The sequence below is a fragment of the Echeneis naucrates genome, chromosome 13 (genome assembly GCF_900963305.1).
Source record: "Echeneis naucrates chromosome 13, fEcheNa1.1, whole genome shotgun sequence".
Taxonomy (NCBI): Eukaryota; Metazoa; Chordata; class Actinopteri; order Carangiformes; family Echeneidae; genus Echeneis; species Echeneis naucrates.
In genome coordinates this window covers 25,374,355-25,511,528 of record NC_042523.1, presented here as the reverse complement: position 1 = coordinate 25,511,528, position 137,174 = coordinate 25,374,355, and the positions used below count along the sequence as shown (strand labels likewise).

General features: G+C 46.1%; 9 protein-coding genes across 18 annotated transcripts in view; 5 read left to right on the top strand and 4 right to left on the bottom strand.

Moving 5' to 3' along the window:
• omgb (oligodendrocyte myelin glycoprotein b) overlaps positions 1–1,552 on the top strand; it is a 3,089-nt gene extending 1,537 nt beyond the window's left edge. The window contains exon 3 of the mRNA XM_029516704.1: positions 171–1,552. Within this exon, the coding sequence (XP_029372564.1) occupies positions 171–1,158 (988 nt within the window). The 3' untranslated portion in view covers positions 1,159–1,552. The remainder of the gene's footprint in view (positions 1–170) is intronic.
• The window catches only part of nf1a (neurofibromin 1a), a 44,129-nt gene extending 21,770 nt beyond the window's left edge, over positions 1–22,359 (bottom strand). The window contains exons 1-35 of one of the 3 annotated variants that reach the window (XM_029516701.1): positions 22,134–22,359; positions 18,605–18,748; positions 16,656–16,739; positions 14,991–15,181; positions 14,494–14,600; positions 14,162–14,229; positions 13,993–14,068; positions 13,744–13,901; positions 13,501–13,674; positions 13,287–13,415; positions 13,114–13,188; positions 12,887–13,018; positions 12,674–12,811; positions 12,456–12,569; positions 12,049–12,128; positions 11,795–11,918; positions 11,453–11,699; positions 11,027–11,100; positions 10,858–10,941; positions 10,279–10,668; positions 9,181–9,320; positions 8,843–8,965; positions 8,691–8,774; positions 8,487–8,603; positions 8,129–8,310; positions 7,834–8,045; positions 7,301–7,462; positions 7,125–7,222; positions 6,770–6,905; positions 6,395–6,457; positions 4,039–4,197; positions 3,324–3,421; positions 2,879–3,025; positions 2,628–2,774; positions 2,046–2,156 (exon numbers count right to left, since the gene is read on the bottom strand). In XM_029516701.1, the coding sequence (XP_029372561.1) occupies positions 2,046–2,156; positions 2,628–2,774; positions 2,879–3,025; positions 3,324–3,421; positions 4,039–4,197; positions 6,395–6,457; positions 6,770–6,905; positions 7,125–7,222; positions 7,301–7,462; positions 7,834–8,045; positions 8,129–8,310; positions 8,487–8,603; positions 8,691–8,774; positions 8,843–8,965; positions 9,181–9,320; positions 10,279–10,668; positions 10,858–10,941; positions 11,027–11,100; positions 11,453–11,699; positions 11,795–11,918; positions 12,049–12,128; positions 12,456–12,569; positions 12,674–12,811; positions 12,887–13,018; positions 13,114–13,188; positions 13,287–13,415; positions 13,501–13,674; positions 13,744–13,901; positions 13,993–14,068; positions 14,162–14,229; positions 14,494–14,600; positions 14,991–15,181; positions 16,656–16,739; positions 18,605–18,748; positions 22,134–22,193 (4,628 nt within the window). In that variant the 5' untranslated portion in view covers positions 22,194–22,359. The remainder of the gene's footprint in view (positions 1–2,045; positions 2,157–2,627; positions 2,775–2,878; positions 3,026–3,323; positions 3,422–4,038; positions 4,198–6,394; positions 6,458–6,769; positions 6,906–7,124; positions 7,223–7,300; positions 7,463–7,833; positions 8,046–8,128; positions 8,311–8,486; positions 8,604–8,690; positions 8,775–8,842; positions 8,966–9,180; positions 9,321–10,278; positions 10,669–10,857; positions 10,942–11,026; positions 11,101–11,452; positions 11,700–11,794; positions 11,919–12,048; positions 12,129–12,455; positions 12,570–12,673; positions 12,812–12,886; positions 13,019–13,113; positions 13,189–13,286; positions 13,416–13,500; positions 13,675–13,743; positions 13,902–13,992; positions 14,069–14,161; positions 14,230–14,493; positions 14,601–14,990; positions 15,182–16,655; positions 16,740–18,604; positions 18,749–22,133) is intronic. The other 2 variants (XM_029516703.1, XM_029516702.1) reach the window with 2 other exon arrangements.
• Positions 22,360–28,135: 5,776 nt separating this feature from the next.
• Positions 28,136–38,514, top strand: nlk2 (nemo-like kinase, type 2). Its single transcript, XM_029517067.1, is given in 12 exon segments — positions 28,136–29,556; positions 29,558–29,634; positions 30,819–30,948; positions 31,608–31,663; positions 33,064–33,170; positions 33,478–33,563; positions 33,752–33,961; positions 34,045–34,146; positions 34,361–34,447; positions 34,860–35,058; positions 35,378–35,471; positions 35,664–38,514. Coding segments are annotated over 12 exon segments (1,602 nt in total). The 5' UTR covers positions 28,136–29,157; the 3' UTR covers positions 35,719–38,514.
• Positions 38,351–43,788, bottom strand: LOC115052758 (Na(+)/H(+) exchange regulatory cofactor NHE-RF3-like). 2 transcript variants are annotated; one of them, XR_003841391.1, is made up of 11 exons: positions 42,094–43,788; positions 41,836–41,897; positions 41,518–41,729; positions 40,918–40,989; positions 40,624–40,756; positions 40,354–40,490; positions 40,073–40,280; positions 39,624–39,820; positions 39,429–39,554; positions 38,894–38,984; positions 38,351–38,561 (listed from the first exon to the last, which is right to left on the bottom strand). XR_003841391.1 is itself a non-coding variant. In XM_029517068.1 (10 exons), exons 1-10 carry the CDS (start codon positions 42,129–42,131, stop codon positions 38,964–38,966), a joined length of 1,206 nt encoding a protein of 401 aa, XP_029372928.1. In that variant the 5' UTR covers positions 42,132–43,788; the 3' UTR covers positions 38,351–38,963. The 2 variants fall into 2 exon arrangements, 1 of the variants encoding a protein (XP_029372928.1); XM_029517068.1 differs by having other exon boundaries at positions 38,351–38,984.
• A 341-nt stretch (positions 43,789–44,129) lies between these two features.
• On the bottom strand, positions 44,130–52,956 carry nlrx1 (NLR family member X1). Of its 3 annotated transcripts, none has more exons than XM_029517665.1 (12): positions 52,846–52,956; positions 52,621–52,692; positions 51,517–51,641; positions 50,951–51,341; positions 50,394–50,625; positions 48,990–50,151; positions 48,498–48,681; positions 48,268–48,363; positions 47,852–47,938; positions 47,345–47,596; positions 46,639–46,849; positions 44,130–46,482 (listed from the first exon to the last, which is right to left on the bottom strand). In XM_029517665.1, exons 2-12 carry the CDS (start codon positions 52,647–52,649, stop codon positions 46,333–46,335), a joined length of 2,919 nt encoding a protein of 972 aa, XP_029373525.1. In that variant the 5' UTR covers positions 52,650–52,692; positions 52,846–52,956; the 3' UTR covers positions 44,130–46,332. The 3 variants fall into 3 exon arrangements, with proteins under 3 accessions (XP_029373525.1, XP_029373526.1, XP_029373527.1); XM_029517666.1 differs by having other exon boundaries at positions 52,621–52,697; positions 52,846–52,955; XM_029517667.1 differs by lacking the exons at positions 52,621–52,692; positions 52,846–52,956 and having other exon boundaries at positions 50,951–51,384; positions 51,517–51,640.
• Positions 52,957–53,160: 204 nt separating this feature from the next.
• efhd1 (EF-hand domain family, member D1) lies at positions 53,161–58,063 on the top strand. 2 transcript variants are annotated; one of them, XM_029517668.1, is made up of 5 exons: positions 53,161–53,181; positions 53,518–53,856; positions 55,142–55,289; positions 55,463–55,597; positions 55,759–58,061. In XM_029517668.1, the coding sequence occupies exons 2-5, from the start codon at positions 53,573–53,575 to the stop codon at positions 55,891–55,893; spliced, it is 702 nt and encodes a 233-aa protein (XP_029373528.1). In that variant the 5' UTR covers positions 53,161–53,181; positions 53,518–53,572; the 3' UTR covers positions 55,894–58,061. The 2 variants fall into 2 exon arrangements, with proteins under 2 accessions (XP_029373528.1, XP_029373529.1); XM_029517669.1 differs by lacking the exon at positions 53,161–53,181 and adding an exon at positions 54,848–54,993 and having other exon boundaries at positions 53,729–53,856; positions 55,759–58,063.
• Positions 58,064–60,953: 2,890 nt separating this feature from the next.
• Positions 60,954–63,545, bottom strand: kcnj13 (potassium inwardly rectifying channel subfamily J member 13). The gene is made up of 2 exons (XM_029518225.1): positions 63,017–63,545; positions 60,954–61,528 (listed from the first exon to the last, which is right to left on the bottom strand). Exons 1-2 carry the CDS (start codon positions 63,531–63,533, stop codon positions 60,954–60,956), a joined length of 1,092 nt encoding a protein of 363 aa, XP_029374085.1. The 5' UTR covers positions 63,534–63,545.
• Positions 63,546–69,594: 6,049 nt separating this feature from the next.
• LOC115053258 (galactose-3-O-sulfotransferase 2-like) lies at positions 69,595–79,398 on the top strand. 2 transcript variants are annotated; one of them, XM_029517838.1, is made up of 4 exons: positions 69,595–69,698; positions 76,123–76,212; positions 76,386–76,761; positions 77,127–79,398. In XM_029517838.1, exons 1-4 carry the CDS (start codon positions 69,679–69,681, stop codon positions 77,922–77,924), a joined length of 1,284 nt encoding a protein of 427 aa, XP_029373698.1. In that variant the 5' UTR covers positions 69,595–69,678; the 3' UTR covers positions 77,925–79,398. The 2 variants fall into 2 exon arrangements, with proteins under 2 accessions (XP_029373698.1, XP_029373699.1); XM_029517839.1 differs by lacking the exon at positions 69,595–69,698 and adding an exon at positions 73,684–74,002.
• Positions 79,399–85,882: 6,484 nt separating this feature from the next.
• fat3a (FAT atypical cadherin 3a) lies at positions 85,883–136,894 on the top strand. 3 transcript variants are annotated; one of them, XM_029516865.1, is made up of 30 exons: positions 85,883–85,958; positions 103,699–107,019; positions 109,772–110,095; positions 110,592–110,653; positions 110,734–111,048; positions 111,130–111,340; positions 112,887–113,026; positions 113,100–113,375; positions 117,523–117,733; positions 117,819–120,547; positions 120,643–122,014; positions 123,413–123,609; positions 123,707–123,860; positions 123,984–124,217; positions 124,331–124,720; positions 124,921–125,135; positions 125,242–125,379; positions 125,475–125,618; positions 125,914–126,111; positions 126,359–127,160; positions 128,056–128,190; positions 128,487–128,641; positions 128,738–128,974; positions 129,478–129,724; positions 129,969–130,122; positions 130,301–131,013; positions 131,218–131,331; positions 132,493–132,552; positions 132,953–132,988; positions 134,554–136,894. In XM_029516865.1, exons 2-30 carry the CDS (start codon positions 103,716–103,718, stop codon positions 135,171–135,173), a joined length of 13,887 nt encoding a protein of 4,628 aa, XP_029372725.1. In that variant the 5' UTR covers positions 85,883–85,958; positions 103,699–103,715; the 3' UTR covers positions 135,174–136,894. The 3 variants fall into 3 exon arrangements, with proteins under 3 accessions (XP_029372725.1, XP_029372724.1, XP_029372726.1); XM_029516864.1 differs by having other exon boundaries at positions 124,328–124,720; XM_029516866.1 differs by lacking the exons at positions 132,493–132,552; positions 132,953–132,988.
• Positions 136,895–137,174: the final 280 nt, after the last annotated feature.

Here is a 137,174-nt window from a genome sequence, read left to right as displayed (position 1 = left end):
TACAGTAAAGGGGCTGTGAGTTTGGGGGGGCGCTTACACGTCTTCCTTCACTTGGATATTATCCTGCTATTCTTGGGTCTCTCATCTCAAAAACAAACAACCAAACAAAACAGAAAGAGATGAGAACTTTTTTGTTGACTATGCTCTTATTTGTCTCCCCTGTCTGGTAGCCTTTGGGTACTGGACAGCCAGTTAAGTCATTATGCCCACCTGAGAACTCTAGACCTATCCTACAACCGACTAGAGAGCCTACCTCCCGCCCTACCACGGTCTCTGTGGGACCTCCGAGTGGCAGGAAACCACCTACGCTCACTGGATAAAAATGACACAGCTTACCACTGGAACCTAAAAGTTCTGGACCTGTCAGACAATGAGCTGGAGAGGGTGGTCTTCATTAACAACACACTGCCCAGTCTGCAAGCCCTCAACCTCAGTCACAACAGATTCTGGACAGTGCCCACTAACATGCCACACAACCTAAAGAGCATCGATTTGTCTAATAATTTTCTGGTACAAATCCTGCCAGGATCACTGGACCGGCTGCCCAGACTGGCTCAGTTCTACCTACATGCTAATCGCTTTTCCTGGTTGTCAGAGGGCATCTTTGACAAGCTGACAGGGCTGGATGTGATGACTCTTGGAGATAACCCCTGGGCATGTGAGGAAGAAGAGAACATCACCAGGCTTCTTAGGTGGGCTGAGCAAACTCGTGCAACCATCTTTGGCTGTCCCTGCTATACAAGACCTGTCTGTGGGCAAAGCCATATGGCAACCCCAGGGAGGGAGTTGCACTCATCACTGCTCACTGAGCCCCCGCTCTGGGTCAGCAGCAGAGGCGAAGTACACGATGGTCCATCACCAGCATGGACTGCAGAGGTCACGTCCAGTTACCAGGCCAAGTCGGCTCTTTTTGAGACGGGGATATACCAAGGCAAAAAAGCAGTGAATGAATCTGGCAATCATGTGGTGTTGGTCTTCACGTCATCAACAAGTTTTGATGGTTTCTCGGTCCACACAAACACCACGCCCCACCCCCAGACTTCAACAAAGAAACCCAAAGTAGCTAGCTCTCAAAATAAAGGTCTGGGCTTTCTGGGGGAAACTCAGACTGTCACTCTGACTGTTGTTGTAACAACAACAGTGTTCAGCATCTTCTGAAGCTCCTTCACACAGAACACAGACTAACAAACTGTATTCATTTAGACTGAATAATAATCATCAGAACCCAACCACGGGCAAAAACTGTTGGGAGTTGTTTTGCCCTTCCATCACTCTTATCTTCATAATCCTTTTCATCAACTCAACATGTGAAACATTATCTCTAAAATCCTGTATACAAAGATAAGCTGCAGAAACAAAAGCTCTTAGTGTGTCTATGAACTGGAGTCTGTATTCTTCATTAAACTGATGTTTATGTTCTTCGAACCTGATGCAGAACATCACAGCACAAAACCGCTGGTACACAACTCACAACTTAGAAGAAAAGGGCTCATTATAGGAAACACTACGATCTGTAGAGTGGATGTAGGTGTGGGTAAGAGTCAAAAGTAAAATTAACCTGATGTAACAAAAAGATGAGCCCATAAAAGACAATAAAAAAGGATACGAGTCTGATTCTTTCGCTATTCTGGTATCTTTAACGCCCATTGCGGCTTTATTAAACAGTTGTGCTCCAAGCTGACTGAACAGTAGACAGAGTTTCTATAGTCTTTCTATAGTCTTCTACTAAAGCTCAGGTTCTACAGTTGATGGATTTTCCCTCCACACAAAGAAAAACATCAGAAGGTGGATGTTTTAGATTAGCATGTCCTGTTCCATGAATTTACTGATTCCCTAACCCTTTATTGGGTGATGGATCATGAGCTACTCAACCCTGTGTAATGGTGCTGTGGTGAGACATGGTTGAATAATGATGGTAACAATGCTAAAAATTCTGCAGGAACATGTGACTGTAGCTCTAAGGTTTTAAACAATGACCAGACAATGCTGTCAGGAGTGCTAGAATGTAGAGACAAAGAGGGGGTGGTGGTCAGTAAAGTTCCTACCTGCGGGCAACATAGTAGAACACTGGATTTCCAGTCTTAGAGGTTCCTGCCTGGTAGAAGATGTTGAGGGTCTTTAAGGCCTTGAACTCTTCCTTCTCATGGACCTGATGCCTGAGGAGAAACCAAGCTTTATTATTGAACACTTAACATTTGTCTGGTTTGTTGGACCAACAGATTTTTATTGTTCAAGGAACCAGCTTACATATAGACTAAAGATATATTTTGAAGCACAGCTGCACACAAGTTTCAGGCAGCATAAGATAACACAATCTAAAAATTTGCTATACAGATTCTTGAACTGCTATATTTCTTAAACAGAAAGACCAAGTGAGAGAACAGTCTACGGACAGGATCAATTAGTGAAGAAACACACTTGGACCAAGGAAGATAATATTTTATGCTAACAAATGAACAGAAACATTTATCTGAGAAACCTCTGTCTTAAGTTGTTGAAGTGATTTAACCAATCATACAGTTGTGAAGGTTAACCTCACATCCACACTCTGCACTCCAATAAAAGCAGTTGTCATATCTGCTGAGGGCTCTGAAACACAAGAAGTTTAGTCTTAAAGATGAACCCACCTGGTCATAAATTCCTCAAACTTAGAGCTAGTCAGGTTGAGACTGGACCAATGAGTGTCAGCCACAGGTTTGTGTTCAGGGGGTCCCAGGTAGGCTAGCAGGGTTGCCATCTTGTCAAAAGGCCGCCTGCCTACCGCCTTGTGATCCCTAGAGATGAAATGATAAATGGCACATTAAGACGAAGGACTGAAGAATAGTCCAGTGCTGATCTCATCCACACCGGTGTAGAATGAAAAAAAATCATGTCCTGCCTGTTACTGGAGAGATACTGTCCAATTCTCTCCTGGTTGTTCCACAGCAGGCGGTGGAGGGCCAGCACATTACCATCACTAATGAAAGACAGGCTGTGGTTGACAGAGTCACTGGGCGGAGAGTCGGAGGCTATGTCCAAGAAAAACCTGTGGTGGAGAGAAGAGCTCAGAGCTTTAACCTGGACTCTCACTGTGTTCCTTGCAGATACTGTATGGGCTGTTCTGCTGTGACACTGTGTCACTATGGACAAGGTGCTGGGTCATTTGGAGACTTCAGAGACAGACCAAGCTTTTAGAATAGACTCCTGTGACTGCACCAAAACAACGTCATGGGTCCACTTTCAGTTTCTAGCCTCATTTGACCAGAGTGATGCAACAGTTTATTGGTTGCCGTTTATGTGTAAGCTAACCAAGGTAAATCAGCATTGGGCTTCATATGTCTCACCTTCGGGCTGAATCAAAGTTGCTCTTCACAAAGTCATTAAAAGGCCTCATGTGTTCTTCTTTTGTAAACAGGACATGATTTGCAATGCTCTGCAGAATCTGAGGAAGGAGGAAAAAAAATAAAAAATAAATAAATCAACATATTAGAAGGGCACCACTGCTGTAAAACTGTGCTCATTTGTACAGATTATAGTACAGTTTTACAGAGGTGAGGGGTTAGCACTTCCTGTCATGTGGTTGCTGTTAAAACAGAGCCACATGGTCTTGCTTTTAGATGCATAATCTATAAAGGAGATGGGTTAAGCTTAAACTAAAAGATTTCCCTTGACTGGAAATCACAGGAATCTTGTGGATAAATTAAGGATTTATGTCTGACTGTTTGGCATGGATGGAAAATATGTCAGTGTTTTTTACCATCAGAGAATCAACCATGGTCTTACATAGTCTGTACTTTGATCTAGGCACTGAATTTCTGTTCTGCACATCTGCAGATTACAGTGGTCTTCATGTGGTCACATGGCCGAGGTGCTACTGTAACTGTAAATCCAGTCATTCAACCTTCCACTGCACTGAGGTTGTCACTCCATTGCGAAGATGGATTAAGCACACAGGAACACATGCACTGACAACCACAGATAGCATTGTGTTGTTTCCAACCATTCAACTCTACTGAACTTTTTAGGCCCTTTTCCTGTTTTCACATCCAACAGACTCACCTTGGACATGAGCTTGAGCCCCCGTTCTATTCTAGGCAGGGGTTTCTTGTCCAAGATGCCTGCTTCGTACGGAGACACAATGGCTGGGTTGACAAAGCGCAGAAACATGGCACTGCCCACTGCACCAATGCTGTTCTGTGGGAAACGCTGACTCACCACCTGGTGGTGATGATGGAGGGAGCAGGAGAACATAGGGGAGATGTAGAATAGAGAGGACAGGACAGAGGAGAAGGGGGTGAGCAGAGGAGCAGGTTTGAACAAAGGGAAGGAGAAATATTGAAAATTATTTCATTACATTTAACAGCAAAGTGGGGAATGATGGTAAGAATTAAATGTACATGTATCAACACGTGAGCGCAGAGTGAGGTGTCAGGTTCAGAAGGAAGACATGAAGAGAAACAATCCAAGTTCCTCCTGAGCTGTAACCAGAGCGAGACAAGTTCGGACTTGAGTTACAGCGCAAGAGTGAGATGAGAGGAAGAACAAGACAAGGAACACACTGAGCCAGACCCCACCCCCCCCTCCAAGTCATCACAAAAAAAGCTGAGGGTAGCTGTTGATTCTAGTGCCTTAGTGGATGCGAACTGAGGCTTGGCTGCAAACAAGAATGATGTGATCACCTGATATGATTAACAATTACCCAAAAGTCTTAAGACAAATGTAGCTCAGACCTGCAGTCCAAGTCACACCACGTCTGACGTTTTGATCCTCTTTGACTCACTTAAGGTGCCTACCACTTTAGAACAACACCAGGCTTTATTGTTTTTCTCACCACCACCAATAAGTCTGATGGGCCAAGATGCTGGTTGCTGGTTTTATATGACAAAAACTAATTTGAAAAGATTTTCACACAGAACCTCCAGCTGTGACCATGTGCTCCCACTCCTGAACCCCAAAGGCCTGGTACAACCAGCCTGCAACACTCTGGCTACTCTGACACCACTAACTGATACAAGGAGGGATCCCACTCAACACCACTGGATCAACATGAGCACTCAGACCTGAACAGATGCTGAAGCAGAGCTTCAGTTTAATCAATGTCTGTTTCACTGGAAGGAGGAAACTCTGAATCCAATGAAGTAAAATAATCACATTTCTCACATTTCCACTGCTGAAATCACTCACCAAGAATGTCTAATGTGTGCGCACGCACACACACACACACACACACACACACAGTTGTCAATTCATTAGAAACAACAACATCAGCTGTTCCTCTTCATTATGTTGACAGATGTATCTGTTGTTTTCTCCATATAACACAATATAAAAAACTGATCTTGATCAGTCAACACCTTATCAATCTACTTCCAACAAACACTGGACCTTCATAAAGGAGTTATGATTTAATTTGTCTTCATACTTAGCTACTGTTCCTAATAAAGTTACCACTGACTATGCGGAACACCACATCTGTATGTGTACACAACGTATGCGTGTGTCTTTATAGAGAGAGAAGAGAGGTGACTGTTTAAAAAGATAGACCAAGCCTCCTCTTCCTGATGCTGATGGGGGGGGCAGTATCAAGGTCCCACTCATCCATCTGTTAGACCCAATCAGGAGTAAGTACCACCTGTCAGGTATCAGACAGTTCAAACCAAATTCATCGGAAAGCACTTTAACATGAGCATGATGAGAATGACCAAAAGTGGCCTCCACCATAGCCAGCCATCAGGGGTAGTCATCCATCTTTAAAAAGAGCCAGTGGTTCTGTGACTGCACTAAGGAGCCAATCAGTGACAGTTTTTACATTTGGCGGGAAAAGGAGGGATCCACCCAGGATAGAGGGAGGACAGTTTATCAGAACATTTCATCTTAAGACGCTCATGTCTATAGAGGCTGTGCTGGACCAACAGACCAATGTGGAACTGCCGCCAGAACAAGATGGGACCATCAGACCACCGTTTGGCCATCTGATCAACATGGGACCAACTCTTGGTCATTTGATTAAAGAGGGACAATTGGACCAAGTGGGACCAATATCAGCTGTGAGGGATGCAGGTGTATGAGATCAGCTGATTGAAATGAGCCACAGAAGATGAAGACACATGAGGTGGATGAGATGAAACCTTCTGAGAAGATGTCTCTGGGTGAAACAAAGTCAAGAGAGAAGCAGAGCCCTGTCTCCTGGGTTAACTGAAATACTTCACATGGTGCCAGATTAGTACAGTGACCTGAAGGAAGGTCGCAGACAGAGCTGATGTAAAGAGAAAAAAAAACTATTCCAGAGAAAAACCAAATCAAAATTTTTAAAAATGAAGAAACAAAAGAAATCAAATGATTAAGATGCAAAAAAAGTTTTTTTTTTGCTTCAGGGGAAAAAGTGTCTGAGGGAAAATAGATTCTCCAAACTTACTGCTTTTTTGTTTTCCTTTTTTTCTTTTACTGAAGCTTTATTCAGTAGAGAGTGGCAAGTAGCCTACAGAACAGAGATGAGCACATGGTCACAGCACCAGCTACACGCGCGCACTCATGCACGCACGCACGCATGCACTCACACTCTTTAACCACTAAGTTTAAACACATCCATTAAAACAGAAAATTTTGAATGATTTGATGTTAATTTGTTTTCAATGTGTGTGTGTTGCACTGAGGTTCGCTCGGTGGGAGGAGCTTCATTCACGATGGAGGGCGGGGACTCAGACATTCAAGGGAAACAACAGGTGCTGCTGGCTTTAAAACAGGTGATCACTGTGAAGGGCTACAGAGTAGAGAGTGGAGGGGGTCCTACCTGGTAGAGACAGTGGCAGACACTACGGAGCTGGGGGGGAAACTCGCTGGATGACCCGATAATGGCCTGGAAGAAACGCTCTGTGATCTGCAGCAGATTCCTCTGGTTCTCCTCCAGGTTCTCCCCTTGTTCCAGCCTGAGGAGATACACAAGCAGCTTCTATCAGGCACCCAGGCCTCATGTCACAAGCTGAAAACCTTATTAACCTTTGCGGGATTGAACAGCCTTAGTAAGGTTTTGGGGGGGGGGGTTAGGGTTGGGGGGGTTGTTAAAAAGTAACCAACAGCTGTGAACTGTTCACTTATCTATATTCAGAAACAGGGGATCAGGGGTCATCAGAAATGCATGGACTCACCGGGTGGGGTCCACCTCAAAGCTAATGTGTTCAGGTGTGGTGATGACTCCTCTCAGTAACGGCTCCAGCAGCTTCTGCAGGTACGCTGCTCCATAAACCTAGGAGAGTGGAAACAGGTGAGTCAGACGCTGCAACACTTCAACTGTGTCGTGACGGACGGGAAACTGTGTTTATACCTTGAAACAGAAGGTCATGATTTTACTGGCCAAGCTGTTTCCTCTGAACAGAGTCTGCATGGAGTCAGCCAGCTCCACCTCTTTGGAGAACATGTTCCACAGCAGCTGGTAGAGGAGGTGACGGGAGTCAAACAGGGTCACCAGGACTCGTGCCAACTCATCCTGAGTTCAGGAGACATGGAATATGTTTTATTCCACCTGAGCTCTGTGTTTGACCAGCCCTGAAATAAACCACTGCTTCATACTGACTGGGGTTCTCCTCCTCCTCTCTGTCTCTGGACCAGGACAGTCTGGATCTAGGATAAAGAACTGCTCCTGCTCCCTGATACTGTTAAACACACACTTATCTACTATGACTAGTTTTGTTTTTAGATTTAATGTGTACCTCCACTGCGGGCAGGAACTCCTCATGCTGCTGATCTACAGAAATTCTAGACTTGGCCTCAGAGAACTTGTTAGATTTAATTTGTAAATATATGAACCCCCCTGGAGCTGAGAGGACATCTTTGACTTGACAACATAGTCATACACACCCACTGAGATCCAGGAACAACATTAGCTAATGCCATGGCAATGGGCAGCTCTCCCTGATCCCCCATCATTGTAACTAGCTCCACCAGCCTCTCAAAGCGGTCCGCCAGCACTGTCTCTGCCAGAGTGTCAAACTCAGTTCCCTGTTGCAGGATCTTGGTCAGCACCTCCATGAAGGTGGCTCGGGTCTGCAGGTCCTTGTGGTATCCCAGACCTGGACAGGAAGACATCAATGAGCAGCGCGCCTCACAACTAGCAGAACAACCCTGCAAGCTGCAGATTCAGCAGCTGACTTACCAATGGAGTGCATGAGGCCACTGTCTACGTTAGCATTCAGTAGGTTGGACATTGCAAGAACAGTGCAGTGGCGGAGGGAAGCCAGTCGCCGAGACATCCCTCTCTTTCTCCCCGCCACAGCCTGCCCCTCGTCTTCTACCTCACTGCAGTCGTTCAACAAGTTCATGAAGAGGGTGAAATACCTGCAGAGACCACAAACCAATCACTCATTAGAAAGGCCTCTTCTTCTGACCTATAAGAGCAGGTCTTTGATTTTCTTCCTTCAGTTGATCCACTGTAAATGAGAGACCTAGCTACTGTGACCCTGGGATGGGATTAGACAAACACGGGTCTTACGGTATCACAAGTGAATTCTTACTTGAGAAAAAGCTGAGATTTTGCCTCCATTAGTTCCACTCCATCCCCCTCCTCTGGCTGCAGAGGAAGACCAGCCAACAGAGACACTACAGCCTCCATACTGGCCTGGTCCAGGTCCCTGCAGAAAAAGACTTCAGTGAGGGGGGGGCTTTATTGCTTCATTACAGTATACTACATGATATGAAAGAATGTGGAAGAGCTGCACCTCGTCAAGCACTTGATGTCATCATCAGCTGCTTGGTTGGAGGTCCCCATCACCCAGTCCGTCAGGTATTCTACCATCTTGTTCCTACAGTACAAAACAAAATTTCAGCACATGTCATTCTGACAGCAGCATATGGGCAGAGCCACACTCACCTGAACTTCATCTCCTGGCAGAAGGACAGGTCGTCTCTTCTCTCCATCATCACCTCGACTAGCTGGCACAGCTTAGTTTTGATCTGGATCGCATGGACCACATTGCCAAGGATGCGCACATACCTGAGGGGGGACAAGCAAATGAGGAAGCGTCCCCCTTCACGAGTCACTTTAACAACTGCCGCCTCTCAACTGTCACCCATCACCTACTTGTTACCCGTCACCTGCCACCAATCATCCATCTCCTAGAATGTGCTTCTCTGATCATTCAGACTCGCCAGTATCAGCAAACTTAGCAGTTTAGCAGATAGTTTCTGGACCAGAATGAAGGTCCTGACCTGACTAGATTGAGCATCATGGTTTCGATGCTGGCTTGTCCCAGGTGTTCAGAGCTGCCTTCTGTGTGGTTGTCCAAAAGGTTCTTCATGATGGCTATGGTCTGCTCTACAAACTGGGTGTTGGTGTCATTGATGGGGACCTGGAACCAGAAGAACCAATGAGTACAACTCACTTAGAAACGCGCATGCACACACAGGCAGACACGTCAGCAGATAAAAGAGAAACTAACTGGAGTCAGGAGTTCAGTGAAACAAGTTTGAAGGTGTTTTTTTTTCTTCAGAAGCTTCAGCTGATATGACCAACATTTGAATATCAGATGAGCACAAAGCTAAAAGGCCACAGAGTCATCAGTCCAAAGACAAACTGCCCACAGATGGAGACCATTTAGTTCTGTGGCTTCTCTCCCTGGAGCTGGAACCGTTCAGTAAGAACATGTAGCATGTGTCTGTCCACAGCCTGAAGCTCGGAAGAAGCTGCTAATGCAACAGGACAATGACTTTAAATGATCAAAGTCCACTTTATGCACAGCCAGAATCCACTGGACAGAGTCATATCTGATCAACGGCTGGCTCAAGATTGACTGTCACCTGCACTGTGGCTGACTGGTAATTAATGAAGACACGGAGGCCAACACTGACTCTGGTATAAGTTTTAGCACATTGAGTTTGATAAAGATGAACAGCAGAGCATATTTATGACCAGTTCCCGACAGTTTTTATCCTTAAAGACAAAGAAACATCATATAATGAAGAAGTTCTGAGTATCACAATAACCAAAGCGGCTTTTAGTTTGAGATCCAAGATCGAAAAAGAATGACAGATGTGATGTCACAAACCAGAGCAAAGACCTTTAAACAATAATTAAACTAATGCAAAAAGGATCCAAATGATCCATGAGCCTGAGAAAGAAAGACAATGCAGACCTGGAATGATGATATGGATGTGCAGTGTCAGTCCTGCAAACTTCTTCTCTCCAACACCATTCAGAGATTTGAGGCTGAGCTAAAGTCCCTTCTAACACAACCTTGGACTGAATGCAGTAATCAGTTCCATTTTACAGGGCAGACCAGGTGTGAAATAGATGATAGCTGCACTCACCGGCCCCTGGGTGTCGAAGAACTTGCCAATGCTGTTCCTCAGTTTGTTGAAGAGCATAGGATAGAGGGCAGGGCTGAGCTCCAGCCCCAGCAGGTCTTTAACATTGGTCCGAACGTGGAGGCCAACCCGGTCGTGGCCACACACAAGCAGGGCCAGCAGCCGGTCCAGGAATCGACTGACTGGTGACTCGCTGGAAGCCGTTGAGGCACAGGATGAGGCTGAGGCCACGGGATTGGACACCTCACAGGGGCCCATTGAGATCATGGAGTGTTTGCGTTCGCTCAAAGGGCCCATCGGTGGGCTGTACGTGGCTGGGCCAGGGGTGCTACGCTGCTGGAGACACACCCCACCAAGAGCACACAAGAAGCCAGTCATGTTGATCCATTCCTGCTGTGGAGAGACACAGAGACACTGAGCAGCAGTGCACACAAGAGACACAGAGTGTTACATCTGACAAATCAGCTTCCTCTTTACCTGTAAACAACATTTACTAAGTAGGGTTATTAGTCCAGATCAGTTTAAACTGGACACTAGACGTCAGTTCAAACAACCATGTGACCAGGTTCCGTACTGGCTTACCTGTCCATCATCTGCCTTGTTCTTGGGAAAGTTGAGAATCTGTTTTGTGGCCTGGTCCCATTTAGTGTAGGTATCTTCCCAGGCCTAAAGGTGGCACACCAGATGGGAGTCATGGCAGGCAATCATCAGGTGTTCAGGTGACAATCCAGACAAGTGATAGGAATATTACCTCCATGTTTCCAGGTGTGGGGTGCTCTATCCTCCTCAACAGCGCCATCAACCTCTTCTGTAAAGTGGAGCGGCCTGATGGGGGACAGAAACCAAAGTGTTAACGCAAATCCCCTGCATAGGGAGAAACACAACTAACAAACACACACTAATATCTGCCTCCTGGGTGTTCATCAGGACAAAAACAGGAGTGAGGGATTATTGGACGAGCCTCCTCGGTGTCCAGGACAGAAATGAGAGCTCACACTGACATCAGTTTCTGCTGTGACAGGTGTCAGGATGAGGAAGGAGGATGTTTGGAGGTATGTATTGTGACTGTAGTAAAAACCCTCCTGACTGTGAGGTGCAAGGCACAGTGACAGCGTCATACTCCGGATGAGAAACTTCCAGAGCTACAGTTTTAGAAGGCTAAACCAGCAGGACTGACCTGTTCCCATCATGTTGCTGCCGGAGGCCAGTTCACTGAAGGTGGCATAGTTTGGAAGAATGTTCTGGACCGGCACCTCGTCAGCAGCACTGCGGATGTCAGCTTCCTCACAAAGGTGGCGGAAACAGGACATGGCCACGAGAACAGCTTCAGTGTCCGGACTCCATAGGAACATGTAGAGACACACTTCCAGCTTCGTCTGTGCCTGACGGCAGATCGGGATCCCACCGCCCATCGTGGCTCCCTCCTGCAGCATCAGGCAACAAACACAGTTTAATTTCTCACAGGAGCGCCCTCTAAAACCACTCTGTATGAAACAATGAATGAACAACAGGCTCTCACCTTGTTCTTGAGCAGAAACTTATTTCTACAGATCAGGATCTCCCTAAGCCACTTGAGAACCTCTGTGCCATTAACCATCTGCTGGCCAATCAGCTTCCGGCAGATGAGAAAGAGCACCTGTGAACTGAAGACACAGGCAAAGTCAGAATGCTGAAAGTTCAATGACAACAATAAAACATCATCCAGGATTAGGTCTGCCCAAAAATCCAGATTAATGTCATTTGAATTAAACATCACCCAGTAGAGCTCTGTACCTGATGTCCCAGAAAGTCTCTATGGGCGTGTCAGGGTTCCACAGGTCTATGTTCTCTGGCTGGTGTAGAACTAACAAAGCCTAACAGAAGTCAGAGGAGAAGACACAAGGTCTGAGTTGATGAAATCTATTTTTAGAGTCTCAGTCTGAGTGAGTTCAACCCTGAACTGCAAGTCTGCTCATTTAATTTATCCATTAATAAACAACTCAATGTGCTTTACAGACTGCGTGACACCATAGTCACACAGTCTGTATTAGAACTGGTTCTAATACAGATACTGGAGTATCAGTTGTCAAATAAACTTCATCAAAAGTAAAAACTTTGTGCCTAGCTGTTTTACATTGAATGTAAAAAGCTGTTTTCTGTGTAAAAGGTGCAGTGATGGTGTGAATGGCTGTTGCTCTGACCTCCATGGCTTCCTGTGAGAGCTGGGTGGTGTTAGTGAAAGGTACCAGCTGCACCAGGCCGGTAATGAGTTCTGCTGTGCTGCTCTGCATCTCTGGAGCCTGTTTCACTGGATTCTGACACAAGTCAAAAAACCTTAATAACATGAAGAGGAACAAACACTTTGAACTGACTGATGACTGAGACTGGGACCTAGTCTGGGTTCCCGACAGAGACTCACATGTAACATGAGTTTGGGGTCAGCGTGGATGAGTTTGACCAGGGCCAGGAGGAGGCACTTGTAACTCCGAGTATCCAGGTCTGTGGTTTTCTCTTTGAACTTAAGGCTGGTGCTCATCTTCCCTTTGAACGTCAGACTCTGAGGGTGGCAAGAGGAGGGCAACTTCAAGGTTTAAGTGTGTGTCAGTGTTGGTTTTTTATCAGTCATACTCACCGGAGTCATGCGCAGTGGTGCGTGTGTGGCAGCGCCCTGGATGACCCTATTCAGGGTGTCAGAGAACATGAAGCGCAGTTCTCCAGAGTAGCAGTACACAGCATCGATTTTCGGCCACCAGTCAAGGTGTGACTGAAAGAGGACGCACAGGACAGGAAGTAAAGCTTACATGGAGTCCCCAAATGACAAGGAGTAAATGCTAAGCAGCTCTGGAGACTGACACTCACGTTGGTGATTATTCTGTGCAGCGAATTGACCAGGACAAAGTGGAAGGTGGAGGGGGAGGAGGAGGCCAGACAAACCTGTTAGACAGAGAGGACACAGTCCTGAGGTGATGAACCCACCCTGTGCTGGGAATTATGGGAAAAATTACAATACATGTAGAGTCCTTTCTGTCCACCTTAAAGTGCTGGTTGTTGTGAGGGTTGATGCGGAAACACGAAACAAAGCAGTCCATCATGAGCTCCACGTCAGCGTTCTGGCTGCCCGCCCCTCTCCAGAAGGGTTTGGCTGGATTGAACAGCAAAGCCTGGTTGGGGTGGGGGGGGGCGGTAGGTCACTTGATTGACTCAGACCAAAGCTATCAGATTGCACAGATACCGTGAACAACTCACCTTGAGGTCCATGACAATGGACTGGACCAGCAGGAAGATGGTGGAATGGTCCTCCCAGTTGATGTAGGTTGACGCTTTACACAGTTTGACGCAGGCAATGGCTGCACTCTCCATCAACTGTTTACTACCGCCTTGTCCCGCCAACGCTTTCCTCAAATTGTCCATGAACAGTTTCTGCAGGAGGGAGGGTGAGTCAGTGGTTGACTGACTGACTGCGTGCGTGCGTGCGTGCGTGTGCAATACCTTGTTGGCCTTGCTGTCCTCCACAGTGTCCTTTGAGATGGTGTGTGTGATCTCTGGACAGAGTATTAGGAGGATGATCTGCAGTGGCCACACAGCTGCCTTCCTCTTCGCACTTTCTGCAAAGCTGTCCACCAGGTCAAAAAGCTTCTCTGCAGCCTCTACAAAGGCAAACACACATACAGACACTGATGAGCACAGTCAAATCAAACTGTGGACAGAGACTTGAAGCTTCATCCACAGGCTTTGTACCTGCCATGTCCGCCTGTGGCCGCTGGTACAACATGGTGAACTCATCTGGGTAATTCTCCACCCAGTTCCAAAAAGCCTGTAAAACAGCAGGGGACAAAAAAACACATATGAGGCTGTGGTGGATACACACTTCCATACACAAGTCCAGAATCAAACACAGAACAATCACCTTTTCCAAACTGTTGATGACTGAGAGCTGTGCAGGTTTCTTTAGAGCCCGAAACTTCAACACAGTTTCTGAAACAAAAGAGTTAACATCACCAGGTTTTCTGGGCTTGTGTTTCTGCACTGATCCATCCAGCTGCAGCTAAACCAAATTAGCAGCTATTGATCTAAGCCTGTCCAGATGTGAGCTGACAGCTTCTGGAAAGGCACAATACGAGGCCACAGAATCAGTTTACCAGAACTGGGACAGGCTACAAAGTATCTGATTGGGCAGCTGATTTTAAAGGAGCTGGAGTAGTGGTTCCTGACAGCTGTGGTGGACTGTGAGAAGCGAACCTTGGAGCAGCCTCTTCAGTTTGGAGCAGTCCACATTGATGTACTGCATCAGCTCGATGTCATGAACATCCACGTTGTCCTCGGAGCACACGGTCAGTTCCTGCAGCCTGATGACACAAACCAGGTTAAGGTCATGTGACCAAGTGCAAGTATTTCTACTGATGTTAGTTTAGGCTGCACTTTAACTTGTTCAGTTGATATCTATGTGTTCCTGATCAGAATCAACACTTGGCAGAGTTAACAGTCCGTTCATTTATCCACAGTGCGGCCCCCACCCCCTTAGTCCGAAGGACCTTTTCATACAGACCACCTCGGGTTCCACATGTTGCCTAACAACTTGTTCTTTGTAACACACGCCAACGCCCACACACAGATAGTTTAAATCTGATTCCATTACAGACAGGGGATCAATCTCATCATGTGGATTAAACAGCTGTCACAGCTGGAGTTCTTTCAGGGACTGCCTGCTGATGGACCATAAACAATGAGAGTGCCACCTTGTGGAGATACGGCTGAAGACTGCGTTGAAGTTGTTGCAGCTCAGAGAGAAGAGGACCGCGGAGGCTGAGGCGCGGAGCTCAGAAGCATGCTGGTGGCCTTCACGGTATGTGTAGATGAAATGGCAAATCTCTGGCAGCAGCTGTTTGACCAACATGGTCTCATCCAGACGTAAACAGTCCTTTGATTGCTGCAAAGGGACAACAGAGGACAGAGCATCAGGAAAAAGGCCTTGCTTTGTTCACTCACCTTGATGAAAATGAGTACAAACTATTCAAGTCACGACTTGTAACCGTGACAACTGCCACCTCAACACTGATGACTCCAGGTTTTACTGTGTCAATGTACAGTAATACAAGAAACAAAACGTCAAACTATTACACACTGCACACACATTACAAGCGAAAAGCCCCTCCCCTGTGGACCAGTTGAGGATTGGGTGGGAATACACACACCTGATGAATAATGATGTCTCATACAAGTTTAGTAGAAACATTAATAAACTTATCTATGGTTAAAGGCTTTAACCACAAAAGGTCTCCAGTAGAAACTGGTGGGCAGCCTCAGTAACCATAGCAACAACACCAACTGTTTCAGGTCAGGTGACACCCGAGTAACCACTATTTCAACGGAGGAATGGACCTGAGGGCAGCAAATCCTTCAGGTCTCCAATCAGTGTCACGCTGACCCGCAGGACCTCATCATGCCATGTCTCTGAATGCATGTGAAGAGCCAGGATCAGGATCAGGATCATGACAGATCCATGTGGGCCTCTGATTTATCAGTCTCTGAACCATACAGTTGGGGAAATAAGTATTGAGTATGTCAACATTTATTTTAATAAATATAATTGCAATGGAGATATTGACCCAAAATGATCTCCTGACTTTGGCTATTCACCCAGGATACTGACATAAATGACACAATTGAATCAAAACATTGAAGTCCATGAATAAAGTAATTTGTGATAAAGTGGAAGGAAACAGGAAAAAAAAGGATCAAACACATTAAGAAGAATCATGACACCAAGGCAAGGAACCAGAAAGTAGTAAGGACGTCATTCTACTTCCTATCTTTGCAAAGGAAAAGCAGCTGAGTTAGTACACATTGATGGGCAATTAAAAGGTTTGCGTCACCAAGGTGTCACACGAGAAAACATCCCATAATGGGCTAAAGTTAGGGTTCACTCTCCCAAGACCTTTGCAACCTGATTGTTGCCACTACGCAGCCGTGCTGCCCGCATAACTTTACTTATGACTTTTGATTTATTCTACATGGATTTCTTGGGTTTACACCAAAACCTCATTTGAAAAATATTTAATGGAAGAACTGCTGATATGTTCAACACTATAATACAATATTTCTTTGCATGTAAACATCCGTCCCTTCAGCCGAAACACATCTTTAAACGACTACAGTGAACCAGCCCTGATGCTCACAGGACGAGCCTGAACCGATGAGCCCCAGGAATTGGAATCCATTCCAACACAAATTTAACAGTAATACAGAGATGAGGGGAACTTGACGGATGGAGGATAAGTAGATGAGCACATTTTCATGTCTTTCAAGGTTTGATTGATTTTCATGAGCAACACCAAACAGAATATAACAACATCCTGCCAAAACAAAGTCTCGTCTTGAAGGCATGGATCTTGCCGACTCACCCCAGCCAAGCACTTCTCCAGTGTGTCCAGGATAATGAGCTGGGAGAGGTAGAGGTTCTTCTCAGAAGCTTCTCCGAAAATCCGCTGTGGAACAAAGAGAAACATCAGTCATTCAGCCTTCAGCTCAAGGTTGGGGGACTGGGGTGGTGTGGGTCTGCTGTCAAGTCGTGTGTAATATGTAATCTCTAATATGAGTGTAACAGAACTAGACAATATGGCCAAAATTTGTATCACAATATAGTTTACATTTCAGTTGATATCAATAGAGATTTTATAAAAGTCACAGAAAAACTGCTCTAAATAATAGTAGAATAACAGTGAATAATATTTTATAGATGAAAATGTTGAGAGTAAATTAAGGTTAACCTTTCATTTTAGGGTTCATATACAAAAAATATTTGCCAAATTCACCATCAAATCGACAAAGCAATATTGATATTTTCAAACTAACTTTACACTATTAAATAGGCTGGTTATCTTCAGCGTTTCCGCCACACTCCTTTTAAAACAGAGGTTTGCCACCCTTGAAGGAATCAAGGAATTCTGCTGCCCCCCCCTCCCTTTTTTTTGGTTGGTCTTTTGTAAATGCATCACATCACCTGCACAGCATTACTGGAGTCTTATTGTGAAGATGAGGGCAGCAGAACATAAAAAAGAGGCTGATATTATAGATATTATTAGCTGAACAAGACTTGCTACATGTTAATACGATGACCATTGCAAAACATTGATGGCCAACTTACGTTATGTAATGTAGCTGAAGTTAACTGGGCACATCTATACACCATGATGAATTACTGCTGATTGCATTTTAAGATGAGCTTGTTAAAAAATTTCTCTAAGAGAAAAGCAAGTGAGAGTGAATCATCAGAGGAGAAGGTATGTATGTATGTAGTTATATTAAAGGATTATATTTATTTATTTATGTGGGGGTTTTTGTGCTTTTACTTTATGGCCTTTATTGTTCCATAGGGAAAAGGGCTGTAATGTTTTCTTTTTTCAAAAACTTAAGATATTAATTTTACCATCAAGAAGACCAAAGAAAACTGAAAATATTAGAAAATGCTATCCTATTAGAATTATTTGTTTTACTAATTGTTTTGCCAATAAAGAGGTTCAACTGGCAGTCAAGTGTCATTTCATAGAAGTTATTTCACTAATCTTATCCTTGTTTTAACACATTATAACAAAAGAGTATGAAAAGTGCTACAGAATACAGAAAAAGTGTATGCAACAGTAAAAACGAGTGAGGTGGTGTTGTTTTAGGGACAGGCTAGCCTTAAACTTCTATGGTGCCACATCATCAGGCTCTCAGAGTATTCTCTGGAGCGAGTCAGATGATGGGTAGATTCTATGTGCTCGGCTTCTCTCAAGCACATTAACAGCACACCAAAACCTGAAGTTCAGCCAATCTTTAGCCGACCCTCTTCCACCCTATTGAATTAGTCTTTCCTCTTATCAACTATTTAGTCTGCTTTATTGGAAACTTGCTCATTCACAGTGGTATTGTGGTCAGAGGTAAACATTTAGCAGCTAACATTTGGCATGTCTGAGCCGAGCCTACCACTGCTGAGCACTGGCTGCATGACTGTGGTGACCAACCGACGTAGCCTGTTGTGTTCGACTCTTTTTACTCGGCTTGTATCCAATGAAGTGACAGCAGAGTCCTGTGATGAACCTCAGTAAGTGGCAGATGCTGTAAATAATGTATATTGAAATATTGGAAATGATGTGTTTAAAAATCACATCACTGTTATTGAATATATTGAATTATTGTCCTGTCCTAGAATGTAAATATGGAAGACAAAAACAGAAAGTCCAGACAATGGTTTAGAGTTTACATGGGACCATTAGGACCCTGAAAAGTGGTCAGGCCTTTTCTGAAAAACAGAAAATGTTGAGGTCTTTAACTCCAGTCTGGTGCACAGCAGTCCAGGCGGTCCACTCACCATGTTGTTGACATTCTTGAGGATGGAGGTGAGGCCACTGATGACAAGGGAGAACTTGTATTTGGAGATGTTGATCAGACACTCCTTGTTGTGCTCTGTGCTGACTTTGGTGTGAGTGTTTTGGTGTCCGACCTTGATGGGAAGCTGAAGAGAGAAGAGAATTAGGGCTGAAATGATTAATCAAATAAATTGAATAATTTGATTAGAAAAATGCATCGATTACATTTAGTCTGCCTCGATGATTCGTTTATTTAACCCGGAACTATATATGCGCGGAACATCTTTCCGTGTGGCCACTGAATTTCCGTACAGCCACTGCACTTTTACTCCAGCGCACAGCACGTAATCAGCAGGACATGTCAGCGCACACGGCAGCATGCAGTCTTAGGTGGCGAAAATGTCGAAAAAGACCAAAACTCTCTAAAGTATGAGACCTTTTCAGATTTAAAAAAGAGAGCAAAGTTACATGTTTACACTGCCACACAGAGCTCGCATTTCACAACAGCACGAAATCAATGATGCAGCACCTCACAACAAAGCACTCTGCATATTTTCTGAGTGCAAAAGAATCCATAGAGGCGCGGTAAGTCAAACTTAGCGGCTAGCGCTTTTTTGCACGTCTTAAACATGTGCCTTTTGTGTAACACGTGTTTGGGTAAATGACTAGAAACACTTACCTTATGTTAACTTTTACGGTTCACAGACAGCATTATGAGGGCACAAGTTAAGTGTCTGGTTTGATACTTGATATCTTTTTCAGATTTTACACAGTAACTGACCTCACACATTCAAAGAAAAGATAAATATGCGGATGTGAACATTATTCACAAAAAAAATTTTCATAAATAAATAAAATAAAACACTCTTGATTATATGTTGAAAAATGTAATAATATACAAAGTTGGACTAATAAAATTTCTCTTTTTGGCAGATCCCAAACCAGTAAGGAAACCTATCTCCGAATGGCCCCACCATGCTCACCACAGGAAGCAGCCCAAGCTAATGTGAAGAGCTTTTACAATGTTGCTGGTTGTGCAGTGAAAATAAATGCTTTTTCATAGTACAAAATTTTGAATAATGTCTTCATTTTCAAAAAACAAAAACATGTTTTATCCGATTACTCGATTAATCGAAGTAAATAATCGCAAGATTACTTGAATACTAAAGTAATCGTTAGCTGCAGCCCTAAAGAGAACAATGAGGATGACCAGGCACTACACACTAACCTACTGGGTCATGATTGATGATGATGTTTGATGATTTATGATGATTTACCTGTTTTACTGATGCAAGTCTACCAAAGTGATGACAGCAAAACAACTAAAATAACAACAGTTTTTGCTGTGTTTTTTACCTGTACCATGTTTTTACTCTTGATGTAAAATGTGATGAAGTGATGATTCTTCAAGCATGAATTGCTACTTATCTCATTACATTTTAATAATGTATCTGTCTCACACCAGAGCTGTACAACACTAGATTAAATATGTACAGCTGTAGATTCAGTACATTCATAAAGTCTTCAGACCCTTAAAATATTTCGCTTTCAATTTTATGACAATTCACATCTCCCTCCTCCATCCTCCAACAAGCGGTAGCTGCGTGCGGTAATTCTGTTCCGTCATTTCCGGTCACTGGTAGTTATGCTCTGTGTCACCTCGTGTGTTGTCTCTGCTATTCTTTCCTATTCACCTGATTAAATGACAGCAAACTGTTATCACACTTACACTGGTATAGAACTCAATCTCTCCACTTTCCTAAGCTTACAGGCAGTACTGTTGCTCCCTTAATCACCCCCCTCATGGAGACCATGAGGACTGTGCAACTGCAGAGCTCAGAACCTGGATCTGTGTGAGGCAAAATGAAGGTTCAGGACCCCAGTGGCTCAATTACTCAGACAAGAGGAGTCTAAAACAACAGGATTCTTCAGGAGTTGGAGAAGGATCTTGGTGAGAGAGGAGACCAAGAACCTGATGGTGACATCCTCCAACAGAACGATGGCTGTGAGCTCAGAGCCAACTCTGTGTCCTGGCCTGAACCCAAACCAGTAGCTGGAGACATATGAAATCTGCAGACTCCAGGTTCTGGTTTGTCTGAGACCAGAGAATCCACTGATCCGGGTCCAGCTGAGTCCTGAGTGAAGAGTCTTTAGACCTCTGTCAATCTAACCTTTTTGATCTGACTTTAAATTGATCTTGCTGAAGAATAAAATAACATGAAGGGGTAAAAAAAAAAAAAAATCTTTTTTATGGGTCTATTGATCCATAAAAAATATGAAACCAAACCATGAGCACAAAGTGACAAATGCCTTCTTCTGTCTTCACCCTAAAATCTTCAACATCAAAGCCCTGTGTTTCACCCATTCCAGCCAAGACCTCGATGTGGACCCTCTTCCTGTTGTTACAACAGCCCTTTCAAATGATATCTGTCACAGCTATACGTATTCCATTACATCGAGTTGAGCAGTTTGATACAGCTTCAGTAACAAAGAGGGGCTTAAAATATCAATAACTGGGAGAGGGGTGTAAAACCTAAACCACTTTCTTCTGGCTGCAGTAATCCAAGCTGAGCTGCTAAAACCATCTACCCTCCAGGATCTGTGTCAACCAAGGCCAAAGTGAAAGAGACTGAACAAAGACTGACTAAATGACTAAACACAAACTGACTGACAAGACCAAGAAAAACCTCAGACTGAGGATGGAGGACAAAACTACAGGTGAAGAGCTACGACCTTTAATGTGAGTCAAGAAGAAATGTTCTTCTGTTCAATATGTTATTGTTTCACATAAACAACCTGACAGTGTCACCAGCATCACTATTTTGTACCTCGGGAGAGACTGAAATGATAAGGGGTCCCTGGACACCGACAGGTAAAAGGTCATTGTCTTTTTATGGCCCTTTGTGTCTCTGTAAGGTTGTTTGTTTGTTTGTTTTTTCATAATGTTTTGTTCATTCACTGATTCTTTATGGTCCTTTTGTGTTTCTGTGGGGTTTTGTGTTTTTTGTTTGTTGTCGTTTTGTGGTGGTCTAGTGTCTCGGTGGGTTGATGGTGTCCAGGGCCCGGACCTGCTGACCTCCGGGGCCCGGGGCCTGAGCCCGGCAGGCCGTCAGTCCTTCCCGGAGCTAAACGAGTCAGTCTGATTTGTTTACATTAGACAGCCGGCCTTCCGCCGTGAGCCGCCATCAGGAGCCGGACACACGGACCTCCGTCCGGGGGAAGTCGGACAGGTCGTGTCGGCGTGTTTGCTCTGCAGCTGACCGACTCCCTCCGCTCGGAGCCGGGGACGGATGGGGGAGAGCCGAGCTAAGTGACAGTGGAGACGGAGAGTTAAAGCTCGTCCTCCTCGGTGTTTTACGGCCGGACAGACGGCTTCGACGCAGCGGACAGCAGAAAGACCTCCCGCCGGGAAAACGCTCTAAAATCGCTCTGAAAGCGGAGCCGGTCCGAGCCGATGGGCCCCAGCCGGGCCGCTGGGCCCTCAGCACCGCCACAGACTGCTACACCCTCCCCTGAATCAGCCCATCTTACCTGCTCATCAAATCTGGTAATCACGGCCTGGACCCACTCTACGGGTTTGTGAGCCGCCATGGCCGGGCGGGGGACACCGCAGCGCCGGAGAATCCGAGGTCCGAGGCGGAAACTGAAGCGCTTATTTCCGCATGAAAATCCGTCCTGTATCGACGGGAGAGGACCGCAGGGCCGAGTATTTTTCCCTTTCTGTAGGATTCACCATGCCACCGCCATGACACACCACCGGAAGTCTTCTTCGGAGAATCTGGTGGGAGGTGTTGGAGCCCAGAGTCAAGTGCACGTCAGTGACACGCACTATTTCCTGTTAAGGATTTTCAAAATAGTGTGTACCTGACGGTCTGTCTTTGGGGTGGGGGCGCTGAAATTTCTTCTGTGAAAATGTGTGACCTGTGCTGTGGCTGCTGGTGTAAGACGAAGCGCTGAATCATCTGGTATCTCAGCGTCAGCTCAACGATCGATCAAATTACATCTAGCCAACACCAGCCTTTCTTTTATTTTGAAGTCACATTTTTCCCGCTTCCGTAACTATCTCAGGTAACTTCGTTTACTTATCAGTTGTTTTACTGCGCATGCCTCAAGTGGGGTCAGGTTGATCAGTGTCTTCAGTCCTCAGGACCATTTGTATTGTTGTCATTATAAAGTCAGAGTCCTTCAGCAAACCCCCACTCCAGCAGAGTTCAGGAAGTTCTGACCAATCACAGAACAGCAGTGAAAACACGTCATAGCATCACCTCTACCAGGTGAGGGGTTATTACAGGTTATGTACTGGATGTCAAACTGTTTTTATGTGAAGAACAAGTTAATAAAAACAGATTTACTGTTATGGTGAATAGAGACCTTTGTGTGTGTGTGTGTGATTGTGTGTGTGTATCTGGGCGAATTGAATCGACAGCAACTGGACTCCAAGATGTTTTGCCTGACTCATCAGACCGATGAGTTGACAACTGATGAAGCCCCTTGGCAAAAGAGGCAAAACGTCTTCTTAGATAAATCTAAGTTCAGTTGCTTTTGATTCAATTTGTTGCCCGGATATGACTATGACCTGGATGAATGAGTGCATACACAGACATTTTCACACACGGCTCCAAAACTGTAAAAAGTCAAAAGCGAATGGGTTTAAGTTAAGTAAATTGAAGCTCCAGTATGAGAAACATTTCTGCTTGGGTCAGGGTTTGGGTGAAGTCACGTCCTGCTGAATCTGATAAATCACTTTTAAGGACAGCAATTTAAATGATCTGAAGTCATTTATTGAAGTGAAATAATAGTTTAAGGCACATTGTTACGTCTAACGAGTTGTCACGAGCACTCAGAGGTGTGATGATCAATAACTTAATGAAAACATTCACATTAAAGACAAAAGCTGTGGACAGAAGAAAATAACACAATTCACAGGAATTGCAGCTGAGTTCTGAGTTTGACACTTATGTTAACTGGGACTGTTTACAAGTGAGAAAATTGGTTTAGACTGTTGTAACACCTCTGGTCACTCAAGTCCTTTGGTAAACCTGATATTGCATCATTAGGTAAGACATCCATATGAATCCCCCTGCTGCTGTAGATGAGCAGAGTTTCTTCATCTATCCGAAGGCACAGAGGAGCCACTGCAGCCAGAGCTCCGTCTGCAGTTCGGCTCCCGTTATAAGCACTTTGGATGAGGCTCTCATTAAGACAAATGGTAGACACAGCCGGTAACCGCTCAGAGAGGGCTGTCACATGATGGTGCAATCCTTTGGATATAGCTTCTGTCCGTTTGTCTGAACCCAGTCATGTTGGGAGTTCATATCTGTATAACATCTACTCAATAGCACCAGGCCTGGTGGCCACATAGACAAAGACCACAATGAGCAGCACCACTACAGCCAGTGTGGGCAGAACCACAGTGGACACCTGCTGTCGGGCTTCTTGCATGGCCTGCTTACGCTCCTTCTTGTCCTTGGATGTCTCTTTCTTGGGTTTGCCCTTGAGCTGCCTCATGATCTCAACAATTCACTCCGTCTTCATTCACAGGAACCTGACAGACACACAAACACACCATCATAAGTCAACATTCAGGATGTGTTGTCATTGGCTGAACTGCAGTTTAATCTCTTCTGAACCTTCAGGTCAGATTAATCAAAGTCCTGATGAATGTCACCTGTGTAGTGTGTTCTTTCACCCTTTGAAGGGGGAGCTTCGGGTTCTGCTGTCACATCGAAGGTTCTATTCAGTAGACCAGTTAGTTTTTGAATCTCATTTGATGTCTAAGCTGGAAATGGGGGTCAATAACCATTAGAGAACAAAAGGGCTCTGCAGGCCAACATGGAGATATCAACCCACAGATGGAAGAGGGTAGAGGAACTATCAGGACCTGGATGGGTCAATATCACAGAGTATCACAATACCACAGGAAATCCATTCCCAGGTTTATTCAGGTGTCTGCTGAAAAAATTTCAGGATGGATAATGACCTGAAACAAAAAGAATGTCAACCTTCTGCAGTGGACCCATCAGATCCGATATGAAGGGAATAGAAAGGAGAAATCACGACAAGACCACTTCAGACCTCCTCCTGAACATCAAGCTGCTCTGAACTGGCCTCTGGATCTTGGGGACAGAAGAGGTTCAACAGGTATTATAGGTTTGATCCAGATCCATGAGTTTTCCTACACAGTCCTACAGAGCCTGCCCAAAACCCCAACTTTGCTTATTGATAATCTTAAGGTGCCACTGTCATTCTTCATCAGTCCACATACTAACCAACCCTAACCCAAAGAAAAAACTGATCTAAAAAAGCCAAAACATGAACCATCTTAGTGTGTGTGTGTGTGTGTGTGTGTGTGTGTGTGTGTGTGTGTGTGCTGGCGGGGGGGGGGTCCGTCAGCTGAAGTTTTTATTTGGGGAAACATGACACCACGTTTCTGAGGGTCGGAGAGTTTGTAACTTTAACACGTTGTTTGTTTACATCAGTCTTGAATTCTGGCTTAAAATAATAGTCTTCCTTTAAACCGCCAGTTACACACTAATAACCGCGGGGAGGGGCTCACATGTTAACAACCTGCCACGGTTTTTACCGTTAAACCTGAGCTCCGTAAACTGATGAAGTCTCTACCAGCAGCTCCGGACCAGGCCGGTCCATCAGAGCCTCATGGCCGCGGAGGAAGTTGCTTCAGTCCGCTCCTGATTTCGGATGGTCCCGGGGAGCCCGGCCGGACTCTGAGAACCGAACTGCCGACAAACAGCAGCTGCTGACGGTCAACAAGTCAGAGAGAGCGGAGAGTTACCTTCAAGCGGCCGGCTGAAAGCCCAACTGTCTTCGGGGACGGCCGCTCCGGTTCGCCAGGACGGAGACTCGGGACCTCACGGAGCTCGACGTGGCACTCTAGGGACTTCCGCCTGCGCCCTCCAAAATAAAACGATTATTATTATTGGTTTTTGTAGTAAAACGCTTTAATTGAGATCTCTATTGCAATAAATCGATAAAATTAAACCATGTATAAATAAAGAGTTGCACTTCACAGAGTACTGTAGTCTGATAAGGACTTTATCGGAGGTCATGGTCAGTATACCTTCGTTAGGGTTCAAGACAGTTTGAAACCATAAGAACAATGAGCCTGAATGAGCCTACTACAGACCCAAAGAGCCAGGAGACAAAAAATAAGCACAGAAAGACTCAGAACAACCAAGAAGAACTGTGGACCAACACTGGAAGCAGACAGGAAGATACCTGCACTCAGGAAAAATAACTCTATCATCAATACTTTACATTTGTTGACTGTGATCAAAGAAAATCTATGGATAGTTACTGATGAGGCGAATTCAACACTGTGGAGGTCAGTTAAGCAAAATACGTTAGTGATAGATAGACACATAGAGAGATAGTTTCCAAAAATTCTGGAAATTGGAAATGGTAAAGCACCATTGCCAAACAAGCCAACCAAAGAATGAACAAGTTTAAATGGAAACTAAGAAATCAGATAGACAGACAAGTGTACTGGGATGGGGTATAATTATGACTTATATTTTCACGGGCTGAACAGAGCAGTTAATCAGGTGCTCCATTGTGCCAGTGGCCATAAGGCTGTGAAACAGAGTGTAATTCCCCCTCCAAGACTCACAGTTCAGAGGAAAAAAAACAACTTAACTTCACAAAAGGCTTTACACAAACCAGCGCACACAGACAGAAGAGTGAGCACAAAACCTAAATACAGCAAACAGGGTGTGACAATCCTCATAGCAGGAACTAGAAGAGGGCAGGAAGTGAAGCAAGACAAATTGGTGACACCCAAATGAAATAGGAGATACTGCAAACTGTAAGAAATAAAAAAAATGTACAAATTGAAAAAAAAAAAGTCAAAGCTGAAAACACGACACGTCATTTGAATCCTAAAACCAAGCTGGGAGATTTTACAGCCAGCATGTTTGAACATAAACAGCTCCAGCTAGGTAGAAATCCAGATATCTTTTTTTATTTCTTATATTGCCTGCTACCTTGGATTTTTTCTTGTGAACATTTTAGTTACATGGCCCAGTGTGTCTGAATTAAAAAAAAACAAAAAAAAACATTAGTTGTTGTTTTTTATGACTTGCAAAAATCCACAATTCTTCTTAGGGCCCTTTTTGGCATCACTGAAGAATTAATTAATAAATCAGTTCAAAGGCAGCAGAGTGACATGGTAGTTCGTGTTGTTACCCTGAAACAAGTAGGCTCATACAGCTGATCATATTGACAACAAACAAATACAGCTCAGATCATTTCAATAATTTCTATTTTTAAGACAATAAACAGGGATCAGATATATTTATTTGTGATGAGTTATATGTATGAGTATCACACAATACATTTTTGATAGCAGTTATCTTAAAAACATGTTGTCACGTCAACCTACTTTTCAGAGGCCAACAGTTAAAAAGGTAAAGTTTAATGACTTGTTATGCTGTTATAGACTGAGACTGCTGGGAGGGGGGGCACTGAGCACCTCTGTCTCTCCATCTCTATCTAACCCCCCTCCTCCCATGCATGTATAGCACTTCATAACCCATCTCTCACTTTGTCTCTTCCTGTAGCCTGTTTGTCCCTCCTGTCCTCTGTCTTACTCTCTTTGTCCTCCAGCTGCTGGATCATCTCGGCTGTGTGTTCCTGCTCAGAACCTCAGAACACCTTCATTAGTTCTCATTAGCTCTATTAATCATGCTGATATTTACCGATGTACATTTAGTGTTTCCAGCTTCAATCACCTTTCAGATCTGAATGTTTTTGATTACATTTTTATTGCATTCTCTCTCCTCCTGCTTCTGTCCCCCCCCCCCCCAAGGAGGCTTTTCCCTCCTCTGTCTCCAAGTGTTTTCTCATAAAGAGTTTGGTCTGGACCTGCTATGTATGAGGAGCCTTGGAATAACTCTGATTTGTCACCATATAAATAAATGTAATTCTGATCTGACAGGTGAAATGTTGAATGTGACCTTCAGTTCAGGGTATCTGAAGTAAAGACAGCAGGAACGACCGGCCCCGGGTAGAGCATTCAGTGCCCTCTAGTGGTGAAACTGAATGCCAAACCCAATTTAGCACCGTTCCTCTGTATACGGGCCCTGCGGGGGTTCTGCGGGGGTTCTGTCGGGGGGGGGGGTTCTGTGGGGGCTTTGGGATCACCAGGGTGACTGGGCTGTTCTGAACAGACAACATGATCCAGAGTTGGATCGGGCTCTGCCTGTCCCTCAATCCTCCAGGCTGGATCTTCAGGTGGTCCAGATTACTGTGGAATTGTTCACATTTGTTGTGTAAAGAGAAACTGCAGAACAGGAAAAGTTCTGTGATCCTGGAGGGGTTGGGTTGGGATGTCCCGGGTGTCCCAGATGTTTGGGGTTTCTCGAATGTCCTCAGATGTCCCTGGATGTCCCGGGTGTCCGGGGTGTCACCATCTTTGGGCCCTGAGGCTACTCAGCCTTCACGCGCCACTGGCTGCTGCTGGTGACAATCAGGGAGCTTATCGTGACGTCACAGAAGTGCGGGAGCTGATTGGTCGTCGTCGCGGACGATCTCCCCGCCGAGCCGTCGGTCCTGGTCACCATGTTGGATCCTCCGTCCGTCTGACAGACACCCTGATCATGGAGGCGACGGCGGACCGACGTCGGCCCGACGCTTAACAGCTGCACCGGTGGCTTCCTGTCCCAGCTCCCGGCAGGACGGAGACTGTTGGAGGCGGACAGCTCGGCTCCGTCTCGCTGCTGTCCGCAGCTCCGGGCGGCTCCAGGCGGCTCCAGGCGGCAGCTGATCCGCATTAACAGGATTTAACTTTGTTCCCACGTTGTTATCGATCCTCCGGGTATGCTGATGTTTGCGGTCCGGCACACACAAACGGGACGCTGTCAATGGAGGACCTGAGGCTCTCCCGATCCGGTTCCGAGTCCTGAGTCCCGTTGAAGCTTCGTGTGTGTCCGTGATGGCGGTCTGGTTCTCGGCCCCTGGCTCGGCGTGTCGGGCTGGTAATATGTGAGTGTGGTGGTCCCTGGGCCTGCTGCCGTACTGTGGCCTGGACCGGGACTCCTCCTCTGAACCGGATCCCCGCTGGTCTTTCCGGCCCGATCAGCCCGGAATCGGAGCGGCGGAGGAATAGATGAGATTTCCGAACGGGCCCCGGCGGGAGGACCGGGGGGCCCGGAGGACTCGGACAGTTTGAAAAGATGAAGGCGCTGCTGCCCCCCATGTGACGGGCTGCAGATCACACTGTGTACCGGAGGGAGGGGGGGGGCACCTCCACAATGAGGGACATCTAGGCCCGCTGACTGTTTGTTTTCTGGGGGGGTGGGGGGGCGAGAGCTTCTCCGGCAGCCTGATGGTGAGCAGCCAGAACTTTAATTCAGACGGACTGGGTCAGGTCCTCCAGCTGTAATGTTCCGGATCCCCGCAGAGCGGAAGTAGCTGCTGCCGGATCACTCAGTCCTTAGATCGGTTTATGTTGTCCCGGTTCGGAGCGGCCAGTGTTACAGCCTTGTAGCCGGGAGCAGCGCGTGGACAGGCGGCTTGCGTGTCGGTGGCGGGTCGGTGGATGGCTCTCTGCGGCGCAGCAACTACTGATGTTCCAAAAATGATGGCTGCTTATAACGGCGGTTCCTCAGCAGTGGCTGCCCATCACCCGCACCACCACCACCAGATGCAGCATCTTCCTCCTCCCCACATGCACCACCACCACCACGCCGGTCAGCATCACCTGCAGCACCCGGGCTCCGCCGCTGCCGTGCACTCGGTGCAGCAGCACACGTCCACGGCCGCCGCCGCGGCGGTGATGCTCAACCCCGGCCAGCAGCAGCCCTACTTCCCCTCCCCGGCCCCCGGACAGGCTCCCGGGCCGGCGGCGGCCGCGGCTCCTGCTCAAGTTCAAGCCGCCGCCGCTGCTGCTGTCAAAGCCCACCACCACCACCCCCACCCCCCCCCACCAGCAGCAGCCACATGCACATCATCTACAGCAGCAGCTGGACATAGAGCCCGACAGGCCCATCGGATACGGAGCGTTTGGAGTTGTATGGTAAGTGACTGGGTCCGGGTCAGGGACTGAACCTGAACGTGTGCATCACACCACTTTTCTAATGTGGGGACACTGATGAAGCTGGTCAAACAAGGTGATCAGCTCTGCCACCCCCCATCTAGGATGTCTTGGAGTGGAGGCTGTGTCTAAGGAGAGCAGTTCAAAGGGGAATCAATAAATTTAGAAATAACTTGAAAGAAATCAGATCAATCTCTTCCTGTTCCTCAGCAGTGATGTCAACATGATTTCTGGGAACTGGCGGGAACATCACATTCAGTTTGTTTCCATACCAGAAAGTGTGAACCATAAAAGTTGTAAGTTGTGGAGTAGACAGGTTGACTGTTGACAGATCTTACCAAGTTGCATGATGAGAGATCTTTAGAGCTGGAGCTGCATTTTATCAGCAGGTCCAGAAGGCTGTCTTCCGTCCTCCATTAACCTGTTAATGTGTCCTGTCGTGCGTTTCTCATGTATCTTCATTGATATGTCAGCACAGACTCTAAAGCACCACCCGTCTGCACTGAAAGCACTCAAACAAGTGCATGCTGTGTCACACTGAGCTGGCTTTGCCCACATGGACTGTTCATAACAGCAGCAGTTACAGTCTGAGTTACAGTTGTAGTTATGTTAGCAGTTGCCAAAGTGTTTACAGATGTAAGGTGGAGAAGTAATATCTGGTTTCCACCACCTCTCAGGACAGTGCAGCAGGTGTTTCTGGGTAAATAACACTGTGCTGGGCAGGGGAAAGTGGTTGTGTGTTTTGTGTAAAACTACACTACAAATATGTTTAGTTACGTATATCAACACTCAAAAAATTTAATATTAATGTCAACATTAATTCTACATGTACATATTGCCCAAAGTTTGACAATCTAACCCCTGAAACTGCTTCACAACACTGTGGTACCCATCATGCCTCTGTGGTGGAGTTACTTTGCAGCAGAGTGTTGGTGAATCTGAGTCTTAGTCCGCTGCCATCTGTCCGCCCCTGCTGATCCTATTTGACAAGGTTCGCTGAAGGTTACACTTGCTGTATTAAGCCCAGCTGAAACATGTTAGTACACCTGCTGCAGTCCTCACGAGGCGATCATCTGAGGTGATGTGGGGATGCTAATATAATCAAAGAATGTGGATGCTCTAACTTCGCATCAGAGATTAAATGAGGTGGTGGTCGTCTTCTCCAGGTCGGTGACTGACCCCAGAGACGGAAAGCGAGTTGCCCTCAAGAAGATGCCCAATGTCTTCCAGAACCTGGTGTCTTGTAAGAGGGTGTTCCGGGAACTGAAGATGTTGTGTTTCTTCAAACATGAAAATGTACGTATGCATCAACACTGCACACACAATTAGACCCCCTGCAGGTGCTCTGAGGAGGTCTGGATCCTGAGCAGGGTAACAAGGAACAGTTCAAATGTAATGTGATCCTGTGATCCTAGCGGGTCAGTTAGCTGAGTTAAGCGTAGTTAGCCTAGTTAGCAAGGCCCCTTAAAGTATACAATAGTTAGACATTTGTCACATGACCCTTTCCGATGTGTCATGGTGGTTCTCCCTCAGACAGACGCTTTAGAATGCTTCTTTTCTTTGTTATCCGTCACAGAGATAAAGTTCAGTGTCCGGGTCAGTGAGGTATTTGAAGCTCCTGGACATTTCAGACAGTTTTGGATCATTGTTTTTCAGTACAGTCAGTTAAAACCAATCTGCTGTTACCCGAGTGTTTAAATGCTCCATGAAGGTTCTCAGTCATCCAGGTCATCTTAAGAGAACTGAGAACTGAAGAAGCTTTTTGGATGGGAGGCGAAATGTCTTCAAACAAGATTAGAAGTACAGTTGCTTCCCATTAAACAATCCAAGACTGTTTAAATGCTGTTTCAGACAAACTTATTGAAACTGATGGACAGTGGGTATTAACACAAAGGTTCTCCAGAACACATCCAGGTCCAGATGAAGCGTTGACCACAGCTCTCCTCTGTCCTCAGGTTCTCTCTGCTCTGGACATCCTGCAGCCTCCACACATCGACTACTTTGAGGAAATGTATCCTTCACCAGTGTGTGCATCTAGTTTAATTATTTCAAATCTGTGGATGTATGGAATACAGGAATTAACACACACACTGATAGACAGTCATGCAGAGATATTATTACAGATGTACACTGATCAACCAGAACATTATGACCAATATTGGAAAATTCTCTTTTAGCAGGATAACGCTCCCTGCCTCACTGCAACAATGGTGCAGGAAGTGTGAGGAACAACAACCAGTTAAGTCTTGATTTGATTCCAAAGTCCCACATCTCAGTCCAATCCAACAAGTCCAGATCCATGGAGGCTCTGCCTCATACCTTCCTGGACTTTAAGCATCTGCTTCTGCTGTCTATGTCCACATCCCATTGCTCAGCTTCAGAGGTCTAAAGGAGTCCAGACCTCCTGGATCAGGACTGCTGTGGTGGGAAAAGGCACCTACATATTATGAGGCACAAGGTCATAATGTTATTGCTAATCAGCATATGTGCATTTCTTTATGTTTACAAACATGATGAGAAAATGAGCATTAAATCTTCTCATCTGGTGACATAATCTCTTTATGCAGAAAGATTTGGTTTAATTTGTCTTCTCAGAAGAAAAAGTATGAATTTCATTGATATCCTGACCTGATAAAATCCGACCAAACTATCAGGTAACTAGCTAACCATGGTAACTTACTCTGTGAAGTCTTTTTCTACCGACACAACAGCAACTGAGTTCTGACCTGATGAGCTGTACTCTGCTCATTTCTCTGCAGCTCTTAGCTCGTCTGTATCCATGTTACCTTTTTCTGTGTGCAATTAGTCACAGAGGATTATGGGAATCAGCAGCTCAGTTCAGGTGGTTTTCCCTTCACAATGGAGGTTTTCTGCCGACTCAGAGCGCTGGTCATAAGGGCCCTTTTGAAATATTGTTTTCCAATCATGTTTATTGTGCTGACTTCATGATTCATGGAGAGTAAAGCAGCTTTGTATCCCACTGTGTAACATTTAGTGTTGTGTAGGGATTCAGATTATTTCGGCTCAAACAATCATTGTAAAATGTGAGATTAAAAACTTGTCCTTGTTGAATTCAGGCCTGGTTTTTACCATGTGTGGAAATTAATTCTGAATCACAACATAAAATTCTGCTGGTCCTGTAGTTTTCACAGGATCACAACGCTTACAGTTCACATGGTCTCATGATGCTCCTCACAATGACTGTCTGCTGACCATCCAATCAGAGGGGCCCAGGAAGTGACCTTTGTTATTCAGCTCTTGATCCCATCTTGTGTGTTGCAGTCTGAATTCTGTACAGTGATGACAGATGTTTTCCAGTGATCTGATTGGTTTGGATCGAATCCTTTGAAGTAAACCTGTCAGTCAGAAGTTGTTGATTCAATGTGTTTGTCCTTAACTTCCACTTCTCAGTTATGTGGTGACTGAACTGATGCAAAGTGACCTCCATAAGATCATCGTGTCTCCGCAGCCTCTGAGCTCAGACCACGCCAAAGTTTTCCTTTATCAGATTCTACGAGGTACAGTCCACTCACTTTTTCCTTCACCTCCTCACCTGTTAGCGCTGCACCCATCTGTCCAACCCATCTGATTTGATTCATGTCCCATCACAACACAGTTGAATAGTTTAGCTGTTGTCCATCCCTTTGTGACCTGAGACATTGGCAGAATAATGTGCTGGTTTGAGTGATTATGAGGATAATGATTTGTATATAAAGAATAGTTGACTCCTGCTGATCAATCACACCATATTTCAGTAATGTGGGCAGACACAACAGTTATGTAACTGATCTAACCTTTTGTCTACCCCACCTTCATCATCACCAGGACTGAAATACCTTCATTCTGCTGGGATTCTGCACCGAGACATCAAACCTGGAAACCTCCTGGTCAACAGCAACTGTGTGCTCAAGGTGTGTGAACAGCCTCAGTGGCTACAGTGTCCCAGAGGTCCAATGCGAGGATGACTTAATCACATCACAATTTAATCATATCATCAAATCACACCTGTGGCTCTTTATATATTCATCCTGCTGAGGCTCAGAATGAGAACCTTTTAACTGATTTACAGTCGGTCACGGTTTCAATCACCATCTTCCAGATCTGTGACTTTGGCCTGGCCCGGGTGGAGGAGTCAGATGAGTCACGCCACATGACACAGGAAGTGGTGACTCAGTACTACAGAGCTCCAGAGATCTTAATGGGGAGCCGCCACTACTCCAACTCCATCGATATCTGGTCTGTGGGCTGCATCTTTGCTGAGCTGCTGGGGAGACGCATCCTCTTCCAGGCGCAGAGCCCCATCCAGCAGGTGTGATGTCATAACCATTGCTGATTGGACAGTGTCGAGAAAGGAAATGGGACATATTACACTGCATGTTTCTCTGTGTGTAGTTGGATCTCATCACTGACCTGTTAGGGACGCCCTCCATGGAAGCAATGAGGACAGCGTGTGAAGGTGCTCGTGCTCACATCCTCAGAGGACCCCACAAACAGGTAACAGGTCTGAGCTGGACCCCCCCCCACGCACACACACACACACACACACACACACAAATCACCAGTGAGTTTAAAACAGGACCGCTCTACCTCCCCCCTCCCTCCAGTGGTACGACGGCCCTGTTGAAGTCATGCCCCATGCTTCATCAGAACTGTGTGTGTGAGGCTGAAGGGGGTGGGGTCATGGTTGACCTGTGTTGTCTGTCTGCAGCCGTCACTTCCTGTTCTCTACACACTGTCGAGCCAGGCGACACATGAAGCTGTGCACCTTCTCTGCAGGATGCTGGTGTTTGATCCGGTGAGTCATGTGACAGTAAGGGACCTATCATCACATTACTGTGACCTCATCTGATTGGTACATACACACACACACACACACATGCGCGCGCACACACAGGAATGGTGAAAAGGTCACTGAGGAACCTGCTGAGATTCACAGGAGCTGGAATACATCCTCGCATCAAGCTGAACCAGCAGGTTTTTTGTCTGAGAGACCACAGTGAGAATCAGTATCTGTGGTCTCAGACCCTCCAGTGAATTAAAGGACTGCTGGCTCCTGATCCGCTGACACATGTCGGTTCCAGTCTGATGGTTCAAAGTTCCTGGTGGTTAAACATGTTCAACTTCAGAGTGAGAGTATCATTGGGGAGGTCTCGTAAAATGTTCAACCCCCCTGGCAAACCTCTTCTCTGTTTGATTTCTGGTCTCAGTCAAAGAGGATCTCAGCAAAGGACGCCCTGGCTCACCCATACCTGGACGAAGGCCGCCTGCGTTACCACACCTGCATGTGTAAATGCTGCTTCACCACATCTTCAGGACGCGTCTACACCAGCGACTTCGAGCCCATCACCAACCTCAAGTTTGACGACAGCTTTGAAAAGAACTTGAGCTCTGTGAGACAGGTCAAAGGTACGTTGACCTGCCACTGTCTCAAGTTCCAAATATAGTCACCTACTCAATTCCCTCTATTTTTTCAGTCAGCAGAAACAAATACGAATGAGTCAGGACTGAGAGTCAGTCTGCATGACCTCTGACCTCCAACTTCCAAGGTTCCCTGTGACTTGATTTTGTCAGACTCAACACAACTCTGGAGTTTTCAAAATAAAATGCCAGAGAGTTCTTTTTTTTTATTGGCTCAAGGAAACGCTACCTTTAACCCCTAAGCCTCCATGTGGATGTGGGAATCTGGTTGTAGTTCAGAGAGACTGTGATGTGTCTGTTTATCCAGAAATCATCCATCAGTTCATCCTGGAGCAGCAGAAGGGAAGTCGAGTGCCGCTCTGCATCAACCCTCAGTCTGCTGCCTTCAAAAGCTTTATCAGGTAGTGTGTGTGTGTCCGTGTCCCCAGCATGAGTTGGACATCAAGTTGCAGCTAGGCTCGTGATTTTTAGCCTTTGTGCCTAGCTAGGCTAACATGAATGAGCCTTGAACTGCTGCTGTCCTCAGTGATGTCAGAATGCCGTTACCCAAGTAACCAGTGTGTGACTGTAACGTTCTTTCGCCTGTCAAACAGTTCCACGGTTGCTCAGCCCTCCGAGATGCCTCCATCTCCGCTGGTGTGGGAGTAGTTGCGGCGACAACTTGTCATCTCTAACCGATGAGCTGCTGAGGCAGGAACAGGAGCTTCCCCAACACCTTCTGATGAGCGTAGCGTTTCACTGGAGAGCAGGACTGTCAGGTCTGTGAGGAAGTCCGCCAGGAACTGCTTCAGACTGAGAGGGTTTGGTCCAAACCCACCAATATTTGATGTCTGAAACAAACCCATCAGTCCTGCAGGTAGATTAGATTAACAATTACAAAATGTTTCATATGTTGAATAATACAAATAAAAAAGATGTCTATTTTAAAATTTCTCTAATCAAATACATTCATTTCCCTGCAGAGACATTAGGCTGCTCTGATTCACTTCGTTTGTTCAACACAACTTCTTCAGACAATCGATGTGTTAAAGTAAACGTTTTCATACTTTACAAAAAGTATTTGACCTTATTAAAAGTGCCCACCCCCCCGCCCCCCCCCGGCACCCCCCAGCCCCCCCCGGCACGCATGCACACACACTGATGTAACAGCTTGTTTGCCAAAGATGAGGAGCCTCATGTATAAATGATTATGATTCATTTAAAAGTGCACCCAACCCAACCCACCCAAAACTTTTGGCCAAAATGATGTCTTTGTGCGAAGTTGGCATGTGAACAGGCAAGAATAAGTCATATACGCAAAAGAGGAAGAAGTGAGCACCTGGAGGAACAGAAACCGAAACAGGAAGCGATAGAAATAGTCACCTGAATGTCTCCACCTCTGGAGACAGATGTAAAAGTTGATGTAAAAGTTGATGATGTCGGCCTCCTGAGACATTATACCATTTAATGACTAATTACAACCAAATATGTAATGTCGGGTTGGGGGGGTGCTATCTTATGGCCTACACTGTAGCCGATCAACAGTCATTGGGATATACATTGGCTCTAGACTGGTAAACATGCTAATACTAACATTAGCTATGTAGCAACAGCAGCAGCAGCAGTGAATGAATCAGATATGACATTATGAGCATGATGACAAGACTCAGACCTTCATCAGGTTCACATTCTTCTCCACCTGCTCAGGTGAGCCCCACTCAGAGAAAAGTGGGTCTTTTAACTGCGAACCACTTCCTGTCTGAACTCTGAACCTGCCTGGGGGGGTTCCAGATCCTCAGAAACAAGCTTGTGTGAAGCGTTGTGATACTAAAATACAAACCTCCAATCACAGACATCTGACAGCTGTTCTCAAACACACACACACACACACACACACATACACCTCTACACTGTCTCCAGAGAAGAAGCTTTGAAGTAAATAATTTAATATATTTTTTAGAGTTGTTTTCTATTCGGTCCTGGGTGTGTTAGTTGTTAGCATGCAACCTCCTCTCTGCTGAGTGTGAAATGTACATATGTGACATAGAATCAGACCCCCTAACTCCACCACCATATAGAAATGAATGAACCTGCACAGTTATGAGACTGTGAGGTTGATTTTTATTTTTCAAATTTTAAGACAAATGTATATATTTTCCTGTTGTTTTTTTTTTTTGTTTTTTTTTTTTTTTTGTTTGTTTGTTTTTTTTACCTGCAGCAGGACATAGGGGGGTGACAGGACATGGCTGTGTGTACAGCAGACTTCCTGTTTCATCACAGCAACACTGAGTGAACATGTGACTGATTCAGTGTTGGTCTCTACCTCCAGGCTCAGTTCACTCCACACTTTCTGCTTCATGGGGGGATGAATGTCCATCCAAACTTTTATACTGAGATGATGAGACATAAACTGCCCTCACCCCACCACCCTGGCCTCCCCCAACCCCACCTCAGATGTTTGTATCAAAGCCATGGTTTCTGACTGTTCTTCACCTTGATAGAATGGGGCCAAAGGGTGGGGGGCACTGCATCCAGCACAGTGTGTTCAAAGCTCTGTCGACGATTCCATAAAAGTTCAGTACCAGGTTTATTACTGGTCCTGATCGACCTGAGAACCAGGTCTGATCCAGGTCTGACATGGTTTCAGTCAGAACCAGGACTTGTTTCATATAACTCTTTTCCAGCTTAAAACAACAGACACACAACAGTGCAAAACGTCAGAAAATCTGTCATCTGATGTCTGAGTCATTTTAGTTTAGGATTATTAATGATTGATTAGTACAACCTCCTGTGTGAACTGACCTTTGAACTCAAGTCTGTGAGTAAAAATGGAGACTGAAAATGTTTATTATAATCTATAATTCAGAATGCAGTTGTGAGGCTGTAGTGGTGTAACCTGTGTTAAGTTAATTCAACACAACACAGGTCAGGGTTAATTGTGCTCATGTGTGACTGTTGTGTTTGGTATGTGAATGATTGTGTCTGAGTGGTGTCGCGTGGTAGTTGTGACAATTCTCATACACAACAGTGTTGTATCTCATTCATCACCAGACGTGTGGAGACTGAATCTTCTCAGGAAAAAAACACAGTGGTCAGTGCCACCCCCACCCCCACCCCCCCCCCCCCCCCCCCCCCCACACACACACACACACACACACACACACACACACACACACACACACACACCCACCCAGTGTAGATAATATAGTTACCTCTTTGTTGATTTTGTGTTGGATGAAGAATTGATGCACATTTGAAGAACAACAGCTGTCAGTTTGTGTGAGACTAACAACTTGACAACCACTGGACTCTGGTTCACACTGTTTGTATATTTAATGTAATTTGAATAAACATTGTAGAGAACACACATGTATCTATGAGCAGCTCAGCTGGAGGTCGGAGGTCAAGCTGATGCACCATCTGAAGGTTCCAGTGATTACACATTAAATGTGACATTTAAACATCCATGTTGTCCGTCCTTCTTTTTCTCACTGAGGAAGACTCAGCTCAACCTTCATTTCCAGGAGAAAAAGCTGTTTACTCTCTGACCCCCGAGGAAGGACCATTGGGGTCACAGAATCAATACATGACATCAGGTAGTTTAAGTTGGTCATATGTACATTACCTGTTTCTGTTTCGTCGTAACTTTTGTGAATATATATTTCTTTTTGTATGCAGAGCTACTTAAAATTTCATGATGCTGCACATAATGACAAAGAATAAAGAATTCCTGATTCTTGATATTAAACAAAAGTTCACCTGCATCATCATTTGACAGAGTAAATACATGGTTTACAAAATGTGTTTGTATATAAACTATAAATATTATACCACAACTCTTCACCTTAATATTTGTAATTAATTCTTGGTCCACAGATGTCCTGGCCCTGGGGAGCTGTGTTTCCTCCTCTTCCTCACAGGAAGGCGTGTGACAACTGATAGACCAACAGTAAAGCACCAGTCAGGTTATCTTCATTACTGCCATGTCTCACACATTTCTACACCTCTACAGCCCTTTACACCACCCTTCATTCTTTCACTCCTTCACTGGTTCACTGTGAAGTCAAAGTGCTGTCACATGATGAGAAGAACTAAATTTAGTGTGTTTCAGTGGCATGGGGCAGGTGCACAGGTGTTAATTTCAATGTGACTGCACTCAGTCACCTGACAGGTGAGGAGGAGTACACAAAAGTACACAGTCTCACCAACTAGTTTTTACGCAAAACAGATCTCGGCCTGAGTGTGTAGCTCGACCAGCCAGGTGACTCGTGTCAGATGACCTGACTACGAACTCAACTGACTGTACAGAAGCAGTTTCAGGATCTAACCTGTAAGATTAACAGGTTATATGAGAAGTAGACAGAGCTTGTGTCTCTGACCTGAGCAGACACTGATGGACATGTTGGAAGAGCTTTCTTTTGGTCGATGCTGCAGAGTGTGGCAGTCTGCGTCCTATGGTCCCTCATGGTGCCAACGTGATGGAACAGCAGGGGAGAAATTTCTAGCTGCAAGATACCAAAGACAGGTTTGAAAGCAACCCAGTAGCCGGACACAATCATACTGATCTGACTTACCACCCTGAAGAAGTCTCTTCCTGCTACAGATATGGAGGTGAGGACAACTGTGTCCCCACTTTCTCTGATCCTCTGGACAACATCCTCATGCTCCATGGACTCGACAGGTTCCCCATTGACAGCCAGCAGCAAGTCTCCGTCCTCCATCCCAGCCCCCTCAGCTGGACTTCCCATGTCCACATCCCTCAGTACATGAACTGGGTCACAAGAACAAGTTCACACCAGATCAGCTGACATTTGTAGCTAATGACTCTCCACAGTCTGATGTCCACCGTCCCCACAGGAAGAATCCATGTCCCATAACAGAGATCTCCATGTTAATACATCTTCAGTGAACAATAATGTTTGACCCTGAAGCTTCACATGAGCCACACTGTTGATTTCTACCATACAGTACCCAGACAGGTGTGTCTTCCATCTGTCTCTCAGTGTATCCTTAGCCTCCTCACCTGTCCATGGTGAGCCTGCTGTCCTCTCCTGTCTAAGCAGGAAGCCGTATCCATCTTGTCCCTTCTCCAGGTGCATGGTTTTGGCTGTATGGGGGAGGCTGCGACATTCTGCCACCAGGGGCAGGATGGGCATCTTCCTCCTGATGTAGGAGGCCTCACTTTCAGCATCAGTGACAAGCACAGTCACAGAGTTCCCGCCCCTTTTAACCTGAGAATCAGACAAACAGTCAGTGATGTTTCAGTACAACGTGCAGTGGCTGAGGATAATTGAGGAGACGTACAGTCCTACTGAGGGCAGCAGGAGACAGCGCCGACGCCATGACTCCATTGATCCAGATCAGTCTGTCGCCGGTGCAAACACCAGCTCTCTCTGCTGGACCATCAGCCACTGTGCTCACCACGTACCTGCCCTTCTCACCTGAGGACACACCCACACTGCTGACATCTTCACCAACATCAATTTTATCATGTGATTATCTTCATCCTCATAATCGCATCAAAAATTCGCATCAGCATCAATTTAGTCGTCAGCATCATCATAAACACTGTACCGTCCACCAAGACAACCCTCATCCCCAGGCCGCTCTCTGGGTGCCTGCTGATGTGGCACAGTCGGGGTCTGGACCAGCCGTCCCCTTTGGAGTCCTTCGCCAGATTCCTTAGGTCAACAGCTGCAGACACAGCCTGAGGGACACATCAGCAAGAGGACGGACTCAGTGGAGCATCATCATCATTATGATGAAGATACTGCTTACAGCTCATCTTGTGACTGTCACCAAACTCTGCTGCTCCAGCTGTGGATCATGTTAGCCAGTATGTGTGTGTGCTGTCATCTTCACACAGACCTGTTCATACTGTGTTCTCCTCAGCACCAGGAGGAACAGATGAAGACCACATGACTGGATCGTCCTCACCACCTGGTTAGTAGAGAGAGAGAGAGAGAAAGTCAGGCTCACACTGATCTCTTTTATTCCTAATTCTAACCCAGCAGCAGGGGTCGGTGATGGATCCAGATCCTGACAGTTGACATCTGATTTTCACCTTCATCTTGACTTTTACTATTCATCATCTTTTTTTTTTTTTAAATCTGTTTCATGATGTTTCTATTTCTATTAGGCATAGTGACCTCTGAGACCTAATTTTACAGATAACCCCCTGGTGGTGACCCATCATCGGAGATTCCAGTCCAAAAGATGACGTGATGTTTCTATCAGCCCCTATATCTAATCAATCAACTCTTAGATCAAGGATGAGACAGACATTTCCCATCATGCACTGGAGTCATGACGCACTGGTACAATTGAGAGGAACAGTCATGCAGTCACCCAAACAGGACGTTTTCTGTCCCTGTGGACAGATGGGTGAATCCTGGTGAAAGGTCAGAGGTCACCAGGGCTACTCCATGAGCATCAGTGGACCACTGGACAGGTGAACTGTTCACTGACCCCGTAGAAGTCTGTGTTGCCAACGTAGTCCTCATTAACCTCCAGGACCCGATCTCCGTGTCGGAGGCCGCCATATTCCGCTGGACTCCACGGGTCCAGGTCTCCAACCTCTGGGCTGCCACCACTTGGGTCCTTACGCAGACTGAAGCCAAAGGTCTGACCCTCCAAACGACTAATTTGGCACAATCTGGGCCCCAGGTCCAGATCCTGGTCTGCACAGGGGAGCCAGGGGGGTTAGAGTGTGTGTGCATGTGTGTGTGTGTGTGTGTGTGTGTGTGTGTGTGTGTGTGTGTGTGTGTGCATGCGTGCATGTGTCACCGGGATCCTCTGTGATGACCAGAGCTGGATTATCGATTCCTTCCTTTGGATTGAAGGTAAAACTGAAGGATCACAAACAGAATCAGAATCTTGATCAGGTCTGATTCTATGTTTCTAAAGGACCAAATTTGTTTTGTTTTTTTTGGTTTTTTTTGATGGGGGTCAGTTTCATGGTCCAGCTCAGAGACTGAGACCATGTTTCAGTTTGAACATTAGCTTCACTGATGAGTAAGAGACACAAGATGAAGTCAAACTCACCGTGGAAATGCCATCACATCCTGAGTACCTGGGGACATAAGGGGCCGGTCATCAGTGCCAGTTCAAGCAATCGATCAATCAATCAATTAGACAGTTTCAATATTCAGACTCCTATTATGTTTTTTAATGTGGCCCTGAAAATCAAGTATGGAGGAAATTATGTCACACTGATATTCATATGTTGCCTGGGGAAACAGTGATTTAGTTGATGATAATGTTGTCTTTCCATTTGAGAAATGAGGCTTAGAGGAAGAAGATCAGGAAAGTCAGAAGATTATATTCACAAGGAAGCTCATTAACATACTGTGACCTCTTCAGGAACTAGGTCCTCTGGTACAGATAAACCAAGAGCAGACCCGGACCCTGAGTCCTGACTCCAGGTCTTTCTGACTCTTAGTCTTATGTTCCCTGGATGCCTCAAACAGATAAACAACAGCTTCGGAGTCACCCCCAAATTCCACCAGATGCGGAACGGCTGCGGCTCCGCTCCGGCCCGGCGGTGGAGCAGATAAGTTTCAACTCTAATCAGCGTGCTTGCTTCCAGCTCCGGCATCCGGCAGCCCTCCGCAGCAGATCTACTTTTGCCGGAGCACGGCGCAAAAATTTCTCACAGAGCAGGTCGCGCGGAACGGAAAATCGTGCACAGACACAAAATAAAACATCCGGTGTATCTTCAAAATAAAATACCCCGTTTTCACGGCGGATTGTATTTAACACTTTGATGACGTCATAACGGGTGGAGACAGACCTGAAGTCAACAGGTCAGAGGTTTTCAGGCGTCATTTCACCCCGTTGACACCATGGACCAAGAGATGCTCATTCTGTAGAATAATCAGAACTAGAAAAATTCCTTGGCAGAAATTTTGAGAGTGACTCGGGGCGCTGCTGCTGCCGGGACGTCGACTGGGCAGATGTACAGATATACTGAACCGCGTATAACTGCGTACCAGAACGCACGCGTCAAACCGGTCAGACCGAGGCGTTGGGAACTGACGAAGCCCTTTGGATAGTCCTGAGTTCAGTTGCTTTCCATTCAGCTGTTGGACGGATGTGACTGTGATTTGTTTGAATGAGAATATACACAGACAGGCATATGTCTTTAGACACGCAACTATTTCTTTGAGACATCTATTTGGCACATGCACCCTGTGACACTATTGTAAAAACTGACAAATGCTGTCTATCTGTTGTGTGTCTGTGTGTGTCAGCTGTGTTTCTGTTTGTCTCATTATGTGCTTGCTGTGTGCGTGTGCATATTTTTCCTGTGTGTGAGTACGTCTGTCTCTGTGTGTGTTCTGCAGGTTACCAAAATTGTCAGTAGTAACAGTTGATCTGCTGCTCTCATATCAGATGAGTCAGGGATGAGTACATGGATTTGTCTTTCGGAAAAGAAATCCTTCAAATTGATGGCCATAGTCAGTGTTCGTCAGCTGTGTGTTTGTGCGTCTGTTTCTGTGTGTGTGTGTGTGCATGTGTTTATGTGTGTGTCAGCTGTTTGCGTACCCCTTTGGGTTTGTCTGTGTATGTGTTTCTAAGTATAATTGTTCCTATGAACAGAAAAGTATATGACTGTCTTTCTGTGTATTTGTGTCTGTTTGTGTTTCTGTGTGTGTGAGTGCGTCTGTATATTTGTCTGTGTGAGTCTGTGTCTTTGTATGTCTGTATGTATGTGTATCAGTCTGTGTGTGTCTGTGTGTGTCCTGCAGTCTAACACAAATGTCAGCAGTAACAGCTGATCAGCAGTCTGATGACGTCACTGACTGCAGCTGTGTGTCTGAGCTTGGATTGCATCATCCTTCTCAGAGAGCCCATTAGAAAACAGGTTCATTTCTGTCGGCGAGCCTCTCACTCTGAGGCAATTTGTGACAAAAAGGTAACTCCTATCAGAAAACCGAGCAGACGCTGAGCGCCACAACAAGTTTCTGAAGCTGTGTGTATTTTGGTGTTTCTAGGATGTAAAATGTGGACACGGGAGCGAGTTAAAAACACATGAAAATGTGAACTCCTCTCCTTCCGGCCAGAGAAAAACACATGGGGAGTAATAGGAGAGAGGAGGGGTGAGCATGTCCTTTAGAGGGGCACAGTTCAAATTTGGTTTGTCCGAAAGTTAAAGTAAAGACATATTTTAAGAGAGGACAAGAATCTCTACTACACTGGAGAAAATGAGGCGTGTACCTTAAACTATGTGGCCGTGAGGGCGATTTAAAATACATTTTTAGAGAATCTTCAGCTCACTGACGCACTCTAACTGAAGATTCCTCCACTCTAACACCAACATTCCGTGCAATACACACACATGGGAAACTAAAACTTTCAGCAGAAATGAGGTGAGACGAACATCACGCTTGAACAATCGCTGTTCGGAAAGTATAAAAGATATCAGAAAGATGAAAACACCATTTGAAAGACAATAAGTTTTCCTCCATTTTGATGGTAAATGGACGGTGTAGCTGGATGTATGCCAAAGTATGAGAGGTTTGAAAAAGGTGAAGATTTTCACCTTCTCTGATAGGAAATGAATGGAGTTTTTTGGCCACGTTTTCGCCGTTTACGGCGCCAAAATATCGCATTCTACCCAGAAAACAGAGCACAGCGATCCCAAACAGGCCCCACATGATGGGCTTTGGTCCGGGGGGGTGAACCCTAACCCTCAAAGCCCTCCGACAAGAAGCGAATCAAAATTCTTACGGAAGAGGAATAATAAAAACTTTAAAAAGAAGAATAAACGCGCAGGATAACAATAGTGACTCACTAATAATCTATAACCCGCCACATCGTTTTTATAAAGACACCCATAAAGCAGGAGTAATTGCAGCGGCTGATAAATTACTAATTTGGTCCAATAAATGTCTTTTGGATGGACACAATAAACTGAAATGGTTTTGTGGTTCTCTATAGAAACTACAACCGGCTATATCGCGCGATTATGCATGAATTCACGAGATCTCGTGAGCCCCCTCCACTCCCGAAACAGTGCGCAGCACAGACGGATCCGGTGAATGTTGACGGACGGCGGAGGACGGAGCCGTTCCGCATCCAGCGGAATCCGGGTTCAGAGCTCAGGCTGTTCCATCCCTACACACACTGTACAACTACAAGACAACACAACAGATCAAACGAAATCAGATGTCTTCAGGACACAGAGGACAGCAGCAGGCTGAGAGTCACCTACCTCCACATTTCCAGGTGACAACACCAAGCAGCAAGTTTTCATTTGTACAGTCAAGTTAGAGCCATTCTTGTGTTTGTGAAGCAGGAAGTAAAGAGTTTACCTGAAGACGAGCTCATGTCCAGAGTGTGTTTCTGCCCAGACTGAGACGCACAAAGTTCACAGTTCACAGCAAACAGACCATAAAGATTCTGTGGGCAAGTGAGTCCTTCCTGGAAGCAGCAGGGATTAAACATTCACACACTGCAGTGCTGCCTCTCTTTGACGGCGTAGGCACCATGACAGAGGTGTAGTCTCTCTGATCCAGTTTATAATGAATTAGATTAGGTTAAAAATCTATGGCTTCACTCATGATTAAAGTTTTTATATCTCAACACAACATTTCATGTCACAGGTTCCTGGAGCTCATCATGTTCTATATTCAATCATCTCTTCTCACTGTAAGAACCCAAAACAGCCTTTATTTCATACCATTAGACGAGTTGTTCATCAAACAGAATAAAAATATTGTGATGTTCCTGGCCAAAAGGTTGAAGCAAGCACAGACATGTTCAACAGGCACCTGGTTTAAAATCACGTTACCAGAGTTGACCTCATGTTAAATAGTATCACATATTATTCTATTATTGGAGTCAACAATCAGATAAAAATGATAACGCACTGATCACATGTTGCACAGTTTTCAAAGGTTGACTGCTGTTTTCACATGTCTGGCACATCAGTGACTACACAACACAACCACACAGCTCAGTGTGTGCTGCTTTGACCTGACACAGGAAGTCCTCCACCCCTGAGAAGGGTTAATCATCCCATGACTGCATCTATCAACACAGAAGGAGTTACAGACATTCCTGTGATGGTCATACCTCTGTTAGGCTTAGATTTTTGTTCAACACCAGATGTTTGGAGATGATGATCTACTTGCTGTTGTTCACATGAGCAGCAGCCAGCTTGGTGTCTGTGTTCTGAAATGTTTGATGTCACTAAGGCCAAATCTCCTGGTGCAGAGTGTCCTCACTACAAACTGAAATGCACCTGAAGGAACTTGTTAACCTTTGACCGTTTCTCAATTACTTGCTGTATCCCGGTGATGAAGGTGGCACTTCCCTGTCCAGCATCCTCAGAGTCTGTCTGACCCCCTTTTCCACTCGCAGGAAGTGGAGCCTCTTCCAGAGACTCTGCTGCTGTTGTCGGCCCCATTCCAGGTCTCTGAGAAAAACCTGCAGAGGGACAGGGGGAGACTGGGTGAGAGACAGTGGACCCCCATCACCATACAGACCATATTCTACAGCTTCAGGTTCAGGTCTGGCTGATGTTCTGCTCTCATCATCACCATCACCATCATTGTCTGGTGGTTCTTGTGGTTCTCCTGGTACCTCAAGCTGCTGTTGGACTCGTTGGCGGTCCCAGGATCTGGCGTTCTCTCTGATCACTCTGAGGATTGGGTGCCAATCCTCAGAGATCTCTGAGCCTTCAGTGACTGAAGCCAGGACCTTGACCCGCCGACCGCTGCCAACATGGTTCCTGGGAACGCCGCGGACATAGAGGGACTTCTTTCCCACGTCGCTGAGAGCATTCAGATATAAGCTGCAGAGACAGAACCCAAATCAGCACACAGACTCATGGGACACGGGTACATAACAACCATGAAGGGGTTAGGGTTAGGTGTTTTTTTTTGTTTGTTTGTTTGTTTGTTTTTTTTACTTATTTTTCATTTGACAAATATACATACATACATACAAACTCAACAAACACACATAGAGGGGATGTGTATTATATAGAAATTTAAAAGTCTTTTCTTTTTTTATTCCTTCCTCCCTCCCTTTCTTGTTGTATGTATCTCTGTAACTATTCAACACTCAATTATGCATCGTGCCTCCTAGTCAGTCCTCATCTTTGATCCATTAGTCCTAGGTAACACTCTCATCTAATGTTTAAATAATGTACTTTCTTGTTTGTGACACGTTATTTTCTCTTCCTTCTGAAGCCCTGCCCATCTGACCCAGGGTTCTCTAAATGAAGCTTCAGGAAGAGAAGCATCCAGCCTGTGTCCCTGATGATAATAATCATGAAGATGCTCACTGCACAGTGTGAATACTGGGGTGCTCCCTGCAGGCATCCACCAGAGCCAGAGCAGCATTGTCCCCGATGTTGTTATAGGCCACGTTTAACTCCTGGAGCCCAACATGCTGCTGGAGCCTGTCAGCCAGCTGCAGAGCCCCGTGGTCCCCCATTCCAGTGTGCATCAGGGACAGGTGTTTGAGGGTCTGGTTCTCAGGCAAGGCCTCCAGTAGGATACAGACTCCACGATCAAGGAGAGGGTTGTCACACAGTCTGGAGAACACAATGGATTCATGAAAAAATTCTCCTCAGAACAACACGGAAAAGGTGACACTGACAAGGGCCTGGGACCCTTGTTATTATGAAGAGGGGTCCCCAAGCAGGCAGTCCCCTCGGTCATAAGATGGTTAGCTTTAGGTTTCATACTTAAGGGTGCACTGCAGGTCATTTTTGCCTTGGGGCCCTGTGTTGAGTTACTCCAGCCCTGCTGCAGAGGCCCCTGTGTTGAACAGAGCCCCAGAGACTTACTGTAAAGACCTCATGGAGCTCAGAGAATCCAGGAGCAGGTCTCTTAGGATGAGGCAGGACTCAGGACCCAGGCTGTTAAACTGCAGACTGTCAACAACAGACACACAACAAAATCACAAAACACACTGCACACACATGATTAACAAGCAGTTATTTAAGACAGCAGTAATGTTTAATGTGGGAGGGCCCACCTAACAAGCAGAAAAACACATGCTGTGTTGGGGAGACTACAGCTATATTTACACCATTTAAACCTCATGCTCTCACAGCAGATCAGTGAGTCAATCAATGGATTAAATGTTTGTTACCTAAGCTTATCTATTGTACACACATACAGAATCTAACTGTGAGCAGCTTACAACATGAGCGAGGCATCGTGCAGAAAACACATCTGTTAATTGCTTCTTGTGTCTCACTTTAGGTTGTGTGTGTGTCTGAAGGCTGGCCACAAAGTCTTCAGCAGATCTTGAGTCAGTAAACAGGAAGACAAGTCGAGCTCCTCAAGGTGGTAACTACAGAGGAAACACCACAAGTCTGAGAACATCCACTCAGTTAATACTCAATCGTCACACAGAGACACAGAGTCCCTTCAGCTAAAGAACACCTTCTCTGTGTTCACCAGCTTCAACCTCATGGTCTCTTTTACCTTGCAGGGGTGCAGGAGAGCACAGAACTCAGTATGAAACACTTAAGTGACGTCATACGAATGTTTGTGAGGTGGATGGTTCTCATTGACGCCAGAACCTCTGCAGTCAGTCTAGGGTTTTGAAACTCGTACAAGAGCACCAGCAGATCCATCACTTCCTCAGGGGGCTGAGGTTTGTTGAGTTCTAGCAATAAAACAGATATATGGTTTAAATACAGCTCTCTGTCTAAAACTGAACTGAAATGAACCATGTTCAGAAGTATTCTAACATCCTGGACTTCATAATGTGAAAATAACCAGCGTGACGTAAAAAGCATGAAACTACATCTGAATGTGTTTTTTTCTGTGAGGCTGTTCAATTTGGGTTCACTAGACATCACTTTCACTGACAAACTGGGCTCATCACAACAATGATTACTGTGTATTACTTTTCAGAAGAGGTTTGTTCAAATGAGAACAAAGTTTTCAACATGAGAGAGTGAAAGGATTTACCTCTGACCAGGTGCTTCCTGAGGGCATGAGTGATCTGCACCACAGTAGTACTCTGAATGCTGCAGCCAAGTATCTGGAGAAGGACACGGTTCCCATAATGCAACAGTCCACCCATGAAAATGGGATAAAGCTCAAAGGGGTGGCTTTCACTGAGCTGCTGTGGCTGAGGACCATGGACCCCCAGCAGGTTTTGCTCCACCTGGTCTAGGACATCCTCGTTGTAGCTGTCCTCAGTGCGAAACATCTCGGCTGCCATGGTTCTGGCAATGCTGCCTTTGTTGTGGCTGCTGATTTTCTCATACAGTTTTGGGAACAGCTTGATGAGGTTGAACACAGCAAATATTCGCAAGGGAATGAACTTAGAGAGGATGGTGAAGAGGGTGTTGACATCCTCCCCTGCCTGACCAATGGCCACAGAGACCCGCTTGGAGAGCTTCTCCAGAGCAGATTTGTTCTCTCCTAGAACCACATAGAGAGCTGCTAGGTACTCCTGCATGGCCGGGACAGCAAACACATATCGTCGCTCATCATTCTCACTCAGAGATTTGGGTAAATGTTTACCACTTTCTACACAAGGAGCCAGGAAGAAGTCCAGCACATCAGTCTGAAACATGGCCAGCTGACGTAATTCCTCGTCTGTCTTGGTCTTCCCTCCAATCCACTGCTCCAGTTCCTTCTCTGAGAATGACGTTCGTTTGTATGTTATACCGTCAAACGCCATTTTACCAACGGTACGGATGACATAAAGCATCAGAGAATTGTTATGTCCTTGAATGGGCACACTTGTCCCTGTTCCAAGCACCTCACCTCCAAAATTAAGCCTGAGGAAACTTGTATAAATTCCAGTCAGAGTGCGAATGGGTGCCTTCGCGTCAGTGAAATGGAGGAAGTGTAAGGTAGCACAAGTGAGCCAGCAATAGGAGGGCAGGAAGCAGGCTGCAGCCAGTTGGCTTTCTCTCTGTAGGTTAAGGTAAAGCAGCTCTATAAGAGCCTGGGCCTCATGGTCACGTGCAGCCTTGCCACTCTGCTGCAGGAGGCGGCTAGTGAAGTAAGCCCGCTGGCGGTCTGGGTCATTGAAACCACAAATCTGTGCGTAGCGATTTACATACTTTTGAGGAATACGGTCCATAGCCGACAGTCTGGTCGTAACCAAGATACTGGCCTGGAAAAACAGAAGACAACTTCCTAACCAATCTCAAACACTGTCACATCATCACAATTATGAAGGCTACAATGCCCATCAACAAGTGTTCAGTCAGGCCCAACAATAAAAATAACTTTCAGTGTTTATTATTTCATTATTCATTACTTCATTAGCACATTAGCCCATTATTATTACTGTACACAACTATCAAATGTGGGGTTGAGCCCCAACCCTGCTGTAGGATGGGGGATTGTCCTCACCTCAGGCAGGAGGTACTTCCTCAGCAGGTTCACCACCACCACATCTGGAGGGAGTGCCTCACTGGGATCACTGCAGAGCTCCGTGGATCCAATCCGGAAGTCCAGATTCATCTTCTCCATCCCATTGAAGAGGAACAGCACATCCTTGGCCAGGTTTCCCTCCCCACTCAGCAGGGGGTGTTTTTTAAGATGGAGGTATTTCCTGCTTACCAGGTCCCTTAATGAAGACACCCTTTGTGGGAAACATTGGGCAAAAACTCAGTTCTGACAGATTCAGACTTCATCACCTCATCAACACTGTCACTGCATCTTTATTGTCAGTATCCTAATTGAAAATGTGTCTTTATTGATGCCATTTTGACAGCATGTCTTTGTTGACAGTGTTCTCTATTGTCACTTTTTCTTGATTGACACTGTTTTGTCTTTAGTAACACCATTTGTTTTTACATTGTCTTTATTGACAGTGTTCTATAGACACTGCCTTTTGGTGATACACACTTTACTTTATTTCTCAGAGACAAGTCCAAAACTAACCCTATCAAACATGTGACCCTTACTTTGATAGTTGACTGAGATCCTCACAAGAGAAAGGCACCAGTAGCTTGTAGTGGTTCAGAGTGGCTCCACTGCACCAGTCCAGCACCAGCTTGCGAACTACAGTACTTTTCCCAGTTCCCACAGCCCCATACAGCAGCACATTGATCCCTCGGCCCTCAGTCCAGGCTTCAGTGGGCTCAAACAACTGCTCCACAGACACAGAGGGGCTGGAGAGGGACTGGGTTTGCATAGGGGGGCTGAGTCGCCCTGCTCTCTCCTCAGCCTTTCGCTCCACAATCAGCGGATCCACGTGCATGGTCTCTGGGCTGAAGTACCCTCCAAACTGTTTCTCCTCCTGGGGGAGATGGCTGAACCATAGAAACAACTTCCTCTTGTGGATCTGAATGGTATCTACAGAGACAGAAGGTGAACTGGAGCTGCACCAAATCAAAACCTGGTGAAGTAAACATGAGGGATGAATCCTCTGCAGCCACAGATGCTTCAGACACACAACTGCTGCTACTATCTGGTGTTGTTCATCAGTCATTTGTGTGTGGTTGTAGCTGTTTTGACCTGAGCTGTGTACCTGCTTCTGAAGTGGTGGAGCAGAGGGTCCGAAGGTGGGGGCCAGGGGCTGGGGGTTGAGGGCTGAGGGCAGAATGGAGGGAATTGTCCATCATCCTCCATGCTGTGAGCAGCTGACTCAGCGTTCTGTAAGCATATCACAGAAGGATTCAGTTCTAATTGCAGCCTGACAGCATCCAAGTCTCCACTGTCAGTAACCCTAAACCCTAACCCTACCCCTGGTGGGACCTGTTGAGGCTGATCCTGATCGGCTCTGTTTGTTGGATTTTGGGATTAGGGCAGTGATTCCCAAAACTTTTTGGTCATTCCAAAAATTTTGGTCATATTTTCACACTTTGGTTCAGGTTATGTTTTTCTCCAGGTCTCAGATCTAATATTCTGTTCATTCAGGCTACATGTTGGCTGTTAATGAGGACTTTGCTTTTGGGGTATTTTGTTTTGAAGGTAGGATCTTTGGTATTAAAAAAGATATTAATTAATTTATTTTCTTCCGCTTATCTGTTTCCAGGTCACAGTGGGTTCTGGAGCCAATCCCAGCTCACTCTGGGCAAGGGGCGGGATCACCCTGGACATCCAGGATGTCTTTGGAGGCCTGAGGCCTGGAACCAAACCAGGACCTTCAGAGATAACCACTGTGACACTGTGCTGCCTAATAAAGATATGAAAAGGAACATTTCCTCCTGATTGTCGCCCCACCAGTCATGTCTCTATTCTCCACCAGAAAGTGCAGCACACTGTAAGATTTGAAGTGGTTCCTTACAAAATTAAAGAGACATCCAAATCCAAATGGAGCAGTTTCTTTACTTTTGGTTGACCCGTGGTGAGAACAATCCCTGAACAGAACTTCTTCTGGGGATTAAAAAAAGAATTTCTGTCTCTTATTGACCAGGTGCTGGTCCACCGCCTAAGATCTCACCATTTGATGAACTCAGGCGAGCAGACTCAGATGGAACACCTGATAAAAGCAGAGTCCACCACAACAGGTATGCTGCCCCTGCAGCCACACCCAGAAGGTGTCACATGACATTAGCATGACCCAGCCCTAACCCATTCAGGTGAGTCCCGTCAGTCAGGGACACCTGAGCTCAGAAGGTCCGTCACTAACCTGTGACGTGAGCTCATCATCTGCTGCATGTCTTTCCTGTGAAGACCAGTCACACCAGGACGGACCTTGAACCTGGACTTAAACACAGAACTGGATTTAGACACAGAACCTGGACTGTCCGACGTTCAGGGTCATGGAGATTTTTGCCATGATCCTGCAGAGGTTGGAACTGTTGGGCTGAGTCCCGTTGGATCATCACTCCAGAACCAGTAACACTGGTCTTACCGTGTGTCAGTGAGGTGGATTCAGTGGTCACAACGGGTCCCGATCCTGGTCTCTTTATACCCGACCTTAAAACGTTAGATCTGCTGAATATCCGTCCTGCTGTGTTCCGCATAAGAGCCAGGAACCTCCAGGGCGCCTCTTTCAAAATAAAAGTCTCGAGGTTTGCGGGCTCGTTCTCAGAACAGCTGTGTGAGACGTATGTGGTCGTCATCCACAGCTGGAAACAGCTGCTCGTCAGCTAGCTGGTTTTGGTGTCGGAGTGTGTCCGAAATATGAACGACCTTCATAATTATCTTCAATTAATCTGTTAGCCAGTAATCTGGTAATCCAGACAATGTAATTTACATTTTGTCTCCATCTTTGTATGTAACGGGCTCTACGTTCATCTTTTATTTTGATGGATAACTAAAACGGATTTCTTGACTGAAGACGTAAAACAAAGTCAATGTTTTCAGAATAAAATCACCCTCGCTAAAATGTTCACCTGAAACAGCTCAGAAGTGTCATTCAATGAAACCAGTCCCAAGATTTAGAGCAGCTCTTGTTCTCTTTCTCTCTCTCTCTCTCTCTCTCTCACTCACACTCACAGTGCTGCTTCACACCACAGCTGTGTAGAGGTGACCCTTTTATTGTGAAACGGTCATATCGGAAGTTCAGTTTTGTGTTCTGCAGTTTGATCTGGTCCTCGTCGTTCCGGCTTCTCTTCGGCCCGTCCAGCAGAATCTTCATGGCTTCGGAGGAGCTGGCTCGAAAGCTGCAGTCGCGGCTTGCCGCTACGCAGGAGGCTGAGTCCAGGCCGGAGTCCGAGGACGGCTCGCTAACAGCCAAGCCCCGGGAGCTCGACGCTGCCTGCGGCGACTCGTCCTCTGAGCTGTCCGCTAAACTGATCCGCAGACTGGACATCAACGAGGGAAACGCCGTCTCTCGACCGACTCGGGTCTTCAATCCCTACACCGAGTTCAAGGAGTTCAGCCGTCGGCAGATCCGGGACATGGAAGCGATGTTCAGACGGTAAGAACCGGATCAGACAGACCTGTTTACCCGGAGAAAGGAGTTCAGGGTCCGGGAGGCTCCTGATGAGATTACGCTGCTACTGCTGACCGGAGACCAACTCTCCTGGTCCGAGTCTGCGGTCTCCAGTCTCTGATAACCAGCCTGTGGTCTTCGGTTCCCGGGGGTGTCTGAACCGCTGACCCAGGGTCCCTCCACCAGAGTTCTGGCCTTACAGACACATCTCGTGTTTTCAGCTCATGGATGCGCAGGACTACTGCATTGGGGACTGAACGGGACAGGGACCTGTCCGCACTGGACCCCCTGGGAGTCTTGAGGATCCATGTTTTGAAAACACGAGATGTGTCCCAACCCCCAACCCTATCTAGGTCCTGGTCCAAAGACTGACCTAAAGACTTCTGGGTCTGCTTTCATTGGTGTGGATTTGAAGCCCAGCTGCTAATTGGCTGCTGACTTCAGGTTTGAAACTGACAGGAAACACATGAGTCCACCTCTGACAGGTTATTTTACAGGTAGTTACTGGTCTCTGGTGGGAAGGGTCCAGTGGAGAGTCAAACCAAGGGTTTTTTTTTTTCTTGCCCTTGGAATGCTCTCCATGACTCCATGATGCAGAAAGTGAAGTGTCCATGAAGTGTGATTGGTCAGTTGAACAAAGCTGATGAGTGTGTGAGTGTGAGTTTGAGGGTGTCGGGTTAAAGGTTCAGACTGAGTCCTGCCATTAATTCATTATGATGATGATGAAGATGATGATGATGAGTACAAAGGAGCAACCAGCTGATACACAAAAGCTTCTAGGAGTACTCCCGCTCTTAGACTGTGGTGTTCCCATGGTGATAATAGCTGGACCGGCTCCTGACTGACCTCCAGGATCTTTAACTTCACGTTGACGCTTAAGGTTGTAGATGCAGGCATCTCATTATTGACGTGTGCAATCTCTTGTCCAAACACAAACTGAGACATGTTTTTATTCTTCCTCATCTTCCTGCATAAGGACCAGGAGGCCGAGGACCACATTGTGGTACGGTCCAGTGGATTGGTCTGCTTAGATCTGTGGAGGCACGTGATCAGATCGGGTCACATGGTGTGTCATCATCGTCATCATCATCATCATCATTGTTGTCATCACAGCACATGGATGTATGTGTTCCAGACCAGGTCCTGGCTGGTTTTCCGTGGATTGGACTCTAGCACCTCTGAGTTACTGTATCTGTGTGGCTATAGGACATATGATGACCATATGAGGATGGGGTGCTGGACCTGACACTGTGCGGTCTGTGGTTTGCAGGTACGACACTGGGAAGGACGGCTTCATCGACCTGATGGAGCTGAAGCTGATGATGGAGAAGCTGGGAGCTCCACAGACCCACCTGGGTCTCAAGAACATGATCCGAGAGGTGGACGAGGATTTTGATGGCAAACTGAGCTTTAGAGAGGTGAGATCTCACAGGGGTCCTGATTCTGGTCCTGGTCCTCCTTTCACACACATAAAGAGCTCTGTAACACAATCGCCCCCATCATAGACCATAGTGGCTGCCATAGGGATAAACATAGGGATCCCGTTCACTCTACAGAAGGACTCCTGATCCAATAGTTGTCTTTCCTCCAGTTCCTGCTGATCTTCCGTAGAGCAGCAGCTGGAGAGCTGCAGGAGGAGAGTGGGCTCATGGCTCTGGCCCGGCTGTCGGAGATCAATGTTTCAACAGAGGGGGTCCTAGGGGCCAAGGACTTCTTCGAGGCCAAGGTAAACCACCCTTACTTCGGTCTCTTTGGGTTCAGGTCTAGGCCCTGCATATGGATTCTCCCTGATATCTGGGTTAGTTTCAGGTTCAGATCCAGATCTTGGTACTCCACCTGGACCTGTGGTCAGTGCTGATGGAGGGGACTGATGTTCTTGTGTTCCAGGTGCAGGCACTTTCTGTGGGCAGCAGATTTGAAGCCGAGATCAGAGAGGAGAAGGAGGAGCGTAAAAGGCAGGATGTGGAGAAGAAGCAGAGACAAGCAGCATTCAAGCAGCTGCAGTCCACATTCTGCTCCTGATCCCCCACAGGAGCCAGGTCCAAGTCCAGACCTGTTTTCCTGAGCTCCACACCCCAACTGTCACCACATAGATGCTTCAGCCCAGTGTCTCCACCTTAGTCCCACTCCAAGAGAGTCGCCACCAGGACTTGTGTGTCTATGGATGTGTTGTTTCTGTGTCCACCTTGTTCAGGTAAAGTCATCCTGTGAGTTTAATTTTAAAGTTTGGTCATCTATTTCCCCCTCACATTGTTGCCATGGTGACACCTACAACCTGTTGCAGAAACAGTGCAGTGACACATCACCTGCCTCTGACTCACTGAAGACGCCACAGCACCAGTTCAGCCTATGACTTGTTCTTTTGAACTTGTCCAGGAAGAGGAACTAACAGACATGACAGACTGTGATGTTAGCCACTAGCTTAGCATAAAGAGTACAAACAGGGTTGCATCTTTATTCATGTTCAGATTAAATAAATTTCCACAAATCAGGTGCAGGTGAACAGAGGCAGAACAGCTACTGCCAGCTGTTATGCTAAGGTAATGGCTAAACAGGCTGTAGCTTTGAACACAGATCTGAGACTGAAACCATTTCATAAAGTAAAGGCTCCATACTGAGTCTGAACCAGATCCATGTCAGTAAGAACACATGGTTCTGGTCCAACATATCAGTCATGGTTAGCTAGTCTTTCAGAGGAAGAGGATGTCAGTCTCACATAACCACAGACCAAACTAGACCCAGAGTAGGGACCAAACAAGTCCACAATCAGAGTAGGGATTCTGACAGACTGAGAGTCTTCTGCTGTCGTTCATGTTTTGTCTCCTCTGTGTGTCACCTGCGACCATGTTTTTCAGTTCAGCATGATCCCTAGTCGCAAGAAGAAATGACTGTAGGTACCACAGACCATCTGCGTCCAGGAAACAGATGTATTTTTTCATGAATAAATAAATATGAATAAGATAATATAGATAATATAGTTTTAGCAGAGCTTATAAATTGCCAAACTTAAAAGGTCAGTGAATTCTATTTTTGAGCTCCTGTAATTCACTTCCTGTCACACACAAAAAAGAGAATGAGCCATGTCAACTAAAATAAATGGCAAATAAGTACAGCATTGGTCTCATCACTTCTCTCCCAGCATGCATCAGGTCAGAGTGGTGACCCAGATGAGTTAGCTGTTCAACAGATGTTGAAAAAGTGTAAACTGTCAGCTCAGTGCCGTCTTCAGGTAATCTGTTTGGATCTTGATCAAGATTTGAGTTTGATGTTCAACAGTCTTTGCGAGTGGACAAGCCAAAAAGTTGAGGCTTGTTTTGTTTTACATATGTGTTTCTCAATTCAGACAGCAGGGGCAGCAATGCTAAGTAAGAGAAGGAGCGTTCATCCAATCACAGCACTGGGTTCAGTTCAATTAACAGCTACCATCAGGTTGGGGGTGAGGCTTTAGTTCCTGAATTGAATAAATGTGACAAATTAGACAATTTCAGGCTCAATATATGCTATTTTTTTCAGCCTTCCTAGCCTTATCAGATAGAACAGCTTGAAGAGTAACAGGAAAATGGAGGGAGGGAGAGAGAGAGAGGGGAATGACATGCAGCAAATTACACTGAACCAAAGCAATATCTCCAACAAGGACCTTGTATACTCCTGTTTATGGGGGGCATGCTCTACCGATTACACCACTGCACCCCATATTCTGAATTTCAGTTATCATAACACTAACAATGTGACACCATAGGAGAAATTTGCATTAAAAATGAAAACATATTAACATATCAGAATACATTTTTATAAATATAATTGATCAGGTAAAATCTAGTCAAATTTATAAATATGGCTCCAAATCCTAACAAAGTTAGAGCAAGGCTTCATCATCAAGAGACCCAACAGATCCCTCCAAGAGACAACAGGAGACAGTGGAGGGAACAACTTCTTTAAGAGGCAGAAACGGGCTCAGGGAGGGGGATATCTGTCTCTAAACTAACAACTAAAAGAAATAGGATAATTAAACCTTAAATTGTTAACTGTAGTCTTTGTCAGTCAGAGGGTTAGGGTTAGGGTTAAAGCTGCCACAGAGTCCCCCTGGGAGATACTGGGAGTTGATTCCACAAAAGAGGAGCCTGATAGCTCAAAGATCTGCCTCCTGATTTACTCTTGGAGACTTGAGGAACCAAAACTAACCCTCCATCCAGAGAGCGAAATGCCTGTCAGTAACATTTATCTGATTGTCACCATGCTGTAATTCAGTTGAAGTGTCCTGCTGACCCAAATTATATGTTTGAATCAACATAAAATTTGTGACCATATGTTACACGTTACGTGCCGCCTTTGCAAAATGTGTTGTTTGTTTTTGCCATAACAACAATGGTCGCTAACCGTTTAAGTGTGGAGAAATTTAAGGAGCCAGAGGTACGCACGGATGAGAACAGTTCGTAAATGCACATCCAGCAATTCATTTTCTCTGTTCATTTACATTACAAGTGTGCCTCAAAATTATATTTGCGAAGCAGAGCTTGTGCATTTGTGAGTCCAAAATACAACTACAAAACAAAGCATGTGCATTTGTGAAAAGCCCCGCGAGAGTTCATTCATTATGAGACTGTTCTGAGTCCATATAAGCTCTTCAAACAAGCCTTTCTTCTGCAGAGGGTCACAGAAATGGTTTGCAACTGCTTTTTCAAGAATTTTGGAAACGAAAGGTGAGATATGAATCCATCATCAGCCCAAACATCTGGATCAAGATTAGGTCTTTTGAGGAGAGGTTTAATAACAGCAGTCTTGAAAGTCTGTGCAATATAACCAAGCGATAAACTGACATTGATCAGATCCGGAATATACATGTTAATTCATGGAACACATCTGATGGTGATCGCTTTGATCATTTACTACAAACACTGTCTGCATGTAACCATGTCCAGCCGGACAGTGTCTGCTCACTGTGGTAACTGAAAGAACGGTCCTCACCTGGAGCTTGTTTAGAAAATATTTATTTCATGTCATGTACACTGTACAAAGGAAGCAGGTGAGACTCTCATATCTCTTTCTGTCTTCACAATCACATTGAGTGGAGTGTTTCCTGTACTACAGTGATTCTCTTCATACTGAAAATATACAGTGCTAATCCTACTCTCACTAACTGGACAAATTAGACATAATACATTTATTTTTGTTTACAATCGTGTTGTAGGAAACAATTTTTCAGAAAGAAAGTCTTGATCAGCAGTCACTACAGAGCCGTCAGGTCAATCTAATATCAGTTGTGTTTGCCATCAGTTGTTGTGCCATAAACTTCAGTTCATCAAAATCCAAAATGCCCTTTGATATGGAAGACAGCAGAGTCTCCATCATGAGGACATTTCTCTTTGGCTGCCCATCAGCCTTAGTTTGCTTAATTTTTGCACTACCTATCAAAGCAGTTAGCACACTACACTAAGATGGTGGTCAAGTACGGGGAGTTTCTGCCCTGTATTTGTCCTCTCTTTAGATTCAGCTACTGTCATTGTGAACATGGCAGCATCAGCATTTATTTTACATTTAGGGCTACTGTCAGTTGTCTGAGTGTGAGTTCCAGCTGACTCAACTGCTGTGTCCCAGTTCAGGGGCCACAGCCAGAGGCGGCTAAACCTGAAGATGGATTGTTTCATATTTGAAAGTTCCTTCAGGTCTGTTTTTCTTTTCTGAAACTGTCCCAGGATTATTGGTGCATCAATAATTTAACGACAGCTCCAAGAGTTGTGAAAAACAAATGAGTGGTGTTATAGGCTTACTAGACAATAGGTGGGAACAGTTGGTGATAGAAAGGGAAAATCCTCAGAATGCATCGTTTCAGTTTGGATTCAGTTTTGGGACTCCTTAGAAACCTTGGCATTCTGAAGAATGTGGCCCCTGAAATGAACACAGTTGGAGAGTGAGACAACGAATAACACACACCTTTAGACGATTATAGTTTCCAAACAATTCGATCCATCATCGTCCATCTTTGCTGGCTCCACCTGAACCACTCAACCTCACGGCCTCTTGCCCTGGGGCACGATTGTGACATCAAGTAGGTGAGTACATTACTTGAACAGAAAACACTAGCACATTTTCTGCATGTGTGAATAGTTTCTAAAACTAAACAGATCAAAATTGATTTGACTGAGGTTAGATTTACAACATACAGATCACTGCTGTCAGGAGCCTCAGGTGCCATACACACACACAATTTTACATATGAAACTGCAAATTAGATGAGTTTAATGAGAGAATGAAGGTTTAGGTTTAGCTGACATTAATGTCAGCAAACTCTGACAGGAGGCTTTATGAGGTTCACTTTTCAGCTACATTTGTCCATTTCACTCAAATCATCTGATCAGTGACGATAATCATTCCTGTGGAGTTAAAGTCCAGCCTGCTGTTTTACCTCAGTGTTTGGCTGCTACCATGTTCACCAGCTGCTTTAAAACAATCAGCTAGGAGTCTGTTTATAAGCCCTGTGTGTAGAGTGAAATATTTTTAAAATACACTTTTAAAATCTTACACAAAAAATAGGCGCAAAGTAACTTTCTGTAAGTGTAACTGTAAGAAAATGGTTATATTACACTTTGGACTTTATCTTTACAGCTCTGGTCCTTGAATTCTTGAGCCTCAATAACTCGGTATAGTTACAGCTGAGGTCTGAACCAGATCAACACTGCAACAGAAGTTGATCTGTAAACTGACATGATTTCAACAGCAGATTTTGGGTGGTAGCCATGTATGGGTTCTGGGCTGTTAGTGCAATGAGACTCTTCTTACCGGAACCCTAACCTAAATAACAAAAATAAAACCCATTTTGTAACAGTACAGTTGTCCACACAGAAGCGGTGCCCCTTGTTGGCCGTACATTTCTAAGTAAGCTACTGTAGGATCAGTAGCTTGGGATTCTGGAGCAGCTCTCAAGACTGGAAGGAGTTTAAATTTGAAATGCTCAAAATTAAATTTGATTTTACCAATTAAAATCAAATATCCAATGAGAGAAATATCTGCCCCATGGTTATTGCCCCAGGCCTGTCAAAACCATTATCACCCAGAAATCCTGGCCTTCTCAGACCTCAACCTCTTTACTCCATGCGGTCGCTGCCGTCTCCGTTGATCTGCACCACACAGTCCTTGTTCAAAGGCTCCTTAGAATGAGCCGTTTCAAAGTGCTGAGTGCTCACCATGTACCTCCCCCGAGCATCCAGCCCCAGAGCTGGGATAAAGCGACGGTCAAACTGGATTTCTTGCCGCAGGTAGGAGGTCCTCTTCTGACAGAAGTCACCAGTTCCCTCTTGCAGAGCTGACAGAAAGACCACAAGCTCAAAGTGGTTGGACATGCCCTCACACAGAGCAGGGTGGAGTGGGCTCTGCTGATCCAAGGGATGGTAAAAGGTGAGTGGGAAGATGAAAAAGGGACAGGGCTGCTGGCCCAGATTATCCAGGTAGAAGTCCAGAGAAGTCTGGTGGAGGGCCTGCCCCTCGTGTTCTTCATAGAGCACTGCACTCACCTTTACGTCCACCAGAGGTCGCTGCAGGAGGTTAGTGGCTCGAAACATTAGGCAGGTTTGGCCTTGGTGCTGGCCCACTACTGCCTGTGGGCTGAACTGGATGGCGCCTGCTCGTTTCTGTGGACGAGCAATCTTGGCTACAAAAGCACCTGACAGAAGACAGTGAGACATCAATGACCTGCTTAAAATTTTAAATATAATGTATTGTTAAGAATTATATATAGCGAGATCTATACATATATACACAAGTACAAGAACTAACAATTGGTGACTTTCTGAAATTGAGAAACAACAAAGAAGAACTTTTCTGTCCCACAGTGAAACAGTGTCTGTAGAACAAGGGGGAGCCCACTCTTTCCTTTAGATTCCTGGTTTATTTTCAACCTAGAAAATGTCTAATTAGTAAATCTGGTTGTTACCAGCCAAAAATTGCATTCATCCCATGTGCTGGATCCCTTTCAGTGAAAACCTGGACCAAAACCTAAACTCCAGTTGGTTCAACTCAAACCCGATTAAGGCCCAATCCCAAAATGACCCCTCCCCCTCCACCATGTCACTACCAAAAGTCACTCCAAATCCAGTTTCATCTGAGGGCTGGTAAAATGAAGGTGGAGGGAATAAACAGGTTGGGATGCCCTTTACACTCTGTCACAACCAGGAAGTAGCCGTTACAATGGCAACCAATAGATACCCTGCTCTGACTTATATATGTCTGTCACATATATATGTCTCTATATGTCACATAGATGTGTTTCACCAGTTTAGGTTGTATAAAAGTCCAAGTACTAGTTTGTTCAGTTGTGTTAATATATGTTTTAAAACACCACACATTTTCAAGTTTTGTAGGTGTGGACTTGGGTTTTATCTTCCTCCGTTCTCCTGTTCCTGCCTTGAAGGCAGTAAATCTGCAAAATGACCATCTGAGGGTTTACAGCCGTAAATGTGGTGGATTTTATGGAAGAGGATTTAGTTTGGCAATAGGGCCTACCACTGAAAGGATATATCCTTTTATGCTTAGGTCTGATGTTGTGACATCACAGAGGTCAGAGCTTAGATTCCAGTCTCATCTAAAGGAGAACTGTCTGTCTCTCCGTGAAAATGTAATACCACAGTCAATCAGCAGATGTCTCACTGTCTGCAGAAGCTCAAACACTAACCTCTATTACCTCTGTTCACAGTGATCTGGACTTCATAGAGGATACAATGACCCATAATGCAACACTCTCTCAATGCATGCTCTCTGAGACGGGGCTCAGGTACTCAGGTGCAGCACGGTTTGGTGGTGACACCTTTTCAGGACGTACAGGAAGGGAAGCTGCAGCAGCTGTCGGGGGGGTGGGGGGTGGATGGTGAAATTTGGTCTGGGTCAACATCAGACTGTCAAAATATAAGTATTTGAATCAATCCGAATTGTGCAAAGTGCATAAAACATTTTATTTATTTTTAGAGCAAGATCTGACCTTTCCTGATCTTTCCTTTGTCCGTTATGGAAGTGATGTGAGGCCGAGGGGTCAAGGTCAAGGGTCAAGGGTTGCTTTATTTGCCTTTCTTGGCAGAAATTTGCCCAGGACAAAGGGAAATTGCTACATGTACACAGTACAAAAGAAGACAAAACAGACAGGTGGTTGGGGGTGTACCTGTGATAAATGCCTCCAGCATGAGGCCCAGCAGCATCTGCACAGCCAGCAGTGCGATGGCACTGGGACAGTCCCCACTGGGGAACATGGTACCGTAGCCAATGGTCAGCTGTGTCTCCAGGGAGAAGGAGAAGGCCGCAGTGAAGCTGGTTATATGCTTCACACAGACCACATGTCCCTGGGGAGGGGCATCATGATCCTGCACAGCCAGGTCTCCATTGAGGTGGGCCAGCAAGTACCAGAGACAGGCAAACAGAAGCCAATGGGCCAGGAAGGAGGTGCAGAAGGCCAGCAGGACCCACCTCCAGCGCAGACCCACCAACAGTCCCCACAGGTCCTGCAGGGCCAACAGCCAGGCTCTTCCTGACACTCCTCCCCACCAGCCTGAGGGGCACAGGTGGGGGCGAAGGGCACAGTGTCCATCTTTGGTTACCAGACGCTGGCGCTGTGGAGAGGATAAGAGTGGCGAGGAGGAGGCCTTCCCACCCAGAACACTGCTGCTGGATTTGGTTGTCATGATTGCAGGTTGATTGGAGGTGAAGATGATGCTGAAAGGAAACCATGAAAAACAAGAAAACTAATTTTAAATTATCCATCAGCTTCACCCAGTACAATGATCATCAACTGCTGACATCAACACTGTTATTATGCAAAGGTTCAACTAGCATCTTTAGCAAAAAGATCTAGGCTGAAACAGAAAGATGTGATATCTGATCAGACCAGAAACAACAGGCTGTGCAGCTGATGTTAGCATTTAGCTGTCAACAGACGTCTCTTCATCTTGGTTGCAAGTTGCTAGACCAGGACTGGTAAATTTACCGTTGGTTGGATCAGGACTGGGGCCAGGAAGTGACGTCATTTTAACAGTGACATGTCAGTGCAGAGAAGTGACCTCGTCTGTTTGCTCCTCCTCTAACATTCACTTGACAGCAGGTCTGACAGCAGAGGGAACAGTCTGGACCAACAAAATCCCAGTCCAGTCCAAGTCTGGAACTTTCTCCATGTCACTTTAAATATCATCATTCTCCTCCCCCTGCTGACTGTCTGTGATTGGTTGATGTCAGTCAGACCCATGGATAAAAGCAGCAGTTCCCTTGTGCTAAGCTAAGCTAAGCTATCAGCTGGCTGCCTCCTGAGGTCCAGATGTATGTCGCAGCATCCCAACCACCGGACAGTCCTGTCCTGAGAGTCCTGTCCTCCACAGCTTCTATTTCTATGTCAATATTGTTGCCAGGAGATTAGAGCTGGTCCCAGCTGGGAATCAGTCTGAGGAACACGGACACACACAGTCTCACGCAGGGCAGGAATGTGTCCCCCATCTGAGGGGGGGGTCAAACTGACTGCCCCACTCGGCCCCCTCGGCCTCAGCAGGCACAATATATGACTTTACACAGCTTGCAACGCACAACACAACAGTTCATTTCAAATACAGCAGGTTTTAACCACTTGCAGGGTTAAGTGTATTTGTGTTTTTTTGTGTATGTCTCTGTGTAAGAGGGGTTGTCACATAACAGCTATGTGCCGCTGAGGTTCATTGTTCTGGATCCCAGTCTGTCAGAGAGTCACTGTATCAACCGGTCAAGTCAAGAATACCAGAAGATTAGCTTAGCTTAGCATCAGGACTGGAGTCAGGATAAAGTTAGCTTAGTTTAGCATCAGAACTGGAAGCGCAGGGACCAGCTGACCCAGCAGTTCAGAGTATATGCTAGATTTGGTACACAAGATGTTAGGGTTAGGATTAGAACAGTCAGAAACACTGTTTCCTCTACCTCCAGTCCTGATGCTAAGCTAACTCTGTCTTGGTCAGGTTATGAGACTGAAGTCCTTCTGAACCTCTGAGGCTCATGAAGGACCATATCCCTTTCAGAAAATAGTTCTCTGCTGTACAGTGAAAATGAATGTTACTGTGCAAATCAAAGAGAGGAATGTCACACTTCTGGACACACAAAGTGTCTGACAAGCTGAAGGTCGTTCTACAACTTTCACCAGAAAGATGTGACACATTTGTTCGCTCAGGTAATCTGGAGAGAAATGTTTCATAAGACAAGCTGTGGACAGGGACTTGGTGGACAAAGACCTGGTGGACTGGTGGGCAGGGGATAAGTAAACAGGAGGTTGTGTTGTGTTGGCTGATGAGTGAAAAAATCTCTTCATCAGGCTCATGTGTTTCAGGGGCCCGGTGAACGGGGACACAATCAACTCAGTGGACAAGTGGACAGTGACTCAGAGTTGTGTTGGTTGATAACTTGAATTGTCCCTTCACTGAACATATGTTTTTCTGAGCTGTATGTTGGACTCATTACTATGTCATGCTGCAAATGAGCTCATGTGTAACAATGTTATTGATGTTGTCATGTGTATTGCACTGACAAACGACACTTTGTGCAGTTGCTGGAAAGACCGTGCAGCCCAGAGGGTGCCGCAACACTCAGGCTGACAGCTACGTGTGATGATGCCTTGTCAGCCATTTTCCTGAGCCCGGGGTCGGTGCCCAGGTCCCGGTTTATGTAACATCCAGCTGCAGCTACTCAGCTGTTCACAAAACCAACAGCTCTGAATCTTCATTTCTACTTTTAAAAACAGCCACAAAACTTTTCCCTACACTTCACAAAATCGCTTGCATCTTTGCTGAGCCAGATCAGATCACGACACGCTGCAGTTACTCACCTGGCACTGCAGTCAGGGCCCTTTGACTTTTCACCTTGGAGCCTGTCTGGTCTGCCAAGCAGGCAGCTAAAAGCTGCTGATTCCTGGAGGACAGGTAGTAAAATCCCAGAGGAGTCAGAGCAGATGGAGGTTTTCTGGTTGTGGGAGCCAGACTGAACGTAGCGCTCCGATCTGAAGCCTCCAGCTCCGGAGCAAGGAAGATTCAATTGGTCACATTACTCTGCATGGAGCCTATTAGTGTTCCCGGAAGACCAAAGACGGAGGGAGGGGGAAAAAACAACACCTTGTCACAGTTCATTCAAAGAGCTGCTTGTTGCTGGTTGGTGTCCCGCAGCTGCTGCCGTCAGACATTGGCCAAGCTGATAAGGTGGAGACTTGTCAGATCCAATCAATCATGTTCCCATAATGCACTTTGTTTCTGTAGTTTGGTATCATTTCAATAATAAAGAATTTTTATTCTTAAGCATTGCAATGTATCCGTTTTCATCATGTGACTTTTGACCCATCTTTGTCATGGGTTAACTGTAGCCCCCCCGTAACAATGGGAGTTTCACAGGAAGTAGGCATATAAGGGTTTAAGTTTGGATGTGCTACCCTGTGGAGACAATCTGTGGCCCCCTGTGATCCTTGGTATCTGAGGACCCCTGACCACCTCTCTGTCTCCTTATGGACACATTGCCTGGGTCCTGATGGCCTCTGGTGACCCCTGACACCCCCCACCCACCCAACATCTCTGCTGGTGCCTGACGGACTCTGGTAGCCTTTGACTCCCTCTCTGGCAACTTGGGGCCCCTCTGATCCCTCATTCTGTTTCATTCTCTCTAATTAGTCTGAAGACTGAGAGCCCAGAACTGTAAATCAACCTGGACTGTTAAAGTGACAAGCTGAGTTCAGGGGCCACGTTCTTCAGAGGACCTGGTTTACAGATCTCTGGTCCTTCTGAAGACGTGATCTAAAGAGTATTCCTGGCTCATCAGTTTAGGGCTAATTTGCCAGCTCGAGGATCATTCCTGCTGATACCTGCTGATATATGTGGAATAAGTTTTAACGTTTTTGAAAAATAACTCAGAGCTAAACTGAAAACCAATCATCTACAGAGCTGTCATCACTGTGGATGTCCCAGCATCTGATGGCACTAATTAATTAATGACTGATATTCCTGAGAATGAAGCTGCAGGTAGGCAGTGTTTAAACAGCAGGAGTCTCTGTTGGACTCTTCCTCGGTCTTAAACTCCCAGCATTCACCACCAGAGGTTTGCTTCTATGGATTATCCAATTTTCAAAATGTGATTGGAGCAATTGCTGTCATTAAGACTGTCAATGCTCAGATTATCTATGATGCAGAAATCTCTCTCTCTAGCACTGGGAAAAAAAAGGTGAGGAGGAGTGATGGACTCATGTCCTCCTGGTTTGTGACAGTGGAAACATAGTATATAATGTTTTCTGTAGAGATGTGAGGGAGACATTCTTTAAATCTGTTGTTTCTTTTTCCAGTGGGTGGCGGGTGGCCCTTCTGCACTGATACCTATTGACCTTGTTTGTCCAACTACAGACTGCTACAGAGCATTCATTCGCCTGAAGGGGAGAAGTCTAGAGCCATCTGCTGGTCGATTATTATGCATTGTAAATTGCATGTGTTCATCATTTGCTCTGCCTCATACCTTTTGTCTGTAAAATGACAGATTATGGGAGCATCTTCACCCAGTTCTGCTGAATTATGGGGGACTGAGGCTTGTGCCTTTATCACTGAAAATTCCTGGTTTTGCACATATGTATAGTTTCTGTTGTGTCTTGACAGTTTTGTGTTTTTGGCTCCTGGTCTACAGAAGATTTTCATTTCACCTTATCGGAGAGATGGATATAACTCCGGGTAAAAACTTCAGGCAAACGTCTAAGATGCTTAGGTGCCCTGTTGACTTAAGAGGTAGTAAACAGATGCATAGCCCTAGGACTGGAGTCTGGAGGACTATGATGTCATCACAGCAGCTCTATGGCTGTGTCTCTCAGTGAGAGAGGAATCATAACCAAATCAGTGAGCTGATGAGCAGGAATCAAATGAACGTTTATATTGTAGCGACTGTGCAGTAATGTTGCTGTTATAATGTTGTACATGTTCAAATGTTCTGTGAAATAATGACAGGTTTCTGGTTGATGAGTAGGTAGTGGGGCAGGGTGTGAGTTTGTGGGTGACGTAAGCTGTGCACATGCGTGTGTTGTGTGTGAGCGAGCAAGGTCCACAGTCGTGAGGTTGACTTGACCATGCTTTGTTGCTTTGGCGTGGTTACGGCCGACAGTAACCATTACGGCTCCTGCAATAAATGGTTGGCTGATTATTGCTTCATCATCCTTTCAACATGTCCTGGCGGACGCTGCAATATCATTTAATGCATGTTCTCCCTGTGCCTGTGTGGGTTTTCTCCAGGTACGCCGGTGTCCTCCCACCATCCAAAGACATCCTGTTTGAGTTCATTGGTGACTCTAAACTGTCCGTAGGTCTGTCTGTCTCTGTGATGGACTGGAGACCTGTCCAGATTGACCCCACTCCTCACCAGGAGTGAGCTGAAATTGGCTCCAGGCACTCGGAAATGGATAAAAGAACATGGATGAATGAAAAAAGTGAATCATTTCTTTCTCAAAGTTGACAAATTAATTTAATTAGAATTTGCATTAATGTATGTGCATTGAAATGTATGTGTATTTATATTGTGTGGGTCTTTGTGTGTATATCTAAGTATGTGTGAGGAAAGAAGGAAAGCAGAGAATAATGTACAATGATGAAAATATGAAGACTGTAGATTGAAGAAGATGACACTGCAGAAAAGTAGCGAGCATAATTATTGAAGTTGTGGCAGATTAAAGTCTGAAAGATCAGAGATCTGATGTGTTACAACCAGGTCGGCAAAGGAAGAAAACCTGAAAGAGACCTGAAACTCATCAGGGAAACATTTACTGAGCTGATAAATCAGGGAGGGACATTTTCCCACAGGCTTCAATGTAAGGGAGGATGATAGACATTTTCCCACAGACTTCAACACAATCTGACTTCTTTGTCCAACCAGTGGAGTCCCCCCTGATGTTCGGTAGAGAGAATGAAGGTTTAAGGCTCTTCTGCATTGACTTAACTTTCCAGACCCAGAGTCCAGGTCCAGGTTTCGGACTACAGGGTCTGTGTCACAAGTGTTTTCATCACAACAGCTATTATCATGTTCACCAGTCTCTGGTCTGGTCTGGTTTCTTCTCTGGTCTCAGTCTAGCTGAGGAGTGAAACTGTTGCAGTAGCTCTAAAAAGTGGAGCTAAGTGTTTCAGAGCTTCTTTGCTCATCAGTTTGACTGGCCCTGCAGGGTCAGTAATGGACAGAGAGACGTCCTGCAGTCTGACCTTCACACTCACCTGGACAGAAAAAGGCAACATGATAACACTCAGTCAAACACAACTTGTATGAACAGTTTGATTAAATTAAAACGTGATTAGAGACAGTGAAGGGGCACTGCGAACAGAGCAGGAAATATATTAATCCAGTGAAAGTCTCAGAGAAACCTTCAGAGTCTGAATCCAGAGCCTAAATCTTAAAACCAGACTCAGGACCTCTGACACAGTCTCAGACCAGGGGGTGTCCAGGAAGCTTAGAGGACACAAATGTTTCCTTTGTCCCATGAACACAGAGGTAAACCAAGCCAGGCTCAATACTCCCACCTCCCAACCCCCCAGAAGTGAACATGGTATTGAATGTTGGGGGGAGGCAGAATCCAGGTGTATTGTGAGCAGTGTGGGATCATACTCTGGCCCAATGTAGACCAGCCACAGGACACAAATCATAGGACTTTCTCTAAACCTGGACCTGGACTTTCTCTAACACACTAGCACAGAGGGCGTTATATTGAGAGAGTGAGAGAGACAGAGAGTCATAGAGGGAGAACTGAGTGAGAGAACCGGCACGGCACACTAGACCGGAGCGGGAACTACGCGGACCTGGACCGTGTCGGGGTCCCGGGAGATGAGGGACTTCCTGACCCGGTAAGTTTTTATTCCTCTGACTCTGAACCTCCGCTGTCCGACCAGGCAGGCTCTGATCGGACAGTCCGCCCAGAGCGCACCAAACGGCGGCCGCTCTCCCTCCGACAACGAGGAGACACGGAGCTGCTGTTGGTCTGTAGGTAACCAGAGTTTGGGTCGGTAAAAGGATCAGAGAGAGGGAGACGGACAGATTTAGGTTCAAGTGAAGCTGGTGAACATCAGGTTCACCACAGTAGACAGTCCTGACAGTCCTGATAGTCCTGGTGATGAAACCCTCCCCCATCTGGATTATTATCCAGCCTCAGTGGTTTCTGACTAAGTCTTATAATAGTTTCTGCTCTTGAGAATAAAATCCACCTCAATTAAATTGAATCAGGGTCATTCCCTGAATGGGAATGGGGGGGGGGGCAGTCGATGATCTGCTCTGTGAAGTTGTATCTGAAGCTCAGGTCACTCGGCTGATACTGGATCCTGCCCCATGTTCCAGGCAGCTTGAAACTTTAGTTTATCGGCATTAGATTTCAGGCTGCTGATTGGACCTGATTGTAACAGTAGTCCAGGTTGGGATGAGGTCGTCTGGAGTCATTACCTGGAGTCCAGTTTAAAGTCAGATGGGGCTTGAGGCCCAACCACAAACTGGAGATGTTTCAGGCTCTGATGGCACTCAGTTTGATGAGTTTCTGAAATGGATTGAGACTGATGAACTTGACCTTCCGGTGGTGATGTATCCAAGATGGCTGCTTAGGAGAAGCGGGCCGAGCCAACCTTGCTGATTTCCCCCTTATTTTATAAATTGAAATTGCAAAGGTACGTATACCACTGGCGTGATAGCCAAGTAATGTGCCAGCAATAAGCCACTATGTTACCTGTAACTCCCCTCAAAATCAACGTGGCAAGAACACCTAGGAGACTGCGGATGCAACCAAGATGGTGGAATCACCGCTGCTAGGCTCCACAGCCATAATGACCAAACTGCAAGGTATCAAGACTATCCTTGGGAACCTAGCTCGCGGTGAAAAGAGGAGTTGAAGCTGTGAATGAGACAGTGAAAAGTCTGGGCTGCAGAATCCAGAATATCGAAACTGGAGGACGAAGAGTATAAAAGGGCCCCAGCGGTGACTGACAAACAAAACGTTCACATCGCGGGTGTGAAAGAAGGAATGGAAGACTGGGATGGCTTTGGTCGATGGCCAAGGCTGCCATTTTAACGGCTGCAAGAAAGAAGAAGCAAGTTACCTGGAACAGCAGGAGGATTTTTTCTTGCAAAATTATGAACAGGAGATACAAGAGAACTGCAAAAAATACGAGGGGGTGAGACAAATTCTCTGAAAGCATAATGTGGAATATAGATATTGCTTTGCAATACCCAGCTACAATGACTTTCTCACTGGACAACTGGCGGCACGTGTTCTCGTGTGCAGCCGATGGCCCCGGGACATCCAGGGCTGCACCACCAATGAAAATACATTATGAAACAGCACTACTAGGATGAAGTTTGAACTGAACGTGAGCGGTCATTATTTAGGGATTAAATTAACCTCATGGATACTGGTTTAAATAAAAGTACTGGATGGAACAGGGAGCACCTACCAATGTGGAAAGACTTTATTTTCTGGACTGATGCTGATTTTTGAGCTGTTAAAGAGAGCAGAGTTTTTATTTTCCGGACTGAGGACAGTACTCTGATCTTCGGGTTGTCAATGAGAACAGAGATATTATTTATGGATGGACAACAAGCAATATTACAGATCATTGAACAACAACAAGTGTCATTCTTTGACTTATATGACACGAGGTCAGAGTTTCTGGTAAGCATAATTTCATTTAATTGGTTCAGGTACAGGATGTGTATACTGTATGTATGTAGACTTCCGAGGGCGTTGTGTTTTTCTTTTGTGGATATATGTTCTATGTTGGCTGTCTGGCTTGATTTGTATGTTGTTGCTTGACTGCAGACTCCTTTTTATTTTTGTTTGTTTGTAAAGAAAAAAGATAGACTGGACAGATACTGAACAAGGACACATTGTATGGTATTCTTACTTATGTAACTGTTATAATGTAACAGTTATTTCTTTGTAATTGTCTGACCCCCCCCCCCAAAAAAAAAAAAAAAAAAAAAAAAGAGGAACAGATGAACTGACCTAATTGTTACTGTTTTTTCAATCTGAACTTTCTGGTCTTCCATTAGATCCGGAGTGAAGGAGCACTCTGGGCTCTGTTGGTTTCACTGGGTCTCCTGAAGCAGATGAACTCTTCAGATTTCCAGGTTCTTGTTTGTGTTGAATTAAATGAGAGTTTGTTGTGTCACATAAAGAATGTATGAAGAAGTTGTGTTATTTGAATCAGAAAATTTGCTGATTTCTGCAACTCTTCCTGGAGGTCAGGTATTGTCAGTCAAGGTTTTACCTCTCACACACACACACACACACACACAGTTTTACTGTGTTCAGGTTAGCTGGTATTGTTCAGGCGTCTCATTTAAGATCCCATCACTTCGATTATCATCATTCATTGCAAGTCTCACAAATCTCCATCCAGTCTTTTCCACTCACCTGCCTCATTTATTATAATAAATAACAAAACATTTTATTTTTAGGTGCCTTGTAAAACATTCAAAGGCACTAAAGTTAAAAATGACAGCTGAATTAACATTAAAAACCAACGAACAGAAGAAACAGGAGGTAAACTGAGAAAAATGATCTAAGCTTTTGGGAAGGTGTCATGTTGTGAAGAGGTTTGGAGATGTACGACGGAGCAGAGCTGGTATGCATACAACATACTTTATTGTCCCCATGGGGAAATTTGTGCTGGACTAAATGCTGGGCTCATAAATGCCTCAGCAACCACGATGACAGTTACAAACAGCACAAAACAGTAAGGCGGTTCCACTCATCATTTACCAAGCATTTTGTCTGCACCTTCTACCTCCACCCCACCAGACTGGACTGTTCAGCCCCTCACTTCCTGACCCAAAGAAGTCCAAATCTTTACAGACCATTGACCAGAACCAGGTGTGAAGATTCGATCCAGAAGACCCTTCTGGGGAAGAAACTCATGCAGACAGGAAACTCCAAGGAGCAAAGACAGAGAAGATAAGAATTTTTTACCAGGTCGGAGGCAGGTCACACGCATTTTCATTGCTGTACAAATGACATCCAGCTGAAACTCTATCAGTGAAGCTTAATGAAGCTAATAAGCTACTCAGACATCCAACATGTCTTAAAGACATAAAGGTCTGGTTGATCTGGAACTTTTTACTTCCATATTCAGACAGAGCTGAAGTCTGATAATGTGATCACTCTGGATCTGGGTGACCTTGGTCTCCAGCTCCTCTGTTATGAATCTTTGGGTCGTTTTTGACAAACACAAGTTCTGTGTCCCTCCATAAAAGCAAGTTTTGAACCTGTTGTGAAGGTCAGACTGTCCCTAAACCTGGAACTGGACTTTCTCTAAACATGAACCTGGACCTGGTCCCTGATTCTGAAGAAATTTGAACTTCATCCTATCTAACAACTATCTCTCTGTGTGTGTGTGTGTGTGTGTGTGTGTGTGTGTTTGAGGTAGAAGCAGATGGCCTCTCTCACTCTGAGGTATAACGAGTATATGTAGAGGCTTGGTTTTACTGTTAGTATTTGGTGACTATAATGACTATCATAACGTCAGTCATGATAGTAGTGTGACGGGGTGGAGGTTTCGAACCCAAAAGCAAGATGGCTGAAGTACCAGCACATAATATTAGGTTTCCCAAGTTAGACATTAAACACAACTTTAAGGGCTTAACATGAAATGAAGTAAAAAGAAAATGAAGCCATAAAAAACCTTACAATTAACACCCACTCACCATGAAAGCCTTTGTCTCTGATTGGCTGGTGAAATAATCATTCAAAACTATTTTGCACCCTTTAAGCATCGTGATAACGTCGGAGCATGAATGAGAGCTTAGAGCTTGTAGAGGACAGAGAGACAGAAAGCAGTTTTTACAGTTTTTCCTGCCAACCAAGTATCGGAGGACGGAGATACTCAAAAGTCCCAGAGAAAACAAGCTCCGCAGGTCTTCAAAGACAAAAGGAATGCCAGTATCTAGTCAGCTGGAACCACCCAAGTAGAACACCGCGACAGAGCCAAGTCTGGAGTTACTGTGTTTTCTGTTTTCTGCGTTTCTTGGGCTTTTTTATGTCTTAATTTCAGACAGTAATTGGTAACCCTAACCCTAACCTGCAACACAGATCCCTTGCTCAGAATTGAACTTGGATAAATACACTGGAATACTTTCCACATTTCATTGTTGGCTGCAGACCACTCTGGTAATATTTTTTAAAAATGTGTATATTTTTTTAATATTTGTGTATTTTGTCGTAAACTTACATTTTTTAACTGCAGAGGTTGCTTATTCTAAAATGTTTAAAGTGAAGAAAGAATATGTAGCTCAAAGGTTACAAGCTCTGCGGGGGTCACACACCTACAGCCCTCACAGAATAAGACTAACTAAAAACCTTAAATCTATTGAAGTGTCACTTACAAGTCCTACAGCTACATTTAAAATGTATTAGATTACTGATAATGTAGACTTTCAGTCTAGTGAATGGTTATTCATTAAAAACGATGAACTGGAAGTTTATTTGTGCAGGAAATGTCATGCATTAACCAATAGAAAGTGGAGAAAAATCAGCCAATATTACAATAATGTGAAACAATTGTAAACAATGTGCACTTTTATATTCTTCGTAAAACTCCATTGGGAGCATTTGTCCTGCTGTTGATTTTCATCCATCCACTCAACAGGGCTTCTTATATCGCGTTGAGATGTGACAAAGTCAGGCTGTGTAAGCCAAGGCTGAATCAGCCTGATTAAACAAAGCCAGCTTGTGTTAGTGGAATGACCTATTGGGAGATGGTATTAGTTTCAGCCTGGCCTAAACCTGTGAGTAATGATGAGTTGATAAGGCAGGAGTGTCAGGTAGGTGAGAGTGGAATGGAGAGGACACCTAAAGAAAACTGAGTTACTAAGGTATGTCAGACTGGTGGAACAGGGCTGAGACAGGTGAGCGGAAACCATAGGCGAGAGAGTGATAAGATCTGGAACCAACCGTGAAAAAGACTAAACGGCGGTCATGGAGCAGCTCTTGTCCCTCAGTGAAGGACCATCTGTGTTGCTGTCAGATAGGCTGATAAATGGAGTGAGGGGTTTTTTTACTGCATCTTCTCTCCTCCTGCTCTCATTCTCTCTTTTTACCTACCCACCCCCACTCTAACCCTAACCCCCATCTCTCCCTCTATCACTCTATCTCTCTGAACCTAAGATGGCAGATGGCTCCGTCCCCCGAGTCTGCTTCTGTCCGAGGTTTCTGCCTCTTGAAGGAAGTTTTTCCCTCCTCTGTCCCCGAGGTTTTGCCCATGGAGGTATTAGCTGGGTCCGTAAATTATTCTATGAAGACTCTAGACCTAGGGTTTGGGTTGTTTAGTGCTTAGTGTGTTATGATTTGACGTTATATTAAAAAAAAGTTGGTTTGATTTGATCAGATCACGGCTGTTTGAAAATGTGGCTTCATTCATCAATGCTGTGGATCTGGATCTGAGTGCAGGATATGCAAGGTCGCATTCAAGGCTGTGTGTGTCCTCAGTGATCTGGGTTCATTGATCTGCATTTAGTTATTTGCACTCTGCCATGTTTGACTGATCAGGAGCTTCAGGGAGCTGACAGATGCCTATAATTCCTCTGCAGACAAAGCTGCAGGTAGGCGGCTCCATCTGCTCTGACATGCAGAGGTGAAAATGTCATTGTGAGCCTGCAAGCGATGGGGGGGTGAAGGATACAGGATGTAAGGAACAGGGCATAGGATTTAGGATGTAGGGTATAGGATACAGGATGAAGGGTTTAAAACCTTCAAACTGATTGGCGGAACAGCCGTTTCAGCTCATTTCCATACAAAATAAAAACTGACCTGGAGATTTAAATATTCTAACTGAACCACAGACTGCCTGCATACTAACAACACAGAACGCACACACTGACAAAAGTACATTCAGATATTTTCCAAGGAAACACAAATATGTGACATCAAGTCAGATGATGTCATGTCCCCACATGTCCTTTATGGGCTTTTATGGGTCCTCTAACATTATGGGAATGTTAACGAATAAATAAATCCTTGGCAGGTCTCGGACTGGTCCAGGTCTACACAAACATGCTGAAGCGTATTGGGTTGTGCTGCAAGAGGGAGGGTGGAGCTTTATCCAGGTTGGACTGTAAACCTGGACGTGATCTGAACCAAATTTGGAGTTTTTTTTTTTTTTTGGATCCTTCTGGCTTCATAGCTCTCAAATAGCACAAAGGCTGCTGGGAGCTCTCTCTGCATACTGTAGGTAATGATGTCACTGAGCTGGAATGATAATGATGGAGTGTGTGTGTGTGTCTTATCTGCAGGTGTATGATGAAGATTACCCGATGCCACTTCCTATGGATGTTGCTCATCCTCGTCCTTCTCTGCTTCATCTTCCAGACCTTTGTCAACAGGTGAGTCTAACCTGTGATGTGTCTGGGTGTGTCTGTTTGTGTATCTGTGTGTGTGTCTGATGGTATTCCTGTGTGTCAGTATGTTGGAGGTTGTGTCTTTGGGCATCAGGCCTCAGTAAAAACCACCAGGGGAAACTGTTGAGTCATTTGGATAAAATGTTGAATTTTTCCAGAGACATGGAGCCAGACAGAAGACGGGTTCCACCTGATCTGAGCTCTGTGGTTTCCTCCACCACCAGAAATCGTTTGAGCACAGACCGAGGGCTGGTCCACACCACCACAGCTGATGTCCACACCACCACAGCAGCCTGCCATCCACAGTCTCATATCGTTTTCCTCAAGACACATAAAACAGCCAGTAGCACCATCCTAAACATCCTGTACCGCTACGGCGAGAGCAGGAACTTGACATTTGCTCTCCCAGTCAACAAACATAGCCAGCTGTTTTACCCATCATTCTTTGTGTCACACTTTGTGGAGGGTGTCAGAAGCGGCAGTGTGAAGGAGTTCCACATCATGTGCAACCACATGAGGTTCAGAAAAGCTGAGGTGAGTTTTACCAGAAATGGTTTAGGGGTCAGAGGTAAGGATTAGAGGTTAGGAGTCAGAGCTATTTATTTTGGTTGATGTATGATATGTTGCTGTTGTCTCACAGCAACAGTCTTCTTGGTTTGAACCACAGGGGCATTTTCCAGCTAGTTGGTGACTCTCAGGGTTTGCGGTGGGTTGTTTGTCTGTTGGTCGACTGGTGAACCATCCATTGGGTTCACCCCAATGTCTGCTGGGTTTGGCTCCAGAGGTCCAACGGTGTAGAGAATGATGGTTCACAAGTGGCCCCTTGACTTTATTCTGTTTGGTTTCATAATGAAAACGCAATTTCTGTGAGACAGTTCTCTTCCTGTGTTACATCCTAGGTGGCTAAAGTGATGCCCGAGGACACCTTCTATTTCTCCATCATAAGACATCCTGTGACCATGATGGAGTCCATATTTATTTACTACAACAGCATCCAGGCCTTCTCCAAGACTCACAGCTTGGATGACTTCCTGGACAGCAGTTGGACAAACTACAACTCTTCAATGCCCAACAACCACTACGCTCACAACAACCTGGCCTTCGACTTTGGCTTTGATAACAATGTCACAGCTGATGCTGAAGACCTGGAGTACAAAGCCAGTAGGGCTGTTGCTGCAATAGAATGGGAGTTTCACCTCATTCTTATTTCTGAGTACTTTGACGAGTCCATGATCCTGCTTAAATACGTTCTCTGCTGGTCCCTGGAGGATGTGGTTTCCTTTAAGATCAACAGTCGCAGTAATAAAACTCGTCATCAAATTTCACCAAAGACTACAGAGAAGATCAAGCGGTGGAATGCTTTGGACTGGAGGATCTACCTGCACTTCAATGTCACCTTCTGGCACAAAGTGGACAGTTTGGTTGGTCGAGAGCAAATGAAGATTGAGGTGTCTAAGCTGAGGGAACTACGGGTTGAGCTAGCAAAAACCTGCCTAAAAGAGGGCAGAGCTGTTGACCCGTCTAAGGTGATAGACGCTGGGCTGAAGCCGTTCCAGTACGGAGCAGCTGTCATTGAGGGTTATAATCTGAAATCAGATTTAGAGACACAAACCAGAACGCAATGTCAAAGACTCATAACTCCAGAACTGCAGTACACGCAGCATCTGTACACCTTGCAGTTCCCCGCTCAACATTAACAGGTAAAAAGGATGGTTCCTCCACAGCGCCAACACTCAGACTAAACATGTGTGATGGCAGTGGTCAGGAATATGGGAGGCCGCTACTGACAAGGCATTTGACAAAATCACAAATCCCAAAACCCAAAAGGCCCCAGAGAGTCCAACACAAAGTTCAGGGCTTCATGCAGTTTCCCCCAAGCAGCTGATGATCTGAATGATGATGAAACCTTTTATCTTGGTTTCTAAAGCTGAACCAGTAATGAAGCTAACACTAAAGTGTTGCTGATGGTGGTGGAGGGGCACCGGGAAACAGTCCCTCCTTTATGAGGATTATGAAATTAGGTTATTATAGGATGTGTCTGATACTCTGTTCACCTGCTTCTGTCCAGAGGAAGGATGAAATCAGCATTTACCACTCTGAGGTCAGGGTTTTGGTCTCTGTGGAGGTTTTTGTCTTGTGTGGGTTTGAATTTGGAAGTTAAGGTCCTGTGGAGTTTTAGGTCTTTAGCAGGTTTTGGTCTCCATATTTGGACTCTTACGCTGTTGAGTGCTTCATTCAGATTATACATTCAATTTAATTCTATAAAATTTTCTTCATTTAAATGAAAATTTTGATCAGCTGATGAGAAAAGATAATTTTGAAATGTAATAATTTTAATTTTAATCATATCAATAATCAGATCTTAATAAATCTCAATGTCATGATGAAAATAATGTGTCCTGGACGCTGTTGTACACACTGTGATCTGACACTCTTTGTAGGCCTCATTTAATCTTTTTACTCTTCTGTCTCTTTGTGGTTCTTCTTATCTGTTTGTCCTGATCTGAAATTTCGTACTTTCAGTTGCAGCCCTGACAGTTTGAATGTATATCTGTCATAGAAACTTGTCTGAAACACAAAGAGATTTTGTGGGTCTTCTGAGGACAATCTGTTCTGAGATCAATGTTGTCGTCTCTGAATGGTGATGTCGTTGTCTGAGAGACTTGATTGGTCAGGGTACAGAGTTTTTATACTTAGTGAGCTCAGTCTCCAACATCCAGAGCAGGTTTGCCGTTCAGCACCAGTTACCATGGTGATATATCCCAGTAAGAAGTGATCTGCTTCCATTGGACTGACAACTCTGGATTTAACCTGAATTTACGTCACTAACTAAACTTGCTTCATTGTAAACCACCTATGTTGAGGTCCAGATTACCTCCAGGTCTAGCCTCAGTCCTTCACTTCAGTCCTGGTTGGGTTTTCTGAGATGTTCTTGAGAATCAGGTGTATCAGACTGACGTGATCTTGTTGACCCCCCACACCCAACTCCCAGTCTGCAGAAGTTCACATTTGTCACACACACACTTCAGACATTGTTGTAGGTGTAATTACAGCTCCAAACACCAGAGGACAAACCTCAGCCAGGAGTCAGAATCACTGCAACAACATCACCATCTAGTGGCTGAATCCAGTCCTGACACTGTAAGCTTCTTTATGTCCCAGCATGCATTTCAACACCATAAACACACAACCCATCCAATGTGTTCGTGTCCTGAGTGTCGTGTTTTCATTCTCTGCCATCATTCATAATTTTAATGCCTGTCCTAGTTTTATTATCACTCCCCCCCCCAAACAATTACCGTGTGTGTGTGTGTTTATACCATTACAGTGTCACATTAATAATTGTGATGTTATTTGTCCTTTCTCATTCTTCTGTGGCAATACTATGTTCTCATTGAGATGCTGCCGCTCTAAATGGCTGACAGTAACACAACAGCTTCACATAAAGGAAGTGCCAAACACACACAACCCAGTTAGAGCTGGAGCAGCTATCTGAGGGACAAAGACACTAATGAGAGTCGCATATCAGAGGTGACAGGTAGGGGTTGGGGGGCATACTGCTGCTGCTTTTACAGCAAGGACATTACGAGGAGGGGAGCCAACAAGACAAACACTAGGCCAATTAGAATGATGCAGGAGCATAGTAACCCGCTGAAAGATGACCTATGACCTTGTCTGTTAGTGGGGGTCAAACCAGAACTGTGACTTTAAGAGTCATGAAGTTTAACTTCACTCTATAAAAAGGACCCGTCTCTGACATCATACACAGGGCTGAAGCTTCTCCTCTGCCACCATCCTGTTAGTGTCTGACTCCACCCCACCTCATCTGAACATGGTGCTGAGACGTTAGCGCCTATTAGCATTTTAGCACAGCTTGATATCTGCTTGAAGGCTGATTAGCTAAACTAGCAGATACTGATATTAGCCAATTAGCCAGAACTATCCGATTAGAGAAGCAAACATTTATATTTATACAACACATAAACACACAATTATATGCTATTGATACATTGATCCAAATTCTCATTTGATTTGACCTGAACATTTTGTTAAATGACACAATCAGAATTCATGCAGTTTGTTCTTGGCTGATGGGGGTGGGGGGCGAGGGGGTTCTATTTCATGGGTTACGTAGCAGGCAGTGATGTGCTTGTTGCCATGGAAACTGACTGCTCAGTGACAGTTCAAGCCCCAGAATGCATCTAATTGAAATGTTGTTGTTTTTTGGTTTAACTTTAAAGTCAGGTAAGCAGAACTGATCCAGATTTGTTCCCACATGTTTGGAGTCACATGATCAGCTGCTACAGATAAGCAGTCCTTGTGTTTTAGGCCGCGTTCATCAGAAACAGGAAATCATCATAAAAACAGGTCAAATTAGATTAAAGACCAAACTGTAGGAAAGTCAGAAGATGAATGTGTGGTTGAGTCAGTGACATCTGAGATCAGTTCCAGCTCCAGTTCCGCCCCAGTGAGACCAACAGAGACCTGGTCTGTGATTCAGGACGTAAGTATATCACATAACTCCCTCCTCCCACTTCACACACTGTCTCTCTTAGGTGTCAGACTATAAACTGGCAGACCTGTGGAGGAGGCTCCTGCGGGTGGAGCTTGGGGGGGGGGTTAGTTTCCTTTGTGCATCACTGTATCTCGTCTTTTCCAGTTGACTGACTTTGTCTTCCAAATGAGATCATACATTCTCACTGGCACTTTATAATGTGTGTGGTGGGTTCATAATCACAAGACTGAAATGAACAGAAGAGACAGGAAGAACACACACACACACACTGAAGAGATATTTAACTCAACGGTTTCTGTGAGTGAGTGGAGTCTCAGTTTGTGTGTCAGGATGCTAACACTTGATGCTAGCATTAGGGGCTAAATTGGATGCTAATGCTAACACTTGACGCTAACATTGCACATGAAGCTGCAGCTGAAGCTGAAGTGTGTCCATCTCAGGATTGGTTCTGGTCCTGGCCTTCCTGATGAGTCTTTAGGTCACAGAACTGAAATAATCGAACTTGTGTCCCACTTCCATCTTCGTTTTTTTTTTTTTTCTGGAGCTGCTTTCTCTGTCTTTGTTTCCTGCAGTGTGTTTTCCCCCTCCCTCCTTTTGTCTCTTTGCCTTCATCCTCCCTCCACTTGCTTTGAAGGCCTCAGTGTAACTGGAGCCGAAGAGTTTGCAGCTTAACATTTCCTCAGGCAAAAATAGCCTCAAACTTCAGAGGAAAAAAACCAAAAGGGTTTCATCTCATCCTCCCACACTCTTTGCCTTCTCTTCACCATTTTGTGTGTGAAATTATTTTATCTTATATAATTTAGCAAAGAACCTGAAGCTCAGCTGATGAAGGAAGCATGAAGAAGAGCTATCACTTCTCCAATGCAACTGAAAGACAGCTGCAATGTCGTCATTTATTCATGAGCAGAGTTTAACCTCCATCCAACTTGTCATCTTTTATATTCTTAGCCACTCACCATCCTCATTTCCTTCTCTTCTTCTTCTCCCTCCAGCTCTTTACAAAATATTGATGTGCCGATTGTTGTTACATGTTGAAACAACTCACATCTTTCTTTCCATACCAAAGAGAAAGAGAATTCATGATTTCATCTTCAAAAGAAAGAGGAAGAGAAGAGGTAGACTGACGTCACAGACCGGGAAGCAGAAAAATATGGTGATGGTGGAATGATAACATCAAGCCAGGCCAGGGTAAGATCGGTTGTCTGTTCCCTTCCCTCCTTTGAGTAGCTGTCACATGATTTCCAGCGTGTTCCTGTCTGAGGTGACTCACCTGAACTTCCTGCTCCAGGTCAATTTGATGGATGGATGGATTGAGGTTTCATTCAAACACATAAACTAAGACCTGGACCAGAGATGACACCTGGAGCAGGTGACCACATACCAGCACAGGACCTCATCCAGAAAAAAAAGCTGCTTAAACGCTTATGTTTGGTCTGTATGGAGTTTACCCCCCCGCAACCAACGCTGAAAGGTTAATAACTGTGTCAGTCTACAGTCTAAAAGCCCTCTCTGTCTCGTTGTAGCTTCCTGTCCTGCTAACAGCACAATTGCACTTTGCTTGCATTGGAAAGGCCTCCTGGGAAAAACAGCCCCCCCCAGAGGACCTGTTCCCCAGTTTGCCCCGACCTTAGCATGCTGCTGAGAATAAATCAACTTGGACTGGTGTTCTCAGGAACACAAATGTACTCCTGTCTGTCCCACACAGACTCTTCATGTTCTTCATGTTAATGAATGTTTGGTTGATGTTCCATCTTTATGCTGTCTATGGCAGCCATTGATTATAGCAACTCACTCGAGAAAATATTCCCTTCTGGGACAATAAAGTTTACCATCTATCTATTTATCGCACTCACTCTCTCCTCCCCTCCAGCTCTTTATCATCAGTGAGTCTGTAGTTGTTGAACACCGGCTCCTAATCTGCAGTTCAGAGACATGAACATAAATCAGTCTAATGAAGTTGCTAATGATAGAGCTGCTGCTCAGGAACACTTTCAATTAGCCTCCTTTAAAAACAGCATGTTGTTGATCCTGCCTGCAAAGAAAGATGATAATGTATTTATTTGTTTGTTTGTTTATGTTCTGTTCTTCTTTTTAATGTATTTGTATAAATATGTATACATAACCCTCTGATAAGCTCTGATGGCCTCTGATGATCTCAATTGTCTTCCTGTCTTATCTCTGAACATTTGTTCATATGTTGTTATGACAACAGGCCACTCCCCCTGATCCATCACATGTCCCGTTCTGTGTGTTCTGTCAGAGGTAACTGTCCTTTAGTGTGCTGGAACTGCAGGATGTGTGAAGGATCAGATTGAACCGGGTCATTGTCCTCAGTCCTGCACCGTCCTTCTCCATTCACCTAAATTTTGTCTCTATCTGTCTGTGTGTGTGTTCTCTTACTGACTCTCTCACATCCACCCCCACCCCTCCCCATCCAACTTCTCCAGCTGCTGAATAAGACTCCAGGTTTTTATTGCAAAGATTGGAAAGTCTGTGTCTGCGGAAGAGTCCAGGTGTGAGACTTCTGTGTCTGTCCCCTTGTCCTCTTCCTGGATGTGGACTGCAGGACCTGTTTGTTTCCCACAATCCTCTGCTGTGAGCACTTGTGCACAGTGAAGACGGGGCCAAGCTTGTTAACCACAGGAGTACTGACAATCCAACCGACTTTCAGCTTCTATGTGAGCAGACCTGCCCTTTCCCGCCCCCTGTCCCATGTCCCCCATATCCTGCTCCCCATCCACTGTCCCCCAGTACCCCGTCCCCCATCCCCTGTCCCTCTGTTCCCCAGTCCCCTATCCCCTCTCCCCTCGTTCCCCTCGTTATTGTAGCCTGACCGGGGGCACTGCGTTCACTGGGCCCAGGCTGTGGATGTTTTGATCAAGTCAGAATGCTAACAGGATAACTATGAACATTTTAATAATCAGAATCATCATGGTTTAGCATGATAGCCTGCTGTTGATCTGATAATGCTGAAGAAGTCCACTGTGGTGCTTTCGTGACTGTGTGAACCAGGTTTGATGGAGACATAGCATACCTCTGTAGTTGATGATGTTTGTCACAGTTGACGAGTTTAATTTGGCTCCCTAAATGCAACACCAGCCATCAGTTATGGACGTGTTTGCCATAAACATTCAATGAGTACAAATGAGATTAAAGGAGACATCCCAGAATAATTGCAGTGGACCTGTACATATTGAATGATGGCGGCGATGCAGTAGAGAACTGAGACTGCATAGGCTTCAGGTTCTAAGCGAGATCTGAGAAGAAACATCGGTGGGGGGAGCAGCAGCTCAGACATGAAAGGCTGCAGCAGCAGCAGCTACTTCCAGCTCTGTTAGTGAACACTGAAAACACTCAGTCGTTTAATTTACTTGTAATTAAGACGGAGGAAATGAGGAGCAGCTGCTCCTGAGCTCCTCAGTGTCCTTGGACTCTCTGAGGGAGAGGACACATATTTAACCTTTATTAACAGAGGAACTGGACTGCTCATCACTCTGATGACATCACAGAGATGGTTTACTGGACCATACAAAGTCTGTATTCTGAGGGAATCACCATCAGTGCCTTGGAGGATGATGACAGGTTGGATTATTCAAGATGAACAGTTGGATCAGATAATCTAATGTCTCAGTGGATTCAGGTTGGACAGGAGGACAGCAAGACCAGGACTGCAGGTATCACGCTCTGTCTGCATCAGGTCCTGGTCTGGCCCAGTCTGAGGTGTGATGGTGTTGATGTGCAGTCTGATATGGTTCTTCCCTCTGACGGTCCTGAATATGTGACAGGCTGCTTCCCTCTGTCGGGACAACTGGTTGTAATTGGTGCGTTAATGATGTAGGCAACAGCAACAAAGACCTGAGAGGCTGAGGACTGACAGAGATGTTCCTTATTTACCCATGATGCACCCTGGTAACACTCCTTATGATCCAAGTTTGGAAGCTACCCAGTAACCTCGATCACATCATTGATTATTTTCTCACATACATGGGAAACTTGTGTGAAATGTCTGGACTGTCCCTTTGAGTGATCAGATCACCTGGTCTGCTCGTCCTGCTGTTTTGGTCACTCATGAGGGAGCTAGAGTCACAATGTGGTCACATGGGAAGTAGACTTTGTCCGGTCTAGAATCCAGTCCGGTCCGGTTTACACTCTGGTCCTGATTCTGGTCCTGAGTTTGGTATTAAGCTGATGTCATGGCCTCAGACCCTTAGGCCTGTCACATGAGAGTCAGGTCAGGGAGCAGAGAAGGGAAGGACTCATTCTCTCTCTCTCCCTGCCTCTGTTTCTCTCTTTCTAGCCCCCCCCCCCCCCCCCCCCCCCCGTTGCCATGGCTTGAGTGAATGAACACCCAGCGATGCCAAACACGATGAGGAAATTCAGGCCTTTATGCACCATTTGCTGAAAATAATGATAGTGGAGACAAAATATGATTGAAAGGTCAGTGGATTCAGTCTGCTGCTGATCCTGCTGCTCCATTTACAGATGAAGATCAGTGACATCAACATCAACTTTGATTGGACGATCAGGGAGGATACAGGAAGTCCTGTTGACAAACTGACGAAGAAGATGAAGAAGATGAAGCTCAGTCAGTCGAGTGAGCAGTTTAATTACTGCTAGGCCTCAGAGAGAGAGAGAGAGAGAGATACAGACATGATGATGATGAAGGTGATGAAGCTGCTTTCATCAGATCTGATGTGACTTTACTGTAGTGACTGAAACTGAAGCCTCGATGGTGATCCAGATTCAGACCTAAGAGTTCTACTTCAGTCCGCCCTAGGCCATGTGGTCTGTCTCATGAAGTCCTGTTCTGGTCCACAACCTGAAACGCATCAGGTTGAGGTCTGATGAAGTCAACGGGGGATCTTCACAGACCTACAGACCTAAACTCAGCATCTGTCTGACATCTGTCTGGAGCTGTATTTTGAACTGTAACATCAGACGGATCCTACTCTAAGGTCCGTGATCACGTCCCGTTGCCAGTTAAATTCGGTGTGGACAGCCCCCCCAGGTTAAGATATCCATAAATAAAATCCCGCCTAGTCCCCGACAGGCTGCGCTGTGCTCGCGCACCCCAGCTCGCGCCCCGGTGCCGTCGAGAGCGCGCAGCACCTTCAGCAGCAGCGGAGTGGGGAGCGCGAACCGTCAGTCGGCGGCAGTGGACGGTACCGAGCAAGATCGGCTTCTTTTCACCGGGATCTTCAGCAGCATGATCCGGGTGAGTCCGTACCTGATCCCGGGATAAAGTTAGAGGTGAACACCGCGCGCTGCGAACGCGGCAGCAGGTTTCCACGGTCGGTGGTGCGTTCCGTGTTTTTATCCGGAGACTCAGTGGGACCGGCTGGCGGACCTGGTCTGGACCATCTGCTGTTTAAGTCCGGTCCGGGCAGCAGCTGTTTGGGGCCGGTGGAGGGGAAGCGGGGACTGTCGATGAGCTGCGGGGCCCTGCTGCACGGGACACCCGGGAGTCCGGTCCCCGCTGCAGACCTCCGGACCGGCTGCCGTGCTCCGGCTCCCCCCGGCCGGATCTGTCCCGATTCGATGTGGATTAACTGCAGGTGCAGCTCAGAGCTGTCGGTAATGATTCGGTCCAACTTCCGTATCTGTTACTGAGAAATTAGGCCTTTCTGCGCTTTATGGTAATTAACTGATATCACTTGGCGGGGGGGGGGCACAGCTGGAAAGCTCCGGGACAGAAATAAAGAAATCGTAATTAGAGCAGCTTCAAATCAGCTGGAGGCTCAGAGACAAGCTTTCTGTCACAGTGGAGGATCCTGCAGGACCGCTTTTCTGCAGACAGACAGATGGAAGCAACAACTGGGGCCGGTCTGTGGTCTCTGGTCTCCGGTCTGGTCTCCGGTCTGGTCTCCGGTCTCTGGTCTCTGGTCTGGTCTCCGGTCTCCGGTCTGGTCTCCGGTCTCTGGTCTGGTCTCCGGTCTCTGGTCTGGTCTCTGGTCTGGTCTCCGGTCTCTGATCTCCGTTTTTGTCTCTGGTCTCCGGTCTCCGGGTTCCGGGTTCCGGTGTCATTGTCCCGCGGGTCCCCATATCCGTGATGTGTGTGTGAAGGAGGCTGCACCATGAAGGTTACAGCAGGCTGCTCCGTCAGGGTGGAGCTCCAGGAGGCCTCTGAAAAACCGTCACTGAGCTTTCCGTTCATACCTGCTCACTGTGTGTCTGTGTGAGTCTGTGTGCGCGGATGGCAGCCACACAGATGTCTATTCAGTGTAACAGCTCTTCTTCCTACTCAACACCTCCCCCTCATCACTTCGTCCTTGCACCTCCTCCTCCATCTCCTCCTCCTGCCTGGAGTACGTTTTCTGCTCTTAGTGTGGTTCTCCATCATGCTCTGGTTAATATTTTGTCATTTATAAACTAACATGTGAGACACCTGCTCACCTCCAGCTGTTGGATAGACTGTCTCCTATAGACAGTGGACGAGGAGAGCAGCTGCTTTCTTATTGTTCAGTGTTAGCAGATGTTAGCACGGCCAGCTTCCTGTTGGTACAACTTAGAGCTCATTTGGCTAACGGCTCATTCCTTTTCTTCATGTTATCTCACCAGTTGGGACAAGGGGTGGGGGACATTTTGAATAAAAGCAGTGTTAGCATCTCTAGCAGACCAGAATTCATCGTAGTATATTGATAAAAAACAATAAAATAATAATAAGAAAAACAGTTCTGACCTGCTCATGATGCTTAGGCGTTTTTTGTATTAGCAAGGATCAGCGTAGAACATCTTCTGACTCTGGGTCACTGATCTTCTCATGTGGCATCTTCATGGTAACCTACACGCTGAACTGACGAAGCTGAAACGCACTGCGTAGTTGTGTTGTTGTTGTGTTTGCTGGACTGATTCATAAAACATTCTGGTGTGTGTGGTTGATTTTACTGAGATGTGAACAGAATCCAGGCTCATACCACTGATGTATCTGCACCTGGTGCTTGATCAGGTGGATGTGAACAGGAGGAGCCCAGTTCCCAGACCTGGTCTGATGTGGACTGTCAGTGTTGGAGGTTAGGCTGATAAAGCTCTGAGTCCATTATGATTCTGACTGCAGCGCTGCAGATAACATGTGCAGGAGATTTTGCAGAGAAGCTGCTGCCTGCAGAGGCTGACCTCAGGAACACACTGACCTCGACATGGAAGGTGGAGGGAGGGGCTGGGGTTAGATGCAGGCCCCCCCTCTGTTCGTTTTGTTCTCCTTCTCCCTGAGTGCCTTGCTCCACAGGCTGCCTGCTTGGAAATGGCATCATTGCAGCCCCTCCTCCACCACCCTTCCCCTCGCTTTTCCTTCATCTTCGGGGTCCCGGGGGCTTTGTGAGTGTCTGTTCGTGCCAAATGCCAGCACGTTGCACCCCCCCCTCCCGCAATTCGTGTGTGAGAGAAAGAGAGGGAGAGTTGGGGGATTTCTTTGGTTCCCTCCTTTATTCAGGGTGGGGGTTGCCTGTTATGTACCAGTGCTTGGTACTGTGTGTTTGTGCGACTGGCTGGTGTGTGAGTGAGCGGCCTCCATTGTTCTCAGCCTCTGCAGGAATGCTGCTGAATGGTGGATGTATCAGCCCAGATGCCCGCCGTCTTGTCTGTCTTTGTCGTTTTCGTCTCTGCTCGGTCTGTTTCTGAGCGTCAGGAGCTGTCCGGTCTCACCGTCACCCTGAACATCTGGAAAGATCATCATCTGCTCTGTGCCCCGTTAGTAGACACATTCACACACATTCAGGCTGCAGGATCAGTTTACACCAGAAACCATGTCAGAGTTCATTCTCACCAGTAGCAATGGGGGTGAGTGGGATTGGGGAGGGGGTCACTGGTGATGATAATCAGTCAAAGGAAACAAGAGAAACAGAAATCGAGTGCTCCGATCATGATTGATCAGTGAGGTCATCAACATCTTCTGCTGTAGTTTCAAATGACACTCAAAGATCTTCAGGTTGCACCAATACAATAACCCTCTTTAAGGGGGAGGGGTGGGGGGGTATTGGATTTATTTCTGCTCAGTCTCTTACTCATATGGATCAACATCCTCAGTAAGGGGAGGGGCTAACACCCACCAAGGGGATGGGCGACTGGGATGGGGAGGCACTAGGAAATCGTAAAGGGAGGGGTAACATTCTGAATGGGAAGGGCCCACTGTTTTGTTTTAATGTAGCCATATTGGATACGAATTTTGTATTGGCCAATCATAGCGTCTGCAGCTGTGAAGCAGGAAACAGAGGACAGAAGAGTTAAAGTCAGTGAGATGAAGCGTGGACAGAGGAGATATCACAGCACCGTCCCCACACTGTCCTTGTCTTGTCTGGGCCCCCAACCAGGAGATCTGAGACAGGTTCAGATGAAAGACTGCGTCAGCCGCCTCACTTTGGCAGCTGTCCAATCAGGCTGCAGAAGAATTCACAGTCAGCTCTTTGTCAAGTGAAATCATGTCCAGAGCTGTTTCAGGATCAGACTCTGTCTCTCTGTCCACAGAAACAGAAACAGGAGTGAGTTCCTGCAGAAAACATCCATTAAACATTTCTGTTCCCTGCAGCCACAGCCACTACTGACACAAGTCATTACTGTAGAATAATTGTGCTTGTGCTGATATAATTGGTGAATCATTATTGAGGCAGGTGTGTGTTCGTGAACACAAGGGGGGGGGCAGGTCCCAACAGCTCCTGCATGGGATCGTGTATCTGGCCTGGAGGTGTGTCTAATTGTGTTGAAAATACAGCTTTGAGTCCTGAATGAGGAGGAATTTGAGCGGGAAGCAGCGTGCTGTCACAGAGGGGCGGGACCACGCCATCCATCTGTTGTGACATGTATGTTACTTCTGACTGAGCCCTTGTTAGGCTGTTCTTTATTTCACACCCCAGCAGTGTTCCTGTCTGTTTGTCAATCCCTGGGAGAGAGACCACCTCCCCCACCTGGACCCCCCCCCCCTGCCAAGGGGAAGCAAGAGAGGAGAGGAGGAAACAGGGGAGGAGGTCAGTCTGTCTTATCTCTGTATAAATATCACTTTGCTGTTATTTACTGGTTTTTCACACCTGAGGAAACAGCAGGTGGATTTGAAAAGCACCTGGACTTCCTGGAGGCGGGGCTTACTAGTACACACACTCCCACACAGTGTGGTGATGGAGGCAGCTCAGTTATTGCAGCTAGCTGCAGGCTAACACTCTGGATCCATGATGACCCGGGTACTGGTGCTGATCCTGGTTCTGGTCCTGGTCTCCCTCTTGACTCAAAGTACAGAGAACCAGCCCGCCACCCTGATACTCAGCCCTGTTAGTAGCAACTTCTCAATCAATTTCGCTTTATCACTGAAGTGGTGGCGGGACTCCCCCCCACCTTTGATGGATGTCGGCAGGAAGCAGGAAAACTGAGTTTAAAGCAGAGCCAGGTGGCGGTTTGGGGATCGATAGCTTGTTAGGAAGCGACTTCAGCCATGTCTGACTTCAGCCATGAAGTCAGACATGAACCCCCCCCCGCGCGCCCCAAGGGTTCACCAGCCACTGCTGAGGAAGATGACAGGAAATAAAAGGTGTGTGTGTCCCTAAGGGCAGTTGTGTTATGTTCAGACCACCTCAAACACCTTAGAAATCATCTCATCAGCTCAATTCACTCTGTGTTGAGTTGACTGTTTATGTGTGTGCATGTGACATCACTACAGGTTTCTGAGTTAGCTGTGGCTGTGTTCGTGTCTGACCTGGACTGTAGTGGTCTGTGGAGGAACTGCAAGTTTAGCCTCATGGTTCAGATTGTGTGTGTGTGTGTGTATATGATTTTGTCGTAACTACACAACTTTCACTCAACACCCACATAATTCATTGAGATTAGATGTGTATGATTGTGTGATTCAACAGTATCTGAATGCTCACTTCACTGGGTTTGTGCGTTAGGCTTAGCCAAGGACCAAGAACCACACAGCCACTTTCTGAATATTTCCAGCTATGCATTATGGGAGTCCGGAGCTGTCCTGTGGTTGTTGTGGTTACTGTCCAGATAATTGAACCAGCAGCAGGAAGCCCCCCTAACCCTTAAAAAGGATATAATCCTCCCCCCAACAAACTGTCCTTCCCATTTGATGGAACCTGGAGATGAATGAGCACATGTGGGATCACTGCTACACACACACACACACACACACTGTGCTGCTGGGTCATGTGTGTCCATTGATATTTAAATGTGAGTGTTTGCCCTCCTCCCCCCTTTGTCTTTGTGTGAATGGACTCATCAGGATGGAAGCTGTTTGTTCATATCCCACTGCCTCATTAACACCCCCCCACCCGAGACTCAGTCAAGCACACACACACACACACACACACACACACACACACACACACATATTCTAGTTCCACTGCTCTCATGGGGACCCATTGGCATAATGCATGACCTGACCGACCAGGTGGGTTTATTCCCTGGCCACGCCTCAAACTCCCACACTCAGGGGGCGGAGTCAACAAGCTGACTGTCAGAAACCGTCAAATTTTCTGGAGGTGCCTCTTAATGACATGGCAGCTTCTGTAACTCCGCCCACTTTTCTACATTTAAAGTAATTCACTTCCCATCAGTCACCTGAAAACACTCACCTGAAAGTGATATGAGCCTCTAAAACAAGAGACACACTGCAGGATGTTTTATTTTGCAGACTCACCAGCAGCTCATCAGTTTCATCGAACATATAGTCATAGAAAATTGTGACCTTTGATGAGAGCAGCTGGTTTACATGCAGATTACAGACTCATGTAGCTGATTGTGTGTCTGTGTGTGAACACGAAGTGTGTTCAGAGGATGATTTATACAAAACGTCACTTGTACACAAAGAGGCTGTTGTGGAGTAGTGTTGGTTTACATGCAGAGTGAGGACCATGATAATAGAGCTGAATTTTGTCCAGCAGCTCTTTGATTCACAGATCTGATTAGTAAATTTGGGGGCTGGAGCCTCTAACAGGAGCAATGGGGGGGGCAGCTAATAGACCCTCTTGGAGGTTGTGACTGTTGTACTGCGATATTATTGTAGCAGGGAAATCTTTTGTGTGCGTGTGTTGTTGTTGTTGTTCTGTAAAGTGAAAGAGCAAACTACTCTTTCTCTCCACTACTGTGTAGTTTTATTTTGGAGCTCTGATCCTTTCTTTTGGAAGGTTGATCTCCATAAGAAAGCTTATTTGTGGTTTAAAAACTTCTCACTGAACGATGGAGCTCCTCTATTGGCTGACTTAGAGATGGACTCTGCTCATTGGCTGTTACTTTTACACAATGATATTTCTTGTAAGTGTCCTAACTGGCTGCCACAAACAGTTGCAAATGACAGAAAATGAAATAAAAGGAGGGGGAGCAGCAGAGGAATCAGTTCAGACCAGGACCAGACCAGGACCAGACATTAGAATTCAGCTCTGCAGCTGAGCTTTGATGTGAATCCACAGTCAGGACTGAGGCCCTCTGCATACTGAACAGAACAGCTTCTCATTCCCCCCATCCCCCCTCCGCTCACCACAGGTCACCTTCTCCTCAGGCTGCAGACCAGCAGACCAGCTCTGGGACCAAGACTCAGGAGGATCCTGATACAGCTCACACTCTGGTCCAGAATCTTCCTGAAACCCGAGTCCGTGGAAATCTGGTTCGCAGCAGACCCTGACATCTGGTCTCAGGCCACAGACCTGCAGCTTCTACCCCAAACACACATCAGGACGCCCCGGACCAGGTCTCTACAGTCCTCTGGTTTATTCAAGAGGTTGTCGACTGACACAGCAGGTCTGTGGGCTGCACCTGCTCACAACAGAGAAATCATCCTGGTCATGATTCTGCAGCGATGTCTCGAGGACTGGTCCAGTATCAGACTCTACAGGGCTTTATATTCAAACTTCAGTCCGGAGTCCAGACTGGCTCGAACCCGTCACCGGGACTGATGATGTCATTCCTGACCCATTGGGTTTGTCACCGACTGTTATTGCAGTTGGCAGGAGATGGTGTTAGTGCTGGGATGGAGGAATGTGGGCACTGGCCAACAGAGTCTCTGGCATTTGCTGCCATGGCAACAACCCCCCCCTTACCCCGGAGCTCCATTTATATCTGCAGACAGAAGTGAAGGTGGAGAGAACAAACACAAGACTGATGGACAAACTGAGGTGACTGTCTGTGTGTGTGTGTGTGTGTCCTCTGGGAAAGAGCATGTATAGCTGTAAATCTCGGCTCCTTTCTCTCTGCAGCTCCATTAATGTCAGTGTTTGTCTGTTTGTTTCTTTGGATTAGAAGGTTCCAGAACTAATGAGGGGGGGGGCATTAAGACCAGGACTAGAACCAGCTGGGTGGAGCTGAGTTCACTGAGGACCAGCAGGGTTGGGGGGGACTGGTTCATATCTGAGTTAACATTCACTTACAAACAGAGTATATGCTTCGTTGTGTGTTGGTTTGTTGTGCTCAGCCTTCGGCCACAAGTCAAACTGGAGGGGATAAAGGATTGTGTTACTGATTGTGCTACTGAACAGTGTTACTATCAGCAAGTAAACCGGCTGGACTGCAGTTTTATTCTCTTGTACATGTTCAGCAGTTCACGGCAGGGCGGCTTTGTGGCTTTGTTGTGAGGATTACTAAGAAACCAGCTGTTGATGTGCTGTGTAATTCTGGGTGGTTGTGTTGTGTTTTGTGGTGGTTTTGTGTTACTGTAATATGAAGTCTATCTCATTGTGTGTTGTGGGAAACATGTTACACAACAAGTGCTGAAGGAGGTAGTGGCACAGTCTGCAGACACACACATCAACACAAAGGAGCCGAACAGAATCAGTTCAGTTCTTGTCCAGATGTTGCCGTTCAGCTATCATCAAAGAAAACAGCTGTGTGTAAAAGTGTGTGTTTGCAGCCCCGACTGAAGAAACAGGAGCTCTGACTGAGTTTAAGGAAGTCCCAAACCCCCCCTTAGACGCTTCAGTCCTCTGTCCCTCAGTCCTCAGTCCCTCTGTGATCTGTCCTCTATTCCTCTGTCCCTCAGTCCCTCAGTCCCTCTGTCCTCTTTCTTTCAGCCCTCAGTCACTCAATCCTCTCTGGATTTGTGGAGCTGGACTCAGATTGTGGTCTCAGGTGTATTTTGTTTGTCCATTCTGGCCTCTCAGTTCATCTAGTCATTTGTCATCTGGTCCTGGTCTGTCCCCTCACAGCCTGTCTCAGTTTGACATACTGTGTATGTCACCACATACACACTCACTACACTTACATGACACCTAAAAAAAAAAAAAAAATATTGCATTAGTCCGACCAAAACTGGACTTATATAAGTATATGTAAACACGTTAGCTTGACTCAAGTCAAACTTATAATAGCTGGTCTAACACACCCAGATAATGCGATTGAAATTTGATCTGCTGCTGCATGTATACTGACAGTCGGACTGGAACCGAAGGAGGTGATCTGTGCATGTGCTTAAGTTTTGCACTCAGCTATGACCCGGAAGTTGTACAGCACTTAAAAAGTAAAGTAAACATAGGTGGTCAGACAAAAGAAGCCGGCAAACTGCAAACAAGTCAAACATGACAAACTCTGCAACAAAAGCTCATTTTTGGACGGATGCAGAGGCTAACTTGTTAGCTCACTGGTCTTTTTTTCTTTCCACCTCTGTTGTGGTCTGTGACATCACAGGTCAATCGGTAGTGGCCCACAAGCCAAAAGAGTGCATATTGCCACCTATTATAGCGGAGGCAACATGATTTCAACAAATACATTGATTTCACCCCCATGCATGTTTACTGTGACAAGGACAGAAGTTCGATCAGATGGCTTTATCGCGCTACAACCATAGCTCCACTTAACTGTGCATGTAAACGTGTTGACTAACACTTAGGACTGAAATAGTCCGCTTCTGGAGAACCCACCTGTACCAGAGACACTTTAAGCTTCATCATCTGACAAAGGTCACAGTTAACACTGTTAACTTGTTCGTTGTTATTGTAATTATGACACCACTAAATACAAAGTTTGGATGAAATAATAATAAAGCTGATGAGTTTTGTGTTGTTGTGCATCTCCCCAACCTCAGTCAGATGACAGTCTGACCTCTGACCCTCAAAACCCTTTATATTCACAGCAGATTGAAGAGGAGTACGGTGAGGTTTTATGAAACACTTGTCAGGACACATGTAGTCAGCTGGTTTGTGTGTGAGGGCCTATAAATAAGTCAAGTCTGCAGGGTGTTCGGCGCTGCAACACCAGCTAGGGAGAAATCTGTAGCTGTTAGCTTTTAGCATGCTAATATACTCCCTCAATTCATATTCATGCTGCCTCTGTATTCCCATGGCTGGAGAGTGTATGTGTGAGAGGGAGAGAGAAAAGAGAAATCTGTTTTCTGATTAGTGGAAGAAATTAATGAGCATGTGTTCATGTTTGTGTTTCAGTCACATACACAGCCAACACACACACACAAACACACACACACACACACACACACATTATTCATAGATAAAAGAGAGATGCAGATTGAATCACAGAGTAACTCTGCCAACAACTTCAGTTTATGATGCTGCAGGAGACGGAGTCAGGTGGTCATGTCACCTCAGGTGTTGTCATTCTGGAGCAAATCAAATTAAATATTAACATGAAGCGTCACTGAGTCTCTGCTTTGATTGGTCAGCTGTGCTTACCTCAGAACAGTGTTTTCATTGGTTACTGGTTTTTATCAGTGGAGCCATGGTCTGCTTTAACGGGGACCTGTACCAGACTGGACCAGTCAGAACCAGCATCCAGTGGACTTACTGCATCGGGGTTCGTGTTAAACCCTCTTTTGTTCTGGCCTTAAACACTTTATCAGCCGTCCCTCCTCCTCATGTTTCAACCCCCCCTGTTCTGTCTCTGCTCCTCAAGACCTGAGACCTCCAGGGACACGGTGGGATAGTGTTACATGGTGAGCCCAAAACTACAGACACACACACACACACACACACACACACACACAAGCCTTAAATGGATCATGGCTTTCAGAGCAGAACAAATGGGCCCACTAGGAACAGAAACAGAAGGTTGGTCTGGACTGAGTGGAGCTCTCACTTACAGTGTATACAGCTCTGTACACACAGACAGACACACACACACACACTGTACTCAGCTGAGATTCACTGAAGTAAATGGGGTGTCGAAGTTAGTATTATGCAATTATTTCTGCTTCTCTGCAATGCACCCACTCTCAAGTGAGTGTGTGTGTCAATGTGTGTATATGTGTGTGTGTGAGAGATAAAGGGTATCTCCTGGCATCGCAGCAGTACCCACGCCTCTCTGGTGAAAAATGAGCACTTTCTGCACTGAAATGTGGCGAGTGTGAACATCCCACACACTGAGACACACACACACAGTCAGTGTGAGAGGAGCTGCAGTGTGAATATGAATGAGTCTCTGATTCTCTACATGTACAAACCTCTGCTGCTCATCAGACGACCGTGAGCTCGTCTGCAGGCCATTTGAAGGTCGAAGCTGTGTGTGTGTCTCACTGAGCAGACAGTAGCATCGTCCTTGGTGCTCAGTGTCTTCTCTCTCAGACAGATCGGGCTGCTCATTTGGTTCACTGTGTGTGTGTGTGTGTGTGAAAGAGAGCGAGAGCTTGTTTTACTACACTTTTGGGGACCAGCTTTATGGGCCTCAGAAGTTTAAAGAGCAGAGTCCCCACTACAAACACTGGCTAGACGCATGTGTGATGAGGACAGACAGGAACTGATGCACACACACAATAACACAGTTGATAATATCTCCTGGTGTCATAAGATGTTTAATGCAAAACTGTAAATCAATAATAAATCTTTGGAAGATTTTGCAGGATCAGTCAGTTCTCCAACAAGGAAAAATAAACCTCGTGCTAGGATCAGGTAACCAGATGAGACTCCGCCCCCTCATTTCCTGCTGAGTTGAGCGGCAGGTAAGTGATTTAACAGACAGAGAGAGATAGAGAGACAGAGAGATTTGTTTTGGTTTTTAAGGCAACTTTATTTCACTCATTTCCAGAGACAGGTTTCGACACAGATTTCAGTCACTTATCAAACCAAACACACAAACTGCTCAGGTCAGTTGGTCGGTGAAGAGCAGCTGGTCCTCCTGCACTGAGCACAGGACCAGACCTGGGGTCCAGATCTGCTTGGTCCTGCATCTCTCTGTAGTATTTAAAATCAATCATCACTCTGTCTTTAACCATCCTGCTGAACAGGAGGACCAGGTCAGTGTCCACACTGTCCTCCATCTTCCTCTTCCTGGAGACGTAGATGGCCAGTTTAGCCTGTCCCAGGATGAAGTTGATCATTTGGCTCCTGTGTTTGGTGGCCTTCCTGTATCTGAAGCCCAGGATGAAGGTCTGGAAGGAGAACACCTCTCCTCCTTTCCTGAGCAGTGTGTCCAGCTGGGAGAACAGGGGGCCGAGCCGAGGACACAGGAGATGCACGGGTTGAGTATGGAGACAAAGGCACTGACTGCCAGGATCGCATGTAGAAGCCTCTATTGAAGGTCATTCCCCCCAACATTCCCAAGCATAGAAAACAGTGGCAGCAGTCGACAGCACTCCATGAACTAATGGAAAACAGTTTCATGGCTTCTGCAAAATGGACACTCGTGATTAACATCAGAATTAATGAAGGAAACAAAAGCATGAACTGCTACGATACCATGCACAACCCTCCACTGCAGGTCGGCAGCACTTTTTGTTAATGGTGACTCAGGTCCAGCATCGTCACTCAGACCTAAGTGACCAGAGGAATTCCCACCGCTCAAAAAAGGACCTGCACAGTCCCTAAAATCTGGGAAAATGTTCAACGAAGGGAAAACATCATCTTCATTAGGTTGAATAGAATCATCACAGTACTGAGCTAACAAATTCTTCTCACTGTCTGAGAGAGCATCTCTCCATTTATTGAGCACCAGAGTGATAGTGTGCACTGATCCCGCCTCTAACTGAGAGGCAAGAGGAGATGCATCCTCCATGTTTGCTCCTGGGAGCTGAACAACGTGTCCCAGAGTCACTATGTTAGACACACAGAACTGCCTGAGCAGAGTTTGCCCCAGCTGACAGACCGTATCAAACCAAGTCCCATGGACGACTGGCTCCTGGAGCAGCCAGAACAGTGAGCAGTGATGTCCCAGTCTCTCTTTTTTAAACAAACTCCACACCTTAAATTGCCAACATAGTATTTTCAATAAGCTCCTTGATGTGAAGCTTCTTTAAATCCATAAGGAACAAAGCTCTGTTCAGTCCAATTCCACCACATTGACTCAAGATGGCACAAGCCAGCAGCCTCGAGACTAGATCTGTAGGACCACACAGAAACCTTTGTAGGAACTAGAGACGGAAGGTAGCCCCTCTGCTGCTCAGATGGGTCAGGCCCTGTCCTCCTTCATCCCTCGGCAGATACAGCACACTCTGAGGGAGCCAGTGCAGTTTGTCCCAGAAAAAAATCCACAAGAAGAGCCTGGACCTTAGACAGCAGGTCTGGTTGGGGGTCAACAACTGACAGGCAGTGCCACAAAGAAGAGGAAACCAAGTTATCTGCAATGAGGACCTTCCCTCTATGTGACAAATTCATTATAATCCACTCCCACCTAGCTGGTTGACCTTTGACCTTTTCAAGAACATTTTCCCAGTTTCTAAGGACAACAGACTGATCCCCCAGAAAAACACCTAAATATTTCAACCCCCCCGTCTTCCAAATCATCCCCCCAGGCAAACTGAGCTGACACATCCAACACTGAGAGCTTCACTATTGTCCCAGTTAACCTTGTCTGGAGATATTAAACCAAACTGAGTGATTTTTCTCGCCAAAATATCAATATCCTGCTGACAGTTAACCAGAATGACCAAATCATCCACATAAGCAGACAATTTCAAAGGAGCAGTACAGCCAGGAATAGTTAGATCCTGCAGGTCAGATCTAGGTTTGTGCAACAAAGGCTCAATTACTAAGGAATACAACATACCAGAGAGGGCGCAGCCTTGTCTAATTCCTGTTTGAACCTGAAGGGGGGTGCTCAGTCCACCATTAATTTTAAGAACACTCTGAATGTCACAATACAAAACCTTAACTTTGTCAGTAAAACCAGGACTGAAACCAAAAGCACGTAGAGTGAGCCATGAATATTCGTGCTCAACACGATCGAAAGCTTTTTCCTGGTCAGTTGATATGATTCCAGCTTTGATGCAAAACAACTTACAGATCTCCAAAAAAATCTCTAATCAGAGTGATGTTATCATTAATCAACCTCCCAGGATCACTATGAATGACTTGTGCCATCACTTGACTCAGCCTGGATGAGAACACTTTAGAGAGGAGCTTGTAATCAGTGCAGAGCAGCGACACAGGCCTCCAGTTTTTTATGAGCTGTGGGTCACCTTTCTTAGGCAGCAGGGTAAGGACTGCCCTCCTGCAGCAGCAGCAGCAGACTATCACTCCGTACTGAGAGCAGACCCCCCCACCACTGACCACAAGGACCTATAGAAGCCAACAGGTAAACCCTCGAAGCCGGGAGCTTTCCCACTCTGCATGACCTGCAGAGCAGCATGAAGCTCATCAGAGGATGATGCTCAACCTGAGGGAGACCACAATAAAACCTCTGAGACACTGGCTGCTCCTCTCTGTGTTCAAACTTCAACAGGTTGCTGTAGAAACCGACTGCACGCTTACAAATTGCAGCAGACCGAAGAAAAAATGTGATGGGACATCCATCAATGCAACATTTTGAGATCTGATCAGAGCCCCCTGAGCTGAGACACCCAGCAGGTTGGTTAAAGCAGACCTTATCACTGCAAGTGTTTCAGTGTGACCTCAGAAAACTCTTGGAGCTTCTCCACTTCAGATTCCAGACTTTTCACTGAACTCATTGAGGTATGTGACATTCCTAGTGTACTGTTGACAGAATTGCCTTATTTTAACCTTTCCACCAAGGTTGTAAAGACACAAAATCCAATTTTGTACTTTGGTGATTGTTCCAAAAAACACAAATATTAAATATAAGTTTTTATCCTCCAATAAAGCTGTGTTGAAATGCCAAAAAGCACTATTGGGTTTAACACATTTTATAAAGATAGAAGCTGTTACAAGTGAATTATCAGAGAACCCAACAGGGCTGATAGTACAACTCTTAAATACATTAAAATGATGTCTGAAACAATAAAACCTATCTAGCCATAGACAATAAGTTATCTTTAACATGTCTCCAAGTATATTGTCTCTGTTCATCATGAAATCCCCTCCACACATCACACAACTCATGAGCTTAAATGAGATGAAGCAGACGGTTGTGAGAGGCAGTATGAGGCTCTGGATGGTTCGGGTTAGGGTTAGAGGTTAAATTCTCCACCAATAAATACATATTCTTCACTTTGACATTCTCTATCACATCATTTAAAACATCCAAAAAGATTAACCTCTTCGCTCCCAAGACTGGAGCATAAATATAAAAAACACAATTTTTACATTTTCACACACTGCTGTTACTTTTAATAGACGACCTTTCAGAGTCTACAGACTGTGGAATGAAATTCCTGGAAAAAAGAATCCCATCCCCACAACTTTTACTGGTCTTGTGACTTTAAAAGATTTCACTAGTCCATTCTTTTTTCCAATCAGCCTCATTATCATCATTATTACTTCTGAAGAGAACACAGGTTGAAAAGAGATGCCCTTTTCCAATAATCTCTTGCCCCATTTAAATTCAAGCTGCCTATTTGTATGTCCCCCATAGAACAGAAAAAATGTTGCAAAACAAACAAACAAAAAAGAAATAAATGAGAAACTCTATTAGACTTATTCATCACTAGCTAGCTGCTTTTTAACCTTCAGAACTAGTTTTTAACACGAAAATGCTCCTGGTCAGTGAAAGCTTTCTCCCACAAAACACCCGAACTTCTCTGAAAAGTCTGTATCAAGGAGGAGATGTAAATCCACGAACACTTTAACATTCCTTGCTCCCTTAGTGTCCTGTGGGAACTTCTTGATACTCGCTAGAGAATAACCCCTCTTCCTGCGAGACCATGACTGTGAGGAAGCAAGAGACTCCTCGTCATCATCTTCTTTACTTTTGCTCTCACCTGACTGCAGACACTGATCCTGAGAAAGTGTCTTAGTTTCACCAGAAGACTGACAAATGTCCTCAGTTTTCTTCTTCTTCTTATCCTGAGACATTTCATGCAACATCTCCCCCTCATCTTCCTCTAGAAAACCCTCTTCCTCCTGTGTTCACTGTCACCGCTGTTAGTGTGTGACTGTTCACTGACCTCCGCAACAGCACCTTCACCAGTAGAACCAGTAGAAACAACAACACCCAGACCCTCAGAAACTGGATCAGCAACGTCACCTGGTCCGACTTCACCAGTAGCACCCAAACCATTAACACTTACACCAGCAGAAACTGAAGCAGCAGTACTGGGACCAGCACAAGCCGAACCAATCTCATCATTATTTGTATCTGCATGTTTGTATGGGCACGAACGAATGAGGTGACCCTCCATCCCACAGCCAAAACACTTCCTTGTTTCAGAAGTTGCATACACAGCATAATCAAAATCAACCCTAACCCTAACCACTCTGAATTTAAGCACCAAGTTTAACTCCTCAGTGTTGTTCTTCAGAATCATACTGACCTACCTTCTGAAGGAAACAACATGTTTCAAATGAGGAGATTTACAACCAAAAGGAATCTGTTTAATTGCAGACATTAATTGTCCGTGTCTCATTAATTCTCTCTTTAACATTTCATTGCTAATGAAAGGGGGGGCTTTGGACAAAATGATCTTTGGCTGGATTAACCAGTGGTACAACATGAACAAAGGTGTCCTTTATCACCACACCTTGCTTAACAATCACACTGACTTTATCAGTGCTATCCAAAAAAATGATGACTCTGTTATTCCTTCTACATGCAGACTTTTTGCTCTCATAACCCACGATCTCACCGATCACCAAACTGTAATCCTCCACAGAACAATTTACAGTCAGAGTTTAACCCCATGTCGCCGCCAACTGCACGAGTCTGCATGACTCCGAGTCCTTACCGGGAACAAAACCATCCCACAACACATTAATCCACTATGATGATAAATCTACCAACAATCAACACAAAAAGAGAAAAACAAAAGATAGAAAAGACGCACACTTTCACTGTCTTTCACTCCTGCATGCACTCAGAGAGAGAGAGACAGAGAGGTTCTCATGTTCCACAGTAGCTGTGGAACATGAGAACGGTGGTGGTGGTGGTGGGGGGGTTAAGCCATTTTGTCCTGTGGCAGCTCAGTTTGATTAACGTCCGTTCTGTGGGGAATTTGGAACATGATGCAGTTGTACAATTGTTCTGTGGTGTGTGTCTAAGGCTGTGCAGCAGAGCAACAGCTGACTGAAGACAAACAGTCGGGTCAGAACAACACGATGTCTCCAACAACGCTGATTATCATTATTTATCAGATCCAGAATTTTATTGCACTGAGCAGCTGACAACTTCCTATTGGCCAACAGGACACTAACAAGAAGACATTCCTGTGAGTGGTTGGTCACGAGGGTGCTGCTACCCAACACCCATCGATCACCGATCATCAACCATCATCTTTATGATGAACCAGCTGAGTTTGTTTTTAAACCTGAATGAGACTGAACCAACCTGAGATGGTGATGAAGGTGATGATGATGATAATGATGATGATGATGGTTACATCAAACTGATGTGTTTTTGTCGTCATGTTTTTCAAACAGCACAAACAGGACTGAGGGTTGCTGGGTAATTGAGTTCAGCCTGTTAGCTGACTGATGTTCACAGCACTGTTTGCGTAGCTGTGTGTGTCCAACTCACCTGTTTTAAGAGTTGACAGTGATTGTGTATTTATTAGTATACACACAGGTAGAGTGTTTGTTGTCATCTTTATCTCTGTGTCCTGTTGTCTTTATTCAGAGTTGTATGTGTGTGCTGTTTTCTGATGTGATGCTGTTGTTGGGTCATTGTGTATTTTAAAGCTGACAGTAAGGAATCAGCCTCAGCACAGACCCTGAGCTTCGCCGCAGGGCAGAACATGGTGACAGCTGCCTGTCTCTGTCTGCTGTCGTCATTGATCTCCATGTTTTAACTGGGGGGTCAGAGCGGCGGATCACACATGTGTTCAACGTCAGCTGCTGCCCTGAAACCAGCCCTCAGGGTGTGAGCCTGTGTGTGTCTGTCCAGATGTGTTTCTTTGCTCTTTGTGTTGTAACTGCTGAGAAATAAAGGAGATTTGGATTCAGGTCCCTGAAACCGGACCAGAGTGTCTCAGTCTGGACCAGATCCACATGCTGCTGAACCTGGATTTGGTGATGGTGGGGGCTTCAAGGCCCCCCCAGAGAAGGCATCAGTTTGGGGTTGGGCTGATTTTCCTCCCCCACCGTTTGCTGAGCTGGTTTCTGGTCAGAGGAGCTGGTTGTGTGTTTGTGAATGCAGATTTAGCAGCATGTTATTATCGGCGCTCTCGGACACACTGTCTTTTCCCGCCCATCTCTCATGTGGAAAGTGCAGAGTCATCAAATTGTAGACCGCGGTGGTGCTTTTACGGGATCAAGCCTCTCCGGAGCCCGAATTGGCACATACCTGTGGCTGCCTGTTTTTTTTTTTTCTGAGCGGCAGCTTGGCTGGTTTTTCCATGACTGTGGATGTGACATGGCCTCAGACTGGAGTATTTTGGGTGGGGGGGTTATGACAGGGTCATAATGCACCGGGCCATCATTTTGAGCTCGGCAGTTATTTTCTCAAGTGTTTGTTTTGTGTTGCTACATTCCTCTTCCGAGCCGTACAATTATTTTGTTCCTTCTCAAACCAGCTCTGGTTTTTTGCAAACTTGCAATTGACTGAGCCTTTAGAGGCCACACAGTGATGATGTCAGCCTTCATTTTGGTTGCCTGGTAACTGCAGCTCTCCCTCTCGTGGATGGATAGTTAGTAGATGTAAGGTCTTGGGGGTGAAAGGTCAAATTGTGGCTCAACTAATCTTTCCCACCTCTCTGTGTCTTTCTGTTGCAGGAGTGAGTGATGATGGGATGGATGTGAATATGGGCCGATGGGAAGGCATGCGAGCCCCTCTCCTCGGCCTGTTGCTGCCACTGCTGCTCCTGAATCCTCCACCGTGCTGTAGCCTGAACACCCTGGGTCCCCTTCAGGATGGCCCCTCCTTTGGTTTCACCCAGGTTGTGTACCACGCCACCGTTCATGAAAACTCAGCAGCACGCACCTACGCCAACAGTAAAGTTAAAATGGGTGTCCACCTGGTTCAGCGCGCCTGGGAAGTTCGTTACAGGATCACTTCAGGTGATGACGAAGGGCTTTTCAAGGCGGAGGAATATGTGCTTGGGGATTTCTGCTTCTTACGCATAAGGACTAAAGGTGGAAACGCTGCCATCTTGAACCGAGAAATCCAGGATAATTATGTGTTGACAGTGAAAGCTTCTGTCAAGGGGGAAGCCATCCTTGAGGCCTGGACTAAAGTCAGCATACAGGTGTTGGACATGAATGACCTACGACCATTGTTCTCACCCACCACATACTCTGTCACCATCGCAGAGAGCACACCTCTCAGGACTAGCATAGCACAAGTTACCGCCACAGATGCAGATATTGGCTCAAACGGGGAGTTTTACTATTTCTTCAAGGAGAAGATGGAGCTATTTGCAGTGCACCCGACTAGTGGAGTGGTTTCCCTCAGTGGGAAGCTCAATGTTGATGAGCAGAACCGCTATGATTTAGAAATCCTGGCAGTGGACCGCGGCATGAAGCTGTATGGAAATAATGGGGTCAGCAGCACAGCCAAGCTCTTTGTCCACGTGGAGCGTATGAATGAGCATGCCCCTGTAATGAGCGTGGTCACCCATAGCCCCTCATGGCTCGATAAAAATCCTGTGTATGTGATGGTAACTGTTGAAGACCACGATGAGGGTTTGAATGGAGAAATCGACTCTGTGGTCATTGTTGGTGGAGACCCCTCAGAGCAGTTTGTTGTAGAGAGATCTGAAGAGAGCGTGTTCTCCATAAAGGCCTCTGGCTCAGTAAACTGGGAGAACTACCCTTATGGCTGTAACCTCACTTTGCAGGCTAAAGACAGAGGAACCCCTCAGAAGTTCTCTGCTGTCAAAGTTGTCCACGTCATGGTAAGGACGCAGCAGACAGGGGAAGTGAACTTTGAGCAGGAAGTGTATGAAGTGAGTCTGAACGAAATCTCACCACCAGGAACAATAGTTGAGGCTGTTAAAATCAAACCAGAGCCTGATGATGCTGAGTATATCCTGGCACCTTCTGCTGATTCAGCTTTTTTTCAAATGAACACCGTAACAGGTGTCATCTCCACCACCTGCTGGTTCACTCAGGTGACCCAGGATGTCTTTAACCTGGAGGTGCTGGAAATAGACAGTGAGCTCAAAGTGAAATTGCGGGTGACCATTGAGGATGCCAATGACAACACACCAACATTTGCTCAGTCCTCCTACGAGTTCTTTGTGAATGAAAGTGTTCCGGTTGGGACCAATGTGCTCACAGTTTCTGCAGTGGACAAGGATAAAGGTGAAAATGGATACATAACCTACAGCATCTCCAGTCTGCAGCCTTTACCATTCCGGATCAACCAGTTCTCTGGTATGATCAGCATCACAAAGGAGCTGGACTTTGAATCCTCACCTGAGAGCTTTGTGTTTGTTGTCAGAGCATCTGACTGGGGGTCTCCTTACAGACGGGAGAGCGAGGTAAACGTGACCATCCACCTGGAAAATGTAAATGACAACCAACCGCTGTTTGAGAAGGTGTCATGCCAGGGTGTGATTTCTAGGGATTTTCCGGTGGATGAACCAATTACCACCATGTCCGCAATTGATATAGATGAATTAGAACTAGTGAAATATAAGATCATTTCAGGGAATGAATGGGGCTACTTTGATCTTAACCCGGATTCAGGGGTTCTTGCACTGCGACACTCCCTTGCAACAGCCAATCCAAAGAATGGTGTCTTCAGCCTCAAAATAACTGCCACAGATGGTGAGAACTTTTCCGACCCTATGTTTGTGAACATCACAGTTGTTCATGGGAAATCACCTCCCAAAGGTTTCAACTGTAAAGAAACCAGAGTAGCCCAAAAGTTAGCTGAGAAATTACTGAAAAAGTCCAAAGCCAGCAGCAAGCCCAAAATCGAGGAAGGTTTCATTGACCTGTTCTCTGTCAATCGGCAGACGCCTCAATTTGACAGAGCTTTTCCCACAGATATCTCTGTGAGAGAGGACCTGAAGGTGGGCTCCAGTGTTTTCAAGGTGAATGCCTACGATGGTGACACCGGTTTCAATGGTCAGGTCCTTTATGCTATTTCAGATGGAAACACAGACAGCTGTTTTACCATTGACATAGAAACTGGCCTCATTAGTGTCTTCCTGCCCCTGGACAGAGAAAAAAGGGATCGTTATCTCCTCAATCTCACGATCTATGACCTCGGTCTGCCTCAGAAAACCTCCTGGCGATTGTTAACTGTGTATGTAGAAGATGCTAATGATAACTCACCACAGTTTCTACAGGAAGGAGGCTATCAGATCATAATTCCTGAAAACACAGCCATAGGTACAGACGTGATTCAGATTGCAGCCTCTGACAAAGATCTTGGATCTAATGGCGAAGTTCTGTATTCTGTTCTGACCAGCATCACTCAGTTCAGCATCAACTCCACCAACGGAATTGTTTATGTTGCGGGTCAACTAGACAGGGAGTTTGTTTCGACTTTCACTCTGAAGATTGAGGCCCGGGACAGGGCACAGAAAGGTAACCAGAGGTTTTCTGTGGCCACTTTGAAAATCATCCTGGAGGATGTAAATGATTGTCCTCCACTTTTCATCCCCAGTGTTTACAAAGCCAGGGTTCTGGAGGATCTGCCCATAGGAACAGTTGTGGCCTGGTTAGAAACCCAGGACCCAGACTTGGGGTTAGGAGGCCAGGTCAGGTACTCATTAGCCAATGACTACAATGGATGGTTTGAGGTAGACAGGGCCAGCGGCGCGATCCGACTGACAAAAGAGCTGGACTATGAGACCCAGCAGTTCTACAACATCACTGTGAAGGCCAAAGACAAAGGGAGGCCTGTTTCTCTTCTCTCTGTCACATTTGTGGAGGTGGAGGTGGTGGATGTGAACGAGAACCTCTACACTCCATACTTTTCCCACTTTGCCCTGACGGGATTAGTGAAAGAGAATGCCCGGATTGGAACTACCCTACTGCAAGTCACTGCTAACGATGACGACTCTGGCAGAGATGGAGAGATTCAGTACTCCATTCGTGATGGCAGCGGACTCGGACGATTCGCCATTGACGAAGACACAGGTAAGACTTCTTTATTGTTCGATGTGTTTCCTGTTTTGGCTCAATTTGACCGCATTCAGATTAACAACTGCAGATTAAAGAAGGCGGCGCACAGGACCATTTATAGTGTCATATTGGCCCGATCTTTTCATTTGTTGTCGCTCTGGAGAGTGTTTGACATGGACTCTAAAATCCCACTTCAGGTTTCCAGGTTCAGTCTCTGTGTCGTTTGCCTTCAGAGTTTAGACTTCTGCCTACACTCAGGTCATCATGTGTTGGTGTGGAATTTTGAATTTCATCTTGTAGGTCATGTGCCATCATCTGCGCCAATGACATGTTCTTTTGTTGTCGCAGACAGAAACATGTGGTTAAAGGTTAACGAAATAATTTTACAGTCAACATAGAAATGATGAGTTGAGTTCTACTCCAAGAGGTGAATCTCTGCAGGAAGCCCCCCTGAGCCTCTTTAAAAATAAAACATGCTTTTTTTTTAAATAAATAGATGTTGACTGCGACTGTACGAGCTGACGTTCAGGTCAGTTCTGGTTGGGTCGGTTCTCATCAGATTATGGCATCCAGCTGTTGTTGGTTTTTCAGTGAGCAATGATTGTAAAAACTGAAACTACAGCAGATTTAAAAACAAAAATATGTTTGAGATCAGTTTACAAGCAGCACAGAGAGAACAGAGAGCAGCTGAAGTCATCCTTATAGCAGCCCGTTGTGCTGGATTTATTATTTTGCTTCAGGTGGTTTTTACATTAAAGTGCTTCAGAGACAGAAAATGTCAATTTTTACCCTGACAAGGAAAAATTTACATTGTAAAATGAAAACATCTCATTAAACATGTGGATGTTGTTATACCATTTGTGTTATTCTGGGTTGTTTGTTTTTGTAGCTGCAGAGAATGTGAGACACATACACCCTCTACTGTTGTTCAGAAACAAACCTTCGGGTGTGGAGTTAGTTAACTTGAGACACTTTTGTGCCAGTGAGGACACAGCTATGTGTCTGTCAGGACATAAATTCAAATAAAAAACAAGAACAAAAAAATAAATAAATAAAAACAACATGACAACAAAACAACACAATAGCAGGTGGAGGTGGTGAAGGCAGAGAGTCCAGCAGGTTACAGAGACTAGTCCAGGTAAGGGTTTCTAGAAAAGATAGTCTAGTTCCAGGTCTTACATGAGACGGTTCAGATTCATGTTTCCGGGTCCAGGTTTTACAGAGGACGTTGCAGGTCCAGGTGTCAGTCTTCACTCAACAAGAACCTGAGATACTAAACTCCCAGACTACCATCATTACCGCAGAAACAGGACTTTAGACCTGTAGCTGCTGATCCGAATCCCGATTTTTATGGTCACCCATGGAAATTTCATGCAACTCAGGTCCTAGTACTATAGAACCACATGGTCTGAATATCAGTGCCCGGAGACAAAGCCCTGGACATAGACTGAGGTGTGGTCCAGCTTTGTCAGGTCCAGGTGTGTTTGATTTGGGATCAGTTATGACTGGGCTGTGGTGTTCTACACTGTGTGTGTGTAGACTGGAGCTCTTTATTTCAGGTCTCCTTGGTGGTTTTGGCTCTTTGAAGAAAATGTCGAGTCTGTCCTTGTGTGTGTGTGTTGACTAACTGGATTAGTGTGAGAGAACCAGTCCAGATTAAACCCCACCCTTTGTACCTTATTCCTAATTTCAATGTTTATATATATATATATATATTTATTTTTTTTATTATTATTTCTTTATGTCTTTCCCTTAACATGCCAAGAGAGAAACACCAGAGTCAAATTTCTAGTATGTTAACACATACCAGGCAATAAAACAATTTCTGATTTCTGGTGGCTGGTTTTAAGGTTCAGTTTGCAGAGTCCAGACTGGGAGCATTTCTCTTTGGACTGAGACCTTTGAGAATATAAAACCTGGACCTGATTTAGGTTCAAAGACCACTTGGGGGTCTCCCTTTAGACTGTGTGGACCTTTACAGTTTCTGTGATGTTGATCAGGGCTGGATGCTTCAGACCTGGACCAGGTTTTGGGTGGAGCCGCTGGAGTCCTGCTGCATCACTGCAGTGAATGATTTGATTTAGCCACGATGCACCAGAAGAATCAGACAGAAAGACAGAAAGAACAATCACATACATACAGTAACACACTCCAGTCCTGTTGTACAGTGGATCTTGGGAGTCTGGGGGGCTACACAGTGAGTCTCTGGATTGAGCATGTTATCAGGACTTTGTTAATCTCCTGATTCCAAAGTAACCGTCAGACTCACTCAGTCTTGTTTTGATCCCCAGCAGCATCAGGTCTGCAGACACCAGATGCTGGTCAGACACTTTTTAACCCAAATCTCTGTCTCCAAGTCTCAGGTCTGGGGTGGATCAGGTTTCAGATCAAAGCGAAGGTCTGAGTCTTTGTAAAGTCACTGAGGGACCTGAGGAGGAGTCTGTCAGAAGCCCATTCCTGGGGCTGGTCCTGATGCTGGTCTCAGCCAGCTGTTATACCAGTCAGTACCAGCTGACCGGAGCAGTGAGCTCTGATTGGCTGACATTTTTTGGTTATTTTTCAGAAGTCCTCCTACTGACTCCATGTTCATACCTCAGACCAGCACCTGAAGGGACGAGTTCAGGTCCCTGGTCCGTGTGAACTCTGTTTCTCTGGTTCTTCTTCTTCTTGTTGCTGTGAGGAAGTTCACAGGAAGTGACACTAAGATCCTGTCTCTGATTAGCTGAGCTCAGTGCTTTCTCTCTCTCTCCTCCTCCTTCTCCTCCAGGGGTGATCTACACCACTGACATGCTGGACCGCGAGACAAAGGACTCCTATTGGCTAACAGTGTACGCCAGTGATCATGGCGTAGTTCCTCAGTTCGCCACCATTGAGGTGTTCGTCCAGGTGGAGGACGTCAATGATAACGCGCCCCTGACCTCAGAGCCACTGTACCGGCCCTCCATCCCAGAGAACTCCCCTCGAGATGTTTCTGTGATCCAGATTCAGGCCCAGGATCCTGACGCCCCATCCCCCAATGCTGTTGACAGGCTGAACTACCGCATCATCAGCGGAAACCCACAGAACTTCTTCGCTATTAACACCCGAACTGGTGAGTTTGGCCCTTGAACCTTCAGACTGTTTGGACCTTTAAAGTCAGATTCATGACTGATGTGTTTGAGAATCAGACTCAAATTAACTGAATGTGAATGATAGCACAGAGGGATAAGGACAAACAAAGACGGTTTAAACCCTAGGGGGCTTGTTTGTCCTTGTCATCCTGCTGTAGATTCATCTGATTGGCTGGTTGTGTGGCTGGTGCCATTTGAGCCAATCTTCTGAAGTTAACTTGCTTGAGTCCAGGTCTGTCCCGACTTATCCAGATCTGTCTCAAGAATCATTTATACAAACCTGAACATGTGTCAAACATTTCTTACACATATTTGAGAAACTGGGACTTTTATTTTGAAGTAGGTCTGTGGCCATCATTTCTGGGTAGTGACCAAAGCTCTCCCTCTCTCGAAGTTAACTGTCTCTGACGTCCACAGCTAATTACCTTTAGATCAGTGTGTTTAATCTTAAAACTGTTTATCTGTTTTCTGTCTCAGGTCTGATCACAACGACCTCCAGAAAACTGGACCGAGAACAACAGACAGAACATGTTCTGGAGGTGAGTGTGTGTGACCTCAGCCTCTGCGTGGTATTCAGAAGGTCTCAGTCTTGGATCATTTCTCTCTTTTGGTCTTGCAGGTCCTGGTGTCTGATGGTGGTCCCAGTCCCAGACACAGCACAGTCTGGGTGATGGTTCAGGTCCTGGATGAAAATGACAACAAGCCGACGTTCCCAGAGAAAGTTTATCAAGTTAAACTTCCAGAGAGGGAACGCAGGAAGAAGAGCGAGCCGATCTACAGGGTGTTTGCCTATGACCGCGACGACGGGCCCAACGGCGACCTCTCCTACAGCATTGTGGATGGCAACGAGGATGGCAAGTTCTTCATCGACCCCAAGACGGCTGTGGTGTCATCGCGCAAGGCGTTTACGGCAGGGAGCTACGACATCCTGACTGTGTGTACACGAGTTTGTTGTGTGTTTGTGTCAGTGGATGCTGTGTTGACAGCTTTTCACAGTCCGAAGTGTCCTCCTCAGATCAAAGCGACAGATAATGGGCGTCCTCAGAAGTCGTCCACCGCTCGCCTGCACATTGAGTGGATCCGTCGTCCTCCACCGTCGGCTCTACCGCTGCTTTTCGACGAACCGTTTTACAACTTCACTGTCATGGAGAACGACAAGGTGGCTGAGATTGTGGGCGTGGTGTCGCTGCAGCAGAGCTCCGCCCCTTTGTGGTTTGACATTACAGGTAAAACCCGCACACAGGTGAGGGGGCGCCGTCTGGTGCATGGTGTGTGTCCGTGTATATGAGGTGGAGTTCAGGTACTGCGACCTCGCTGCATGTTCTGCTCTGCCCATCTCAGTCACCATGACGACAGCCTCTCCTGATGGCGTCTGGCGACTCGTCCGCTTAGAGGCTCATCCTCAAACTTTGTACCGCTGAAACATTTCGTCTTTAAATTCCATTAATAACTTCACTCTGCTGCTCCTGAAAAGGCTTAACCAGATTAAGTCTCACCGCCGATTAAGCTCCGTTTATTCTGGTTTGAACTCAGATTTAGTAATCCCAATAATCAGTACTGTTGATTTCTATTGAAGTCACTTTTAAAGCCATTCAGAGCCTCATTCACTGACTTTCCCCCCAGGCCTGACGCTCTGAGGCCCAGAGACAGTCAACCCCAAGGACTCAGGTTCCCACAATGCACCATTGCTGTATCCAGCTGGAGATACCTTCTGAATCTTCTCGCCATCATCCATCTCTCTTTTCTCAATCAGTTCATTGATTAATCGATTCTGGGAGAAATATTAAACATTAAGTAGCAGAAGTAGAAACATTTAAAAATATGTTTCTATTTTCAATGGATTCTGCTTTTAAAGATCTATATTTTACATTAAAGGACGTATTTCATGTTAAAGGTCCATATTTTTCACATTTTCTGTTTTATTTAAAGACATTTGAACCAAAAATTGTCTCTGTGAAGTTCAAAAAAGTTATTTATAAAAATAACTTTATAACATTATAAAAAAGATATAAATGTAAAAATTTTAATTTCCTAAAACCTCAGCAGCTGCCTGTCTCTTTTCATCCTGTCCGTCTGTCCTCCTGTCTTCCAGCCTGTCTGTCTGGTTGTCCTCTTGTCCGTCTGTCTGTCTCTCCTCCAGCCTGTCTGTCCTCCCGTCTCACCCTGTCTCTCCTCTCTCTCCTCAATGCTTCACACCTGGAAGGTCCCAGGTCTTTCCGTGAGATGTTCTTTGTTCTTCAGGGCAGGAACTTTTCCTCAGAAGGTATCTCAACATTCACTTCACTCTGTCCTCATTTCGATTCCTTTTTCTTTTCCTTGTTTCCTTTGTTGCTTCATCGTTTGCTTGTGATTTCCTCCCCCATGCTGCTGGTGTGTGTTTGTGTGTGTGTGTGTCTCACATAAATGAACAACTTTGCTGATTGAAATAATAAAATTTGATAAATGACTATCACAACCTCTTCATCTGCTGCCATGGCAACAGCTCCAGTTTCCTGGGTAACAGCTCTGCCAAATGACCTGTACACCTGTACACACACAACCTGTTGAACACTTGAACCCTGAACCTACACAACAATAAATAACCAGCAGCTCCAGGGAATAGGAGAAGACAGAAGCTGCAACAACTACACACACACACAGACAGGAACACAGAGATATTGTGCTGTTCTCATGGTCTGTGCCTGTGTTCCATTGTGTTGCTGTTCTTTTAAATGTTTGTTTGCAGGTGTGTGTCTGTGTGTCCCTTTGATCGCCCTTTCTCTCTCTGAGCAGGAGGAAACACTGACAGTGTGTTTGACGTAGAAAAGTCTGTTGGCACCGTTATCATCTGCAAACAGCTGGATGCCGAACAGCGAAACTTCTACAACCTGACGCTGCAGGTCACCGACGGCAGCAGCACCGCACAAACACAGGTACACACACACACAAACACACACACAAGTACACTCAGGACTACAGGACTCAGCCCTTCTGTCATTGTTCCAGGTTCACATAACAGTGGTGGACAACAATGACAACGCTCCCGTCTTCTCACAGCCAAGTTATGACGTCGCAGTCTCTGAGGACACGCCCCCCGACACACAGGTGGTCCAGGTTCTGGCCTCGGACCGTGACGAGCACCACCGGCTGACCTACTCCTTGCACAGCTCTATCGATCCCAGCAGCCTGCGCCTGTTCCACATCCACCCCACGCTGGGCACTATCTCCACCATCCACCGGCTGGACCACGAGGCCTGCGCCCAGCATGTCCTTACAGTCCTCGTAAGGCGCCGTGTTTACATTAGCATATGAGCTAACAGCTGTTAGCCTTTAACGGCAAAGTCCAGTTGAGCTGAATCAAATCAAATCAAATCAGATTTATTTGTATAACGCCAAATCATAACAAAGTTACATCAAGGCACTTTACATATAGAACAGGTCTAGACCAAACTCTATAAAAAATATTTAGAGACCCAACAGTACAACAGTACTTTTGCTAAAACGATGTCGGACACTGTAGTTTTCTCCGGCCCCCTCCCCAATCGGACCAGTGATGACATGTACAGCCGCATGACGTCATTTAACCGCTGGCTGTCGAGGTGGTGTCCCGAAAACAACGTGGGCTACATAGATAACTGGAAGTCTTTCTGGGGGAGACCTGGTCTAATTAGGAGAGATGGTGTCCATCCCACCGTGGACGGGGCCGTTCTCATTTCTAGGAATATGGCCGATTTTGTTCGAAAGCCAAAACCCTGACAATCCCGAGTCGAGACCAGGAGGCAGAGCCGCAGTTTAACACGCTCCTCTGCGCCTCAGTCAGAGCGGTCACCTGCTGAGAATAGAATAGAGTCTCTGTCTATGTTTAGCTTTATAGAAACTGTGTCTGTCCCCCGACCACCTAAATTTAGAAAAGTTAATAAACTCAAATTAAACAAAAGAGGAGCTAAAAACAAAAATCTAACTGAAATCAAACACACTGCGATCAAATGTGGACTGTTGAACATTCGATCATTATCATCAAAATCTCTACTAGTTAACGATCTCATAGCTGATCACCATATTGATTTATTTTGTATAACTGAAACGTGGCTGCAGCAGGATGAGTATGTTAGCATTAATGAAGCTACACCTCCCCCCCATGTTAACTTTCATATTCCTCGTACCACAGGTCGAGGAGGAGGGGTGGCTGTAATATTTCAGTCAAGCCTATTAATCAACCCCAGACCAAAATCTGGCTGCAGGTCTTTTGAAAGTCTCACTCTTGGTCTTTCCCACTCGGACTGGAAAGGTGAAAAACCAGTTCTGTTAGTTACAGTATACCGTCCACCTGGTCCGTACTCAGAATTCCTATCAGAGTTTTCTGAGTTTATATCAGAGTTAGTACTCAGTACAGATAAAATCATTATCCTGGGAGATTTAAATATACATGTTGATGTAGAAAGCGACAGCCTTAGTTCTGGGTTTCTTTCCCTACTAGACTCAATTGGCTTTTCCCAGCATGTGAATGAACCCACTCACTTCTACAATCATATCCTTGATCTTGGTCTAACTTATGGCATTGAAATTGACAAGCTAACAATTCTTCCCCAAAATTCTCTCCTGACTGACCATTACTTTATTATATTTGAGTTTACTTTAATGGGCTCCACAGCATTGAGGAATAAATTCAGCTATAGAAGATGTTTATCTGAAGCTGCTGTGGCTAAATTTAAAGAGAACATTCGGTCATCATGCCCAACAATGCCATATCTAAATTCAAATGAGGATTTCTCCCATACGCAGGTTGATGACCTTGTGACTAGCACTATGGCCACACTGTGTTCGAATCTCGACAATGCCGCCCCTCTCAAAAAGAAAGTATTCAATCTGAGGAGGCTGGCTTCCTGGTATAATGCCTTAAAGCAGACATCAAGGAAATTAGAAAGAAGCTGGCATTCCAGTAAGTCAGAAGAGTCTCACAGAGCCTGGAAAGACAGCCTAAAAACTAAAAGCTCTCCGCAGTGCTAGAAGTTCATATTACTAAGCACTCATAGAAGAAAACAAGAACAACCCCAGGTTTCTCTTCAGCACTGTAGCCAGGCTGACAGAGAGCCATAGCTCAGTTGAACCAGTGATCCCCTTAGCTCTAAGCAGTGATGATTTTATTAACTTTTTTACAGATAAAATTCTCATGATCAGAGAAAGAATTTATCAGCTCTTGCCTACGTTAGATAAAAATCTCCTACTGAATACAGCAACTCCTGAATCAGCTGCGATGCCACTTTTACATCTGGAATCATTCTCACCTCTGAATCTCTCAGAGCTAGCTTCTATAGTTTCATCATCCAGACCGTCAACCTGTCTATTAGACCCAGTACCAACTAACCTCTTTAAAGAGATCTTTTATGTAATTGAGCCGTTCATTCTAGATTTGATTAATCTGACTTTATTTCTGGTTATGTACCTCAGGCACTTAAGACCGCGGCCATCAAACCCCAGCTTAAAAAGCCTAATTTTGATCCAGATGTTTTGGCAAACTATAGACCCATATCGAACTTTCCATTTATTTCTAAAATCATTGAGAAAGCTGTAGCAAAACAACTACACGAGCATCTGGATGGGAACAGTTTGTTTGAAGAGTTTCAGTCAGGATTTAGAGCCCATCATAGCACAGAAACAGCGCTGGTTAAAGTCTCCAATGACATTCTAATGGCCTCACACGATGGATCAGCCTCCATACTTCTCCTTCTAGATCTTAGTGCTGCATTCGACACCATAGATCATAATATTTTACTACAGAGACTGGAACATGAAATTGGAATTAAAGGAACTGCACTAAGATGGTTCCAATCCTACTTATCAGACAGACATCAGTTTGTTCATGTAAACAACAGCTCCTCCTCAAGCACTGTAGTCAGTCATGGAGTCCCGCAGGGTTCGGTACTTGGACCAATCCTCTTTACGCTTTATCTGCTTCCTCTAAGCAACATTATCAGGAAACACAGCATCAACTTCCACTGCTATGCAGACGATACTCAGCTGTACCTATCAATGAAGCCAAATGAAGTCAGTCAGATAGTCAGACTGCAGGCATGTCTTGAAGACATAAAAGTCTGGATGACTGGAAATTTTTTACTTCTCAACTCTGACAAAACAGAAATTATTGTACTCAGTCCTAAGCACCTCAGAAAAATACTATCTAATCATCTAATCAGTCTGGACGGCATTATTTTGGCTTCCAGCTCCACTGTAAGAAACCTTGGAGTAATTTTTGACCAGGACATGTCCTTTGTCCCTCACATAAAACAAGTTAGTTGGGCAGCTTTCTTCCACCTGAGAAACATTAGGAAAATCAGAAACATCCTTTCTCAGGATGATGCAGAAAAACTAGTCCATGCATTTGTAACTTCTAGACTGGACTACTGTAACTCATTACTATCTGGATGTCCAAACAAATCTCTAAAAGGCCTTCAGTTAATTCAGAACGCTGCTGCATGAATATTAACAGGAACTAGGAAAAGAGATCACATCTCTCCTGTTAGCTGCTCTTCATTGGCTGCCAGTAAAATATAGAGTAGAATTCAAAATCCTTCTGTTAACATATAAAGCTCTTAATGGCCAAGCTCCATCATATCTCAGAGAGCTCATAGTTCCTTACTGTCCTAGCAGGCCACTCCGCTCTCTAGATGGAGGTTTCCTTGTGGTTCCTAGAGTCTCCAAGAGTAAATCTGGAGGCAGATCGTTCAGTTATCAGGCTCCTTTTCTATGGAACCAACTTCCAGTATCGGTCCGGGGGGCGGACTCTTTAGCAATTTTCAAGATCAGGCTTAAATTTTTTTGTATGACAGAGCTGACAGTTAAAAAGTTAAAGTCCTCTACTCTTTAGCTATGCTGCTATAGGCCTAGGCTGCTGGGGGAACATCCCATGTTCCTGTGTCTGGATCAGGACCTTAAAGACTGAAGGTCTCTGAGGAGGTTTTGGTTAAACTGTAAAAGGCTGCAATACATTCAGAGAACGCTCTAACCAAGACATGGCTTGGGTCAGCTCAGGTCCAGTCAGGGGGGTAGTCCCTCTCAGTGGTCAGGGCAGTGCAGGTTTGTGCTGAACTCCTTTACCACACTAACACTGCTAAACCAAGAGATGAACACTGTGAAGATTGTGTGATGCTCCACAGACGTTTGCAAACAAAGTTCCATCTTATCTTATATGAATTCATCATTTAGCCATTTAATTAGCAGTAATTAGAGGTTGCAGCCAAGCCATTTATCTGCCTCCCCACAAGACCAGGGTGCTGCAGACTCATCTGTATTCGATTATCTATTACAGAGTGGACTTTGTGCTCGGATCAGATTTTGCGTTTGTTATAAAATCTTATCACACATCAAGTTTGAGGTTTTGCTCTGAAATGATCCAGTTCATTGATCTGTCTGTGGCTGTTTGTCTTCTTAGGTAAAGGACCAGGAGTTTCCTTACAGGAAGAATTTGGCTCGAGTGCTAATCGAAGTGGAAGACATCAACGACCATGTGCCCATTTTCACCAGTGCCCTGTATGAAGGCCAGGTCTATGAGTCTGCTGCGGTGGGCTCAGCTGTGGTCCAAGTCACTGCCCTGGACAAAGACAAAGGAGAGAATGCAGAGCTGCGTTACTCCATTGAAGCAGGTCGGTTTCTCTGACGACTCAATACATATCACATGTTTCATTATGAAGTTCATGTTGATTATCTCTGGTTTTGATCTTCCAACAGGAAACACGGGGAATTCGTTCCACATTGAACCAGTATTGGGGATCATCACTGTTGCACGTGACCTGGACTTGTCCAGCATTGGCCACTATGTTCTCACAGTCAGAGTCACAGACGGAGGCTCCCCCCCTCTCTCTACCACCACCATAGTGCGGATTGCTGTGACCCTTTCAGACAACGCTGGTCCAAAGTTCCCTCAGCCCGAGTACCAAGCTGAGATCACAGAGAATGCAGCAGTTGGGACATCGGTCACCACAGCAAGTGCAGTCAGTCAGTCTACGCTGACCTACAACATCAAGCAGGGAAATGCCGAGCGTGTTTTTCAGATTAACCAATACAGCGGAGTGATCACAACACAGAAGCCTCTGGACTTTGAGACAACAGCCTCTTACAACCTGATCATTCAGGCCACAAACATGGCAGGCATGGCCTCCAACGCTACTCTGCTGATCCAGGTGGTGGATGAGAACGACAACCCACCGGTGTTCCAGCTGCTTCACTACCGTGGCAGCATCAGTGAGGCGGCACCAGTCAACAGCGTGGTCCTCAACTCAGATGATTCACCTCTAGTGATCAAGGCCACTGATGCTGACCGCAACCAAAATGCCCTGTTGGTCTACCAGATCGTTGAGGACACTGCAAAATTGTTCTTCACGGTAGATTCAGGAACTGGCTCCATCAGAACCATTGCTAATCTGGACCATGAGACATTTTCCACCTTCCACTTCCATGTTCATGTGCGGGATAATGGTCAACCTCAGCTGACAGCAGACAGTCCAACTGAGGTCACAATAGAAGTGATTGACACAAATGATTCTCCACCTCATTTCACCCAGAATGCCTACGAAACTGTCCTGCTACTCCCCACCTATGTGGGAGTAGAAGCTTTGCAGGTTTCAGCCGTTGACCCAGACAAAGACGTCCCCACAGAGCTGACATACTCTCTGACTGATGGAGTCCTGGAGCACTTCACCATCAAACCCTCCAGTGGAGTCATCATTGTCAAAAACAACAACTTTTCCAAAGAACGTTTCCGCTTCAGCGTTAAAGTTTCCGATGGAAAATTCTCCAGCATGGCTCTGGTGACCATTCTTGTCAGAGAAGCTCTAGATGCTGGTCTCAGCTTCACTCACAGCATTTACTCCTCATCCATTCAAGAGAATGTATCAAATGTTACCAAAGTCGCTGTAGTCAACGCAATAGGAAACCGTCTCAATGAACCATTGAGGTACACCTTGTTGAATGCTGGTCGTTGGTTCAGGATCCGTCCCACATCTGGCGTGATCCAAACCACAGGCGTGCCCTTTGACCGCGAGGAGCAGGAGTTCTATGAGCTGGTGGTTGAGGCAAGAAGAGAGCATGACCGTCTGCACGTGGCCAGAGTCATGGTCAGAGTCCAGGTTGAGGACATAAATGATAATGTTCCTGTGTTTGTGGGGCTGCCGTATTATGCAGCAGTACAAGTAGAGGCTGAGCCAGGATCACCCATTTTCAGGGTCATGGCGGTCGATGGTGACAAAGGGATTAATGGAGAGGTGTCTTACTATCTCAAGGATGACCATGGTCATTTTGAGATCAACCAGCAGACAGGCGGAATCAGCCTCAAGCAGGCTTTTGAGTCAGACCTGTCCAATGTGGAGTACCAGATGGTGATATATGCTCGAGATAGTGGGTACCCGCGACTTTCATCGACTATAGAGTTCCCCATCACCGTCGTCAACAAAGCTATGCCTGTTTTTGACAAACCATTTTATTCTGTCTCTGTGAATGAGGATGTGGCTGTGCACACACCCATCCTTGGCATCAATGCCACAAGTCCTGAAGGTCAAAACATCATCTACACAATCGTTGACGGAGACCCATCTCTTCAGTTTGACATTGGGTTTGACACTGGAGTCATAATTGTTATCCACTCATTGGACTATGAAGCCGCATCATCTTACCACCTGACTATCAGAGCCACAGACTGCCTGACTGGTGCCCGTGCTGAGGTGGATGTTGACGTGGCCATCCTGGACGTGAATGATAACCCACCAATCTTCCAGAAAATGTCCTACAGGGTAGTTTTGTCTGAAACAGCCATGATTGGAACTCCAGCTCTTCAAGTTATTGCCAATGACAAAGATTCAGAGAAGAATAGCATTGTCCGTTACCAGATCTTCTCCAATGCACACAACAGCACAGACTACTTTCACATTGATACTAGCAGTGGATTAATCCTGACAGCTCGTATGCTGGACCATGAGCTGGTCCAGAAGTATGACTTCATTGTAAGGGCCACTGATAATGGCTTCCCCCCCCTGAGTAGTGAAGTATCAGTCGTAGTTATGGTGAATGACATGAACGACAACCCCCCAGTATTCAACCAGCTGCTGTATGAGGCATACGTGAATGAGTTAGCACCAAGGGGTCACTTTGTGACCTGCGTCCAGGCCTCAGACGCTGACAGCTCAGATTTTGACAGGTTGGAGTACAGCATTTTGTCAGGAAATGAAAGGATGAATTTTGCAATTGACAAGATGACCGGAATCATCACCCTGTCAAACAACAGAAAGCAGAGAATGGAAACAACCTACAACCTGAACGTTTCAGTATCTGATGGAGTGTTCACCAGCACCGCCCAGGTTCATATCAAGGTGCTGGGAGCCAACCTGTACAGTCCAGTGTTTGGACAGACTACATATGAAGCAGAGATAAGCGAGAACGCTGCTGTGGGCACCAAAGTCACCCAGGTAAGAGCTCCTGAAATTCACTCAGGGACAAACTTAGATCTCCTGATTCTGTAATTATAAAACACTTGTGTCTAAGAGGTTTTTTGTAATTCCAGGTGAAAGCAGCAGATGCAGACCCTGGAGTCTACGGTCACATCACATACTCCTTCATGAATGATGTGGGTAAAGACCAATTCAGCATTGATTCCAGTGGGAAGATCACTGCCGTAGAAAAGCTTGATCGCGAGGACCCAGCCAATAAAGACATTACTCTGACCGTGGCAGCCCAGGATTCAGGCGGACGAGGCTCTTACTGTACTGTCCAGGTCACATTATTGGATGATAACGATAATGCGCCTCACTTTCGTGCCACAGAGTACAGAGCTTCAGTCAAATCTGATGTAGCTAAAGGCTTTCTGGTGACACAGATTCAGGCTTATGATCCTGATGATGGTGTTAATGCCAAAGTGACATACTCACTGTACAGTGAGGCACACGTCCCAGTGGTGGACATTTTGGAAATTGACCCAGACAATGGTTGGATGGTGACTAAAGGAAGCTTCCGTCATTTGAGGAACTCTGTTTTATCTTTTTTTGTTAAGGCTGTGGATGGAGGAAATCCAGTACGACACTCTTTGGTGTCTGTCTACATCCATGTCCTCTCTCCAGACGCCTTCATTCCCTCCTTCAGCCAACAGCAGTATTTATTTACCATGCCAGAGGATACTCCCATAGGTTCATCCATTGGGACAGTGGGTCTCAATGTTCCCCCTGGACATACTGGACTCTCTGCCACCTTCGCGCTGGTTAACGGAGAGACCGGAGAAAATAATCAAGACATGGTGTTTGTGGTGGAAAAGCACACAGGTGTGATCAAGCTGGATAAGGCCTTGGACCACGAGGTGATCAAGACGTACCACTTCAAAGTGACCACCACAGTTCAACAGACTAAACTGGACTCTGTGATGTCTGTGGATGTTGAAGTCAAAGTTTTGGATCTCAATGACAACAAACCAGCCTTTGAGGCCAACTCCTATGAGGCCACTGTTATGGAGGGAATGCCCATCGGAACCACAATCATTCAGGTCCAAGCACTCGATCCAGACTCAGGAGCCAATGGGCAGGTCACTTACAGTCTTGGAGCCTTAATCCAGTCAGAGGGGGACTCAAACACTCTGAGTTCCACCTTCAGCATTGACTGCAACACAGGCTGGATCTCAACACACAAGGACCTGGACCATGAGACGAATCCATCCTACACATTCACAGTGGTGGCCTCAGATCTTGGTGAAACGCTCTCTCTTTCCAGCACCACGACTGTGACACTGGCTGTGTCAGACATCAACGACAACCCACCCAAGTTCCTGGAGATGCACTACTTTGGTTCGGTTCAGGAGAGCGACCCTCCAGGTGAAGTTGTGGCCGTGCTGAACACCAGAGACAACGACAGTTCTTCTGTGAACCGACAAGTCAGCTACCACATCACCAGTGAGTCTGTGCAGATATCTGTCATTGTGTCATTGTGTAAATTACTCTGATAAAAATCAGGAGCAGCTTCATGTTGTGACAGTAGACATTCCAGTGTGGAGCTGGGCTTAATATCACTGTGGCTGTTATTGTAGATCACCCAACTGTGTTGTCTTGTTGTAGTGTGTATTATTGGCCAGGTTTTGTGAGACTGATGACAGTCATCAGACTTGTTAATGCTCTGCTCTTGAATTCTGCTGCAACTGTGAATAAACATGAGAGGAAAAGTTGTTCACTAAATTAAAAGTGATGTAATTCACTTATATTCTGTAGTTGCCTTGAAACAACATTAATCTCTGAGAACCAGGCAGTTGATCCTGAAACAGTCTGTGATATTCACTCAGCTGCCGCTTCCAGAAGGCACGAAAAAGACAATAGCTTCAAACATGAAAAGATTGAGGCTCATCTGAAAAAACTGAATTTTAACTTTGAAGATGTTAACATTGAAATTCACATAGGCAGAGATGGACAACTGCTGTTACACAAAGACTCACAACATGAACCTGCATCAGAGGAGAAGCGGGAAATGAAATAAAGCAGGTGAACACTTGAGATGCATTAATGTATTTAACAGATCAAAAAACAGACTTTGCTGATTGGCTGTCGGCTCGTTGATAATGAAGTCAGGACCCCAAAGGAGCCGGAGACACAAAAACATGCACAACTAATGAAACTCATTTAATAGGTAGAAAATCCTCCTCATGGTGCAGTAATAAGTCTGAGGCCGTCTCAGTCTGACAGAAGAGTAATGTGACCTTATAAGTGGAAGCCAAGGAAGAAGAGACACCAAAACAGAAGAAACACAAAGGCCTGTTTAAAACACAGACAAATGTGACCTTTCCCCTGACAAGCACAAGCATTCATTCATCTAGAAGTTTCTTGGAAAACCTGGAAAACTGTTGGCCAGGTCATCTTGGAAATTAATGAAAAGGGAAAATATTGAAAATAGAGAATTTTAAATAAACTGCTGTCGGTTTGTTTGTCTGTGAACGCACAATGAGATCACATGACTTGCTCCAGGTTGGATGATTGACAGCTGAAGAGTCAATGATTAGTTTGTAATTTTGGAGTCACTGTTAGCATGTGTCCTGCTAGCTTATGTCTTATGAGGCTAAATGTGGTTCAAAAGGAGCTGAAGTTTCAATTGTTGGTTTGTTGATTAGGGTTGAATAATAATCAATAATCAATGCCATGAAAGGGAGTTAATTATATGTTAGCCACTACCTAAATACTCACTCCCACCCCGCCTTGCCTCACTGACCGCAAATGATTGTAATGAAATAATAATTCTTCAAGTTAAGACACACCTGTGTGTGTGTGTGTGTGTGTGTGTGTGTGTGTGTGTGTGTGTGTGTCTAGGTGGGAACTACCGGGGTGTGTTTGCTCTTGGTCTGGTTCAAGGTGAATGGAAAATGTATGTGAAGGGGCAGCTGGACAGAGAAGAACATAATATCTACATCATCAATGTCACCGCCAGCGACGGACTCTTTGTTTCTCAGGCAACGGTGGAAATCACAGTGATTGACAACAATGACAACAGTCCGACCTGTGACCAGGTGAGGAGGGAAAAGCTAATGTTGTCAAAGAGAAATTCAACAAAGACAATAAATGTTAGCTTTGACTGTCTGTCTGTCTGTGTGTGTCTGTTTGTAGGCTGTGTACTCTGCCTCTGTCCCAGAGGATATCCCAATCAACAGCATCATGCTGAGAGTCGGAGCCACAGATGCAGACGTGGGTGTCAGCTCCTGGATCCAGTTTTCCTTACATGGTCCAGGATCTCAGGACTTCACCATGGATCCAGACTCTGGTACTGATGTCATGTGACCTTCAACGTGATTAGACAGTCAACACTGACGCTCCCCTGTGACAATGCAGTCACCCAGTCATGATCTAATCTGAGTCATACTCTCACTGATCTTTACCTGTCCAGGTGAGGTGAAGTCATCCGTGATCCTAGACCATGAGAAGACACCCAGTTACCATCTGGTCGCCCAGGCAACAGACGGTGGTGGGAGGTGGTGCTGCGCCGAGGTTCGGCTCACAGTGACAGACGTGAATGACAACCCGCCCATCTTCACCCTGTCTCAGTACACAGCCAGTGTCTATGAGGACACACCCACCAAGGCTCAGCTGACCCGAATCCAGGCCATCGACCCTGATGAAGGTAGGACCAGGACTGTGTGTCTGTGTTACTGCATGTTACTGTGTGTGACTGTCTGGGACTGTGTGTTACTGTGTGTTACTGTGTGTGTGTGTGTGTGTGTGTGTGTGTAGCAGGACCGGGTCGGACAGTTTCTTACTTTCTGGTCGACTCAGCCGGAGATTCCTTCTCCATCGACGCATCGTCCGGCGTTGTGGCATTAGAGCGTGTCCTTGACCGTGAGGTCCAGTCAGCCTATCAGATCACGGTTCGTGCCTCTGACCAGGGTTTGCCGCAATCTCTCTTCTCACTGGTTAACATCACCATCACTGTGCTGGATATCAACGACAACCCACCTGTGTTTGAGCGCCGTGATCACCTGGCGACTGTGCCGGAGGACGTGGGTGTGGGCACCGAGGTCCTGAGGGTTTACGCTGCCAGCAAGGACATCGGGACTAATGCTGAGATTACATACAGCATTCGGTCCGGCAATGAACACGGGAAGTTCAGCATCCACCCACTGACTGGTGAGCACGCACCAATCAGCCGCCATGCCCCTCTGTCACATGGTCCACTTTACTCCCTGGACCGAAAGTGAAACCACAACCTTTAACTCCGTCAAACAGTTGTTAGATTTGAGATTTGACAGTATTTTCTTGTGATGAATGAAATTGTCCTCCGTCCTTCACTTGTCTCTCTCTGCTTCCCATTTCTTTGTCGCCTTCAGGTGCCATCTTAGTTGCACAGGTTCTGGACTATGAGACCTGCAGGGACTACTTCTTGACCGTGGAGGCCTGTGATGGCGGCACGCCACCGCTGAGCGCCATCACCACAGTCAACATAAACCTGACCGATGTCAATGACAATGCGCCCATGTTCAGCTGTGACCTCTACAGCGCTGTAGTGTCAGAGGACGCCACCATTGGAGAATCTGTAGTCCAGGTCAGTCCAGGATCAAGTCTCTTTGGAAGACTGGAAACTACGATCTTATTAAAGGTTCATGAAATGCATGCTAACGATGACAGTTGGTGTTTGTGTCTGTTTGTAGCTGGTAGCGGAGGACGTGGACACTCAGCTTAATGCTGAAGTTCTTTACTCCATCGTCAGTGGAGACAGAGACAACCAGTTCTTCATCGACCCATTGAGTGGAGTCATCAGGGTCAACAAGCAGCTGGATCGGGAGAGTGTGAGGACACACACAGACACACACATTGAGACACACTAATTGTCTGCCCGATGTGATGCCATGGGATAACCTCGCTGACCTTAGCTGTCTTCCAGGTTCCCAGCTATTCTCTGGCCATCAGAGCTCTGGACGGTGGAGCCCCCCCCATGTCATCCACTGTCATGGTCAACATAGACATCTCTGACATCAACGACAACCCTCCCATGTTCTCCCCGGCCAATCTGACCACTGTCATACAGGTGAATGTCCCGACTCCTCTGGATCAAAGAGATGACGTAGGGACATGGTCACATCACCACTACTCAGACTTCTTCATTGAGATATTAAAATAAAGGAAGCACTGAACGCCAAAAAAAAACAGGTGTGGCCTATTTGTCAGTTGGAGTGGGCAGAGCCTGTATGAAACATCTAAGGAAGTTAACGTCATGAACTGCTTAGATTTATCTAAGCTTAGCTATTAATGTTGGCTAGCAGCAGCTCTCGATGCCACCTGTTGCGTAAAGTGTCGTCATGATGTGGTATCTCCTCCCCCAGGAAAACAAGCCCATTGGCACCAGCATCCTGCAGTTGTCAGTCATCGATCTGGACTCCTCCCACAACGGCCCACCCTTCAACTTCCGCATCCTGTCGGGAAACGAAGGTGGAGAGTTTGTGCTAGAGAAGGATGGAACCCTGCTGGCCAATCAGGTGTTCAGGAGGGAGCTGGCCACCGAATATGTCATTCAGATACAGGTGGAGTAAGACTGACCGCACAACCACACGATGAGCAACAACAACACAACGATGAAAAATTAAACCCACAATCACACAGTTTGACTCATTAAGAATGAAGTTCACCTGTAATTAGTCATAGCTGATTGTAGCTACATAACCGAGTGGCAGAGATGAGTCTTATGACACATGACAACTTCCTGTATGACGTTGATGATAATTACTGATGATAAAAATTGTATTAAGCCTGTGTCCTGTCCCCCCCCAGGTGACGGACTCAGGTAAGCCCCGCCTCTCCTCCACCTGCACGCTGACGGTCAGGGTGATCGAGGAGAGTCTCCACCGGCCGGTGGCCTTCCCATTGGAGGTCCACATCGTCACGATGGAGGATGAGTTTCCAGGAGGAGTGATTGGCCAGTTGCATGCCACCGACGCCGACCCTTATGACGCGCTGACCTTCGGCCACGCCCCTCCAGCCCAACGCAGCCTCTTCAAGATCAGCCCTCGGGACGGGAAGATCATCGCCCTGGGCGGCCTGGACGCCGGCACGTACTCCCTGAACGCCAGCGTCAGCGACGGCCGCTTTGCTGTGCCCGTGCCCGTGAGCGTGCACGTGGAGCAGGCCACCCCGGAGATGCTGCGTGAGGCGGTGACAGTACGCTTTGAGAGCGTGGCGCCACGAGACTTCGTAGCGCTGCACCTGCGGAGCCTGCTGCGGGTTCTGCAGCGAGCCGCCGCGTCGCAGCAGCGGGACGCGCTGCGCCTGCTCAGCCTGCAGCCGGTGGGCGGAACGCAGCAGCTGGACGTGCTGGTTGCAGTGGAAACGGCGGGAGGCGGCTACTACAAAGCGGCCTACGTCACTCAGAAACTGAGCGCGTCGCGGCGGCAGCTGGAGGAGGTGCTCAGGGTGTCGGCCATCTTGGACAAGAACTGCTCAGGCCTGGAATGCCGCGGGGCGCAGTGCGAACAGACCATCGTTCTGGACTCTCACAACCTGGTCACCTACAGCACTCCGCGGGTCAGCTTCGTGTCGCCCCGCTTCCACCGAACTTCCCGCTGCACCTGCAACGGTGAGGCCTTCTATTCTCACTGTTCCACTGATCCAGGTCCGAACCCAGACCCAGATCGTTCCATGTGTTTATATTTCAGCTGAGAGAACACCTGGAGTTTGACAAAAGTCCAGGTGGAGGGCTGTGTCACCTTTGTTTTGTTGTGACATCACAAAGTCGCAGAAGTCCTGACGGCTGGTTTTAAGGTTCAGTTTCTGAATCCAGACTGTGAGGGTTTCACTAAGGACTGGATAAATATAACACCTGGACCAGGTTTACAATCAGAGACCACAGGGAGGTCAACTTTAGACCGTGTGGACCTAGTGGGCGTAAAGCTTCTTCCTCTGCTCTGATTCATTTCATGCACATTCATACTGAGGAAAATGAGACACTCACTCACTCACTCACTCATTTTCATCTGCTTTATTCGTATCTGGGTCGTGGGGCTGCTGGAGCCAATCCCAGCTCACATTGGGCAAGGGGTGGGTTACACCCTGGATAGATCGCCAGTCGCCAGTCCATCGCAGGGCCAACACACAAGGAGACACACAACCACTCATGGGTCAGGGTTAGGGGTTAAACTATACATGCATGTCTTTGGACAGTGGGAGGAAACTGGAGTATCCGGAGGAAACTCGCAGAGACACGGGAGAACATGCAAACTCCGCACAGAAACTACTGAACCCACAACCTTCTTATTGTGGGGTGACATTGCTAACTACTACGACACCGTGCTGCCAGAGAATGAGACAGATTTGATTATATTGACACTTTAGTGGAACTGTTTTTATTATATATTTTCCTCTTGTGTTGCACATTGCATTGTTTGTTTGTTTATTTGAGGTTGTTTGTGTCTCAGGAGTAAAGACCAATAATCCCCAATCACGTTCAGCTTCAAATAAATGTGTGTTTCCAGATGCCAGCTGTGCGGTCCTGTCAGAACAGTGTGAGGAGCAGCCGTGTCCTGCAGACATGCAGTGTGTCTCAGTGGAGGCCACCAGAGGACGCTACGCCTGCCAGTGTCCCCCGGGCAAGCTGGGGGAGTGTGCAGGTGAGTGTGTTTGATCAGACTCATGCAATGACAACTTTTAAGTGAATCAGCTCATGACTTGTTTACGCTCACCCCTCTCCAACTCCCCACCTGTCTACCTGTCCGCCTCCCTACCTGTCCATCTGTCTACCCCTCTCCAACTCCCCACCTCCCTACCTGTCCACCTGTCTACCCCTCTCCGACTACCCACGTGTCCACCTGTCCACCTGTCTACCCCTCTCCGACTACCCACTTGTCCACCTGTCCACCTGTCCGCCCCTCTCCACCTCCCGACCTGTCCACCCCTCTGGGTGCAGGACACTCGTCTCTGAGTTTTTCAGGCAACAGCTACATCAAGTACAGACTGTCAGAGCGACTGCAGCTGGAGCTGAAGCTGAGTCTGAGGATCAGGACTCTGCAAAGCCGAGGGATAATCATGTACACACACACCGAGCCCTGCACCGTACTGAAGGTATACACACACTATTGAACATTTGATGTAACTATAATATACAAATACATGTACGTGTGTGTGTGTGTGTGTGTGTGTGTGTCCGCGTGCGCACAGTTGGAGGATGGGAAGCTGTGGTTCCAGCTGGCCTGTGGCCTTGGCGGCAGCGACAGTCCTGCCATGTTGGGTATATCTGGGCGGCGGGTCAGTGATGGCGGCTGGCACACGGTGGCTCTGGAGCTGAACAGGAACTTCAGCAGCTTGGCGCTCGACGACAGCTACGTTGAACAGCGCCGCGGACCGCCGTTCATCCCACCGCTGCCCCCGGACAGAACCATCTATTTCGGAGCGCTGGTCAGTCCACAAGCAGGTTTTGGGGGTGGAGGCCATGTTAGCTCCTCGTCCCTTTTTATCATGTGTCATCAGTGTAGAAGAGGGTGTGTGACCTCTGACCTCCAGATGAGCTCAGCTGTTCCTCCATCAGCTTGCTTTTTGTGATTACATCATGTCTAAGAGTCACAGTGGTGAAATACAGCAGAGGTTCATACACTTGGTCAAACTTCATATACCCAAACACAAAGTTACAGCAACTGCACTCAACGGGGGGGGGCACAGTCTGGGATCTGCTTAGGGACCTGGAGAACAATCAGGCATCTACATCAGCTGGTCTGGGGTCAGATCAGTTGGACTGGGTCCTTATGGTTCCGCAGGAAACAAGAGGAATCTTCATTACACACTAAACTAAACTACATTTTTTTAGAGCCAACTTTGAAATAAGAGTCTGACTATGGGGATTGAGCTGTGTCCCTGGTCTGGTGGATCCCAGGACTGAGTAGGTCTCTGTTTTCTCCCTGCAGGTGCAGCACCCGAACTCCCGTGGCCTCCTGGACTCCCAGAAGGACCCACGGGTCCTAGATGGGTTTCAGGGCTGCCTGGACTCTGTGATGCTGAATAACAATGAGCTGCCATTGCAGAACAAGCGCTCGCATTACGCTGAGGTGGTGGGTTTGACGGAGCTGAAGCTCGGCTGCATCCTGTTCCCAGACGCCTGTCTTGGAATGCCATGCCGCAATGGTGCCACCTGCACCAGCCTGCCCTCTGGTGGTGAGTGCAGGACCTGCAGAGTCCTTACAATCCATTTCCAGTTTTTATCCAACAGAACCAGATGTAGGGTCTACTTTTTAGTGGATTAACCCATATTTAGGAAGGTGGTGCTAAATAAAGTACAGTGTGGTGATGATGATGATGAAGAACAGAAACTGAATCAGCAGCAGGTCCCAGACAAGAGGTTTTTGAGCTGGACTGTGATTGTGTTTGTCTGTCCTCATTGCGTGTTTCCTGTGTGTAGGGTTCTCTTGCATTTGTCCCCCCCAATTCACTGGTATACGCTGTGAGCTGGAGATGACAGCGTGTGTCCCTAACCCGTGTCAGAATGGCGGTGTCTGTAAGGCGATTGGTAACGCCTTCCTGTGCAGCTGCCGGAGAGGATTCATGGGCCTGACGTGAGTTAGAGACCAGATGCACCTGAGCTGATCTTAAAGGGCCAGTTCTGTTTCCTCTTCGGCAGTAACCTAATTTCCTGTTGCTCAGTAGACTAGAGACAGATGTCTGTCCTTGTGTAGGTTTTCCTCTGATCCAGCAGGCTTTGGTAGTCTGAGCTCTCCTCCCTCCATCCTGCAGGTGTGAGGAAGATGTCAACGAGTGTGACCGCAGTAATCCGGAGGGTGAGTGTGAAAACAGCGGCGTCTGCGTCAACACTCACGGCTCCTTCTACTGTAACTGCACAGCAGGCTTTGTGGGCCAGCGCTGTGGCCTGCGTCCTGTCGTTGTCCCCAACATGCAGGCGGGTCATGCCATGGTTGGAAAAGAGGAGCTAATTGGTATTGCTGTGGTTCTATTCGTCATCATCACCCTCATCATCCTCTTCATCGCGTTCCGTAAGAAAGTCTTCCAGAAGAACTACTCACGGAACAACCTGTCGCTGGTGCAGGACCCGGCCACAGCGGCGCTGCTCAACAAGGCCAACGGAGTCCAGTTTAAGACCTTGCACTGTGGCCCGGGGGACCCCCTCAATCTGTACTCAGACTCAGGGCTGGGATCCAACCTGGTGGGGGGCGGTGGGATGATGGGACCTCCGCAAGTTCCTGTGAGGCCCATGGCGTACACGCCCTGTTTCCAGGGAGACCCACGCTCCACACTGGAGAAGATGGTGGACGGGCGCAGCGTAGAGCACACAGAGATGAGTACCTTCCACCCTGAGTCCCCAAGGATACTGTCAGGAACCACCAGGAGGGGGGTGGTGGTCTGCAGCGTGGCCCCCAACCTTCCGCCAGTGTCGCCCTGCCGCTCTGACTGTGACTCCATACGCAAGAGCCCGTGGGACGGCGACGAGGGTGAGTAATGTTTCCTGAAAGACCCAATAAAAATAGAATAGATTTCAGGGTACCATCAGAGAATCTGGGTGAGACCTGAGGCGGCGCTTGCCCTCAACCTGAACCTTTACCCCACATGGCCCTTGTACAGGTCTCCTCCACATTTGGTATCTCACATGATAAAAACTGGTCTGCCTCTGAGTCCTTACCCGGTCTTTCCAACAGGGAAGATGGTGGACATGGCAGAGGAAGTCACGTGTTTCTCAGGGAGCAACAAAGGCAGCAACTCGGAGGTCCAATCGCTGAGCTCCTTCCAGTCCGACTCCTGCGATGACAACGGTGAGACCAGTACTCTCAGATCCTCTGTGATCTGTCAGGGCTTTACTTTGAAAAGTCTGTTCATGGATCAATGAGAAACTGTCAGGTCGTGCTGTGGTGGGTGGGTGGGTGGGTGGGGGGGGGGGGGGGTGTCCTACTTCATGGCCACACTGTTACCATAGAAACACACCAATAACAAGGCAGTTCAGACTGATCTCCAGACCTTCTGGACTGGGTAAAGGTCTTCATTAGAAGTCCAGATGTCATCTTGGTTATGAAATGCTCTGAGGTCATCATGCGACTGGGGAGTTCCCAGAATCCTCCTGGGGCAACCATGGGGCCTATCAAGAGTTTGACCTCTAACCTGAGGGCAGGAAACACCTGTACCTGAGCAGAAGTCATGTCATCACACTGGCCAGCTTCATTAATGAGGTAGGAGGAGCTCAGCTGAGGGAAGTGGACTGATCCAGATCAGATAGGTCCACGTCATTTAGGGTTCATCAGGTCCTTACTTTACTGATTCTACAAGACACTATGATCAAGAGAAACCTGTAAATACTTAAGTGAACATTTGAAGGAAGCAGATTGCAGAAGCCTTAAGGTTTTTGGAGCCATTTTTAAGGAATTCTTAACTTGGTGTTTTGGTCTTCAGATCTCAGGAAACCACAAAGTGCTGGTTCAGCTACAGTCTGGACTTACTCACTCTCTGGTCCTTGCTGGGTTTCTCTCATTGATGTCAGACTGCAGACCTGTGGGCCTCACACTGTGGTGCTGCTGGTCCTGGTCTCTGTGCTGGAGCTGTGTGTTTACTTTTCTTTCATCCTCATTTCATCGTGCTATTGTTTTTATTTGCAGTCCATATTTTTCTTTCAGACCCATCATGAGTTGGAGCGTCTGCCTCCCCCCCCGATCATCAGCTGATTTGATGATGTCACATGACCACTGTCAAGGACTCAGATGTTTCAGTGTTGTTTTTTTGTTTGTTTGTTTTGTCTTTTATGTTCTTCTGTTCTCGTGTGTCTGAGGCTGATTTTATTTGCTCAGTGAAGTCGAACATTCAGACTCAGTGAAGCCTGATGTCGTGAGGGGTGTGGGGGGTTGGCAGGGGGGGCACCATGATGAACATCTCTCACTTTGAATGACCGTTTCAAAACTTCTCTCCTCCTTCTCTCCCTCCACAAGCCTCCATAGTGACTGTCATTCGACTGGTCAATGATGCAGTCGACACAATCGAGAGTGAAGGTACCATGTTTCATCCCTTTGTGTCCACTGTCCCACCCGCCATCTGTTTCTTCTACCTCAGCTACACTCAGTCACTGACGATTACCCATGATCCACTGGGAGCCAATAGTTGGCAGGTCAGGAGATGATGTCTCCACCTATTCCTGTTGGCTCCCAGTGGCTCATGATTAGTTTTTAATTTTTTAAATTAGTCAGCTCAGAAGCCCAGTTCACAAGGACTGACTTGAAGGTCCGCACAGTCTAAAGATAGATGTTAGATGTCCATGGTTTTTGGTTCCCTACAAAAGTGAGAATATGGACCTTGCATATAAATTTTGGTCCTTTTTAATATATCAAGCATTTCACACAGACACTTGCAGTCCAACACTAAAGACCTCTGTTCTGTTCTTCCATCTGACAGTGTCAGTCATGGACCAAGGTCAAACCTACAACAGAGGTGACTACAAGAACCTCCCCCTCAATCATATCCATCTCTCTCTCTCTCTCTCTCTCTCTCTCTCTCTCTCTCTTTTTTTTTTCACCCAAGGAGTAGACAAAATAATTTAGATGGATAATTTATTTAATAATCTTCAAATAGTATAAAGTACTCGTGTGTTTGGTTGATGGCAAATGATGCCAATTAGTTTTTAGCCTAATGAGCCACTGACCTGAGATTGAAATCAAACCACCAGCATCACAGCAGTCTGCTGGTCTGGTCTGGTCTTCTTGACTCAGCCAAAGCAGGACCAGGACTTGTTGTTGGATCTGTTCATGTCAACAGAATGACAGAATCTGTGGATTCAGTTAGGGCTGATCCTTCAGGACTCTGACCTGAACTGAACCCAGGATGTATATCAAGACAACACCCCCCCCACCCAGTAGGACTAGCTCACTGTTGGCAGCCTGATAACCTGCATAGCTCTTTTGACAGGAACTAGCATGTTAGCTGCTAGCAGTTAGCAGCTCTGGGAGTCCTGAGGAGGTTCAAGTGAATCTGCCCAGAGAGTAAAAAGAGGACTAACACTGATCTGGTCAGACATCCCAGATCCTTTGGTGACTCAGACTGAAATACAAATAATGTTGTAATCTTCCAGAGCTGAGACCAGATCCTGAGTTTGTGGGACAATTCATATCATAAAGCACATCTATTTTGACTGAAAGTATTTTGTCTACTCCCTCTTTTTACCTAAACCCCCCCATCATCAGCTTTTCCCCTCCCCAAGTCTGAACTTCGTGGATGTGTCATTTGATGCCTCACCTCCTCACCCTCTGCCTGCTATCTCTCACCTTCTGTTTCATCACCTCCAGCTCAGTGATTCTGTTGAACCAGTTTGAAGCTTTCAGCCTTCAGTCTTCAGACAGTTTCTGCTCTTCTGTTTTGGTGCTTTTTGGTTTGTCATTGCTCTGTGAAGTGAGACCTCCCTCAGCTCAGTTCAACCTCAGCTCGTGGTTGATTGTCTTCTTGGTCAGTCCAACCTTTTGTGATGTGAACCATCGGTGTGATCTGTCAGTGGATCATTGGCTCCTCTGCCCCTCAGTTTACTGGACCAGAGAACTGGTCCAGGTCCAGCTCCTGTTTTTAACTGAGCTGAAACACAAACGGACGGTAACATGCACATCCTCAGATTATTTCCAGCACAGTGAATGCTGGGATAGGTGGATCTTGCATGGGCCAATGTGTCCCCAGATTTACTGAGGTGGTACCAGGGCGATGAGCTGACGACCCCCTGACTGACACAACCCCCTGCTGTCTGGAGAATCCCTCTAACATCCTGATGTCATGGCTGAAAGTGTTCATGATGACCTCAGCATGCTGTGACCCTCACAGACTCCTGTTGTGCATGCCATCCCCTCCAGAGTCCTAACATGTTTTCTGAATAGGTTATGCTGTGCCATGTTCTTGGCCTTCGACTTCTGACCTGTGTGTTGTCCCTGTATCTGCCTGGTGGTCCCTGTCGACCTAACGGTTCTGTTGATGTCCACCTTGTGTTATGACTAACTCCTCCCCCCACTCCTGTCCAGCCTATCACTGGGACACGTCTGACTGGATGCCAAACACCAGATTGTCGGATATCGAAGAGATGCCGGGCTATGAGGCAGGTCCTGGTGCCGATGCAGCCCGTACAGGTCACCCCCACCTTGGAGGAAGCACCCGTGAACTGGAGTCAGACTACTATTTAGGGGGCTATGACATCGACAATGATTACCCCCCACCCCATGAGGAAGCGTTCCTGAGTCAAGACCAGCTCCCTCCTCCGCTGCCAACAAGTGAGGACTACCCTGAGCCCTACACGCCACTGCCCCCCAACCCCCCAGTCTCTAAGGAGAGCACTCTAAGCTCCGGTAGCACCGGCCATCACAACACCAGGCCACACTTCCACCCCAGCCAATACCTGCCCCCCCACCAGCTGCCCCTTGGTGAGGCACCACATGGGGACTCAAGCTCCTGTGGGGTAACCCCAGGAAATGGAGACACTGACGACTCGGTGTCACTGAATATGCGACTGTCGGTTGGAGCGTCATCAACATCAGACGTCTCAGCGCCCTGCGCACTGGATGACTGCAGCGACTTCGACAGTATGGACGAGCTTCGTCGTGGGGTGACCATCATCACAGACTCACAGCAACAAACTGAGGTGTGATTGGTGGACCAGGACCAACATCAGCAATCTGGAACCACAATGTTAGAGCTGCATCTAACAAAGAAGAACTGTCCTCCCAGCAGCTCAGTCCACTAAGGGAGTGATAGTTTGACAAAACCATGACCCATAGACTGTTGTCAGGGCAGAGCTGTTCTGTTCGCAGAGGGCATCATGTGTAAAGTGAGGAGCAGAAGGGAGAGAATGTGAATGAGAAGTTCAGGGGAGACTGAGATTTACAGACAAGTTAGCTGAAATGTAAATGAGAAGGGATAATCATGGAAGTGAGTTTGGCTCATGGGACCATTTCTTTTTAAAGATGCACCTCGTTTTCCCCTTTTCCTCCTCGGATTTGTAAACTTTGTAATGTCCAAGCTTGTACAGACTTTGTAAAATTGTTCAGACAGGTGAATAAGAATGAAGCAATGTTCAGGCTACATTTCAGAAAGTCATGTTTTTGTTTTGTGGAATGTGCCCCCGTCTCTGCCCACAATCTCCAATGTGCCATCAACTGATTGATCTGCCATCTTCGTTTTTTATGCCAAGGAGGTTGAGAGCTCCTGCAGCTGCTGGTGGGTCTGAACACCTGTTAGGATCGATCTCTAGACATAAACCTCAAATTTTAATATCGCTAAAAGGGTTAGGATCTGGGTTTAATTCCAGTGGTCCTGGGTCCTACCTGTGTGGAGCAATCTGAAGACGTACACCTGTCAGTGAGCTGGTGACTGTAAATTGGCCGGGCATCCGGCAATGGACAGGTGGCGTGTCCAGTGTAGACCTCTCCCTCACCTGATGTCAGCAGGGGTTGGCTCCGCCCCCTGATCCTGACAGATGGGTGTGAATAATGTGAACCAGCAGCTCTCAGACTCTTATCCTCCAGCTTTGTGGAAATGCTTTATCTTTGTTGCATTTGTGTTTTGGTTTTGTGTTCTGATGTTTCTGATAAACTCCAGCAGCTGATGAATGTTTGTCGCTGCAGCCTCAGTCTTCTTAAACGATGATGTAAGTTCAGATGAACATCAGCTGTTCTTCTCCTCGTGTTTGATCGGATTAATGTACTTGCACATTATTTCTAAGAAGCCATGTGGGGCAGCCATATTACATCCCAGCATTTCCTGTTTCTTTGTGCCATCTTCCAAATGCCCTTGGACACAACTCCGCGGTGCTGTCTCCATGGACATGGTGTGGCAGTGATGCAGACCATCTTCGTCCCTGACCTTCTTGAGCCGTCCATTTGTAAAGGATGTTTGTGCTGAACTCTGTACAGTGTATAGCCACATTGTTGAAAGCAGATTTTGTAGATATGGAATTATGACCCTGAATAGCCATTGGTTCTTCAGATGTGATGATACGAGACCGTCAACCATTTCACATCGGTCCTCCTCTGTCACTGAATCTTTGCTAAAAGTTCTGTTTCTTATGTTTGCTTTTTTTATTTTTATTTTGAATGTCATTTAAATATTTTAGGTGAATTATGCACAGTTTCAGGACCAGATATGACATGAAAAACTGTTTAGCATTTTGTTTTTATGGGAATGAGGGAATGTTTTGTGTTTCCTTCATCAGAAATGTTTGTGTAAACCTTTAATGTTGTGTTCAGGTCTCTGTTCTCAGAGGCATCAGGCTGTCAAACAAACGTCCCAGAAACGTGAGTGTTTTGTTTTTTGTTTTTTTTTTTAATTATTATTATTCAGTGCAGAAAATAAAAAAGTACTTGCTCACCACCTTAGCTGTTGTGAATGTCCTCTGAAGCAGCAGTGAATGGTTCTAAATGGATGTTTTCCTCGGTGTTCCCTCAGCTTCTCCAGCTTCCTCCCTTCGATCTGCAGGTGAAACATCTGATTCACATAACCTCTAAACATCAAAACTACTCATTCTCATTTTGAATAAAAGTTTATTCACATGCCTCTGTGTCACTGTAACCGAGTTGTGCATGTGTAATAATCAGCTCCACCAGCAGGAGGTTCAACCAATCTGTGCAGGATTTAGTCCACCTGGAAACTC

Excerpts from the sequence above, each read along its gene's own strand:
- efhd1 (XM_029517668.1), top strand. The coding sequence starts at position 53,573 with ATGGCTTCGGAGGAGCTGGCTCGAAAGCTGCAGTCGCGGCTTGCCGCT. Across the intron at positions 53,857-55,141 it reads ATGGAAGCGATGTTCAGACG|GTACGACACTGGGAAGGACG; the intron begins GTAAGAACCGGA and ends TGTGGTTTGCAG. Across the intron at positions 55,290-55,462 it reads GCAAACTGAGCTTTAGAGAG|TTCCTGCTGATCTTCCGTAG; the intron begins GTGAGATCTCAC and ends TCTTTCCTCCAG.
- nlrx1 (XM_029517665.1), bottom strand. The coding sequence starts at position 52,649 with ATGCAGCAGATGATGAGCTCACGTCACAG. Across the intron at positions 51,342-51,516 it reads CTCCACCACTTCAGAAGCAG|ATACCATTCAGATCCACAAG; the intron begins GTACACAGCTCA and ends CTGTCTCTGTAG. Across the intron at positions 48,364-48,497 it reads CTCTCCTGCACCCCTGCAAG|TTACCACCTTGAGGAGCTCG; the intron begins GTAAAAGAGACC and ends TTTCCTCTGTAG.
- LOC115052758 (XM_029517068.1), bottom strand. The coding sequence starts at position 42,131 with ATGTCCCCAGGTACTCAGGATGTGATGGCATTTCCACG. Across the intron at positions 40,757-40,917 it reads GGAGAACACAGTATGAACAG|GCTGTGTCTGCAGCTGTTGA; the intron begins GTCTGTGTGAAG and ends TGTGTCCCTCAG. Across the intron at positions 40,491-40,623 it reads GAGGGTTGTCTTGGTGGACG|GTGAGAAGGGCAGGTACGTG; the intron begins GTACAGTGTTTA and ends GTGTGTCCTCAG.
- kcnj13 (XM_029518225.1), bottom strand. The coding sequence starts at position 63,533 with ATGACAACCAAATCCAGCAGCAGTGTTCTGGGTGGGAAGGCCTCCTCC. Across the intron at positions 61,529-63,016 it reads GCTGGAGGCATTTATCACAG|GTGCTTTTGTAGCCAAGATT; the intron begins GTACACCCCCAA and ends GTCTTCTGTCAG.
- fat3a (XM_029516864.1), top strand. The coding sequence starts at position 103,716 with ATGGATGTGAATATGGGCCGATGGGAAGGCATGCGAGCCCCTCTCCTC. Across the intron at positions 124,218-124,327 it reads GGCCATCGACCCTGATGAAG|CAGGACCGGGTCGGACAGTT; the intron begins GTAGGACCAGGA and ends GTGTGTGTGTAG. Across the intron at positions 131,332-132,492 it reads CGACTCCTGCGATGACAACG|CCTCCATAGTGACTGTCATT; the intron begins GTGAGACCAGTA and ends TCCCTCCACAAG.
- LOC115053258 (XM_029517838.1), top strand. The coding sequence starts at position 69,679 with ATGAGGGACTTCCTGACCCG. Across the intron at positions 76,213-76,385 it reads TTCCAGACCTTTGTCAACAG|AGACATGGAGCCAGACAGAA; the intron begins GTGAGTCTAACC and ends GAATTTTTCCAG. Across the intron at positions 76,762-77,126 it reads TGAGGTTCAGAAAAGCTGAG|GTGGCTAAAGTGATGCCCGA; the intron begins GTGAGTTTTACC and ends GTTACATCCTAG.